This window comes from Phyllobates terribilis, unplaced genomic scaffold (genome assembly GCF_046119375.1).
Source record: "Phyllobates terribilis strain yellow unplaced genomic scaffold, ASM4611937v1 Scaffold_2__4_contigs__length_985480577, whole genome shotgun sequence".
Classification (NCBI taxonomy): Eukaryota; Metazoa; Chordata; class Amphibia; order Anura; family Dendrobatidae; genus Phyllobates; species Phyllobates terribilis.
Window position 1 is genome coordinate 824,863,931 of NW_027362762.1, and position 144,179 is coordinate 825,008,109.

At 45.2% G+C, this 144,179-nt stretch overlaps 1 protein-coding gene across 1 annotated transcript; it reads left to right on the forward strand.

The window, feature by feature from the left end:
* The first annotated feature begins 31,999 nt into the window (after window positions 1-31,999).
* On the forward strand, window positions 32,000-94,180 carry RILP (Rab interacting lysosomal protein). The gene is made up of 8 exons (XM_073667731.1): window positions 32,000-32,431; window positions 68,189-68,312; window positions 72,116-72,237; window positions 79,109-79,303; window positions 86,007-86,164; window positions 87,676-87,798; window positions 90,897-90,977; window positions 93,774-94,180. The coding sequence occupies exons 1-8, from the start codon at window positions 32,015-32,017 to the stop codon at window positions 93,883-93,885; spliced, it is 1,332 nt and encodes a 443-aa protein (XP_073523832.1). The 5' UTR covers window positions 32,000-32,014; the 3' UTR covers window positions 93,886-94,180.
* The last annotated feature ends 49,999 nt before the right edge of the window (window positions 94,181-144,179 follow it).

Genomic DNA, 144,179 nt, shown 5'->3' on the forward strand with positions numbered 1-144,179 from the left:
GCAATACTCCATCCTTACCTGAGAGAAGGAGATGCCACACCTCTGGGTGAGGTGCAGTACCTCTGTGGCGACTGAACCCTCAGGGGCGCCACAAAAGTCTATCAGTGCAATGTATAGGATGCAGTGAATCCGCATGGTTCAATGAACACATGCGGATTGACCTGCCTGCAGCGCTTTGGATGCAGCATAAAGTATCCTGCGTTCAAAGCGCTGCCAATACCGACCGTGTGCACATACCCTTATAGTATGTGGGCAGGTGGGGTTTGTGTGGCAGGGCTGCTTTTTTGACCCAGTCCGGCCCTTCTCCGGCCCCCTGGCGCGTTACCTCTCGCTGCTCTATGGTTGTGAGGGGTGGGGTGTTTCCTTCGGGGGGTGGTCCCCACCGTGCCCGTGTATTCCATTCCAGAGGATGGTGGTGTGGTTGGGAGGCGAGACACTGTCGCTCCCAGTGCTGACACTATTCAGGGGTCCCGGAACGCCGGTTTCCCCAGCGTCAGCTATAGCCAGGAAACATGGGATGCTATGTCTTGAGGACCACAAGCCAAATAGGGAAGGGGTCCCTGACTGCAGAGCCTATGTTTCTGAGAGCAAGGGGTTAATGTTCCTCCCTCCATGCTTGCTCTCTCACCTTCCCATCATGGCTGGTTTCAGTGGGGTTAAATTCTGGTGCAGCCCATTGCTGGCTTTAATAAGGGGTGTTCAACTTCCTAAGGGATCCTCCCACCAGGTGTTCTATATGGCCACTGGTAAAAAATGTATCTTTTTGTTGTATTCCCCTCCCCCCCTTCCGGTTTTGATGTTGGCACGGTCTCAAAATAAACACACCCTTATTGGGCCCGATCTGCCTCTTCACCGATTCCTGCTGACTGAGCTTCCCTCCCTCCTCTGATACATTTGTTTAAAATGTTTAAAAGAGTTTTTCTCTGTTTTAGTGAGATGAATAAAGTCACAGCTGGCGGTACCGTTTCGGATTCCGGATATTATACAAGTTTTATGGATTTAAGAGAATGGTTACATGTGAGAATAAAAGGAATAAAAGCTGTGGCCAACCCCGTCCACCAAAGAGTCATGTGTCCTGTGCCTTACTCGAGCGTTTTATTACCGTGAGGGAGGCAACCTGTATATTTAAAGGTTTGGTCTTATGGTCCCGGCAGTCTCCTGGTTTCTCGTCCCTTTCTCTGTCTCCCTGGGCAGAGGGTGGAGATTGGGCGTTACCTTAAGCTATGTCAGGTGATCGATGAGAGGAATATTTAAACTGCGGATTAATCAATTGTGCTTCAGTGGTACGGTTGGTATTCTTTGGTGAGTGTTTCTATGGTTTATCTCTGGCTCTGGTGTTGGTGCCTTCTGGTTCCTACGGCCCTGCAGTTGCTCCCTGACTTCCTAGTTTATTTGTTAGCATACCTCCCAACTTTTTAAGAACAGAAAGAGGGACAAATTTTGGCCATGCCCCTGGCCACACCCCAATCCACACCCATTTACCATTTCTTTCTTCCCTGGCAGGAGTTGTCAGATGGGCGCTGGTAATGAGGGGAATTCAGCAGACGTCCGAGACTGCAGGGCGTAGACCCAAATCCAAGACTGTCTGCTGTATCCGTGACAATTGGGGCTAGAGATGAGCGGATGGATTCCCGGGTCTCTGGTCCAGCGTCCAGGTCAGTGGTACCTGGTGGATGGATAGGAGACCATGAATCTCTAACCATCCGGTGTCTCCGGCGGCTTTTGATCGCCCAGGGCAGCGCGACGTTATCTGTGCGTCCGGCTCATCTCTAGTTGTGGATTTTTTTTTGTTCCCTCATTCACAGTCGGAGCCGCCAGAACTTTCTCATCTTTATGTAGCTTCACTATATGACATCCGGCTTTTTTGTGTCTGTAAGGCCGTGTTCACATGTTGCAGAAATACTGTGTTTTTTGTTTTCTGCAGGATCCGCACCAAACTCCACAATAAGAATCAAAAGCTTTTCTGTACTGTTGAAAAGCATTAAAAACTCTGCTTCATATCTGCCCCAAAATCGCATTAAATAAGCGGAAAAAAGCATAAAAGAAACGCAGCAAACACCAATAATCAGAGAAGATTGTTACTGTTTCGTCTGGTGCGGATACCTGCAGAAAAAAAGCAGCAGAAAGAATGCAGCATTTACGCTACGTGTGAACACAGCCTCCGCGTTACAGTTTTATTACATTTTTATGGGTTTAATAGAGAAAAAATATAAATTACGCCATTTTTTTTTACATCCTTTACCGATCCCCGTAAATAATCTGATCGCTCTGTTGTGCAAGTTGATACGATTACAGGAACACCAAATATGCCTTTGTTATTTGCTGATTTGTGATGTTTATTATTTAAAAATAAACGCATTAAAAATAACTTTTTTTTTCATTATCAAGTGTATTTCATTATTATTTTTTAGTAATTTTATAAGATAAAAAAATCTCTTAGGGTATGTGCACACGATCCGGAGCCACTGCGTGTTTGATGATGCGTGTTATGCAGCGTCAAACCCGCGGCGTCCAGATGTTACGGCATAGTGGATGAATTTTGAATGCGTCGGACGAGGAGTCTTAATACAGACCATTAACAGATCCAAAACTAAGACAAAACAGTTTGGGGAGTTTTACGGGATAGAGTTAGATCTACAGAAGAGAAATTTGTACTAACTGGTGTAAAAGAGGACCTGATGGAGTGGGGAGAGGCACAAGAAGCATACACCACATATATCAAGGAAAAAGCTAAAAATAAATGCATGTTTGCCCAGAAACTTCTTTGAGGAGGAGGAGAAGGCAGGACACTTACTGGCCGTGATGGCAAGAGCCCAGATGGGGAGTTCTTTTATTGGTGATTTGAAGGACAGGGAAGGAGTGGTAGTAAACCAGACTGACCAGATCTCAAACACCCTGCTAGAATTTTATAAAGATCTATATACATCCAAACTGCAATTTAATAGAGAACAAATCTTATCCTACTTGAGGGAAATCAAACTACCGACATTCAGCAGTAAAGATCAAGATTTTTTAAATAGACCACTACAGCTAGAGGAGTTACAAATTGCAGTAGCCTCTATGGCTAATAACAAACCACCAGGACTTGACAGGCTTCCCACAGAAATATATAAGAAATTTGGAAATATTCTACTTCCCCACTTACTGGCTACCTTCGAGGAGGCGGTGGAGGGGGGAACCCTACCCCATTCAATGCAAGAGGCGGTGATAGTAGTCATACCTAAGCCAGGTAAAGACCCTTTAATCCCTGACTCATACAGGCCCATATCTTTATTGTCAACTGATGTTAAAATTATTGTGAAGGTTCTGGTGTCTAGATTGAATACAGTAATTTCTACAGTTATCCATACTGACCAGTCAGGCTTCATGCCTGCTAGATCCACAGCTGTTAATATCCGGAGATTGTTTCTTAATCTTCAATTGCCGGTGGATGGTGATGGGGATAGAGCTGTATGTTCTCTGGACATTCGATTCTGTTGAGTGGGAATATTTATGGCCGGTGTTGGAAAAGTTTGGTATAGGACCTAGTTTTATTTCATGGGTCAAATTGCTGTATGGTAGGCCGATGGCTAGAATACGGGTAAATGGACACCTCTCCCCGGCTTTTGGACTAAGTAGAGGTACGTGGCAGGGGTGCCCGTTGTCCCCCCTGCTCTTTGCACTGGCCATTGAACCCCTGGCATCGGTTATCAGGGAGCATCCAGGAATAGTTGGGTTTCGTAGAGGGAATAGTGAAGAGAAGGTTGCGTTATACGCTGATGACGCTTTATTATTTCTGGCTAAAACTTCCTATAGCAATGGAAACTATAGAAACATTTTGAAAATACTTTGGTCTGTAGATAAATTGGAGCAAATCAGTCATGCTTCCATTGGATAATACAGATGAGAATGCTTCCCACTACATTAACTCGGGTTTACAAGTGGTATCGGAGTTTAAATATTTAGGCATCAATATATCGGCAAAAATAAATGATTATGAGAAGTTGAATCTTGATCCAGTCTTAATTTTCGAGGTAAACTAGGCACTTGGTCTAAGTTACCGTTGTTGGTTGTGGGCCGTGCTAACCTGGTCAAAATAATCTGGATGCCACAATTGCTGTATGTTCTACACAACTCCCCAATATGGATAAATAGGAGGTTTTTCTTTAAAGTCAGTCAGGAGTTTAGAAAATTAATATGGGGCAAACAGACTTGGAGAATTAAACTGGAGACATTGCAAAGAAACAAAACAATGGGAGGGCTTGCGGTTCCTAACCTATGGGTATATTATGCGGCATCTCAGCTTCAACATATCTGGGGATGGGACGACCCTGGGGGAGGGGGAGCTCAGCGTATGTTGCTAGAGCATTATTTCCAATCAGATAAACTCTATGAGGTATTGGAGGCACATAAGTTTGGGACACTTAGAAGCAAAATACCGACTATGCTGTTATGTCACAAACTTTGGGGGACGGTGAAAACATTACAAGGAATAGAAGATGTTTCACAATTTACTTCATTATGAAACACTCCATGGCTTCCTAATCTATACCAACTGGTGGGATTTAACTCCTGAAGCTCCAAGGGTTTAAACAGACTTATTCAAGTGCTGATAGGTGATGTGATTAAGGAATTCTCACAGCTGCAAAAGGAATATGGGTTACCTCACTCTGAATTCTATAAATACTTAAAATTTAGGCACGCATGTCGGGTGGAAGGCATTGTTCTGGAAGTAGGGGTACTTCGACACTCAATAATACAGAGAATAGCTAATCTGCACAGTTCTCGTAGACTGATCTCATTACTTTATAACATTCTCTTAGACATTATATTGACAAACAGGCCGATGCGATCAAAAGAGAAATGGGAGAGTGTAATGGGACCCATAGAGGAAAATCACTGGTCAGATATACTGGAAAGAGTTCCATAGCTGTCTTTAAGTGAATCGTATAGACTGTCCCATGTACCATGATGTATGTGATACACCTCAATTCTTATTTAACATAGGATTTCGTTCAAGCTCCCACTGTCCTAGATGCAAAACTAATATAGCAGATCTGCTTCATATGATGTGGAACTGTCCTAACTTGGTGTCCTTTTGGAAGAGTGTTGTAGCAATGATTAACAGGGTTTATTCAACTGACGTAGAGCTTTCACCATTAGTATGTATACTGGGATATGCTGAAGATCTGATTATTGATGAGTACGGCAAAATTGGGGCGGCACGTATGTTATATATGGCAAGAAAATTGATAGCCCAAAAATGGATAGCAGATCAGGAGCCTATGATATCAGAATTTATTGATAAAGTTAACTGGCTAGTAAATTTGGAAAAGGGCATAAACATAAAAAGAGATGCTATCTCTAAATTTGACAAGATATGGGGTCTATGGATTGATGGCTCTGGTTTGACATCTTGGGAACTGAGGAGATTTCGCCTTGGCTTGCTTTGAGTTACGTTTATATGATGCCTCAAATTAAACTTCATTGAAAATTAATTTAAATGTTCTTAGTACTTCCACAAGTTATATGTAATTGGATTGACTATTGTTACTTTGTACAAATATTTGTTCATCTAATTATGCTGGTTTTGCAGATCCAAGATGTGTAAATAACTCATGTTTAATGCTTCTTAAGGTTGGGGGGTGAAGAACTGTGTTTCTCCAATGTTTGTCTGGTTGTTGTTGTTTTTACTTTTTTTTTATTTTTTTTTTATTTTAGTTGTCTTTTTGTAAGATAAAAATGACTGAATGAATAGACTCCATTTTGAACTTTATTAATGTGCCTTTGCATTAGAACTGTGCTGTCCTGTACTACTGGGAAGACTGTGAACTGCTGTGCTGCTAAGGAAACTGTACTGTTTGTCACTGGAGCCTGTTGCTCATAAGACTTAACTTGCACTGGCTGTGCAGCTTCTTATTAAATGCTACTGTTCTACCGTTTATGAGGACTCTTGTCAAGTGTGACTGGTCAGCAAGTGAAACAACCTACGTGTCTGTGCCTGAGGGTCAATACCCCTGTGTGCCTGAGAGAAGCTGCAGCACATGGTCTATGGTCACCCTGAGTAACGGTTCCCCCAGGAATCCATGTAAAGAATTCATGTAACCTGTCTCGCCCCTATCTGAACCTAGCGACGTGCATGTAACACTATCCCAATATGTAGTAGGTGTAATAATAATATTATTAGCAAATACCTCCAATTAGAAATGTAGTATAGTTTTTTTCTGATTCACTTTCTCTTTTTCATCATGTGCAGGAATTGCAAGACCTTAGGTATCCATGGTTACAACCACTAGCAACTAGCTAACTAACTGTCACTGAATCAGTGGTCATAACCATGGATAACTAAGGTCCTGCAATGCCTGCACATCAGGAAAGAGACATAGAAAACAGAAAAATTATACTACATTTCTAGTTGAAGGTATTTGCTAATATTATTATTATAGCAACCACATATTGTGATAGGATCATGGAAAACCGGAATACCCCTTTAATGCAAGATTATTATTTATTATTATTATAGCGTTCCATGGCGCTTTACATGTGAAAAGGTATAATTATATAGTGTAGTGGAAAAGTATACATAATAAAAAAAAAACAAGTACAATAATCAAGAACAATACAAGTCACCGACTGGTACAGGACGAGAGATGACCCTGCCCTCAAGGGCTCACAGTCTACAAGGGATGGGTAAGGATACAGTAGGTGAGGGTTGAGCTGGTAGTGCAGTGGTATAGTGGAGAGGTTTACTGCAGGTTGTAGGCTTGTCTGAAGAGGTGGGTCTTCAGGTTCCTTTTGAAGGTTTCTACAGTAGTCGAGAGTCTGATATGTTAGAGTAAAGAGTTCCAGAGTAAGGGGGATGCACAGGAGAAATCTTGCATATGTAAGGGTATGTGGAAGCCTATGTATTACCTTCGCCCCTTCCTGCTAAAACTGAAGTGTTATGTGAGTATCGACTGGATTTTAATGATGTTTTAATACAGTACTCTGAAATAATAAAAATGAGTTTTCAATATAATAATAAAGGGAAAGAATAGGAATATTATAAAGTTAGTTGGAGATTAGGAAATGCAGTAGGGGACACTGTAGTTTAAGAAGTAAGATAACTGTAATGTATAGTTATTAGGTCCAGGGACTTTCCCAGTTGGGAGGGTGTAACATCCCTGGCGGCGTGCTTGCATAGTGCACCACCTCCCACTGTGCAAGACCGCAATCTTACCCATCAGTCTAGCCTACAAACCTTGCTCCAGTTCATGCTGTGTGCATGTCTCTTGTCTGATTGCTTAGGGCGGCGGCCCGGTTACTTCCTGATTCTTATAGCTGCTGTGGGCGCGCTCCTAATGCGTCCCCAGCCTATTGTTGTGAGTCACTGGATATTTAAACCCCCTCCACCCAGAAGGAGGTGCCTGAGCAACACCTTCACTCAGTTTGTCTTTGCAACTGAATTGCCAGGTCCTGTCCTGTATCTTGTCTGTTTCTGCCACCCTGGGGGCTGCATACCCAGGCCTGTTATCTCTGACTTCTAGTCTGTTTCTGCCACTCTGGAGGCTGTATACCCAGGCCTGTTACCTGTGACTTCTAGTCTGTTTCCGCCACTCTGGGGGCTGTATACCCAGGCTCGTTCTTGTATCTCATTGCAGTAGCAGTTCCTGTCTGAACTGTATCCTAGCCTGTTACCTGTTTGTCTCTATGTCCGTACCTTCCCTTTTCCTGCAGTATCTGAACCTGCACCTAACTCCAACTCGTTGTCTCTGTACTTCTGCTTGTGAGTTTTGTGTCCACTCGCTACTTTATAGTAAGTACCTTGTGTGTATCTGGTTCTGCTTGTCCCTTTTCCCTTCCTCCATATCTTCCTCCTGTGTTCTAGCCATCTTCCTGTATTTTCCAGTCTGTTCCATGTGAACAGAGCCTTGTCCTCTCTGCCTGCACCTTCAGCCCTGTTCGGCTCTGCTTGCTCACTGCGCCAGCGGTTTCTCTCTGCTCTGACTTGCCCACCGCTCCGGCTGCTTCCCTCTGTTATGCCTTACCCACCGCTCCGGCGGCTTCGCTCTGCTCTGCCTTGTCCACCGCACCTGCGGTTTTGCTCTGCTCTGCCTTGTCCACCGCACCTGTGGTTTCGCACTGCTCTGCCTTGTCCACCGCTCCGGCGGTTCCGCTCTGCCTTGCCCACTGCACCTGCGGTTTTCGCTCCGCTCTGCTTGCTCACCGCACCAGCAGTTCCTCTTTGCTCTGCCTTGTCCTCCGCTCCGGAAGTTTCTCTTTACTCTGCTTGTCTACCGCATCTGCGGCTCTGTGCCTGTCTCCCAGTCTGTACTGGACCCTATCCAGCCTGCACTCCAACCTGCTAGTACCTCCCTGTCTGCACTCCAGCCGTGCTTGCCAGTATCTCCCTGTCTGCACTCCAGCCGTGCTTGCCAGTGCCCACCTGTCTGCATACCAGCCGTGCTTGCCAGTACCCACCTGTCTGCATACCAGCCGTACTTGCCAATACCCAGCTGCCTGTATGCCAGTCTAACCTGCCTGTTCCTGCATTCCCCGGTGTGGGTCAACAACTGTGACCGGGGTCTGACCTGGAGTAGCACCTGGTCCCTCTGCTCGGTTCCTCCTTGGTTCACGGAGTCGACTAAGCCGCCGTGCGACCTTGGTCGGATCGGGTTGATACTTAGTTACGTCCCTCCAGGCACTCCTCGGTTCATGGTACAGTGGGATCACTAATCACGCTCACGCCAGTCAGTCCGGGCGCGAGCATAACAGAGGGGGACTGAGATGATAAATAGGAGTACTTCCTCGTACTGTCAGTTTGAGTTAGTGTTAAGTAGTGACAGTTGCACTGCTTAAGTGAGTGCTGGAGAGAAGAGATCTGAGGAGAAGCAGATTAGGCCGGGGGACTGAGAAAGTACGAGAAGTATACTGAAGGAGAAGAGATACTGCATGCGGATGCCCGCAATTTTGTTCAGTGGTAACCCCAAAGAAATCCGGGTTCTACGGCCCAAATAAGGCATGGAAGCCGATGCCTCTTTCACCTCCTTAAGGGAGCCGGATGGGATGCTGAACCAGCAGAGGAGTGGGTCAGGAAGCATGAAAGCTGTAATGAAAGGGGAAGTCACTGAGGGGCCTGAGACGACAGACAATGAAGGGAGAACTCAGTATGAACAACAGAACATGTGCTGTACTGTATCTGCTATTGAGACTGTGATGTTATTGAGTAAAGTGTGATTGTTGAAAGAGGAAACCGAGTCTGACGCTGTATGTGTGATGGAGTCCGGATCCGGAACCATGGAGCCAGCAGGAGCTACAAAAGTAAGTGTATTGCACTACACCCAGACCACACGTCAGACAGGACACTATTTACTCTTTGTGGGGAGCCAGTGTGTGGGAACACAACAGCCTCCTGCCCCAACTACCATCCTGCGTCCCTCACAAATGTGATTGTGGTAAGAGGAGATAAGAGGGGAGTAGAGAAGGAGATCTTGTGAGGATCGGAGATTGCGTGCATGCAAGTACCGGGATACTAGGTCAAAGATGTATGGAGGAGACAGGTTGCAGATAGCTTTGTATGTCATGGTTAAGGTTTTGAACTGGAGTCTCTGGGCAATGGGGAGCCAGTGAAGGGATTGACAGAGAGGAGAGGACGGGGAATAGCATAGGGACAGGTGTATTATTTGGGCAGAGTTTAGGATAGATTGGAAGGGAGCGAGAGTGTTAGAAAAGGGACCACAGAGCGGGAGATTGCAGTAGTCAATGCGGGAGATGATGAGGACATGCTCTAGTGTTTTTACGGATTATTGGTTAAGGAATCCGGGAGATATTTTTGAGTTGAAGTCGGCAGGAGGTAAAAAGGGCTTATATATGTCGTTTGAAGGCGAGAGCAGAGTCAAGGGTTACCCAGAGGCAGCGAGCTTGTGGGACTGGGGAGAGGGATCATCTATTGACCTTGATGCATAGGTCTGGTGGGGTGGTTGAGTGAGATGGGGGAAAGATGATGAATTCTGTTTTGCCCATGTTAAGTTTTAGAAATCGAGCAGAGAACAAAGACTTTGAGGTAGATCTGTGTGTCATCAGCATAGAGATGATACTGAAAGCTGTGGGACTCTATGAGGTGTCCCAGGCCAAAAGTGTAGATGGAGAAGAGCAGGGGTCCTAGGATTGAACTTTGGGGGACAGGGACAGATAGGGGGGAAAGATGAGGAGGTGGTGTATGAGTTGGAGACACCGAATGTCCGGTCTGTTAGGTATGAAGAAACCCAATATAGGGCCAAGTATGTAATGCCAAGAGATGAGAGAATTGGTAGTAAAAGGGAATGGTCCACTTTGTCGAAGACAGAGGGGACAGGTTCAAGAGGAGGAGAACAGAGTAGTGTCGCTTGGCTTTGGTGGTTAGTAGGTCATTGGTGACTTTAGTTAGGGCTTTTTCGGTTGCATGATGCAAATTGTAACTGGTTAAAGAGGGATGAGGAGGAGAGGTGGGAGGACAGTTCAAGATGGACATGCTGTTCTTGTAATATTGAGGCATAGGGGAGAAGTGATATGGGTGATAGCTAGACAGAGGATGGGTCAAGGGAGGGCTTTATGAGGATGGGTGTGATCGAGGCATGTTTAAAGCATGAGGGGAAAATACCAGTTGTTAGTGATACAATGAAGAAATGGGTTAGAGTTGGAATGAGTAAGACTATGGTGAGGTTTGGGATGAGGTAGGATGGGATCGTGTCAAGTGCACAGGTGTAGAACCGTGATATGAAAAGTAGAGAGGAAAGTTTATCTTCTGCAATGGCAGATAAGCTGGTTTTGGAAGAAGGGGGCTGAGTTGTTATGATTAGGGGCTGTGGGGACTGTAGGCCAAAGCGTTCTCTGATGTCAATCTTCTGCTTGAAGAATGAGTCAAAGTCTTCAGCTGAGATGAGAGGAAAGGGAGGAGGTGCTGGGGGACGGAGGAGAGAATTTAAAGTATTCTATAGCTATTTAGGGTTGTGAGACAGGGAGGATATGAAAGATGAGAAGTATGTTTATTTTGCAGCAGTGAGTGTGGCATTGAAATTGGTGAGGGACTGTTTGTATGCAATGAAGTGCTTGTTGGACTGGGTTCTTTTTTATCTCATCTCAGCAACCCTGGAAGCCTGCCTCAATTCTTTAGTTAGGCTGGTGTGCCAGTGTTGCCTGTTGATTGTGCAAGCTTTGGTATGTGTGAGGTGGTGACCGATTCGAGAGCTGCAGCTGCTGTAGTGTTATATAAAGCGGCAGCAATATCTGCATTGTGCAAGGAACCTACGTCTGCTAGCGGCTGAGGGGACTCATAAAGTGAGTGTAAAGCAAGGTGTTTGAGATTTCTGTGAGGGTGTGCAAGTTTGTGGAGTGAAGATTGCGTACATGGAGAGAAGAGGGAAGAGAATGTAAGTAGGTTGGGTCAGACAGGACGAGGGGCGAGTTAGGTTAGGGAAGATGAGGTGAAGATGAGGTCCAATGTGTGGCCATCTTTATGAGTGGCTGCGGAGGACCATTGAGCGAGACCAAAGGAGGAAGTGTGTTTTAGAAGCTTGGAGACAGCTGAATGAGAAGTGTCATTGGGGATGTTTAAGTCACCCATGATGATAGTGGGGATGTCAGCGGAAAGAAGATGAAGTAGACGGGTGATGAAGTGGTCGAAAAATGTGGTGGCTGACCCTGGGGGGTGATAAATGACAGCCAGTTGAAGGGGAAGTAGATGCGGACAGAGTGCACCTCAAAAGAAGAGAGAGTACCGGAGGGTGAAGGGGCATTTATTTGACAGGAGAAAACCAACTCTTCCACCATGCTTGTTGCTGGGACGGGGGGTGTGAGAAAGATGGAATCCACCAGAAGAAACTGCAACTGGAAAGGCTGTGTCAGAGGGGTGAGCCAAGTTTCGGTGATGCCGAGGAAGGCAAGTTTCTTAGTGATAAAAAGATCATGGATGTATGAGAGTTTGTTGCAGACAGAGCGAGCATTCCATAGAGCTCCTGTTAGAGGGACTGGGGAAGCGGGGGCTGGGTGAATGGGTATAAAATTAGAAAGGTTGCAGAAATTCGTGATAGATCGTGGATGGGAGGTAGAAGGGACAGTGGTGAGGAAGGCCGGTGTTTAGTGAGATATAACTGGCAATGAGGAGGAGCAGTGAGTGTGTTAGTAGGTGGGAGCAGGAGAGAGCATGAGGTGGCTGTATTTGGAGGCAAAGGAATTTATGATGAGAAACAGATCTGAGGAGGAGGTGAAATGGATGAGGAGGATGAAGGGAGAAATGACCAGTTCATTACTAGATGTAGGGATTAGGGAGAGTAGTAGGAAGTGGAGGACTATAGGGGTGATAGTGGAAACAAACAGAAACCTTGTTTACAGTGACTATTTATCCAGTTACCTTCAGTCCCCTTCTTGTTCAATTCTGGTCTAATTCATTGCAGTACACTTCTATGATGCACTCAGATGATGCATGAGCTGACTATAGTCAATGTAGACTTGTTACTCACAATATATGTGCTTAGAAATGCATTCAGGTGTGGATAGGGCCTGTACTCATCTTAATCTGTTAATCAAAGCTGAGCCAGATGTACGGTATAATAGGCGCACTCCGTCCTAAAGTGTCCCCAGCCAATATTTAAGGCACCTCCACCTGATGTATATTCATACCTGCGGTGCCCACCTGTGTTACATTATTGTCTTTCAGTCTACCTGTCTGCCTGTTCATCAACCGAGCCAGCCAGCACCTGCGCCTCTACACCTGCCTGTCTGTGCATCAGCCGTGCCTGCCAGCACCTGCCTGTCTGTGCACCAGCCATGCTCACCACCACCTGCCCATCTGCACCTGCCTATCTGTGTATCAGCTATGCCCGCCTACCTGTATATCAGCAATACTCTCCAGTACCTGCCCGTCTGTACTTCAGCTGCACCCGTCAGTACCTGCCTGCCTGTGTTTCAGTCATGCCAGTCACCATGCCAGCCAGTACTAGCAAAGTCTACCATTCCTAGCCGTTCCTGCCTCCTGTCCCTTGGGGGTTAGTGCCATTCTCCCGATGTCAGTGGTGGTGTAGCACCAGGTCCTGCCTCCCTCGTCTCAACTCTGTTTACGATATCATCAGCCGCCGTGCATCCGAGGTCGGACTTGGTGAGGCACTTAGTTACGCCCCTCCAGGTTCTCCTTGGATTATGGCACAGTGGTTCCACCACCCAGTCCGTAACACAGACATATCAAGGATAAGTAGCAGAGGCAAGAAATATCATACTTTGGAAAATCTGGATTGCAATATCAAACATACGTGCGGGAGGAGTAGACAAACAGACATGATGATTAAATTATGATTAGAGAGCGGTGGTGATAGATGACCAAGAGCATTCCGTATGCATCATAGTATATTCTAGTCTAATTCATTGCAGTACACTTATATGATGCACTTGAGTGATGCATGAGCAGATTTAAGAGATTCTTAAAAGAGAATTTAAGCATATAAACAGGAACTTTGCAAAGAAAATCTGCTGCAGATTTGATCAACTATCAAATGTTCAAGGATCTCCTCCCTAGAGACTCAGTTGTTAGCTTGCAGTGCTGGGGTCCTGGGTTCAAATCCCACCAAGGATAACATCTGCAAGGAGTTTGTATGTTCTCCCTGTGTTTGTTTGGGTTTCCTCCGGGTTCTCAGGTTTCCTCCCACACTCAAAAGATATACTGATAGGGAATCTAGATTGTGAGCTCCAGCAGCGACAGTGCCAATAATTTCTGAAAAGCGCTGTGGAATTAATGGAGCTATATAAGTAAATAAATGAAAAGAAAGTAACTTTTTATCAGTGAAGAATCAGCTTTCCTGTCCATAGGCTCCATTGATAGATGGCTTTTTTGGGTAGTCTTGCGACCTACTACATTAGGTTTTGCAAACTACTACTTTAGGAGACCAATCCCAATTCAACACATCTGTAAGATCCAACTTATAAAGGTCTTGAATATGGAACCAACATCAATTTTCTTGTCTGATTTAGTCCACTTGCTCAGCAAACAATCTTTAAGTAGCAGATTAACACGTTTACCTCCTTGCGATTTACCGTTTTCGCTTTTTGCTCCCCTTCTTCCCAGAGACATAACTTTTTTATTTTACCATCAATATAGTCGTATGAGGGCTTGTTTTTTTGCAGGATAAGTTGTACTTTTGAATGACACCATTGATTTTTAACATATAATGTACTAGAAAATGTGAAAGAAATTCCATTTGCGGTGAAATTGCAAAAAAAGTGCAATTCCACAATTGTTTTTTGTTTACCATGTTCACTAAATGCTAAAACTGACTTGTTACTCTGATTTTCCAGGTCAGTACGAGTATGCAGATACCAAACACGTATAGGTTCTTTTTCATTTAAGTGGTGAAAAAAAATCCCAAATTTGTAAGAAAAAAAAATGTTCCCATTTACCGAGACCTGTAGCATCTCCATTTTTCGTGAGTCAAGCTGACGTTTTTATTGATAATATATTGGAGTAGATACAATGTGTTAATCACATGTTATTGCAATGTTGTGCAATATTCATCTGTATGCTCTTATGACAGCTCACTGTGTCATCACTGACCTGCTTCCTATTTTACATAATGCATCTAGTAGTGTGGGGCTAGGTAAAATAGGAGGCAGGTCCGTCCCAAACGGGTTCACCTTGTCGATGGTGGAATGGCTTATATACTATTTTTGATCAAAAACAGTGTTACTAAAAACCCTATTGTATTTAAATGCACTTGCTTTTTATTTATTCATAGCAGGGTTTTTGTTCATTTTGCTTCTTGTAGGTTTTTCTGATTCATGGCCATTGTGAAACATGCATTTATGTGCTGCATGTATACCCACTTAAACCAAGCTCAAATTTTGTGTTTTTTTCAGATGAATATGTAAGCAGAGCACCAGATAGAGCGCCCCCCACAGGCCTCCCCGAAGCACGGGCATATTATTATCTCGAAACTGAAAGTAAAGATTACACAAGAACAACAGGACGGATTTCATCAACCAAGGTATCATATTAATCAGTGTAATGGCGCCCACCTGACAGTGTATGTAGTTTACTGAGCACAATCCTGCTGATAGGAGCGCTTTAAGGGCTTAGTATGGACAGATATTTTTATTTAGGCGCATTTTAATAACATTCTTATTTTTAAGGCCACTGTGTTTGAATGTGCTGCCGAAGACCGGAGAAAAGGGAAGTCTGCAGAGACGAGCCGTGGATTTGAAAAGTCACCATGGCATCTAGACAAGATGGAGACAAAAAGTAAACCACACAGAGATGTCACCTATATGATACCTGGATGTATAGTGGGTACGGAAAGTATTCATACCCCTTTAAATTTTTCACCCTTTGTTTCATTGCAGCCATTTGGTAAATTCTAAAAAGTTCATTTTTTTTTCTCATTAAAGTACACTCTGCACTCCATCTTGACTGAAACAAAACAGAAATGTAGAAATTTTTGCAAATTTATTAAAAACGAAAAACTGAAATATCACATGGACATAAGTATTAAGACCCTTTGCTCAGACACTCATATTTAAATCACATGCTGTCCATTTCCTTGTGATCCTCCTTGAGATGGTTCTACTCCTTCATTGGAGTCCAGCTGTGTTTAATTAAACTGATAGGACTTGATTTGGAAAGGCACACACCTGTCTATATAAGACCTCACAGCTCACAGTGCATGTCAGACCAAATGAGAATCATGAGCTCAAAGGAACTGCCCAAGGAGCTCAGAGACAGAATTGTGGCAAGGCACAGATCTGGCCAAGGTTACAAAAGAATTTCTGCATTACTCAAGGTTCCTAAGAGCACAGTGGCCTCCTTAAATGGAAGAAGTTTGGGACCACCAGAAGTCTTCCTAGATCTGGCCGTCCAGCCAAAAGAGCCTTGGTGAGAGAGGTAAAGAAGAACTCCAAGATCACTGTGGCTGAGCTCCAGAGATGCAGTAGGGAGATGGGAGAAAGCTCCACAAAGTCAACTATCACTGCAGCCCTCCACCAGTCGGGCCTTTATGGCGGAGTGGCCCGACGGAATCCTCTCCTCAGTGCAAGACATATGAAAGCCCGCACAGAGTTTGCTCAAAAACACATGAAGGACTCCCAGACTATGAGAAATAAGATTCTCTGGTCTGATGAGACGAAGATATAACTTTTTGGTAATAATTCAAAGCGGTATGTGTAGAGAAAACCAGGCACTGCTCATCACCTGCCCAATACAATCCCAACAGTGAAACATGGTGGTGGCAGCATCACGCTATGGGGATGTTTTTCAGCTGCAGGGACAGGATGACTGGTTGCAATTGAAGGAAGCATGAATGCGGCCATGTACAGAGATATCCTGGATGAAAACCACTTCCAGAGTGCTCTGAACCTCAGACTTGGCCGAAGATTCACCTTCCAACAAGACAATGACCCTAAGCACACAGCTAAAATAACAAAGGAGTGGCTTCAGAACAAGTCTGTGACCATTCTTGACTGGCCCAGCCAGAGCCCTGACCTAAACCCAATTGAAAACCCAAAGACAAAAGAAAAAACTTCGAAAAACAGTCCAATGTGAATGAGACAAATTTTATTTGTTCAAGACAATTATTGTGAACGACAATGTGGTGAGTAAGTGGGGGAGAAAAAAATTTCTTAAACTTGGGCGCAATACAATGACGCCACCCCCAGACGAAGGCTGGATGCCGAAATGTGCGTCAGGGCGGGTGCCATTGCAGAGCAGCAGATCCATCTCCAGGATGTTTTACTCAGTACATTTAGACCCATGACAGCACGTCATTATGCATAGGACACTTATTCCACTAAACAATTAGTACTTCACTCACAGCTGGATGTTAGGCAATTGAAGTGCCTAGGACTCTTTTTGCATTTCATCTGCTTACATTTCCATAGCAGAAAGAATGGTGTGAGTACACCTTTGTACACCAACACCACGCCACATACTGTATACTGCTTTGTATACATATTGACACATTTTTTGCATCTTATCTACGCAGGCACGCCAGATAAGTGGGACATTATACTTGACTGTCTATTTTCTTCCTATATTTCTGCTGTGGCGCTCTTTTTTTGTTTTTACTCCCCCGCTTACTCACCACATTGTCGTTCACAATAATTGTCTTGAACAAATAAAATTTGTTTCATTCACATTGGACCGTTTTTCAAAGTTTTTTCTTTTGTCTTTGGGTTTACTATTGCATTCTGTAACGGGTCTGGGAGGCGGAACCTCTGAGCAACTATACAAGGGGGCGGTCCTTGTAAGGAAGCGGGTGGCTCCCAGGGAAGACGGGCAGGTAGTCACGGCAAGTGACAGGGACAGTCTCTGGGTAGAGGGGCAGGTAGTCACAGCAAGTGACAGGGACAGTCTCTGGGTAGACTAGCAGACAGGTAGCAGGTGGACGCTCCCAGGTGAGCGGGCAAGAGTCTCTGGACGGGCAGGTGGTCACAGCAAGTGACGGCAGAGCCTCCAGGTAGGCTAGCAGGCAGGTAGCAGGTGAGCGCTCCCAGGTGAGCGGGCAAGAGTCTCTGGACAGGCAGGTGGTCACGGCACGTGACGGCAGAGCCTCCAGGTAGGCTAGCAGGCAGGAAGCAGGTGAGCGCTCCCAGGGGAGCGGGCAAGAGTCTCTGGACTGGCAGGTGGTCACGGCAAGTGACGGCTGAGCCTCCAGGTAGGCTAGCAGGCAGGTAGCAGGTGAGCGCTCCCAGGTGAGCGGGCAAGAGTCTCTGGACTGGCAGGTGGTCACGGCAAGTGACGGCAGAGCCTCCAGGTAGGCTAGCAGGCAGGTAGCAGGTGAGCGCTCCCAGGTGAGCGGGCAGGCTGGTCCATAGACAGACTGATAGGTGTCGGAAGGCAGACCGTCGGACCGCAGGCTTGCAAGCAGGTAAGCGGATATCAGGCAGGTATCAAGCAGGAATCTGGCAGGTGACTGGCAGGTAACTGGTAACGGGACCTGAGGGCTGAAGCAGAGTGAAGGCTTTGCAACAACATTGCTCGGGCACCTCCATTTTGGAGGAGGTGCCTTATATATGGTGAGGTCCTCCGGCCATTGGCCGGGGACTCCTTAGGACGGCGCGCGCCCTAAGCACAGTGGCCGGGAAGCAGCGCGCGCTGCCAGCAGAGCGGGAGGAGGACGCCGGGCACGGAGCGGAGATGTGAGGGGAACAGCGTCCCTGCCTAGCAGGAGGCAGGGACGCCGACACTACAGTACCCCCCCCTTTAGGCCCCCCCTTTTTTAGGCCAGACAGAAATTTATCAAGGATGAGAGGGGCATGGATGTTCTCCCGGGGCTCCCACGTTCTCTCCTCAGGACCAAACCCCTTCCAATCTACCAGAAAAAAGTTTTTTCCTCTTACCCTTTTGGTGGCCAGAATGTTCTCTACCTCAAACTCGTTTTCAGCGGAAACCGGAGCAGGAGGCATACCTGTAGACTTGGAAAAAGAGTTAAGTACCACGGGTTTGAGGAGAGATACATGTGTTATGCACACGCCCGGGCTAAGCGGCGTGTGCGTGTGATTGGTAGTGATTCCACTGGACCGTGCCGGAGAGAGTGAATGCCTGGAGGGGCGTGACTAAGTATTCACCCGATCCGACCAGGGTCGCACGACGGCATACGACGCCAGTGCACCAAGGAGGAACCGAGCAGAGGGACCAGGTGCTACTCCAGGACCGACCCCGGACACGGCTGTTGACCCACACAGGGAAATACAGGAACAGGCTGGTAGGCTGGCACACAGACTGGAGGGTATAGGCAGGCACGACTGGTATGCAGGCAGGCGGGTATGCAGGCAGGGGGGTAAAGGCAAGCACAGCTAGAGTGCAGACAGGGAGGCACTAGCAGGTAGGAACACAGGCGGGATAGGACCCAGTACACACCGGGACTCAGGAACAATACAGGCAGAGGGTTACAGGCAAGCACAGCTAGAGTGCAGACAAGGCTGAGCAGGGAGGACAGGGCTCTGTTCACACGGAACAGACAGGAAGGGAAAGACAGAGCCAGATACTCACACAGTACTTGCAGAGACAACAAGCAGGAGTTAGGTACGAGTTCAGACTCTGCAGAAAAAGGAAGGGAACGGACATAGAGGCAAAACAGGTAAAGGACAGGAGAGAGTTCAGACTGGAACTGAGTGTACGGAGGAGACCGACACTGCAGAGGGATACAGGAGCGGGTCTGGGAATACGGCCCCCAGAGAGGCGGAACGAACAGGCAAGGAGCGTGTTCAGACAGGACAGACCAGACACAGGAGCGGGTCTAGGAAATCGGCCACTAGAAGGCGAGAGGAACAGGCTAGGAGCGTGTTCAGACAGGACAGACAAGAGAACACAGAAAGGAGTCAGTTCAGACACGGGAGCTGATACCGCAAAGCAGGAGACATACAGGACTCAGTTCAGACACGGGAACTGATACAAAAAGCAGGAGACAAGAGACGGGACCTGGCACCTTCAGAGTGCAAGCACACACTGAAGGAAACACTATGCTCAGGCAGGGATAGAAGGGAGCTGCTGAGCTATATACCAAGTGACAGACAGCAATAGGCTGAGGACGCACAAGGGGTGTGACCCACAGCAGGTACAAAAGGCAGGAAGTGATCGGGCGCCGCCCTTAAGCAGCAGAAACAGACACAAACAGACAGCATGGAGGGAAGCCAGAGAGACATTCTGGACAGGAGATCAAGTGCGCCCTCTTGCACAGTGGGAGATGGACCACCATGCAAGGACGCCGCCAGGTATGTTACAGTACCTCCCCCCTTACGCCCCCTCTTCTTCAGGCCTGCCAGAATCTTCCGCAGGGAATTCGAGGGCCAGTCGTTCACTGGGTTGGAGGGGGACAGAGACTTAAGGGTAATCTCTGCTTCGAGGTACATCTTGTCAAGCTCACAGGAAGAAATAGACGGGTTATCACGTACATAATGAGGAAAAGTCACTGTCTCTTTGTTATCTGGTGGTATCCCGGAGGATTCAGGAAACAACTGGAGGTCCTCCGCCGGGTCAGAAGAGTGCAGAGGCTCAGAGAAAACAACTGCTTCAGAGTACACTAGGTCGGACTCACTGGAGGAAGCAGGCGAGGTATCGGGTACCGAGTATAGGAAAGTCTCTGTCCATTCACCACCAGGTGGCACCCCGAAGGGTTCTGGAGACAGCTGGCGGTCCTCCGCCTGGTCAGAGGGGTGTAGAGACTCACGGGTAACCTCTGCTTCAGAGTACACTAGGTCGGACTCACTGGAGGAAGCAGGCGAGGTATCGGGTACCGAGTATAGGAAAGTCTCTGTCCATTCACCACCAGGTGGCACCCCGAAGGGTTCTGGAGACAGCTGGCGGTCCTCCGCCTGGTCAGAGGGGTGTAGAGACTCACGGGTAACCTCTGCTTCAGAGTACACTAGGTCGGACTCACTGGACGAAGCAAGCGAGGTATCAGATCCAGGATATAGGAAAGTCTCTGTCCATTCACCACCAGGTGGCACCCCGAAGGATTCTGAACACAACTGGAGGTCCTCCGCCTGGTCGGAGGGGTGTAGAGACTCAGGAGTAACCTCTGCTTCGGAGTACACTAAGTTGGACTCACTGGACGAAGCGAGCGAGGTATCAGGTACAGAGTATAGGAGAGTCTCTGTCCTTTCGCTACCAGGTAGCACCCCGAAGGGTTCAGGAGACAACTGGAGATCCTCCGACTGGTCGGAGGGGTGTAGAGACTCGGAGGTAACTACCACTTTGGGGTACCCATTGTCAGGCTCACAGGACGAAGCGGACAAAGTATTGAGTACCGGGTGTAGAGAAGTCTCTCTCCATTTGTCATCGAGTGGTATCCCGGAGGGTTCAGGAGGCAACAGGGGATCCTCCGCCAGGTAGTAGAGGTGCACAGACTCTGAGGTAACCACAGCTTTGGAGCATCCTTGGACATGCACACCGGTTAAAGAGAAAGAAGCATCTGATGCCGGGTGCAGGAAGTTCTCCTGTGTGGAGTCTGGATGGGCAGAAGTCTCTTCGGCCAGGAGAACTGGTGCACTACCCACGCACATTACCCATTGGGGTTTCTCCGGGATACAGGGAGATGAAGCTTCAGTAGGGACTCCAAGGCTGGGGTCAGGAGGTCTCAGGGAGGACAGACCCTGGCGTGACGGCTTGCCTCTAAGTCTAGCACGTCTGGACTGCCTCTTGAGGTTGAGAGAAGTATTCCGGAAAGCGTAGTCACCCTGTGAGGATTCTGGGTGGGCAGTAGTCTCATTGGGCTGGAGGACTATTGCGCTACCCACACACATTACCCGTCGGGGCTGCTCCGGGATATTGGGAAGTGAAGCTTCAGCAGGGGCTTCAGAGTTAGGGTCCTCGAAGACCATACGAAAGGCCACCAGGAAGGCCTGCAGGTCAAGGATGACAGGATCCCATGCTTCCCATAGGGGGGTGACCCATTTCAAGGCATCACCCGCTAGGTAGTCAATCATAAAGGCCACTTTAGCCCAATCGGAAGGAAAATAGAGAGGGTAGGCCTTAAAGTGTAGCATGCATTGCTCCACAAATGCACGACACTGTCTTGGATCCCCATAGTAACGTGGCGGATCCGCAGGAACGAGGGCTGATAGATCCATCTGGACGGGTGCGTAATTCGCCTGGAACTCAGCTAAAGGGGGAAAAAAAAATTTATTTATTTTATTTTAATGCATGTATTCGCTGGAAAAACTTCTCAAAGAGCGAAGGCCGTGGGGCTCAACGGGAACCATGGCCTGAGCATGCTGTTATGCACACGCCCGGGCTAAGCGGCGTGTGCGTGTGATTGGTAGTGATTCCACTGGACCGTGCCGGAGAGTGAATGCCTGGAGGGGCGTGACTAAGTATTCACCCGATCCGACCAGGGTCGCACGACGGCATACGACGCCAGTGCACCAAGGAGGAACCGAGCAGAGGGACCAGGTGCTACTCCAGGACAGACCCCGGACACGGCTGTTGACCCACACAGGGAAATACAGGAACAGGCTGGTAGGCTGGCACACAGACTGGAGGGTATAGGCAGGCACGACTGGTATGCAGGCAGGCGGGTATGCAGGCAGGGGGGTAAAGGCAAGCACAGCTAGAGTGCAGACAGGGAGGCACTAGCAGGTAGGAACACAGGCGGGATAGGACCCAGTACACACCGGGACTCAGGAACAATACAGGCAGAGGGTTACAGGCAAGCACAGCTAGAGTGCAGACAAGGCTGAGCAGGGAGGACAGGGCTCTGTTCACACGGAACAGACAGGAAGGGAAAGACAGAGCCAGATACTCACACAGTACTTGCAGAGACAACAAGCAGGAGTTAGGTACGAGTTCAGACTCTGCAGAAAAAGGAAGGGAACGGACATAGAGGCAAAACAGGTAAAGGACAGGAGAGAGTTCAGACTGGAACTGAGTGTACGGAGGAGACCGACACTGCAGAGGGATACAGGAGCGGGTCTGGGAATACGGCCCCCAGAGAGGCGGAACGAACAGGCAAGGAGCGTGTTCAGACAGGACAGACCAGACACAGGAGCGGGTCTAGGAAATCGGCCACTAGAAGGCGAGAGGAACAGGCTAGGAGCGTGTTCAGACAGGACAGACAAGAGAACACAGAAAGGAGTCAGTTCAGACACGGGAGCTGATACCGCAAAGCAGGAGACATACAGGACTCAGTTCAGACACGGGAACTGATACAAAAAGCAGGAGACAAGAGACGGGACCTGGCACCTTCAGAGTGCAAGCACACACTGAAGGAAACACTATGCTCAGGCAGGGATAGAAGGGAGCTGCTGAGCTATATACCAAGTGACAGACAGCAATAGGCTGAGGACGCACAAGGGGTGTGACCCACAGCAGGTACAAAAGGCAGGAAGTGATCGGGCGCCGCCCTTAAGCAGCAGAAACAGACACAAACAGACAGCATGGAGGGAAGCCAGAGAGACATTCTGGACAGGAGATCAAGTGCGCCCTCTTGCACAGTGGGAGATGGACCACCATGCAAGGACGCCGCCAGGTATGTTACAACATGGAAGGAGTTAGGGATCCGCAAGTTGGCCGGGAGTTTCAATTTATAGGCCACTGGGTTGATTTGTTTGATAACTTCTAGTGGGCCGATGAACCGAGGCCCTAACTTGTAGGAAGGAATCTTGAGCCGGACATACTTGGACGAGAGCCAGACTTTATCTCCAGGACGGAATTGTGGAGGATCCAGGCGTTTTTTGTCAGCGTGTTTTTTCATCCGACGACTGAAGGAGTGTGGATCGGATACTCTCCCAAATGGAGGAAAATTTGCTAACGAGAGATTCCGCAGACGGATTGTCCACCGAGATGGAGACGGGAAATGGGATCCGAGGATGCTGACCGAAGACTACAAAAAACGGGGATTTGGAGGAAGATTCGCTCTCGTGATTATTGTAAGAGAATTCGGCCCATGGCAGGAGATCCACCCAGTCTGAATGGTGGGCATTAACGAAGTGCCGGAGGTAACTGGTCAGGATCTGATTGATCCGCTCCACTTGACCATTGGACTGTGGGTGGTATGCGGAGGAGAAGTCCAGGGTGACGTCTAGCAGCTTACATGTGGCTCTCCCGAAGCGTGAGGTGAACTGAACCCCACGATCCGACACGATGTGGAGGGGCAGGCCATGGAGACGGAAGATGTGGCGGATAAAGTCTTTAGCCAGCTCGGGTGCAGACGAGAGGCCTGGCAGGGGAATGAAATGAGCCATTTTGGAAAAGCGGTCAGCGACCACCCAAATGACCGTACAACCGGCAGAGACAGGGAGATCTGTTATGAAGTCCATAGCTATATGCTGCCAGGGGGCAGCAGGTACTGGAAGAGGAAGGAGGCGACCGGCTGGCAGGTGTCTCGGAACCTTGTTGCGGGCGCAGGACACACAGGCAGAAACAAAGTCTATTACGTCCTTGTGCAGGGTAGGCCACCAGTAGTGCCGGGTGATAAGCTGGAGGGTCTTTTTCTGACCGGCGTGGCCAGCAAGCTTAGACGAGTGACCCCAGTGTAGGATCTTCTCCCGATCAGGTACCGTTACGAACGTCTTACCGGGAGGGAGACGATTTAGACTCACGGGGGCCACCTGCATTACTCTGGCGGGATCGATGATGTGTTTAGGTTCCTCCTCAAGATCAGACACCAGGAAGGATCGGGACAAGGCGTCAGCTTTGATGTTTTTGTCAGCCGGGCGAAAATGAAGAACAAAATCAAAGCGAGCAAAAAACAAGGACCACCGGGCTTGACGCGGGTTAAGTCTCTGGGCACTCTGGAGGTAAGCCAAGTTCTTGTGGTCCGTGTAAATTATTACCGGGTGAAGAGCCCCCTCGAGCAGGTAACGCCACTCCTCCAATGCCAGCTTAATGGCCAATAACTCTCGGTCTCCTATAGAATAGTTGCGCTCGGAAGAGGAGAAGAGTTTGGAGAAGAAGCCGCAAGTTACCATTCTCCCGGAAGACGATTTTTGGGTAAGTACCGCTCCGGCTCCAGAGGAGGAGGCGTCAACTTCCAGGAAGAATTGCTTGTTGCCGTCCGGGCGATGCAGCACCGGGGGGGAAGAGAAAGCCTGTTTTAAGGAAAGAAAGGCTTCCTCAGCTTCGGGCGGCCATTCTCTGGGATTAGCGCCCTTACGGGTGAGCGCAGAGATTGGGGCAGTCCGGGAAGAGAAGTGCGGTATGAAGAGGCAGTAGTAGTTGGCGAAGCCCAGGAACCGCTGAATAGCCTTCAACCCCTCTGGTCGAGGCCACTTCTCGATGGCAGACAGTTTCTCAGGATCCATTCGTGGGCCGGTCTGAGAAATTATGTAGCCCAAAAACGGAAGCGAGGTCTGCTCAAAGAGGCACTTCTCATATTTAGCGTAGAGGTGGTTCTGCCTGAGCCTGAGCAGAACCTGACGAAAATCCCTCCGGTGTGTGGGGAGATCCGGAGAGAAGACCAAGATGTCGTCCAGGTACACCACTATGCAGGAGTAGATAAGGTCCCGGAAGATGTCATTGACCAACTCTTGAAAGACGGCGGGAGCGTTACAGAGACCGAAGGGCATTACCAGGTATTCATAGTGGCCGTCCCGGGTGTTGAATGCCATCTTCCATTCATCCCTCTGACGGATACGGACCAGGTTATACGCCCCACGGAGGTCCAGCTTGGTGAAGATTCTAGCCCCCCTCAGACGGTCAAATAATTCCGGAATGAGCGGAAGGGGGTATTTATTCTTCACCGTGATCTGGTTAAGGCCTCTATAGTCTATACAGGGACGGAGTGAGCCGTCCTTCTTTTTGACGAAGAAGAAGCCTGCTCCCACCGGGGAAGTAGATTTCCGGATGAATCCCTGGGCCAGATTCTCCTCAATATATTCTGACATGGATCGGGTCTCAGCAGCGGACAAAGGGTAAATGCGCCCACGGGGAGGAGTAGCGCCGGGCATCAGGTCGATTGGGCAGTCGTATGGTCTATGAGGGGGTAATGTCTCTGCCTCCTTTTTATTAAAGACGTCCGCATACGACCAATAAGGAGCCGGAAGACCAGGTAGATTGGCTGGAGTAGGAGAAGGACGGACAGGATGGACGGGAACTAAACAAGTCTTATGGCAGTCCTGTCCCCAGTGAAGGACTTCTCCGGTCTGCCAATCAAGCACGGGTGCATGTCTCTGAAGCCAAGGTAGGCCTAGTAAAAGGGCGTGAGAGAGTCCAGGCAAAACATGAAAGAAGATGCTCTCAGAGTGCAGCATTCCCACCTGCAGGGTTATGGATTCGGTGATGAGTTGGATGGGATGTGGTAAGAGGCCCCCATCCACGGCAGCGACAGATAAGGGTACAGCTAGAAGTTTGGTGGGAATGCGGTATTTCTCTACCAGAGACTGAGAAATGAGATTTCCGGCAGCTCCAGAGTCAAGTTGGGCTAGTTCAAAATAACGGTTCTCCCCGCAGATGATAGAGACCGACAGCAACAGAGATGGAGAGGGTTTACTCTTGTCTAGGACGACCTCTCTGAGCGATCCTAGACACAGGCGTTTCCCGACCTCTCCGGGCAGGAACGGATCCGGTGCTCCTTACTGCCACAGTAGAAGCAGCTCCCCTCGGCACGGCGTAACTCTTGACGGGTTTTGACCATCTTGGTCTGGTCGACCTGCATAGGCTCGGGTGAGTGCGCCTGGGGAGTAGCGGGAGAAGTGACAGGTTTCTGAAAGGTAGAGGCTAGATGTGGAAACCTCCTCTCACGGGTGACCTCTTTGGCGCGTTCCTGGAACCGGATGTCAATACGGGTGGCAAGAGTTATTAAGTCGTCGAGAGTGGTAGGTATGTCCCGACTGGCGAGTTCATCTTTAATATGGCCGGACAGACCCTCCCAAAAGACAGACACCAGGGCGTCGTTATCCCAGGCCAGCTCCGAAGCAAGGGTACGGAACCGTATGGCATATTGGCCCACGGTGAGATTTCCTTGATGGAGGCGTAGCAGAGATGATGCGGATGAGGTCTTCCATCCGGGTTCGTCGAAGACTTTCCGGAAAGCCGTGAGAAAGGCTGGCACGTTGGACACCAGGGGTCTCCTCTCTCCCATAGAGGATTTAGCCAAGCCAGTGCCTCCCCCGTGAGATGGGACATGATGAAGGCTACTTTGGCCCGGTCGGAGATAAACTGGTGGGACAGGAGTTCAAAGTGCAGGGTGCACTGGTTTATGAAGCCCCGAGCTTGAGCGGCGTCGCCTCCGAAGCGAGGAGGTGCAGAAAGCCGGAGTCCGGGGCAGGATACCATGGTATTGGTGGGCAGCGGCGCTGCCGGGCTGCGAGTCATGACACTAGCGGTGGTTGCTGGTGGAGCAGTCAGAGTGTCCAGGCGAGAGTTGACATTCCGCAGGTGACTCAGGATGGACTCCTGTTGGGACCTTTGACGGGACAGTTCATGACAAAGGTCCGAGAGCGAGGGAGCTTGGGTGCCACCGGGTTCCATGGCCCGAGCAAACTGTAATGGGTCTGGGAGGCGGAACCTCTGAGCAACTATACAAGGGGGCGGTCCTTGTAAGGAAGCGGGTGGCTCCCAGGGAAGACGGGCAGGTAGTCACGGCAAGTGACAGGGACAGTCTCTGGGTAGAAGGGCAGGTAGTCACGGCAAGTGACAGGGACAGTCTCTGGGTAGAGGGGCAGGTAGTCACAGCAAGTGACAGGGACAGTCTCTGGGTAGACTAGCAGACAGGTAGCAGGTGGACGCTCCCAGGTGAGCGGGCAAGAGTCTCTGGACGGGCAGGTGGTCACAGCAAGTGACGGCAGAGCCTCCAGGTAGGCTAGCAGGCAGGTAGCAGGTGAGCGCTCCCAGGTGAGCGGGCAAGAGTCTCTGGACAGGCAGGTGGTCACGGCACGTGACGGCTGAGCCTCCAGGTAGGCTAGCAGGCAGGTAGCAGGTGAGCGCTCCCAGGTGAGCGGGCAAGAGTCTCTGGACTGGCAGGTGGTCACGGCAAGTGACGGCAGAGCCTCCAGGTAGGCTAGCAGGCAGGTAGCAGGTGAGCGCTCCCAGGTGAGCGGGCAGGCTGGTCCATAGACAGACTGACAGGTGTCGGAAGGCAGACCGTCGGACCGCAGGCTTGCAAGCAGGTAAGCGGATATCAGGCAGGTATCAAGCAGGAATCTGGCAGGTGACTGGCAGGTAACTGGTAACGGGACCTGAGGGCTGAAGCAGAGTGAAGGCTTTGCAACAACATTGCTCGGGCACCTCCATTTTGGAGGAGGTGCCTTATATATGGTGAGGTCCTCCGGCCATTGGCCGGGGACTCCTTAGGACGGCGCGCGGCCCCTTTAAGAGAGGGGGAGCGCGCGCGCCCTAAGCACAGTGGCCGGGAAGCAGCGCGCGCTGCCAGCAGAGCGGGAGGAGGACGCCGGGCACGGCGCGGAGAGGTGAGGGGAACAGCGTCCCTGCCTAGCAGGAGGCAGGGACGCCGGTGCTACACATTCAATGGTCCATTTCTATACATGTCCACAATTGGGTTATCATCAGCAATCGGTACACATATAGGTACCTCTAATGCCATTTCAATGTACCCGCTTCTTTTATTTCTTGTTTATATGTATTTTCTAAACCCAATTGAGCATCTCTGGTGAGACCTGAAAATGGCTGTCCACCAACGTTTACCATCCAACCTGACGGAGCTGCAGAGGATCTGCAAGGAAGAATGGCAGAGGATCCCCAAATCCAGGTGTGAAAAACTTGTTGCATCATTCCCAAGAAGACTCATGGCTGTACTAGTCAAAACAGTGCTTCTACTCAATACTGAGCAAAGGGTCTGAATACTTATGACCATGTGATATTTCAACTTTTCTTTTTTAATACATTTGCAAAAATTTCTACATTTCTGTTTTTTTTTCAATCAAGATGGGGTGCAGAGTGTACTGTAATGAGAAAAAAATGAACTTTTTAGAATTAACCAAACGGCTGCAATGAAACAAAGACTGAAAAATGTAAAGGGGTCTGAATACTTTCCGCACCCACTATAAATGTTAATTTATGATACTGCCTGCATGTCATCAGTACTGTGGTTCCTGTATGGTCGGCAGCCTGATGATGGCTGTTACAAACAACTCCCAATATCTCCTTATAATTTTTAAGGACATACTAGAAGTTGTAGGTTCTTGCAATAGAAACATATATGGGGCTGACTTGACATTACAATTGATTGCTGTGCTAAGCTTTGTTCTTCAATTCAAGTACTTATGGTGGTTCTGGTGATGTATTCATGTACCAATGATAGTTCTGGTGCTGTATTCATGTACTGATGGTGATTCTGGTGATGTATGCTGGTGATGGAAAACCCACATCCTCCATGCACCCAATAGCACATGGTAAGTTAACTTAGACACTGGTTGATGACCATGTTCTACCTATTGTGTCCCCCTATTTCCATTTAGATTGTAAGCTTGCGAGCAGGGCTCACACTCCTCCTGTAACTGTTGAAATGTGTTACATCGGGATCAATAAAGTGTATCGTATCGTATTTATTGTCTGTACATGTCCCTACTTAATAGTACAGTACTGCAGAATATGTTGGCGCTATATTAATAAAAATTATTATGTATTCATGTACTGATTGTGGTTCTGGTGACATATTTATGTACTGATGGTGATTCTAATGACGTAATTTTGTACTGACTGTTGTTCTGGTGATGTATTCAGGTTCTGATGGTGGCTCTGATGTCGTATTCATGTACTATTGATGGCTTTGGTCTTCTGTTTATGTACTAATCATGATCTTGGTTTCGTATTCATGTACTGATGATCGTTCTGGTGAATTATACATTACCTGATCCATTATCATTACATGAATATATCACCAGAACCATCAGTATAACCATCACTAAATAAATACGTCTCCAGAACCGCTATCAGAACAGGGATTTGTCACCAGAACTACCATCAGTTTTGTTACAAGCTGTGATTTGTCGTGACGGACGCAAACACCATTAGAAGGATGCCTTTGTCTATAATGGGGTCTGTTTAGTTTCCATTTGGGTATCCGCCAAAAGCTGGACACCTTAACTTGAAACCAAACGGCCCCCATTATAGTTAAGCTATATTAGTTTCCATGACTATCCTCGGGTTTGACATTTGAAACTTAGGACGTCAGAGATGAATATCATTATTTGTCCCTGGTGATGTGTAAATGGTCTGCAGACATCAGTGATTTTATATCTATGAAATTGCACTCCCTGTTCAGTCTCACCCCTACAGTACACCACTTTTTTTTTTACTTTTGCTGGTATTTATTGTGAAAAAGGTAACAATTCATGTAGAAGTGGTCGTCAGAGCTTCTTATCTAACTCATTGGAGGGTATTGGGGGGACGGGCTGTGTTCATGGGTCCTGTTACCTTACCCTCTGCCCCATTCCTTTGCTTAGTAGGGGCCATTGCCTTCATCTGCCTAAAGCCCCCGTCTCACATGGCGAGATCGCTGCTGTGTCACGGTTTTGGTGACGCAACAGCGACCTCACCAGCGATGTCGCTATGTGTGACACTTTGCAACGATCAGTCCCCTGCTGTGATGTCGCTGATCGCTGCAAAGTGTCCTGGACCATTTTTTGGTCGTTGCTCTCCTGCTGGTCAGCACACATCGCTGTGTGTGACCAGCGGGAGCAGCGATCAGGCTGGTAACCATGATAAACATCGGGTTACTAGGGGCACACGCGCACCTAGTAACCCGTTGTTTATCATGGTTACGAGCCTGCTAAAGTGAACGGTAACCTCCCGCTCACTGTAGCAGAGTGGTAACCATGATAAACAACGGGTTACTAGGAGCGCGTGTGCCCCTAGTAACCCGATGTTTACTATAGTTACCAGCCTGCTCCTGCTTCAGCAGGCACGTAACCAGGAGCAGGACATCGTGGAAAGATTCTTTCCACAATGTCGCTGCTCCCCTGATCGTTGGTGAGCCTGCCTGTTTGACAGCTCATCAGCGACCACATAGCGACGCAGCAACGATCCCTGACAGGTCGTATCGTTGTCGGGATCGTTGCAGCGTCGCTAAGTGTGACGGGGCCTTAAGGCCACGGCCCCCTAACAGTATTTGATCAGTATTCTTTCTTTCTAGAGTGGGAGACAAAACCAGGTGAGGAACAATCAGAGAAAAGGTATACTAGAAACAAGTCACCAATTCTGCATTTATCACCCACTCCTGGTTTTGGCTCCTACTCCTGAGAAAAAATACTGACAGAATACTGACTGTGGGGCTGTGGACTATGGCACCAAAATCCCTTGTCCCGGCCCTGCCTGGTCTTACCCATAGATTGGCTTTCCTACTGGTCTGGTCCCCTCTAGTAGTAACTCTCACTACACTGACATCTGCCTATGCCATGAATGTATGGCACTCCAGGGGTCTGGTTACCACAGTAATAGAAATATTACGTCTGAGAGCAAGTGGGAGGTTTCTCTGGTCAGGAGCCCTAAGCATGCAACACTGCCCACCCAGACCTGGGAGGGGAGGAATCTGCCCTTATAAAATGGGTCTGGGGCGGGATTAGAGTCAGAGCCTGGAGACAGTTCCAGACACAGGGAAAGTGTCAGCAAGGAGCTCTGTAGGAGCAGGAGCGAGTGCCAGGGGCTGGAAGCTAGATAGCTCGTCCTGGCTGAAGACATTAAGACCGGACACGGAGTCCGAGGCTGTGGGGACATCCAGGTCCAGCAGCAGAATCCAACCGGCAGGGGATTCCATGTCCTCTGGCCAGAGAAGCCCGGTCACAAGCAAGGGACCAGCACCGCCATCGTGAAGCGGAGGCTAACGGAAGGCCCCAAGTCACCGGCCGTACGGGTGAGCACCACACGGTATACTCAGGGACGTGGGCTACTTCTACCCGCATAGAGCAAGGTAGCCAGGAAAGAGTACAGATAGACGGGGAGGCCTACAACTCCGCCTGGCCAGGGGAGATCCTGCTTGCTCACAGACTGACCAGGCCTCTACTGCTAACCAGTACTCCCGGGAGGGTCTGCGTTATACCATCAGTAAAGACCCTGAACTGCACTGCACGGACTCTGAGTTATTCCTGCTGCGCTCGTGCACCATCACTCCCATCATCCACACTAACTGCCCTGAGGCTATACTTCTCCCGTGGGGAGTCATCCTGTTCTTAGCTGCACACACACCAGCCTCAGCGGTCTGCCTTGCACCGGCAGTCCCCACTGACCGCAATCCACGGGTGGCGTAGTCGGACTATTATCATACTAATAAGACTGCCACTGAATTGACCACCCTGGGCACGGACCGGGTCAGCGCCACGGAGACTACAACCCCCAGCGATCCGGCTCCGGGTATTCCCTGCACAACACAGGCCCAGGGGGCGCGTCAACTGCATAGAACAGATTTGCCATTTCTTTATACATTCATGTATCTGAATCATTTCCAGCACTAATTCCGGGCCTATCAATGAGTGTAGCGGCTCGCAGTGCGGCCATACGCGGCAGCCTGCGCTCTAATCCCGGCACCACCACATGACTGTGTCCTGATGTGCAGCGCGCACCGAGGACACCGGCGGGACAAGGAGAAGGTCCGCGCACCGAGGACACCGGCGGGACAAGGAGAAGGTCATGCGGTGGGCGGGGCAATACATGGCTCAATCAGTGGGCGGCCTGCAGTTTGTGGGCGGGGCAATCCATCGCCAGTCAGTGGGCGGCCTGCTGTTTGTGGGCGGGGCTACCATGCGCCTTGTTTCTGGCTTGACAGCTGTGGCAGCAGAAGACAGCGGCGGGATGGAGGCACCGGATCGAGTGTGGCTGCGGGCCCCGGGCTATCTGTCCCTGGAGGATGTGTACAGCATGGCGAAGAGCCTGGGCTCCGAGCTGCAGAAACTGACCGAGCAGTACGGCCCGGAGTCGGTGTCCGGGGTGGTCCCGCAGGTGGTGCGCGTACTGGAGCTGCTGGAGGGCTTCGCTGCAACCGGGAGAGAGCGGGGACCCCCAGAGCATGAGCTGCTGATCCGGGCAGTGCAGAGCATGCATATGGGCAGAGACGAGCGCCCCGCAGCGGTAAGGCAGGTGCATTTATAGTGTTATGTAACGCGTGGAACTACAAGAAGCAGCAGGCAGCTGTGTGTTGTCCTGTGGGAGTTGTTGTCCTCGCTATCTTCTGACAGACTGATCAGTGACTGCAGCCTGTCTGACAGCTCCTGCGACAATACAGATCGGTGTGAGGCGACAATAGGGCTGTGTGTGCACCATGAGATTTTATGGCGTTTTTCACGCGGTGTTGTTTTTGCAGCGTCTTGCAAACCGGCATGGATTTATATAGTGTGACCACAAGAATGTTTAAAAATAAACCTATACTTACCTTCCGATGGCCCGTGTGGTTGCTGCGCTCGCTCCTGTCTGCCAGCTGATCGCGGGACACTGCATTGAAGGGCCTGCGGGCACATGACTGTGACGTCACCGCAGGTCTTTCAGTCCTGCCCGCAAGCACAGGGAAGGAGACCGGGGGCCGTCGGAAGGTGAATATAAACTTTATTTTTTATTTTATTCTTTTTTTTACAAGTACAATGGTACCCGGGTCCGTATGAGAGTCTCCTCTCCTCCAGAACTAGGTACCATCCGCACATAGAGACGCATATAATCCGTGAGTACAAATGTACTGACACGGATTATGTGCGTCTCAATGCAAGTCAATGGCGGCGATTACGCTGCGCTTCCGCAAAATTAATGGACATGCTGCGGATTTTTGAGCGCAGCATAAACGCTGCGGAAAAATCCGCAGCATGGGCATAGAACTTGCGGAATCCCCTTGGGGACCATGGGGGGCGGATTACCTAGCGTTTAACAAGCGTTTACGCTGCGTAAATTCCGCAGCATATATGCTTGAAAAACGCTACGTGGGCACTTAGCCTTTATAGTAATCTCCGGCGCTGTGCTTGTTATTTACGCTGCGTAAATTCTCCTGCGGTGCGACTTTCCAATTCGCATGATGGCAATCTCTCTTGTAACTAGAGAGTTTTCTGTGCGGAAATTCCCCATAGACTTCTATTAGATGCGGAAAATCCGCAGGTAAAAAGCACACGTGCGATTACACAGCGTAAATGCATAAAAACACATGAGTTCCGCACCTAAGGGTATGTGCGCACAGGAGCTGCTGCGGCCTCCGCGCTGCAGAATAGCCGCACGGCTTCCGCCCTCATTTTATGCAAATGAGCAATTTTCTTTTTCACATGCAGAATTTCCTCATTGATGTTAGTCTATGGGGAAAGTCCACCAGTGGACCCGCAAGAGAGATTGACATTCTGCAGATCTGAAAGATGTGCCGCATGTCAGTTTCCGCAGATGTACAGAGACTTTATTTTATTCTTTAGTGGACTGGGGATTTCTAGAAATCCATCCACTATGCTGTAACATCTGGACGCTGCGGGTTTGACGCTGCATAACACGCATCATCAAACACGCAGCGGCTCCTGACCGTGGGCACATACCCTAAGAATGTCAATAGTAGGAAGTTTTCAAAAACAAAGCAGCTTTATTTAAGCATGACACCAAACAGAGACGGAAAGTGCATCATCAAAAAGCGCAATGAAAAAAACGCAATTAAGCTAAGGTGCGGAAATTGTGCAGCGTCAAAAACACAACAAACACTGATTTTGCGAACGTAGCCTAAGGCCATTTACTTGTTTTTACTCACTTATATACCATTAGTTCCACAGCGCTTTACAGACATTATGGGCCCTGTCCCCATTGGGGCTCACAATCTACATTCCCTATCAGTATGTCTTTGGAGTGTGGAAGGAAACCCATGAAAAGACAAGTAGGACATACAAACTCCTTGCAGATGTTGTCCTTGGTGGGATTTGAACCCAGGACCCCAGTGCTGCAAGGCTGCAGTGCTAACCACTGAGCCATTGTGCTGCCCTACGGCCCCACTATCAGTATTTGGTCAGTATTTTTTCTCAGGAGTGGGAGCCTAAACCAGGTGAGGAACAATCAGAGAAAAGGTATAATAGAAACCAGTGCACCAATTCTGCATTTATCACCCACTCCTTGTTTTGGCTCCCACTCCTGAGAAGAAATACTGACCAAATACTGATAGTGGAGTTGTCCACTACAGGACCACCGCTGCTCTATCAAACCAGGATCCCTTAGAAAATGAAACAAGTCACACTTGCATGCGGTAGTGCCATTCCAGCGATAGCAGTGCCATATGGGTCACATGACATTGTTGTATCAAGTGACCGCTGCAACCAATCAGCGGCTGCTACTCATCGATGTTCCATTAGCGCCGACGTCCACTCTGAGGGAATAATAGCGGCCACAAAAATGTCACGTGAGCAATGGGAGAAAAGCCATCGATATAGATGGGGCGGCGATGCTGTGTGAGGTGAGTATAAGCTCTTCTTATTTTACTCAGGGGACTCGGGCAGTTAAGAACAGGGTGGCCAAGGAGTGGGAGACCCGTAAAATGCTCCCATCCCAGTATTACATCAATGGTACCAGAGGATCGGACTGCAGCAACTAAAGGCTCCATATTTATTTCCCAGACCATGTGTCAGAGATTAAAGGGTTTCTCTGTCCCCACAAACTGACATCTAATTACAAACTGCTGCCCCCAGGATGCAGTGACGCCCCCATCCACTTCCACAGTGACTGATTCAGAACGGGAGAACGAGCCATCAGTAGTAGGGGGCAGTAGGGGACCCGTGAGATCCTCAGTGCCGTGCACAGACTGTTCGCATCAGTCGTATTAGTACCGGACTCACCTACAAATTTCAGGTGAGAGATCCTCTGCATTTTACATTAACAGCGTAGTGGATCCTCGCTCTACAGAAAAAACCTGCAGAGTAATTTCACCAGATCTATGGATCGGAGCATCGGCCGATACTATGCAGACGGTGAAGTCGGCAATGTACGCACATAATAACCTGTTCGCTATCTGTATCATTTTGTGTGTTTTAACGTTGTAGAAATTCTATAACAAATTTGTTGTGTGTGAACTTACGTGAGCAAAAACCTGAGTGAAGAAGAGAGTGAAATCTGTGGCATTTCCACAGTAAAATCCGGACCAAGTGTTGTGGATTTTGTTCCTTGTGGATGAACTGTTTGTGCTGGGGAGAAGCTGCTGCCAGGGATGTCAGTCAGCGGTTCATACGCCGCGCTCCCTATTAAATGCACACAGATATAAAGTGGCCAATTGTGAATACAGGGCATTTAAATTTACTGCTGGAACAGGTCAGTTGGAAAGCATTGGATTGTCAGTGTAGGTGATATTATTACGGTCTGGTCACATCAGCGCTTATTTATTAAAGAAGCACTCCAGGCAAAAATTGTAACCCCTACTCCTTTCTAAGTATGTATGTGATGTAGTGTAGGTGCATTAATATATTCACCGATCGCCGTCTTCCCTGGTTTGCAGCGAGGCACTGGTCCTCTTCTCTGTTATGTGACTTCAAATCAGACTAGCTTGATCACACAGGAGTTTATATGGACCAGAAGCCGTTTTCATAATGTAAGTCCATGGAGGCTTGTTCTAAGGCTGCATAGGCTTACAATGAAGGAAGTAGCATGATGTTAACGATTCCTGTGTGAGCCGGAAAAGTCGTGATCCGGAAGAGGACCGGAGAGGTGCTGGAAACCAAGGAAGATGGCGATCGGTAAATATTTTATTGAGATTGTCCGCTACTTTTTCACTGATGGCCTGTCTTTACGATAGGTCATCAATGTCTGATCGTCCAGGGTCTGACACTCGTCACCCCCGCCGATTAGCTGTTATCGATGGCGACTGCTGCCGGCCTGAAGTATTGATTTGAATAGGAGGCGGATGTGTGGCGCCCTGCTACGCACAGGTGCCACAGATCCCAGAAGGGTGCATGGATGGACTTCTCCACAAGAGGCCCTTACACATTCACACACCTCCACCCTACCACCTCAGACCAGCAGAGGGAGCCCGTTAGGGACGTATATAAATGGAGGGTGGAGCTAGGCAGTTCAGTCAGTGAGAAGTGAGTCTCTCAGTCAGAGAGAGAGTGTGCTGGCACTTAGACCAGTGAAGAGGCTGCACGCTGGCTGCTGTGCTTAGGCGAGCCAAGGCCTACAGCACGAGTTGAAGCCTGGTGAGGGCCCTGAGTGTGGCCGAAGGCGAGAGGAGAGAAGAAGTAACAAGGGGGCAGAGGAGCGTACCAGGCTCACCCCGAACTATACACCGGACCCCGGGTCCGCGCCTACCGGGTCCCTTTATACCCAGTAGGGACCACCGGATACCTGGAGGACTACAAGTCCCAGGTTGACCAACGCTGACTACCGTACCAGGGCTAGGAGTCACGGAGGCCCCAGCGTCCAGGGAGAGTGATCTCCAAGAGAAGGCCCTACCACCAGGTCAGCAGGTGCAAGAGAGAGAGACAGTAATTAAGCCAGGCCTAGCTCCAGGCAGGTCAGAAGCTTAGCAAGTGGAAGCAACGGATCAGGAGGCCCTATACCTGCTCACTGGGGAGAGTCCAGAAGTGCACCCTTCTTATTGAGTACCCTGAACCCTACCTGCAACAACACCAGTAAAGGTACCGAAGCGCACCCCCGTGTGAGTGTCTGTCATTTCTCCCTGAACCGTCCTGGCCGTCTCTAACCTGTGCCACCATCCATTTCCCCACGCTGCCCTGAGGCCCGCTCCACCTGTGGGGAGCTGTTCCATCATAAGCTGTCCTAACATCCGCCTCAGAGGACTGTCGCAGCGCTGGTAATCCTTACCAGGCACCACAGGTGGCGTCACGAACACTTTACAAATCCCCTATAAATAATTCCCCTTTTTGTTGACTGCCCTGGGCCACGGACCTGGCCAGCCACCGTGATATCCCCCACCAGCATCTACCGGCCCAGCATCGGGCACCCCACGTCCCAGGGGGCGCGTCAGATGTGCAGTACCAAGCCTCAGCCATTACAAGTAGACAGCTAGCTCTGCAAGCGAGTTCTTCCGGCTGGCGGCCGTTGACACCGATAACAACTGATCGACGGGGGTGCCGGGTGTCGGAACCCATTCGATCAGACGTTGATGACCTATCCTAAGGACAGTCCATCAAAGTAAAAGTAGTGGACAACCTTTTTAAGTAGTCCCATACTCGGCCAAGCGATCCTGTGTTCTCTATTAGACACTTACTGCAAGTATCATCTGGTAGCGTCTTATTTCCCGCCAAACATAAGGTTTGTGTGACTGAATTCCAGTTGTCGATCCTAATATCTCGTGACATAATCTGTTTGGGGACAGTCAGAAGGCCCCCATGCAATGTAAATGCCCCCACAAAAAAAACATTTAAACCCTGATGGTCTTGGAAGAGTTGGATGAACAAGTTGTCTATGAGGCAGCAGATTTCTCTGTCTTTCCCAACGTCCTTGTACTCTTCATCTTTTTAACCTCTCCAAGGAGTCTGCAAATAGTACTTCATAAAGCACTCAGATACACTTAAGAAAGTGCATGTGAAACAGTTTCCCATTTCAGTACTGTGCAACACCATTAAAGGGGTTGTCCGACTGAGGTCAGTTATTGCCTGCAGTGGTCAGGTGACTGGAATTGGACGAAAATCAACCACATCCCGTCACAGACACCTGGTTTGCTGCAGCAAATTACTGGCCTCATGGGTCAGAAGACAATAAGACCTCATCATCTACAGTCCAGGGCAGATCACTGCAGTAGCCTGTACTGCAGGGGCAGTGATTGAAGTATTGAGCATATTTATGTTTATTTCATACTCTTCTACATTCTGTGCAAATGTTATACATGTTAAGTGACCCATGTAATGGATTTGTTGCCTGCGTGCAAACAAGTGATCTAAAAATACTGCAGTGCGTTGCTTTTTGCATTGACAGTGGAACCCCTTGTGCAGGCCATAAGGACTAACCCAAGGATAAAGGGTTTGATTTATGGGTCATTGGTGGAGAAAGTGGCTCTATATAAGGACCACCTATTGATTTTTGGGGAAGAGGGGTATTAGCTGCTTCCAACCCTTACTTTTGGCACACACGGATAGTATGGCTCTATTGCTATCCCTGGAGACAGAATTCCACTGCAAAACATCCTACCGTTTCCTTAAGGCCATGCTCACACATTCAGTGTTTGGTCAGTATTTTGCATCCGTATTTGTAAGCCAAAACCAGGAGTGGAACAATCAGAGGAAAAGTATAATAGAAACACGTCACCACTTCTGTATTTATCACCCACTCCTGGTTTTGGCTGGAAAATACTGATGTAAAATACTGACCAAATACTCAACGTGTGAACGTGGCCTAATGGTCAAAGTGTGGGGGTGAAAAAGCAAACAGCTTATGGGGGTTTCGAGCTTCACTCCATTCACTCCTCTTTAACTTAGTCTGAAGCTCTCACAGTTCTTCAGATTGGAGGGCTTCTAGCCATAGGATTCGGTAGGTATTCATCTTCTGTCTCACGTTCAGCTAGATGGAGTGTTTAAAGGGAACCTGTCAGGTCCAATAATGCTATAAACCTGCAGATGTAAGGTTAGTCTGCAGGTTAATAGTGTTATGAAGGTGCCCAGCTGCCGTATTGAAAGTGTGGCTCCTGGGAGCTGCCAGCTTTCAGTCATGCAAGCATACAAGGAGCAATTAGGCTACAGTGGTGGCCAAAAGTATTGGCACCCCTGCAATTCTGTCAGATAATACTCAGTTTCTTCCTGAAAATGATTGCAATCACAAATTCTTTGGTATTATTATCTTCATTTAATTTGCTTGCAAGGAAAAAACAAAAGAGAATGAAGCAAAAATCAAATCATTGATCAGTTCACACAAAACTCCAAAAATGGGCCAGACAAAAGTATTGGCACCCTCAGCCTAATACTTGGTTGCACAACCTTTAGCCAAAATAACTGCGAACAACCACTTCCGGTAACCATCAGTGAGTTTCTTACAATGCTCTGCTGGAATTGTAGACCATTCTTCTTTGGCAAACTGCTCCAGGTCCCTGATATTTGAAGGGTGCCTTCTCCAAACTGCCATTTTGAGATCTCTCCACAGGTGTTCTATGGGATTCAGGTCTGGACTCATTGCTGGCCACCTTAGAAGTCTCCAGTGCTTTCTCTCAAACCATTTTATAGTGCTTTTGGAAGTGTGTTTTGGGTCATTGTCCTGCTGGGAGACCCAGCTTTCTCACACTGGGCCCTACATTATGCTGCAAAATTTGTTGGTAGTCTTCAGACTTCATAATGCCATGCACACGGTCAAGCAGTCCAGTGCCAGAGGCGGCAAAGCAACCCCAAAACATCATAGAACCTCCGCCATGTTTGACTGTAGGGACCGTGTTCTTTTCTTTGAATGCCTCTTTTTTTTTTCCTGTACACTCTATGTTGATGCTTTTTCCCAAAAAGCTCTACTTTTGTCTCATCTGACCAGAAAACATTCTTCCAAAACGTTTTAGGCTTTCTCAGGTAAGTTTGGCAAACTCCAGCCTGGCTTTTTTATGTCTCGGGGTAAGAAGTGGGGTCTTCCTGGGTATCCTACCATACAGTCCCTTTTCATTCAGACGGCGACGGATAGTACGGGTTGACACTGTTGTACCCTCGGACTGCAGGGCAGCTTGAACTTGTTTGGATGTTAGTCGAGGTTCTTTATCCACCATCCGCAGAATCTTGCATTGAAATCTCTCGTCAATTTTTCTTTTCCGTCCACATCTAGGGAGGTTAGCCACAGTGCCATGGGCTTTAAACTTCTTGATGACACTGCGCACGGAAGACACAGGAACATTCAGGTCTTTGGAGATGGACTTGTAGCCTTGAGATTGCTCATGCTTCCTCACAATTTGGTTTCTCAAGTCCTCAGACAGTTCTTTGGTCTTCTTTCTTTTCTCCATGCTCAATGTGGTACACACAAGGACACAGGACAGAGGCTGAGTCAACTTTAATCCATGTTAACTGGCTGCAAGTGTGATTTAGTTATTGCCAACACCTGTTAGGTGCCACAGGTAAGTTACAAGTGCTGTTAATTACACGAATTAGAGAAGCATCACATGATTTTTCAAACAGTGCCAATACTTTTGTCCACCCCCTTTTTTAGGTTTGGTGTGGAATTATATCCAATTTGGCTTTAGGACAATTCTTTTTGTGTTTTTTCATTGAAGACAGATTTAATGAAGATAATAATACCAAAGAATTTGTGATTGCAATCATTTTCAGGAAGAAACTGAGTATTATCTGACAGAATTGCAGGGGTGCCAATACTTTTGGCCACCACTGTATGTGCCCATGATGCAGAAATGCTCCGGATTTTTTCCTGAGCGTTTCCGCGTCTCCCTGGCAGAAAAAAACGCATGCGGATTGTACATGCGGATCGTACATGCTTTTTTCCTGCCAGGGACAAGCGGATGTGAAATGTTCTTCATATTCATTTCCACATGCGGGTTGACAAGCGCTTTCCAAGCAATTTTAGCATCACTTGGAAAGTGCTTGTCAACTTGGTCACACTATATAAATCCATGCAAACGGCATGGATTTATATAGTGTAACCGAAAGAATGTTAAAAAATAAATATATACTTACCTTCTGATGGCCCCCGGTGTCTTTATCCGATGCGTCCTGGCTTGCCGGCAGCTCGCGGTAGACTAAAGGACCTTCCGACGCCAGCGGTCGCGTGACCAGTCACATGACTAAATGACGTCATGGCAGGTCCTTGAGTCCACCGTGAGCTGCTGGCAAGCCAGGACACATCGGATAAAGACACCGGGGGCCATCAGAAGGTAAGTATAATGTATATTTTTTTATTAAATTTTTTTTTTTAAAGGTTCTATGGTACCCAGGTCTGGAGGAGAGTCTCCTCTTCTCCAAACCCGGGTACCATCCGCACATTGAAAAGCATGGAATCCGCATGTACAGATGCAGTGATGCGGATTCCGTGTGTTCCAATGCAAGTCAATGGCGGCGAAAACGCTGCGCTTCCGCAAAATAACTGGTAATGCTGCGGATTTTTCCGCAATGATAATCCGCAGTGGAAATTTCCACTGCATTTGCACAGCACATGCGGATTATCATTGGGGAAAGTGGCAGACATTCTACCAAGCGTTTTTTAAGCGTTTCTGCAGTGGAATTGCCTCTGCGGAAATGACTTAAAAAATGCATAGTGGGCACAGTCACCGCTCACAGCACTGAGAGTGCCAGCTGTTGGCACACCCCGGCACTGGCAGTTTGTGGTGCAGTGCATTAGTGCCCCTGGGCTTTCTTACAGCCGATGCTCTTGATGCTGTGAGCCGTGACTGTAATTGCTTCAGGCTCGCCTGCCTGACTGAAAGCCGGCGGCTCCTGGGGGAAATGAAGTTTTGTTTTGTTTTTTCTCCCAGGTGCCGCACTTTCAGTGCTGTAGAGGAAACCGTAGAGTGTTGTTAAATTTATTGTTTTGTATTATTTGTATTTGTTTAATAAATAAATAAAAAAACCTATATGCTTTAAAAAAACAAACAAAAAACTTTGTAATGGATTCAGGAAAAGTTTCAAGGAGTTGTCAAGCGAAAATATAATATTTTGAAAATAAAAAATAAACTTCTACTCCTCTTATCCCATGTCCACTGCCTGTCTTTACTCCTTGCTCTAGTGATGACCTCTTTAAACGGACATGTAACTGCTAGTGCCAGTGATCGGTGGCAGCAGTAACATGTCCATGTAGAGAGGGAGCAGGAAGTGGAGTTTGGTGGGAAACCCAGGAAATATCGGACCAAGAAGATTAGTATATGTTCTTTTGTCATTTTTTAGCATTCTCGGTGGATTTGTAAACATTTATTCCTGTGTGGAGATCCCCTTTAATTATAATGCCATAGGCAGGCATTACTCTGCTGATGAACTGCATTGCTATATTTGAGTATATAATAAATCATAGAAGTGTCACACGAGGAGGGGAGGTCACAGACAAAAATAGACTTTGTGACCGAAAGTAAAAGGAAGTGAACATCGCACGCAAATCGTCTGTTTCAGCACCATTATCCCATCAGCCCGTATATTTTTTGGAACAATGTCCTATAACTAATACTAAGAAAAAAAAACGCCTTTCACTATTTCATGATTGTTTCCAACTGAAGGATGCTGCCAGAGGCATTGAATATGGTGATGTACAGTACATGGGATCTGCTCCCACTCGCTGGAGAACAGGTGGGAAATTAAACTGTAACCCACCTTTATTTTCTGCCAATCTGTATGCGAGATCTTCATTGTTAACTATTGAATTCACTTCATCAGTTGGAGTATTGTTTTCCACACTATAGTGTACTGATGTTCTGCTCCCGTGCTACTCTATCAGCTATATTAGGGAATTTCACAAATACTATAATGGTATTGTTGGAAGCTCTCTTTTTATGCGAGCAGGTGAATTGATAACATTTAGGGCTCATGCAGACAAGCATAAACATATAGGATGTGTACTGTCAGATTTTTAATCAGATATCCCATGAACAGCACACTGACCCATGTTATGCAGTAGGGCTGTTCAGATAAACAGGTCCGACTGTCCTTGAGAAAAAAGTTTGCAGTTTGCACTACTTTCTTCCAAGTCTCGGATGAGGCTCACCCAGTTAAGTTTATGGGTGCGTAAAAAAACAAACAAACAAAAAAAAAAACCCACATGGACGATGTGAGTGGCATCTGTTATGGAGACCCTCTTTGTTTTAAGGAGAACTTTGGAATAGACAGCAAAGGGTCTTCACACTGCCAGTGAGATTCAAGTTAAGATACTTCATCGATGAAGGAAGAGAGACAGAATACATGTTACATTCATTGTCAGCAGGTAGAGTCTTCCTCGTGTGGCAGCAAAGACTCGCCATATTTATTAGCTAGACAGAACAGAACTTCATTGTTACAGAAAACCGAAATAGACTTATTAGTAACAAATTTCCCTTGGCTCAGCGTAAACCTTCTTGTCAAGGACTTTTCAGGAAACAAGTATCTTAGTCAGACATTCCACAATGTAAAATTAGAAAACACTCAAGCAGACTTCATACATAGCAAAAATATAAATTGTTTTTATCTAAATTAATAATGATATCTAGATATTAAAAAATTAACCACAACAACTCCTCCCTTTTTATTATTTTACAAAACAATTTAGTCATCAGCTACTTCCCCATGCTATAAAAGCCTGGAGGGGATGAATCCCGTTCACCGACAAATATCTTGCTTGTAAATCTCATCATATATGTTTATAGGAGAAGTTCCATTATATTTTGCAGGCCTGTGATGCTTAATCTTGTGTGTTTTCTTGCATAGTCTCTTAATAGCAAAAGTGTAGTTACTTAACTTAAACATTTCATTCAAAGTCACTGGAATAGCTAAATAAGGCATAGTATTGGAGGATATTGGACTATGGGTGCATATCCAACAGTTCTTAGGACGGTCATTAGAGTTCATGTCTTGGAGTAAGACTTGGTGATGCTTTATCAGTTTGTTATCCCAGTTCTCTTTAAGTACTTCATGGAGAGTTAGGGCAAAGGGTACGGTTGCTATCACCATAGTCCAAACAAACAGGGTCATCATCTTTGCTGCTGCTGGGTTTCAAAATCTTTTTACAATGGCTGGTGTGGATCCAAGTGTCCTTGCCTTGAAGCTTGACCGTAGTGGCAGTGGTTAACAGCACTTGGAATGGTTCACTGTATCTGGGCTCCAGTGGTCTCCTCATATGTCTCTTTACCACGACCCAGTCTCCTGGTACCAAAGTGTGAGTGCCGCTGAGGCAATTGGGGTCTGGGATAGAGGAAAGAACACGATTATGAGTAACAGTCAAATGTTTATGCAACTCCAGAACATATTCAGTGAGAGAACCATAGGAGGCCTGCAGCTGCTGTGGGAAATATAACCCTGTCTTAGGGACACTACCAAACAGTATTTCATATGGGGACAGCTTCTCCCTCCCCCTTCGGGCGGTCCTCACTGAATACAATGCTGTAGGCAAACAATCTACCCAGGACAAGTGCGTTTCTTCCATGCATTTTTGAATTTTTAGTTTCAAGGTACCATTGAGACGTTCCACCTTCCCACTACTTTGTGGATGATAGAACAGGCTTTCCATGTTCCCTATCCCAAGAGTGACCATGATTTGTTTCATTAGTTCCCCAGTAAAGTGGGTTCCTCTGCCACTTTCTATAGTTTCGGGCACCCCATATCTACAAACCACTTCACTGATCAATTTTTTAGCAGTAGTTTTTGTGTTTGCTTTAGTCACCGCCCAAGCTTCTGGCCACCCAGAGAAAAGGTCAATGCATACCAGGGCTTATTCATAATTACCCACCTTAGGTAGCTGTATGTAGTCCACCTGCAGTCTCTGAAATGGGTAATCTGGTTTTGGTGTGCATTTTCGTGGGACTCGAATAGGCCTACCAGGGTTATGTTTTACACAAGATATACATTCTTGAACATACTTTGCAGCCGTATTCGGGAACCTTGGGGCACACCAGTTTTGTAGCACCACTGCACACATAGCACCCTTTGAGTTATGCATCGGAGAATGTGCAAGGGCAGCCATCATGGGGAACAGGCAGCGTCGAAGGCAAATACTTTTGTTTACCTGCCGTACCCCTGACACTGCAAGATGCTGTGGTAGCCATGCTGTTTCAGTATGCCTTAAATTTTGAATAAATTCCCAACAGTGTCACCAGCAAAGCACCCCCACACCATCACACCTCCTCCTCCATGCTTCACGGTGGGAACCAGGCATGTAGAGTCCATCCGTTCACCTTTTCTGCGTCGCACAAAGACACTGTGGTTGAAACCAAAGATCTTAAATTTGGACTCATCAGACCAATATCTCAGTGAATACATGAACAATTTTGACAAGTCTGAGTTTCATTGAATTTTTAAAAAATATAACATGAAAGTAAGATTAATAATATAAGATTAATTTGAAAATCGTCAGTTTTATTCAAATTACGACGCTCAAATTGTCTCTACAGAATTTCCCACCGTTGAATCACTTTCACCTTGTTCTTCAGAAACGCAACAGATTTGTGTTTTGGATCATTTTCATGTTGGAAATGTGCACGTCTAGCAAGGGCACAGAGTGATGGTGACATTTTCTCTTTCAATATAGAGCAGTACATCTGTGACTACATGATACCATCAATGAAATGTAGCTCCCAGTTACCAGCAGCACTTATGCAGCCGCAGATAAGGACACTGCCACCACCATGTTTCACTGTAGTCACTATGCATTTAGAGAAATGCATGGGTAGCTGCAATTCATTGATGGTATTATGAATTGACAATGTACTGCTCTATATTGAAAGGAAAGATGCTACAATCATGCTGTACCCTTGGTAGACGTACACTTTTCCAACATGACCATGATCCCCATCTAAGGCCACTGTTGCATTTCTGAAGAATATGGTGAAAGTGATTCAGTGGCCAAGTACAGTGGTGACCAAAAGTTTTGCATTTTTTTTTTAAAAGTGTGATTTCTTCTGTCTGGTTGTTGTGATGCCATTTCCCTGGTGATGAATTGAAAGTGCATGAAGTTGTGGTCGTCCACTTCTAGGTTTGTCAGCTGTTCCATAATCTTCTTTTTCTTTCTTTAATATATGTGACACTTGACGCTGAGAACAGCTGAATTCCATACTTATCTCTTTTTGACTTTTGCCTGACTTCACTCTTAAGAATAATAAGCTTTCTGACATCTGGTGATAAATTTGTTTTAACCTAAGAAACACACACACACACACACACACACACACACACACACACACACACACACACACACACACACACACACACACACACACACACACACACACACACACACACACACACACACACACTCACACACACACTCACACACACTTTAAAAAAGTTAGGCCAAATTCAAATACCTATGATAAAATATGCAAAACATTTGGCCCAACATATGTTGAAAACGAACACATAAAGGGATAAAACAATGTTAAACACAATTTTCATCCTTATAGCTGACAACCATTTGCTTCCAGTTTACTAAATCACCAGGAAAATGGCACCACAGCAACCAGACAGAAGAAATCACACTTTTAAAAAAAAAAAAAAAAAAAAAAGAAACTTTTGGGCACCTCTGTATGTCTCCTGATCTGAAACAAATTGAGCACCAATGGGGAATTCTGAGAGACAAGTTGAGCATCACTCTCCATTCAGCATCCAGGCTCTCAAAGAGATTGTTCATGAAGAAAGGAAAATTGTATATTTTGCAATATGTCGCCAACATGTTCATTCCATGCATAGAAGACTTGGTGCTGTGCTTAAAAATCATGTCCTTTTAAAATTCATATTTGCATCCACTAATTTAAGTAAAACTGAAGATTTTGCAATGAAAGCTGTATTCAGGGCTGTTGAGTTGGAGTCGGTGTCCATTTTGGTGGAGTCGGTATAAAATGGACCGGCTCAGACTCCTAAAATATATAGTAAATTGGGTACAGTAGTTCAATGCAGGATGTGCTGTAATTGTCTGTTTTATGCCTGATCTAAGCATTCAGGCTTTTAGTTGAGATGAATATGTGCTGCACTTTATGTACAGTCTCAGTAGTGAGGCAGTGCTGTGGTGTCGGAGTTTCTGGGTGCTTCTTATCTTTGGGGTCATGGCGGTCTGGTGATGTCATTGCACCCACTGAGCAGAGACTAAGTTGCACAGACTGCATGATTGAACAAGGAGCCGGTGGCTTCCTGTTTCATCATTTTCTCCTCCAGATATAAATACTGGGGAAAGTCAGACACCGAGCAGGGGGCGACTGCTTGGTGTGGGATGCCACTGTATCCAGCCCTCTGACTCTCTTGGTTTGCGAGCCGCACTTTGCCCAGGTCTGCCCTACGGTTTGTGAGGGTTGTCTCAAGCTGGCCAAAGATGAACAAATAATGTGAGAGACTTCATTGATCTCGTATAGTATGTAAAGGTACCGTCACACTTAGCAACGCTACAGCGATCCCGACAACGATACGACCTGGCAGGGATCGTTGCTGCGTCGCTATGTGGTCGCTGGTAATATGTCAAACAGTCAGATCTTCCCAACGACGCAGCAATGATACGGCGACCCGTAGCGACCTGTATAACGATGCAACGCAAATGCACGCCTATGTGTCTCAGTTCTGCGTCGCCAACGAGGTCGTTGGTAAGATGTCAAACACACCGATGCATGCTACCCAGCGGGACCTCAACGATCAAAAAAATGGTCCAGGCCATTTCGACACAACCAGCGATCTCACAGCAGGGGCCTGGTCGCTGCTACTTATCAAACGTAGCAAGATCGCTGCTGAGGTCGCTGTTGCGTCACAAAACTTGTGACTCAGCAGCGATCTCGCTAGTGATCTCGCTTAGTGTAACGGGGCTTAAGACACATTCCAAGTAGTCATTTTGTCAAGAATCATGTTGTCTAATTCCTTGGGAAATTTCTGTCTAAAATCCAACCCATTGGATCGCCACAATGGCTATCAGCTACTCATCCCAGGCCCGAATGCTGACACCCCCAGTTTCTTGCCACAGTTGGTGGCAAAATTTGGTAGTTTCTATTCCATGGCACCCTTTAAAATAAATAGACAACTTTTCAAGTCTATCAGAGTTAGAACCGCAGAAAGTCCCCTACTTTGGATCATTGTACACGGTTCAAAAAAATAAAGGGAACACTTAAACAACAGAATATAACTCCAAGTAAATCAAACTTCTGTGAAATCAAACTGTCCACTTAGGAAGCAACACTGATTGACAATCAATTTCACATGCTGTTGTGCTAATGGAATAGACAATAGATGGAAATTATTGGCAATTATCAAGACACCCTCAATAAACGAGTGGTTCTGCAGGTGGGGACCACATACCACATCTCAGTACCAATGCTTTCTGGCTGATGGTTTTTGTCACTTTTGAATGTTGGTTGTGCTTTCACACTCGTGGTAGCATTAGACAGACTTTTCAACCCACAGAAGTTGCTCAGTTAGTGCAGCTCATCCAGGATGGCACATCAATGCGAGCTGTGGCAAGAAGGTTTGCTGTGTCTGTCAGCGTAGTGTCCAGAGGCGCTACCAGGAGACAGGCCAGTACACCAGGAGACGTGGAGGGGGCCGTAGGAGGGCAACAACCCAGCAGCAGGACGGCTACTTCCACCTTTGTGCAAGGAGGAACAGGAGGAGCACTGCCAGAGTCCTGAAAATGACCTCCAGCAGGCCACAAATGTGCATGTGTCTGCACAAACTGTTAGAAACCGACTCCATGAGGGTGGTATGAGGGCCCAACGTCCACAGATGGGGGTTGTGCTCACAGCCCAACACCGTGCAGGACGCGTGGCATTTGCCAGAGAACAACAGTACTGGCAAAGTCGCCACTGGCTCCCTGTGCTCTTCACAGATGAAAGCAGGTTCACATTGAGCACATGTGACAGTCTGGAGACGCCATGGAGAGCGATCTGCTGCCTGCAACATCCTTCAGCATGACCGGTTTGGCAGTGGGTCAGTAATGGTGTGGGGTGGCATTTCTTTGGAGGGCCGCACAGTCATGTGCTCGTCAGAGGTAGCCTGACTGCCATTAGGTACCGAGATGAGATCCTCAGACCCCTTGTAAGACCATGTGCTGCTGCGGTTGGCCCTGGGTTCCTCCTAATGCAGGATAATGCCAGACCTCATGTGGCTGGAGTGTGTCAGCAGTTCCTGCAAGATGAAGGCATTGAAGCTATGGACTGGCCCGCCTGTTCCCCTGTCCTGAATTGATTGAGCACATCTGGGACATCATATCTCGTTCCATCTACCAACGTGACGTGGCACGACACTGTCCAGGAGTTGGCGGATGCTTTAGTCCAGGTCTGGGAGGAGATCCCACAGGAGACCATCCGCAACCTCATCAGGAGCATGTGCAGGCGTTGTAGGGATGTCATACAGGCACGTGGAGGCCACACACAATACGGAGCCTCATTTTGACTTGTTTTAAGGACTTGTTTTTCCACTTTAATTTTGGGGGTGACTCCAAATCCAGGCCGCTATTGGTTAATAAATTTGATTTCCATTGATGATTTTTGTGTGATTTTGTTGTCAGCTCATTCAACTTTGTAGAGAACAAAGTATTCAATGAGAATATTTCATTCATTCAGATCTAGGTGTTATTTGAGTGTTCCCTTTATTTTTTTGAGCAGTGTATATGTATGGCATCCAAATAGGTAGGGATGACTCTAGTTATCATGTCTGTGCTGCCTTCACATTTTTTGTAGTGTGAGCACACTGAAAAACTACTACCTGGAAACTGTCAGTAAGCTGCTATTAACAATGTGTATGTTTCTATTTAGCCTTATGAAAATAAAGCTTAATCATTGTATAATAGAAAGTTACTCAATGTTTACTGAATCCAGTCAGTGGAAACAATGTTGTTTACAAACAGAAGCTGAACAAACTACCAACACTTCTTATGTCTGAGAGATGTAATGATCTGGAGGTCCGACAGAAGAGTTGTCTGCAGTCTATACTGATACATTGTCACAAAAATGATTAGAATCCATTGGAAAGTCCACAGAATAATATCTCTGTGATCATACACTTGGTGTCCTGCTCTGATTAGAATTCTCACACTTTGGGGTAGTCTGAGGAAAACAAAACTATATACTTAGCATTGTGTGATCTTTTTTTATACTCCTCAAATCATGTACTGTCCTCAGACTGTCACCTGGCAGGGCAGGATTGTTGCCCAGTATACCCGTTTTTTTCTTCCATATGTTATCAAGATGGGAAGATCTACTGTAGAACCGATAGCTATGGAGATTAGGTGCACAGGGCATGACATAGCAAATGAGAGCACCCACATATTATTGAGCACTTAGCATTATTATTCCACTATCATTTCTATTCAATTCTATTTCATGGATGCCTCTGGTATAAAGAGCCTTTCAGCATTAAATATTGTTTATTAAGGGTGTTCACATGATAATATGCCTGGCAGCCCAGAGAAGTGGATGTACTTAGAAAGTACATAAAGTATTTATTTTCCAAAAATAAATAGCATAAGGCGGCAGCAGCCTGAGTGGCTGCACTTAGTAATACCTGCCGCCAGCACTTGCAGCTCACATGGGCAACATATAAAAATCGCCACAAGTGTGTGGAAATCAAGGTGTGACCCACTGGCCAATGATTGCCAGAATGCAAGATATGGAATGAATTAACTCTTAAAAATTTTATTTTCACTGGCGCTGACGTGTTCCCTCCTCTTTTAGCTATAGCAAACTTGGGCAAGGTGTGACCCGCTGGCCTCATCTGGCTCTTTGGACATTCCTGCCTGGAGCTGCAAATAGTGGCATACCACACCAATCAGCTGCCCCTCCACCTGCCAAGATGCAGATACTAGTGACTACAGTGGTGGAGGAGAGAGCCATCAGTTCTCGGCCCCACTGTTCAGCCTGTGTGCTGTGTGGCGGAGTGTCAGCGCAGCAGGCATAATAATGTCACAAGATTTCCCTTGCTGTGCAGAGCCTCAATTCACACATTGCACTCAACAGTGCATCGGGGAGACCGGTTAGGTGAGTAGATTTCTTTTTTTTTTTATTTATATTTTGAATTGACAGTCAGTTCTTTGGAGGAGAGAGGGAAACTGGTTCATCATACTGGGGGAGAAGCCGGCTAAGGGGGCCATCATATTGTATATGTGTGGGTGGGGCTGATGGGGCCTTCATGCTGTGTGGGGAAGGCATGAGGGGGCCATCTTACTGTGTATGTGTGTTCGTGTGGACACTTTATAAAGACCATCATACTGTGTGGGGAGGGGAGCTGCTGGGACCATCATATTGTGTGTGGAGAGAGGGGAGCTGTGTGGACCACTATACTGTGTGTGCGGGGAGGGTTACTAAGGGGGCCTTCATGGGGTGTGTGTGTGTGTGTGTGTGTGTGTGTAAGGGGCTGTGGGATCCATCATACAGTGTGTATGTGTGTGGGGGGAGGAGTTGTAAGGTCCATTATGCAGTCAGTTTGTGTGCGGAGGAGCTGTGGGGTCCATCATACAATGTGTGTATTTGGGGAGCTGTGATGCCCATCATACTGTGTGGGGGGAGCAGTTTTTCAAGGTGCAAAAGCTGAATAACAAGAGCAATATGATTTAAAAAGCAGTAAATTTTATGGGCTTGATTAGCTGCTACAGGTAAGAATTCATATTACAATAAGCCGTATCGTAACATGAGCAGTAATGTTCAATATAATAGCAGTGTGTTCAAAAACATGAGTTAAGCACAAAATCTTTATACTAGTTCTTATTTCCATGCATTGGGAACATTGCACACTGTTTTCTAATTCAAAATACGAAGAGAAATGTATATAGTTTTTAACTATTTTACAGAAAATTAAAAAAATGACCATTGGGCTGTTCTAAAAAATAGCAGTGTTTGCAGTTGTCTTTACAAACTCACAATATGTACTTTTTTTTTTCTAGGATTTAGCATTCCTGTGAATCACTAACCTAATATTTAGTTGTATACCCACAGTTTTTTAGAACTGCTTCCATATATGTTGCATAGAGTCAACCAACTTCTGGCACCTGTCAGCTGTTATTCCAGCCCAGGATGCTTTGGCTATATCCCTCAATTTTTTGGCATTTGTTGGCTTTGCCTTAGAAACTGCATTTTTGAAGTCGCCCCACAAGTGTTTTATCGGATTAAGGTCCGGGGATTGGGCTGGTCACTCCATAACCTAAATTTTTTGGACTGGAACCAATATTTTGCTCGTTTACTGGTGTGTTTAGGGTCATTATCTTGTTGAAACACCCATTTTATATATATACACCGCTTGCAGAATTATTAGGCAAATGCGTATTTTGATCACTTCGATACTTTTTATACATGTTGGCCTACTCCAAGCTGCATAGGCTTGAGAGCCAACTACCAATTAAGTAAATCTGGTGATGTGCATCTCTGTAATTAGGAGGGGTGTTGTCTAATGACATCAACACCCTATATAAGTTGTGCTTAATTATTAGGCAACTTCCTTTCCTTTGGCAAAATGGGTCAGAAGAGAGATTTGACGGGCTCTGAAAAGTCCAAAATTGTGAGATGTCTTGCAGAGAGGTGCAGCAGTCTTGAAATTTCCAAACTTTTGAAGCGTGATCACCGAACAATCAAGCGTTTCATGGCTAATAGCCAACAGGGTCGCAAGAAGCGTGTTGGCCAAAAAAGGCGCAAAATAACTGCCCATGAATTGAGGAAAATCAAGCGTGAAGCTGCCAAGATGCCATTTTCCACCAGTTTTGCCATATATCAGAGCTGCAACGTTACTGGAGTATCAAAAAGCACAAGGTGTGCGATACTCAGGGACATGGCCAAGGTAAGGAAGGCTGAAAAACGACCACCTTTGAAGAAGAAACATAAGATAAAACGTCAAGAATGGGCCAAGAAATATCTTAAGACTGATTTTTCAAAGGTTTTATGGACTGATGAAATGAGAGTGACTCTTGATGGGCCAGAGGCTGGATCAATAAAGGGCAGAGAGCTCCACTCCGACTCAGACGCCAGCAAGGTGGAGGTAGGCTACTGGTATGAGCTGGTATCATCAAAGATGAACTTATGGGACCTTTTCGGGTTGAGGATGGAGTGAAGCTCAACTCCCAGACCTACTGCAAGTTTCTGGAAGACAACTTCTCCAAGCAGTGGTACAGGAAGAAGTCGGTATCGTTCAAGAAAAACATGATTTTCATGCAGGACAATGCTCCATCACATGCATCCAACTACTCCACAGCGTGGCTGGCCAGTAAAGGTCTAAAAGAAGAAAAAATAATGACATGGTCCCCTTGTTCACCTGATCTGTACCTCCTAGAGAACCTGTGGTCCATCATAAAATGTAAGCTCTACAGGGAGGGAAAACAGTACACCTCTCGGAACAGTGTCTGGGAGGCTGTGGTGGCTGCTGCACGCAATGTTGATCGAAAACTGATCAAGCAACTGACAGAATCTATGATGGAAGGCTGTTGAGTATCATCATAAAGAAAGGTGGCTATGCTGATCACTAATTTTTTTTGTTTTTGCATGTCAGAAATGTTTATTTCTAAATTTTGTGCACTGATATTGGTTTACCTGGTGAAAATAACTGAGATGGGGTTATATTTGGTTTTTATTAAGTTGCCTAATAATTCTGCACAGTAATAGTTACCTGCACAAACAGATATCCTCCTAAGATAGCCAAATCTTAAAAAAAACAACTCCAACTTCCAAAAATATTAAGCTTGGATATCTGAGTCTTTTGGGTTGATTGAGAACATAGTTGTTGATCAATAATAAAAATAATCCTCTAAAATACAACTTGCCTAATAATTCTGCACGCAGTGTGTGTGTGTGTGTGTGTGTGTGTGTGTATGTATCTATATATATATATATATATATATATATATATATATATATATATATATATATATATATATATATATATATATATATATATATTATACAGTACAGACCAAAAGTTTGGACACACCTTCTCATTTTAAAGATTTTCTGTATTTTCATGACTTTTTGAAAATTGTACATTCACACTGAAGGCATCAAAACTATGAATTAACACATGTGGAATTATATACTTCACAAAGAAGTGTGAAACAACTGAAAATATGTCTTATATTCTAGGTTCTTCCAAGTAGCCACCTTTTTGCTTTGATTGCTTTGCACATTCTTGGCATTCTCTTGATGCGCTTCAAGAGGTAGTCATCGGAAATGGTTTTCACTTCACAGGTGTGCCCTGTCAGGTTTAATAAGTGGAATTTCTTGCCTTATAAATGGGGTTGGGACCATCAGTTGTGTTGTGCAGAAGTCTGGTGGATACACAGCTGATACTACTACTACTACTACTGAATAGACTGTTAGCTGCTTTTTTCTTGCCATAATACAAATTCTAAGTAAAGAAAAACGAGTGGCCATCATTACTTTAAGAAATGAAGGTCAGTCAGTCCGAAAAATTGGGAAAACTTTGAAAGTGTCCCCAAGTGCAGTTACAAAAACCATCAAGCGCTTCAAAGAAACTGGCTCACATGAGGACCGCCCCAGGAAGGGAAGACCAAGAGTCACCTCTGCTTCTGAGGATAAGTCTGAAAAATTGGGACTTAAAATTTATATTTTATATTTATGTATGTATGCGGTAAATAGGACCGGCATCATAGTAAGAGAAACATGCCCATATCATGATGCTTGCACCACCATGCTTCACTGTCTTCAGAGTGTACTGTGGCTTGAATGCGGAGTTTGGGGATCATCTGAACTGTCTGCGACCCTTGGACCCAAAAAGAACAATTTTACGTAGACTTCCGGATCCGGCCCTGGCTAAGGAGGATTGAAGACTGAGAGCTCTGCAAAGCCCCGGTGATTACCACCCCCTCAGGCACATAAAAACATACAGAGACGCTGGGCAGAGGGTCCTGAAGATAGTGTGAAAGTACCTGGCTGCACATGGACCGGTACATCCTCAGAAGTGGCTGTAAAATCCCTGTAGCAGGCAAGAAGTGTGGAGAGCAAAGAGGAGATAAGATGGCTGACGCTGATAAAGGCAAGCATACTGAATGCTCACAGCAAATGGAGAGGGGGAGCGAGGCAGTTTCAGGGGAGGAGGTGCAAGCTGATGCTGGTGTCAGAGAGGTAGATCATTGCCAAATGTACAGAAAAGCAGATCAGTGTGAGAAGCTTTCACTGGTGGCTGGTGCAATAAACTCTGACAGCATGAACTATAAGGATTTGCCACAAGAAGTAGCAAAACACCTTGTCCCAGAGATCACTGCCTCTCTAGCCAGCACAATACAGCAGTCACTGGCAGCCCTTAAAGAGGACATTACACAGCATGGGCAGAGACTGGATGAAGCGGAGGACAGAACAAGGAAAGTGGAGGATAAAACTGAGCACATAGAAAAGGATGTTAACCTACTGCAGAAACAAGTGTACATTATGGCTGACCGCATTGAGGACCTAGAGAACCGGTCACGCAGAAACAACGTACGTGTAGTGGGCCTGCCTGAAGCGATAAAGCCTGGACAACTTCAGAGGCTATTTGAGGAGGATCTGCCATCAGCTCTGGGTTTAGCGCCAAAAATGAGAGTGTAAAGAGCGCACAGAATGGGGCCGACTAGGCCAAGTACTGCCGCAGAAACAGAAACGAATCAGAGACCCAGACAAGCCATCGCCAAATACCTAGACTTTAATGATAAAGAGGCTATTTTACGTGCCTTCAGAAGGCGTAAAGAACCGCTAAACTTCCAAGGCCACAAAATTATTATCTTCAATGATTACTCCGCAGAGGTCACTAAAAGGAGGAGGATGTTCAGCAAATGCTGCTCAAAGCTATTCCATGGCCGAATCCAATTTCAGCTTGTGTACCCAGCCACCCTGAAAGTACGGCAGGCGGACGGACTGGTAAAGAGCTTTCAGAACCCGGCGGAGGCAGAGGAGTATGTTTGCACGATGGTTGAAAAAGATGGACCAAAAGAAAAGGAGAAGAGGGCTTCGCCACGACAGGAGAGAAGAACGGAACAGGACGCAGAGGCGGATGAAGAATCTGTGGGACGGAAGTCAGCAGCGCAAACCCAAAGACAGAGATCGCCCCAAAATCATAGGGGATCCCCGGCTGTGGACTCTGGTTAAGATAAGTGGACCATATGGGAGGGTATAACACTTTAAGAGAGAGAGATCTCAAAAAAATCTGGTAACCCATGGACTCTCTTGATTTTACTCACTTGAGGGGGTGATCATTTAAAGAACAGAAACATGATTTAGTAATAACAAAATGCCGGGAAGGAGCATATGGGGAGAAGCTGCCAGAAAAAAGGAGGTCACAAAGATGAAGACGTCATTGTTTGTTTATATGTTGTTATATGTTAATGTTAAGGGAAGGTTTATTAAAGGGAAAGACATGCAGAATGCTGCTCAAGTACAGGAAGGAACAAAAGTATTAAGGAGTGTCAGTTCAATCTATAATCCAGAAGTGATAAAACACATAGTATGCGGATAGTCTCGTGGAACGTAAAGGGGCTCAGAGCACCAACCAAGAGAATGATGGTTCTAAGACACTTAAAAAAGTTAAAAACAGACATAGCACTGTTGCAGGAAACCCATCTGAGGAAGGAAGACTTGTTTAGAATGAAAAAACTGTGGGTGGGGGAGGCTTATGGATCGGAAGGAGAAGGGAGGAAGGCGGGGGTGTTAATATTGCTGCACAAAAACCTTACATACAAAGTGACACAGGTAGAACACGACGCAGAGGGAAGGTATATAATGCTACAGCTTGAAGGGAATGAGGGGGAGCTGAGTATAATTAATGTTTATTCACCAAACGCAAACCAGAAACCATTCTTCGAACATCTGCGCACTAGTTTACTGCAAAATACGACCAAGAAAATAGTAATTGGAGGTGACTTTAACAATACTCACCGTGAGGAGGAGGACAGACAAAGTTTAGGGGGTGCAAAACTTAGACCGAATGGAAATCAACTCTGTTAGCTGACTTGATAGCCAACACAAATTTATCAGACGTGTGGCGCATGGAATTCCCCATTGAACGAGAATTCACACACTTTTCCCACCCGCATCAGACTTGGTCCAGGATTGACTATCTTCTTGTCAGTAGAGAATTGCTAGATAGGTGCAAGGAGACTAAAATAGAGGAACTGGTTATTTCGGACCATGCGCCAACCTCGATAAACCTCCTAGAAAAATACCCAAAAGGGACAGACTATATATGGAAATTCCCTACCTTTCTTCTTAGAGAGCAACATTTTATCATTACACTACAGCAATGGTGGGAGGAATACACTTTCCACAATTCATCAGACGAATTAAAGACACAAACATTCTGGGAAGCAGGGAAAGCTGCTTTGATAGGGAGACTGATGGCATATGTCCATACACTGAAGAAAAACACGAACACAAAAATACGAAGAGGTTAGCGGTGATCTGAGGAGAAAGTACATACTCTTCCAACAATTAAAAATAGAAAGGGCAAGGGAAGATTGGAAGGAGGCCAAAAAAAACTTTGATGAATGGGCGGAGAAGAAAGAAGGATTTAGGAAGTCACAAATGGAAATTGAACTAAGGAGGTTTGGGGATAAAGCGGGACGGCTACTGGCAAACTTAGCAAAAGGAAGACAGGGGAGGAAAGGCATACTGAAACTTAAGAACGAGAAGGGGATTGCTGTAGATAATCCCAAAGAGATAAGCCGTGTCTTAAGGGAATTCTATGCGGCTTTATACTCAGAAGATGGCTTCGAGGAGGGTATGGGAACGACCTTCCTCAGCAAAATTAAAATGCCTGCCATAACTGAGTCACAACTGAACATGTTAAATGCGCCGGTAACAGAGGAAGAAGTGAAAAGCACTTTTGGAGGTCTACCGGGCAGTAAAGCCCCTGGGCCTGATGGGTTCACAGGCGATTTTTTTTTTTTTAAGGTCATGACCCATCAAGTAGCTCCTATTTTGACTAAATGGTATAACGAGTTGTTACAGGGTGGTGAATTGTTGGGGGGAACCAACATGGCCTATATAAGTTTGATACCAAAAGAAGGGAAGGATGGGGAGGATCCAGCGGCCTACAGACCTAGATCCCTGATTAAATCAGGATATTAAAATTATATCCAAACTGATGGCGAACAGGCTAGCAGAAATACTCCCGACACTAGTGTCACCAGCACAAGTGGGCTTTGTAAAGGGCAGGAGCGCAGTCACAAACATCAGGCGTACATTACTAGCATTAGACACAGTAAGGAATGGAGACAATAAGAGTAAAGACCCGGCCTTAGTCACATTAGATGCAGAGAAGGCATTTGACAAGGTGAAATGGTCCTGGTTAAAACAAGTCCTGGACAAAATGGGGGTGATGGGCAAATTTAGAAACCTTATAAAAGCCCTATACAATAATCCCATGGTGAAAATTCAAACCCATGGGCACCTTTCCGCTAGCTTCCTCTTGGAAAAAGGAACACGCCAGGGCTGCCCTTTGTCGCCACTTATATTTAATTTAGCGCTTGAACCTTTGTCATGCTATCTGCAGCAGTATGAAGTATTTGAAGGGCTGAAAATAGGAGACGAGAAGATTAAGGCCTCTACTTTGCGGACGACATAATACTTTATATGGCAGAGGTAGAAAGAGATTTACCAGGAGTGTTGAATCTTCTGGAGGCTTTTGGGAAATGCTCAGGGTTTACGCTAAACAAAAATAAGTGTGAAATACTGGAATTAAAAGAAAAAGGAAGAGGGCACACAGTGAGAAAAGAGCTGCATGATATACCGATAGCAGGAGCATACATAACCTATTTGGGCATCAAACTGGGTAGGAGACCAGAGTCAGTGTATAACTTAAACTTTCCCCCAATTATATCTAAAATACAGCAAGAACTAGAAAGATGGCAAAACTTGCCCCTGAGCCTATTAGGCAGGATACACCTAATAAAAATGATGAGCACTGCTAAACTCATGTACCCGCTGCAAACTATACCAACTCTTTTAAAACATGTAGATGTTAAAAGGATAAATTCTTCTATTAGGAAATTCATATGGAAGGGTCGGAGACCTCAGATAAAACTGGAAACATTGATGGCAGCAAGGAATGAGGGAGGTGCCAATTTACCAGACATAAGAGGGTACAATCTGGCATGCATATCTAGACACATAATAGACTGGTTGAAAGGTACTAGTAAATATTCTGACACGAACCTGGAAAAACATAATGCAGGGCCCTGGAACTTAGTCGCCCTGCTACATACACCCTTAAATTTACTACCTAGCAAAATTAAGAATTCAATAATATACCGGGACATGATAGCAACATGGAAGGAAATTAGAAAGCGACTAAAATTATCATGGAGAATATCTAGGGACTTGCCTCTGTGGGATAATCCAGCACTAAGACAAATAGGGGAAAACAAGCTTTTCCAAGAGTGGAAAATAAAGGGAATACATAAGGTTGCTAACCTACTACATGAGAAGGAAAACAGGTGGCTATCTGAAGAGGAGACCATCTCAAAATTTAATCTTAAAAAGCATCAATACCTACAATTTGAACAGATAAGAAAGACAGTGATGGTTCACTTGATAAGTGTCAGGGAAGAAACAAAAAGGAATGCAATGGATACCCTGCTGCTAAACCGGGCAAGTTCGCATCACAGTGTTTCTGCAATATATAAAGGTATTAAAGAAATCCTTGTGAGGGCGGATGTGAAACAAATATTTGGATCTTGGGAAAGTCCAATAGAAGGGGTAGAAATTGGGGAAAAAATTCTATTAGGTTGGCAGGCGGTGCGTAAAAACATATTGAGTGAGACCTGGAGAGACACGCAATTCAGAATTATGCATAGAGCAATTATAGCCTTTAATATACCAGTTTCCAAAAATATGATAGACCGCCTGACACACTGCCCAAAGTGCAAGCTCAAAAGTTCTAACCTACTGCACGGTCTGTGGAGCTGCCCCAAAGTGCAAAAATTTTGGATGGATACAAAAAATATACTAGAGAACTTAGACGTCCACAATATAGATCTACTTCCGCTACCGTTTCTTTTTCATTTTTGGGGTACTGAAGAAAATGCACAACAGAAGGGTGGGAATGTTTTGGCCCCAATGTTCCATACAGTGTGTTTAATAGCTAAAAGAAGTTTATTAAAACATTGGTTGTCCGAACGAAATCATAGCCCAATTGAAAGCCCTGTTTCGCTCGGAAAAGCTGGAAGCCGAGCGTGATAGGGAAAAAAATGTAAAAGCACTCATGACAAAGTGGAGGGGTTTTCTATTGAAGTATTACACAAATGAGGAAATTCAAGGAGCTGTGAAGCCATTTCTGTGTACTAGCTGGTATATAGTAGAAGACTTGAGTGGAACATTGGGTAGGTTAAAAATTGCTGATCCAAATGTGGAAGGGAAGGAAGCTATAGAACGTGTCGCATAGGTGAGAGGAGCTATAAGACCCTGAAATAAATAAAGACAGAACTAACAAGGTCGCTGTACATAGGTATTCCTGTATGTCTGGGATGAGGGAGGGCAGTTGGGGATTATTCTGTTAAACTGTTTTCTGTTTTTGTTTTTTTTTCTTCTCACTGAACATGATATTCAAAAATCCGGAATAATACTATTGATCAACGATGTTACCTTTGCGAGAGATGTACCTTAATGTATCCAGAGTCCAATACTTGGAATACAGTTGTATAAAGTGAAAATTTCAATAAAAAGTATTGTTAAAAAAAAAAAAGAACAATTTTACTTTCATCAGTCCACAAAATGTTTCTCCATTTCTCTTTAAGCCAGTTGATGTGTTCTTTGGCAAATTGTTTTCCGCTTCAGTACATGTCTTTTTTTAACAGTGAGACTTTGCGGGACTTCTTGCTAAGAGATTAGCTTCATACAGGCGTTTTCTAACTGTCACAGTACTCGCAGGTAACTTGAGACTGTCTTTGATCATCCTGGAACTGATCATTGGCTGAGCCTTTGCCCTTCTGGCTATTCTTCGATCCATTCGAATGGTAGTCTTCCATTTTCTTCCACGTCTCTCTGGTTTCCATTTTAAAGCATTGGAGATCATTTTACCTTAACAGCCTATCATTGTCTGCACTTCTTTATAAGTTTTACCCTCTCCAATCAACTTTTTAATCAAAGTACGCTGTTCTTCTGAACAATGTCTCGAACGACCCATATTTCTCAGGCTTTCAAGGAGAAATGCATATGCAACATGTGCTGGCTTCACCCTTAAATAAGGGCCACCTGATTCACACCTGTTTCTTCACAGAATGATTGACCTCGCTAATTGAACTCCACACTGCTATTATTTTGTTTTTCTTAGAATCTACTGCACCAACTGGTAAATCGTTTGACATGTGGTAGTATAATTTACTAACTATTGAACCCGGTCTACGCCCGAGTGGCGAGCATTTTTGTTGGTACATTTCTGGCGCCATTTTTTATTTTTTTTTAAGACACTGTGTCTGTGAATTTGTATATACTGTGTCTTCAATAAAATGGCGCCGGGTAGCGTGGTATGCACAAGTGGGGACTCTGGCGGGAGGAGAAGTATTGCGCCGGAGTTCGCATCTGAGCATAGCGCGATCTCCTGCGCCACACTCTTCCAGCCCAGCCTTGCCAGAGATTGAGATGTGTGTCCTAATGAGATGGCGGTATGCGGTCAGCGCTTACGCATATCGCGATCTACGGCACCACAGTCCTTCATACTCGTCCTCCTCCCTCTCACCTGTAGCGTCTGATGTGGTGTTCTGTCTCTGGCCAGACTGCGCAGGCAGCCTATAGAGGCTTTGGACAGACGGACACATCCCTGGTTATATTATAGATGCCAAAAACAGTGATTAATCTGGTTAGTCATATTGGACTGCTATTATTTAGAACACTACTGTATTAGCAGTAGCAACTAGTCACTGTACTTAATTCTGCTCAATATTAGGTGATACAAATGAATATAGTAATGATAATGGAGTAGAATTAAGTACGGCTTGTTGCTTAGGCCATCCACAACAGTCACTGTGTCTCATGTGGAAAATGAATTGCTCCCCCTTGATCTATAGTGAAGAGAGGGGAAAAAAGGCAGAATGAAAAGTGTATTTCTGAAACCTGCATCTGAATAAGAGAAATGTCGGGGAAACCCCACCCTCCTCCCCTCCCTTATTTACTTGAAGATTTCCACTAGGGATTTTCCTGAAAAGAATCGTGATATGATTGTAAGAAGTTCCTCAAAATGAGATAGCATGAAAGCAAATTCACCTGTTATGCTGCATTATTACAAGTGATTGTCCTGCTGGCAGATCGTGGTCCTAAGATCAGAAGGGCGTCTGCTGCCACCATGATGGCATATGCCATAGACGTCATGGAGATTGCTTGTTTGTGTACTTTCATGGTTTCTTACGCCAATCAAAAATAACATACTTGTGGGGGGAAGGGGACCTGAACAGATAAGAGCTTAGCATAATCTAGCCTCTTATTTGCACACGAGCCCTTTCTGATGAAGGTGCACTTAAAGGAACCCGTCATGTTATCCATGTAGTCAGACCTGTGGACAGCATGGTATAGAGAAGTAAAGATAAATATAATGATATAGGTTTTTTGGAAAAGATTCATATCTTGCATTTTATTCATTGAAATATGTATAGTACAGACCAAAAGTTTGGACACACCTTCTCATTTAAAAATTTTTCTGTATTTTCTTGACTATGAAAATTGTACATTCACACTGAAGGCATCAAAACTATGAATTAACACATGTGGAATTATACACTTAACAAAAAAGTGTGAAACAACTGAAAATATGGCTTATATTCTACATTCTTCAAAGTAGGCATCTTTTGCTTTGATGACTGCTTTGCACACTCGTGGCATTCTCTTGATGAGCTTCAAGAGGTAGTCACCGGAAATGGTCTTCCAGCAATCTTGAAGGAGTTTTCAGAGATGCTTAGCACTTGTTGGCCCTTTTGCCTTCACTCTGCGGTCCAGCTCACCCCAAACCATCTCGATTGGGTTCAGGTCTGGTGACTGTGGAGGCCAGGTCATCTGGCGTAGCACCCCATCACTCTCCTTCTTGGTCAAATAGCCCTTACACAGCCTGGAGGAGTGTTTGGTGTCATTGTCCTGTTGAAAAATAAATGATGGTCCAACTAAACACAAACCGGATGGAATAGCATGCCGCTGCAAGATGCTGTGGTAGCCATGCTGGTTCAGTATGCCTTCAATTTTGAATAAATCCCCAACAGTGTCACCAGCAACGCACCCCCTCACCATCACACCTCCTCCTCCATGCTTCACGGTGGGAACCAGGCATGTAGAGTCCATCCGTTCACCTTTTCTTCGTTGCACAAAGACACGGTGGTTGGAACCAAAGATCTCAAATTTGGACTCATCAGACCAAAGCACAGATTTCCACTGGTCTAATGTCCATTCCTTGTGTTCTTTAGCCCAAACAAGTTTCTTCTGCTTATTGCCTGTCCTTAGCAGTGGTTTCCTAGCAGCTATTTTACCATGAAGGCCTGCTGCACAAAGTCTCCTCTTAACAGTTGTTGAAGAGATGTGTCTGCTGCTAGAACTCTGTGTGGCATTGACCTGGTCTCTAATCTGAGCTGCTGTTAACCTGCATTTCGGAGGCTGGTGACTCGGATAAACTTATCCTCAGAAGCAGAGGTGACTCTTGGTCTTCCTTTCCTGGGGCGGTCCTCATGTGAGCCAGTTTCTTTGTAGCGCTTGATGGTTTTTGCAACTGCACTTGGGGACACTTTCAAAGTTTTCCCAATTTTTCGGGCTGACTGACCTTAATTTCTTAAAGTAATGATGGCCACTCGTTTTTCTTTACTTAGCTGCTTTTTTCTTGCCATAATACAAATTCTAACAGTCTATTCTGTAGGACTATCAGCTGTGTATCCACCAGACTTCTGCACAACACAACTGATGGTCCCAACCCCATTTATAAGACAAGAAATCCCACTTATTAAACCTGTCCGGGCACACCTGTGAAGTGAAAACCATTTCCGGTGACTACCTCTTGAAGCTCATCAAGAGAATGCCAAGAGTGTGCAAAGCAGTCATCAAAGCAAAAGGTGGCTACTTTGAAGAACCTAGAATATAAGACATATTTTCAGTTGTTTCACACTTTTTTGTTAAGTATATAATTCCACATGTGTTAATTCATAGTTTTGATGCCTTCAGTGTGAATGTACAATTTTCATAGTCATGAAAATACAGAAAAATCTTTAAATGAGAAGGTGTGTCCAAACTTTTGGTCTGTACTGTATGTATATGAGGATGGTCCTACTCAGTGATTGACATCTATCTCTGCATGCAGTCATGAAACTTTTCCTGAATTAAAAATGTATATCGATCTGATCGTCTTCATAAGATTCGGCCTGGAGATCTGATACCACTTTTACCATGACAGGTTCCCATAAAGATTGAAACATTACAGTAACTGAATCCTGTATTGTAGATAAAATAATACATCACTAAGTATCAATCAAGAGTGACTTTTTTATTTCTTCGTTATCGGGATCTGAACAGTGACTGGTAGCAATGGCGTGTTAGTTATCTGAGCGCTGTCCTGTTACAAGCCCGTGTGTCCATCACATGACTTTTCTCTATTTATCTGCTGGATGTAAACAATAAAGGTTTCTACAAGATGAAAGGAAGCCGAATCATTGATTACAGAGAATAGATTACAAATTTGTATACATTGGATAAGATTTATCTGATGATGACACTTGCGTTCAATTCACACGTTAAGTATGTGATGCATTTTTGTTGTGTTTTTTTTTTGTGCAGTTTTGTCGCTTTTCTAGTGCCGGCAAAGTGAATGAGATTCCTGAAGTCTCATGCACACATTGCCTATTTTTTCCTTGCAGATTTGAAGCCGTTTCAGATCTGCAGCAATTCAATTCTTTTAGAGTTTTGACAGCATTAGTCACATATTTAATTGCGTGCGGTGGAAAAGCAAGTAAGAAAATGAGCCCAAATAGTGTGTATTTTCTCAGCAGTTCTCCTTCCAACACAAATATTTTTCTGTTGCAAATACTGAATGGGCACATACTCTAATAGCTTAGAATTTTCATTTTAAGATTATCTCTTTATAAGGCCCCATTCACACATCCGTTTTTCTCGTACATGTGCCATCAGTACTTTTAACGAATTGTACACAGACACAACATAGCCTGTGACTATTTTCGCACTTTTATTTATTTATTTTTTTCAGAAAAAAGTGTACCTATGTCAGAGTTTGGTCCACTTTGAATTTATTGTGTGAGATGTGTGTCGGTTCACGAGAGTGATATGATTGTATAAATCTGTATCCACACCAGTATAATTGTACTTGTTGAAAGACTGGATATGTATTTTGATGTAAGGTTTTAACTCTGTGAATGATTTAATATGCATTGTATTACATGATTATATAAGGAGAATTAGCAGTTAATGTATTGATCATAAGAAGTTCAGTGCACATTGTTAAGGGGGTAGTGACTGCAGTAGAGAGGTGAAGTTTACCCAGCAAATAACGGAGACAGTTGGTGATTGGTCTAGCTCCAGTGTGGGAGGGGCTTAGTTACTGTGCTCAGGGGAATTCCCAGTGGACAGTTGAAAAGTACGTGACAAGAATAAGTGGAGCGGCCATCTTGGGGGTAGTCTGGAATATATGGAATATATCCTGAACAGAAGAGGACACGCTGGAAGGGAATTCAGCAGCATCTGCTTTTGAGAACACCCCATTGACACCAGAGAAACAGCATATTGGAGCTAAGCTTGCTCACAACTGGAACCTGTCCAAGTTTGAGGAGATTCCTGTCCGAAACGCGGTCCAGAGATGATAGAGGACGTGACCTACAGTGATGAGGTGTTGGACACAATGGTACCGCTCATCTGTTGAAGGGGCCCCGCAGTGAGTAACTGTTCACACATAATATAACATTTTGGTGCCAAAATATTCAAGACTAAGATATAGCCTGTAGTTAGTTAGGTATATTAACTGCTTCACACAACGTTTGTTGCTAATATCAGCGTCCAGAACTTTCGGATTCGCTGCCACGCTTTATTCTGGTTTAATAACTAAGAAAATCCCAATCCACTTTGAGGTGCCGACACGGCACACAACGAACTCCGGGCCATACTTGATCTCCATTTTATTATAGGAGAAAGTTTCTGCACAGCATTTTAGTACTGGTCAGTTATTCAACTGCGTACCACTATATTTACGGCTAAGCGTCTGTCTCCGTAGTTTGTTTTGGGTATTTACGATACAGTTGAGGACGGACCGTTCCTCTGTAAACACTACGGGAAGGGAAAGGGAAATTTGGTTGGGGAAATACAGGAAATATTAGTAAAACCTCAGTGTTGTACCGCAGGCTAACCTGTACATTACATGCATATAATTAATCCAATTTTTAAGGTGTAAAACGGTAATAGGCGGCCAATTTAGACAGGTACGCCAGCAGTCAAATGTATAAAAAAAAATAGTAAATACAGATTGCTTAGGTGCCACGCTGTACAGCACAGAGGTTCCAGCTGTTGACTAATGTTTGCATAATATTTAAATGTTTTTGTATTGTCTGGGTGAAAATGATACTCTTAAATAAGTAAAATAGTTCTTTTGAGATCAAACTTTGTAAGAGTTGGTTTTCTCGCCCTTGGCTCCGCCGTGTCCTGAAGAACACTACCGGTTCACGACTTACAATTGATCGCTATGAATGTCCACGTGACGTGAATGCACAGCACATGGATGCAGTCTGTGTGCTGTCTTGTTACAAATGTGGACATGTGAATTCTACCTTAGAACTTTTACGTTTTCCTTTTTTGTGGTTTCCACTTGTCAATGTCTCTAGATCTTCTAATAAAATTATATAAAAATATTTTGGTTTGGCTTTCCACTGTAAAGCAAATCTCACAAGTAGCTTCTTGCAGTATTCATCAGAATTGTAGTTCTATCTTTGGCTCTACTAATGGGCGTTTGGTTGGAAATATTTAGTGTCCCCCTCCCCCTCATATCCCACAGTGTACAGCAATCGTCACATTTTACTGTTCTTAATTTTTCTTCTTCCTTTATCACAGTTTCACTTTCCTTTTTCTTCATATGCAGTCAAGTGAACAAATATATATAACGTGGCAGCATGAAAGTTCAATGTTTTAAGGGCCTTTTACACAAGCAAAGATTGTTCAGACAATCATTCTTCCCCATCATTAGATAAATAGAAACATATACATAATATACACTGTGTTCCAAATTATTATGCAAATAATATTTTCTCAGATTTTCCTATTACCTATATGAATTGCAGTCATTGTAATTTTCCAGTCAAATAACTATTAGAGTACAATTGAAAGGTTTTTGTACAAACTGCCTATGATAACAGTATATTTTTTAAAAAATAAAACACTCAAACTGCACTCAAAATGCATGTTCCAAATTATTATGCACAGTTGAGTTTTCAACCTTTTCATTTTAATAAAGAACAAAAAAAATGGTCATTTTTGAAATTCTAAGCATTAGCAGGTTATTACAAACTGAAATCAAACAGTTTTCAACTCAAAACTTTATTCTAGGTGATGTTACATTTGCACATAGGACCCCTTGTTCAAAAGGAGCTTCTGAACTCTCTCGTCCATTGAATTTGTCAGGTTTTGGATGGTTTCTGCTTCAATTGTTTTGCATGAGGACAGAATACCCTCCCAGAGCTGTTGCTTAGATGTGAACTGTCTTCCGCCATCATAGACACTCCTTTTGATGATGCTCCAGAGGTTCTCAATGGGGTTGAGGTCAGGGGAGCATGGGGGTCACACCATAAGTTTGTCCCCTTTTATGCCCATATCAGCCAGAGATGCAGATGTGTTATGTGCAGCATGTGGAGCCCGGTTTATTCACAGAGCAGCATGTACCCAGCATTGAATTGTGCATTCTGTTATAGAGATACTGTTCTATAACTTCTCTATAGCTTTTACCTGAGATTCACCTTGTGTCATTCATTCGAAAAAAAATCTTAAATTTTATAGCTTATTAGAATTAAAGGATCAGTTACTACAGGTAAAAATAGTTAAAAACTTTATTTTGCTACATAGAGTATTACTCAGCTGCTGTGGTAATATATTTATGAAAAAATATATAGAATTTAATATATAAATATTACTGTATATTTTTCCACTTGGCTATACAGGATATTCGTCCGCCTAATATCACTTGCTGCATAATATGTTCTCTCCTTTAATAGATGTAATAATTAATTCAGAGAATGTTATATGCTTCACTAGGCAGTGGTTTTAATAATAGTTTCAGAATTTTCTTACACATTGCTATCTTTGCTGTAGAATTTGCTGCATATGTGGATACACTGCCAAATCCTGACAATAAATGATAAGACGTCTTCTATAAACTTTTGATTTTGTTCCTCTGTATTTTTACACAGGATCTAGAGCAGAAGCTGCTTGATGCTCAAAGAAAAGAACATGACCTCCAGAACCAGCTTTCCCAGCTTACCGAAGAGAACCAGAAACTATTGGGACAACTGACCGAGACAAAGTCCCAGGGAGGTGAGAGCAGATTAGGCAATATCGGAGTTAATATTCTACAATAAAACCCCATTTACAATATATTCGGTATTTAAAATGTTTATTGCAAGACAATGATAAAGGTTGATGCCAATAGGAGGTATGTCACAATGTGTAATCCAATTTATGAAAATAGAAGGAGATACATAAGCGCACAGTGTTAATTGTGGATCAGAATAAGGTGAAAGATGGGTAGACCAAAAAAACAGAAAATTGAAATGTAGCTCTGAGTATTAGGTATTCCGGTGGGGAGAAAAGGAGGATTGATGCATTTATATATCCCCATGTATATGAGTTTGGATGTAGGGCATAGTGTAACATCCACGAATCATTGCCATTCCAGGTTAGGGCATGTTCAAATATGGCATAATTGCAGCTGTTTTTTGGTGCGTAAAATATGCAGCATTTTATTTTCATTTTTTTCAGTTCTGCAGCATATCAATTCTTGCAGCGTTTTTGCAGCGTTTTTCACCCATTCAAATGAATGGGGGGGAAAAACACTAGTAAAACGTGTGTATTGTACGCAGCATTTTTTTCCTGCCAACAACCTTGTGTTTTGGTGTAGAAAAATTTGCTGCAATTATGCCACGTGTGAACATACCCTTACACCTATTAAAGAAACCCAGTTCTGTTGACAGTGACACATTGACAGTCTCCTGCCAGGAGCAGGGCTTCGGAGTCGTGGAGTCGGTATAAAATGGACCGACTCCAATTCCTAAAATATATAATAGATTGGGTACAGTATTTGAATGCAGTTTATGGGGAATATTTTCTTTTCATAAGAATTTGGGAAAGTTATGAAATGTCCTGCAGTAAATTTATCACTTAAACATGAGCCATGTATGAGGGAGTCAGAGTCGTGGAGTCTGTGTCGTGGAAATTGAGGAGTCTGAGGTTTGGCTTACCAACTCCCCAGCCCTGGCCAGGAGGTTCTTTTCTTTGTTGTGTAGGATATTTTTATCTGTTCTCACAATTCTACTGAATGCATTGACATTGCATTTTTATAATTGACTATAAAGGCTAATCATAGTTCTGGAGCAATCAGACAATATTCTCTAGAAATTTGACTTATTAAAATGGTTTTCCGAACTGAAAAGAAAAATCTGCAGTCACTCTGTCACAGCAGACTGCAGAATCATGACAGTGTGCCATTCGCGCACAGTGACAATTTCACCGTATTCACAGCACGAGTGCGTGGTCATGTGAGCACATGTATGCCATTAGCATGTTTGTGGTCACATGCCAACTAGATTCTCATCCACTTCTCTCAATAGAGTAGAGAGAGGCGTGAATGAGAATCCATTTGGCATTTGTTCATATCATGCAAATAACATATGTGGTCACATGGCCACATACTTGTGCTATGAATACTGGGAAATCGTGACTGTGCACACATTGCACACTGTTATGATTCTGCAGTCTGCTGTGACAGAATAACTACAGACTTTTCTTTTGAGCACAGAAAACTCCATTAAAGTTTTGCTGTAAGCTAGGAGTGGTCAAACTTTATCAGTATGATCAGTATCAGATCTACTTTATAGTAAACCTGAATATGGTGATCTACTAGGGGACCAAGGGTCAGCACATATGGGCACTGCAGCATGTTTGCCAGCCCCTCTTTCAGAATCACCAGTGCATCTATAATAGTGATAGAAGCATATGTAGCTAGCGCACCTGTGACCACATTTATACCTTCACCATACATACAGTTAGATCCATATATATTTGGACAGAGACAACATTTTTCTAATTTTGGTTCTAGATCATCCACCACTGTTGTCTTCCGTGGGCGCCCAGGTCTTTTTTGCATTGATGAGTTCACCAGTGCTTTCTTTCTTTCTCAGGATGTACCAAACTGTAGATTTTGCCACTCATAATATTGCAGCAATTTCTCGGATGGGTTTTTTCTGTTTTTGCAGCTTAAGGATGGCTTGTTTCACCTGCATGGAGAGCTCCTTTGACCGCATGTTTACTTCACAGCAAAACCTTCCAAATGCAAGCACCACACCTTGGAGTCAATTGTCCAATTACTTTTGGTCCCTTTAAAAACAGGGTGGCACATGTTAAGGAGCTGAAACTCCTAAACCCTTAATCCAATTTTAATGTGGATACCCTCAAATGAAAGCTGAAAGTCTGAACTTCAACTGCATCGGAATTGATTTGTTTAAAATTCATTGTGGTAATGTCTACAACCAAAATTAGAAAAATGTTGTCTCTGTCCAAATATATATGGACCTAACTGTACAGTCATGGCCAAAAGTATTGAGAATGAGATAAATAGTAATTTTTCCAAAGTTTACTGCTTCATTTTTTGTAATGGCAATTTGCATATACTCCTGAATGTCAAAGAGTGATCCGCTTAACAGCAATTACTGTACTTGCAAAGTCAATATTTGCCCAGAAAATGAACTTTAACCCCAAAAACACATTTCAACATCTTTGCAGTCTTGCCTTAAAAGGAGCAGCTAACATTGTTTTAGTGATTGATCCATTAACACAGGTGTGGGTGTTGATGAGGACAGGGCTGGCGATCAATCAGTCATGATTAAGTAAGAATGACATCACTGGACACTTTAAAAGGAGGCTGGTTCTTGGTATCATTGTTTCTCTTCAGTTAACCATGGTTATCTCTAAAGAAACACGTGCAGCCATCATTGCACTGCACAAAAATGGCCTAACAGGGAAGAGTATCGCAGCTACAAAGATTGCACCTCAGTCAACAATCTATCGCATCATCAAGAACTTCAAGGAGAGAGCTTCCATTGTTGTCAAAAAGGCTCCAGGGCGCCCAAGAAAGACCAGCAAGCGCCAGGACCGTATCTTAAAACTGTTTCAGCTGCGGGATCGGACTACCAGCAGTGCCGAGCTTGCTCAGGAATGGCAGCAGGCTGGTGTGAGTGCTTCTGCACGCACTGTGAGGTGGAGACTCTTTGAGCAAGGGCTGGTTTCAAGGAGGGCAGCAAAGAAGCCACTTCTCTCCAGAAAAAACATCAGGGACCGACTGATATTCTGCAAAAGGTACAGGGAGTGGACTGCTGAGGACTGGGGCAAAGTCATTTTCTCTGATGAATCCCCTTTTCGATTGTTTGGGACATCTGGAAAACAGCTTATTCGGAGAAGAAGAGGTGAGCGCTACCACCAGTCTTGTCTCATGCCAACTGTAAAGTATCCTGAAACCATTCATGTGTGGGGTTGCTTCTCAGCCAAGGGAATCGGCTCACTCACAGTCTTGCCTAAAAACACAGCCATGAATAAAGAATGGTACCAGAATGTCCTCCAAGAGCAACTTCTCCCAACCGTCCAAGAGCAGTTTGGCGCCCAAAAATGCCTTTTCCAGCATGATGGAGCACCTTGCCATAAAGCAAAGATGATAACAAAATGGCTCATGGAACAAAACATAGAGATTTTGGGTCCATGGCCTGGAAACTCCCCAGATCTTAATCCCATTGAGAAATTGTGGTCAATCATCAAGAGACGGGTGGACAAACAAAAACCAACAAATTCTGGCAAAATGCAAGCATTGATTATGTAAGAATGGACTCATAATCATAATATGATTGCAATTATATTTCTGTATGTGATATAAACATCAGACAAACACTAATAAAAACCAGAGGCCAGCAGATCATGTGAAAATATAATTTTGGTGTCATTCTCAAAACTTTTGGCCATGACTGTATATATGACCAGCATTCATGTCTAGGATCTATATGCATCTGCACATTTTATTGTCTATAAATATTAGGCATTTTGTCTAGATTGACTTACAGTGTTTCCTTACTAAGAATGTGCAGCAAAGGAAGAGCGAGATCTGATGCTGAAGTTAAAGGTAGTTGTCGACAGACAGAGGGACGAAATCCGATCATTGACCCATGAGATCCAGCAGAAGAACAGGGACAGCGAAGCGGTAAGAGCCAAGAAGCAGTTCTTTCATCTTCCCATGATTGACCATTTTGTGGGTGTGCTCCATTATGGGAGAGCGAACACTATGGCTAATTATTTTCAATTAGCTTTGTAGTGACCTTCCCACACGGTGAATCAGTGACAGCCGTCATCCTGCACATTTCTTGCTAATAAGCACACACACGTTTGTCATAGTGTATACTGTGCTTGCTTATACAGATCATAACGTGCTGTGACATTTAGAGTCAGGTTAATTGCAGTGACAAACTTATAGGTTGACTAAGATCAGAGGGGTTCTGATGGAAGGACATAGCGAATCTGTAGTCTGTACATAATATGGATCATAGGATTAGTAGAACAGATCAATAAATAATAAAAATATTATTTATATAGCGCTAACATATTCTGCAGCATTTTACAATTAGTTTCTGTCTTTAGAGATGACAGCAGCTATATAGTGTAAGACCCCCCATGATAAAGGCGGGAGCAGCACAGGTGCAAAATGCCTATTCATGGAGGGAGGCTGTCTACTATTAAACATGCACACAGATGGGGCTTGCATAGGACGACAGTCACACAGATACGAGTGATGCATAGTGTCTGGCTTACAGCCTATTGATACCACCCATACTATTAGATTAGGCGAGCTGTCCAGCACCATAGAAGTGCACCCCACAAGACTGACGCCTCAATTTGCATTGGTAATCTGACCTGGTGTTGTTAATTCTATGATGTTTTTTGAATTTTTTTTCAATGTTAGCCATTTTTAATTTCAGCTATATAGTGTAATACAGGCCATGGAATATCCCATTAGAGATCACAGGACCGCTCAGCTAAGCATTCCTGTGTATGGCGTTGTTGGCAGAGAGCTGTCAGCCAAATGATCGTTCTGCTGATGGTTATCTAATGTGTATGGCCGGCTTTAGACATGCTGTACATGTTGCGGATAGGGTAAAGCTGAGAAAATCATTAATGGAGAAGAATCTGAGTGTTATTGTAGATCATAGACTAAGCTAGAGCATACAGTGCCAGTGAGCTGCTTCTAAGGCCAGTAGGATAATGTTAGAGGGACAAGGAATTAGCAGACCTAATCTTGCCCCTGTATAGCGTATCAGCGCTGATATGCAGGATTGATCTGTAAAGATTACCTCAGGATTAGGATAACTAAATCATTAAAGGATCATTGAAATGACTTGGTGTTGAATGATCTTTACCAAAAATGACATCAACTCCAAGATGTTACTGCCCCCTAGGTTGAGAGACCAAGGCAAAGAATCCAGTTTGGATTGAAGAGGTTGTCCTCTAATTGAAGTTGGATTCTTTGCGATGGTCTCAACATACACTGCTCAAAAAAATAAAGGGAACACTCAAATAACACATCCTAGATCTGAACGAATGAAATATTCTCATTGAATACTTTCTTCTGTACAAAGTTGAATGTGCTGACAACAAAATCACACAAAAATCATCAATGGAAATCAAATTTATTAACCAATGGAGGCCTGGATTTTGAGTCACCCCCAAAATTAAAGTGGAAAAAAAACACACTACAGGCTGATCCAACTTTGATGTAATGTCCTTAAAACAAGTCAAAATGAGGCTCATTATTGTGTGTGGCCTGCATGTGCCTGTATGACCTCCCTACAATGCCTGGGCATGCTCCTGATGAGGTTGTGGATAGTCTCCTGTGGGATCTCCTCCCAGACCTGCACTAAAGCATCCGCCAACTCCTGGACAGTCTGTGGCTGTGGTGCAACGTGACGTTGGTGGATGGAGGGAGCAATGATGTCCCAGATATGCTCAATCGGATTCTGGTCTGGGGAAGGGGCGGGCCAGTTCATAGCTTCAATGCCTTCATCTTGCAGGAACTGCTGACACACTCCAGCCACATGAGGTCTGGCATTCTCCTGCATTAGGAGGAACCAACCGCACCAGCATATGGTCTCACAAGGGGCCTGATTATCTCATCTCGGTACCTAATGGCAGTCAGGCTACCTCTGGCGAGCACATGGAGGGCTGTGCGGCCCTCCAAAGAAATGCCACCTCACACCATTACTGACCCACTGCCAAACTGGTCATGCTGAAGGATGTTGCAGGCAGCAGATCGCTCTCCACAACGTCTCCAGACTCTGTCACGTCTATCACATGTGCTCAGTGTGAAACTGCTTTCATCTGTGAAGAGCACAGGGCGCCAGTGGCGACTTTGCCAGTCCTGTTGTTCTGTGGCAAATGGCACGCGTCCTGCACGGTGTTGGGCTGTGAGCACAACCCCCATCTGTGGACGTCGGGCCCTCATACCACCCTCATGGAGTCGGTTTCTAACAATTTGTACAGACACATGCACATTTGTGGCCTGCTGGAGGTCATTTTCAGGACTCTGGCAGTGCTCCTCCTGTTCCTCCTTGCACAAAGGTGGAGGTAGCGGTCCTGCTGCTGGGTTGTTGCCCTCCTACGGCCCCCTCCACGTCTCCTGGTGTACTGGCCTGTCTCCTGGTAGCGCCTCCAGCCTCTGGACACTACGCTTACAGACACAGCAAACCTTCTTTCCACAGCTCGCATTGATGTGCCATCCTGGATGAGCTGCACTAACTGAGCAACTTCTGTGGGTTGTAGAGTCCGTCTCATGCTACCACGAGTGTGAAAGCACAACCAACATTCAAAAGTGACCAAAACATCAGCCCGAAAGCATTGGTACTGAGATGTGGTCTGTGGTCCCCACCTGCAGAACCACTCCTTTATTGAGGGTGTCTTGATTATTGCCAATAATTTCCATCTATTGTCTATTCCAATTGCACAACAGCATGTGAAATTGATTGTCAATCAGTGTTGCTTCCTAAGTGGACAGTTTGATTTCACAGAAGTTTGATTTACTTGGAGTTATATTCTGTTGTTTAAGTGTTCCCTTTATTTTTTTGAGCAGTGTATTTTTTTGTAAAGGGAATAACCAAGGTTGCATTAGGTTTGAAGTAATCCCACAATCTTATTGCGACATGTGTACGACCAAGTGTCCTCCAGCCTATGGTTGTTGCTTGTAAAATAATAACACCTATACTCAACTCCGGAGCCGCTTCTGTTCCAGCGATGTCAGCACTGGATGTCCCAGAGATTGTGTGAATTGTCACACAATCTCTGCAGCTAATCTGCACTGGCTTCACTCTCCTCTCCTACAGATGAATTGCATACATGATATTGATGAGAAGATGTATGTGATCCATCCGGAGGAGGGGAGGGCGAAGCCAGCGCTGTTTGGCCACAGGGATCATGTAACATAATAATGTCACGTGATTCCCAGGAGAGCCAGCTCTGGAAGTGCCCCGGCACCAGAGTTGAGTATAAGTGTTATTATTTTACTTGGGGAAACATACAGATTTAGAAGGGGTTGTTCGAGCAGTTGACAATCCCTTTAAATGTGTGTGTCGCCATGTGGCCTTAGCATCAGTGGCTACAGGGAAAAAGAAGACTACAATCTTCAACTGTGAAGATACTGATCATATCAGCCAAAGTGAGAGTTTGCCACTTTTTATATTATTTCTGTAGAGCGGCAGATATAAGATATCGTCTGCTGATAGTGAAGCCACAATGAAAAATTCCCTTTGATAAAAAGGGAATTTACGTAAATCTTTGTGTTGATCTGCTTTCATAGGCAGAAATACAAATCACGCTACCAAACAGCAAAAAGCAGCAAAAGTCAATATTGCTGGAGACAGTAAGGTAGACTGGATCACGTCCAAGTCATGTTCATTGCTGGAAGGAGATAAACAGTGCAAACAGGAAATCTCTCCTCACCTGTGCAGATTCCAGTCTCCTATACGTCACACGCTGCAGACATTTCCCAGAATGCAATTCACTATTTCAGAAATGCACAAAAAAATTTGTCACGCAAACAAAATCTTCCTTTCCCAAGGTTCGGGAGGTTATGACCTGATTACCTTAATGCCCCAATCCCTTCCATATCTGTCTGCCTGTGGCCAAGATACTGACATGAGGTCTATTCATTGACCATTGTTCTTTCATTTTTTTTTTGGAGGAGCGAATACCATGTCTGATCAGTACAATGAAAGTTCTGTATATTTCATAAAAAAAAAATCCAGTGCTGAGTAGACTAGACAGACTACTTCTACTTATTCTTCTTATGATAGGATCCCTTTAAGCAGTTATTCCCAGACCATGGCTCGTGGGAATCAGAGACCGGCATCTGCAGTCACCATATACATAGCATTTCAGAGAAAAAACATAGTTAAAAGTGCGGCTGGGGACAAGGCGACTAGTCCAAGAGGTGTGTCCCCCACTGGCTTCTTCCGCCCGCTTAGCCAGACTCATTATACACACAGGGAGATACCTGTCAGTCTGGCTGAGCAGGAGGGAAGAAGCCAACGGGGGACACACCTCCGGGACTAGTCGCCTTGTGCCCCAGCTGAGCTTTGTTTTTTTTCTGAAATGCCGAAGCATTTCAGAGTAAAATGTAGAGGTTTGTACTGCAGCAGCCAGTGTCCTATTTATAGTGCCTGAGGTGCGGGCAGCATGCAGGTTCCTTATAAAGTGGATTTCTGAATTGTAAAACAGATTTTTAAATACTGTATTATAGGATTCTTAATTGCTACAAAAGGTTTCTATAATGCTGTAAGATCCAGCATGTCTGTGTATTACTCCCTGGAGCTAAAATGAAGACTGATGCCTTTAGGCATTACAGAGTGGTTTTCCACACAGAGGCGGCTCCTTCTCTAAGCCTATCAGTGTCACCAGCGATCAGTGTCAATGGGTCACAACGGTTCGGCGGTATTAAATTAGAAAACATTTTTGCCAGGGGTGGACATACCATTGGTGCAACCTGTGCAGCCATATATTGGCCCAAGAGGTAAGGGGGCCACTAATACCTCCAAATTATGAAGAATAGCATAACTATTCACACTAAACATTGCTCTATAAGACCAAGTAATAATCATTTAAGTGTTGAGTTTTATTCTATACTGTCAACGTTTAAAGAGGACTGACATGGGTGTGATCTAAGTCCCAGTAATCTGGAAACCTGCTAGCGCCAAGTGCTATGGTATGCCGTCTATATGCTGAATAAAAATGCTCAGTACAATTAGACACAATCTAGAGCTTACAAAAGTTAAAAATCCCTGATAAGACTGCAGCAATTCTTTTACAAGTGAAGGTTAGACAGTGCTTGTTTATGGACTGCACGGATCTCCTCCCTCCGGTTAGGTGGCTGTAAATGAATCCTGTATCCATTTAAGTAGTGTATGTGCGTGTCAGGCAGGGTGACCCGGCCACGTGCTCCTCCATTAGAAAGCTCCGCGGCCCATGTATAGTCGTCGTAGGTGCTATTTCTGACCCTGGGATTGTGTTTCTGTCTGGAGCTTCTCGTGGAACATTCAGGTCGTTTAGAGAAGAACCTCTCGCCTTCTGCTATTATGTAGAATGTATAAGCTCTGCAGCACAATATGTGCTGGGGCTATCACATACGTGATCGCCGGGCGGGCTCTGCTAAGAGCGGTGTAGTCATAGACGTCTGTGTAAATATTGCATCCTTACCGTGTAGTGTCTGAGCACGCAGTGCCTAATACCTATAGTGCAGTGTTCCCAGCATGGGGCGCTTACTAAAAGTGGGCCTGATTATGTGGATATCTGTTATCAGGTCTTTTTAATGACCATTATATTACCTTGTTTTATGGGACATAAAGGTGATAAGCCGGATGGCTGCTGTCAACCTTACCGTGACTCAGAAACAAATGACACATACGTGACTATGGGAAAACCCCAGTTCACTGTTGTACATGTTACGACATGAACTTTGGTTTCCCTTGTTATTTCTGTTTGTTTTTGGATAGAACTTTCTTAAAGGGGTTGTCCCGCCTGCTTGGTTCAGGAGCACCCCGCTGCCCAGCCTCCTCTCTTCCTGATTGCTGGGGTGGATGCTCTTGCTTGATTGACAGTGCAACTATGGCTCTGGTACGAACTGACTGTGCGCTGCTCCTTCAGGGGATGTACTTACAACCTCAATAGAAAAGAGCTTGTAAGCATGGCGCTTGTCGCCCAGTGATGCTAGGTTGCAGCAGTAGCCGGCCTCCTTGGCAACGAGCTTTAAAATAAATAAATTGGCAATATCAGGGGAACGAAAGGGAATTTAGTAAAATTCTAAAGTGTGTGTTTACAAGCACTATCCCACAATACCCATCAATGAAGATGGGAATGACGCTTTAATTAAATCTGATATCTCTTTATCATGCAGGTCTTACCAATTGAAAAAAAAAAAGTTTAGAAACCTGTAAATAAGTAATTTTTGTACTTTTCTAAGGTACTTTGTTCAGTTAATCAGATTTACCCATAAGAAATAAATCCCTGACTTTTATATGTTTGCAGTAGTATCACATTGCCTGTCTAATACTGTCAAAAAACGGAAACAGCGACTTCTGTATTCAGTATTCATGTATTTTACGTGCAGAGAGCTAATTATTTCAGTTTCTTGTTACAGTAGTGTCCGGCTTTCATGGAGCTATGTCAGTATGATATTTACTAGCTAAGTTGAGTTGGAAGCGGGTAATTTTCCTGGGCTTCTGATTTCTATTGCTTTTTTATGTTTGTACTGTCAAAGTTGTTTTTTTTAACAAGTTTTGCTCACAAAAAACGTTGCTTTTTTATACAACACATGGATGGGGGTGAGGCTGATATTCTACAAACATGCAAGACATGCACTGACACCCAGGTCAGGTCAATATAGCTGCTAAAATATATTGATGAGCCGGATATACAAGGAAACTGACCTTTTACAGTATTTTGTTGAGGAGTTAAAAATATTGTGCTTCCTATAGCTGGTGCATGTTAATCATCAGTACTGTGTATAGCTGATGAGTTTTCCCCGTACATTACAGCTACAGGAACAGTTGAACCGTTTCATGAATATGAATGAAGACTTGCGCCGAAAAGTCGCCGTGGTCCACGCTCAACTTAAAAGCTCCCTGCAGAGGAAAGCGGATCTGGAGAACCTGCTCCAAGAAAAGCAGAAGGAGATGGATGCCGTGTTAGAGAGGTTCTCTGTAGCCCGAGCCGTTCCTGATACAAATATGGTACGTCATGTTAATAAGCAAAACCTGTAGTTTAATACTTGGGTTAACTGCAAATTATATTAGTACCATATATACTCGAGTATAAGCTGACCTGAGTGTAAGCCGAGGCACATAATTTTACCACAAAAAAATGGGAAAACGTATTGATTCGAGTATAAGCCTAGGGTGGGAAATGCAGCAGCTACTGGTAAATTTCCCCATCCTGGTATGCATTGCTCCCTCATACCCAATCGTGGTATGTATGGCCCCCTCATACCCAATCCTGGTATGTATAGCCACCTCATACCCAATCCTGGTATGTATAGCCCCCTCATACCCAATCCTGGTATGTATAGCCCCCTCATACCAAATCCTGGTATGTATAGCCCCCTCATACCAAATCCTGGTATGTATAGCCCCCTCATACCCAATCCTGGTATGTATAGCCCCCTCATACCCAATCCTGGTATGTATAGCCCCCTCATACCCAATACTGGTATGTATAGCCCCCTCATCTCCAATCCTGGTATGCATCACACTCTCATCTCCAATCCTGGTATTTATGGCCCCCTCATCTCCAATCCTAGTATGCATGGACCCCCTCATCCCACAATCCTGGTATGCATGGTCCCCCTCATCCCCCAATCCAGGTATATATGGCCCCAATCGTGGTAATGCATGGCACCCGCATCTCCAATCCTGGTAATGCATGGCCTCCTCATCCCTAATCCTGGTATGTATGGCACCCCTCATCCCTAATCCTGGTATGTATGTCCCCATCACTGGACACATAAAAAAATAAACACTTATACTCCCCTTCCTTCCTCACCTCTGCTGCAGCGCTGCGTCCTGTTATGATGCAACAGCTCATGTCAGCATCTGAGCAGCGCATGGCGTCACTGCCATGCGCTCTCAGACCTGATATGAGCTGCCGGCATATTCACTCCTCTCCACGCCGGGACTTTGTGCGTGGAGAAGAGTGAATATGCATTCTCTTTAGTAGCGGGTACTGTCAGCAGGAGCTGCGGCTCAGCGCTCCTCTGTGCCCGCTACTAAACAGGATGAATATTCATTCTTCTCCATGCCCATGGGGGTGGAGAAGAGTGAATATTTTCCTTTAGCAGTGGGCACACGTGGTAGCTGCAGCAGCCGGCTACTGCGTGTGTCCCTCTCCTCCACCGTCGCAACCCCCCCACCATTATCCACCACCGGAATTTCTATATACTCGGCTTATACTCGGGTATATACACAAGGGGGGCTTTTTCAGCACAAAAAAATGTGCTGAAAAACTCGGCTTATACTCGAGTATATACGGTAGATAATTTTAATATTCAACTAAAATTTCCAAATGCGTTTGCAAATGTACGGATTGTAGATGGCATTGAAAGATGTGTTGAGGAGTATTCCCATCTCCAAGATCCTATCCCAATATGTAGTAGGTGAAATAATAATAATATTAGAAAATAACTACAAATTGGAAATGTAGTATAGTACTTTTGATTCACTATGTCTTTCTTCAAGTGCAGGGCATTGCATTGGTATGACCAATCATCTAGTGTCAGCTAGCTGCTAGTGGTCGTAACCATGGATACCTAAGGTCCTGCAATGCCGGCACATGAGGGAAGAGACATAACAAATCAGAAGAACTATACTACATTTCTAATTGGAGGTATTTGCTAATATTATTATTATTACATCTACTACATATTGGGATAGGATCTTGGAGATGGGAATACCCCTTTAAAAAGACTACTCGTCTTTATCTTTGTTTGGGCCATACATTATTGAGAACCTGTCAGGTCCCCTGACAGTCCTCAACCACTACAGTAGCGGTATGGGAGCAGATTTCCTTGTTAGAATAAGGAGTAATCTTTGAAGAATGTAGTTTTTTCCTGAAGCGTTGCATATGCTAATAAAGCAGGACAAGTCTGGTTAGCTGTCTTGTCCCCTGGACTAGTCCTGACCCGGGTTTTCTAATTACTCCTCCCTCGGCATGATTGACACCTGCATAATGATCCTACCAATGGGGATTGTATGCAGACCGTCATTCATGTCTACCTGATTAGTTCTGCCTTAGTAGCATACGACGCTGTAAAATAAAGCTTCACACATTGCAGTATTAGCATGTTACATCCTACACTTTCTTACAGTAAAGAAATCTGCTTGCACACCTCTATAGTAGCGGTTGGGGACAGTCAGTGGACTGGACAGGTTCTCAGGATAGCTACCTCTAATAGTTGGTCCTGAAGAGACTGGTTTCTTCCTTCTGGATCAGATCTGACTTGCTTACTTTTTCCTATACAACATTGCCTCTAAAACCATTTGGGTCTCTTCAATGTGGAACAGTACCCAAATCTGCCCCACTTACCGCGTTATCTTTCTACTTACCTCTAAAACATGTTAGGGTCTCCAAAGTTTAGTAATCTGAGGCCACCCTTGTATATTGGACAGCGCTTTTATTGAACACAGTGGTACAGAGTAAGGCTAGGGCTATACAGCGACTTTGGCCACGAAAGCCGTTGCGCACAGTTTGCTCGGTGCCATTGCTACAACTCTTTGCTATAGAAGTGAGTGGGATCTCGTTGTGACACCTACTCTACTGCGGCAGTCACTCTATATGACTGCAGACGTGCGAATCCTCTCGTGAATTCAAATAAATTGAGCGAGGCCACGTACATCTGGTCGAAAATGTGCCCAAGCCTTAAAATAAAAATGGTGATAAAGCATTGCACCTTTACCCCTGACTGATAGGGGCATCAGCACATGTGCCTCAGCTGATGCCAACATCTGATATATGACATATACATACAGTACAGGCTAAAAGTTTGGACACACCTTCTCATTTAAAGATTTTTCTGTATTTTCATGACTAGGAAAATTGTACATTCACACTGAAGGCATCAAAACCATGAATTAACACATGTGGAATTATATACTTAACAAAAAAAGTGTGAAAAAACTGAAAATATGTCTTATATTCTAGGTTCTTCAAAGTAGCCACCTTTTGCTTTGATGACTGCTTTGCACACTGTTGGCATTTTCTTGATGAGCTTCAAGTGGTAGTCACCGGAAATGGTCTTCCAACAATCTTGAAGGAGTTCCCAGAGATGCTTAGCACTTGTTGGCCCTTTTGCCTTCACTCTGCGGTCCAGCTCACCCCAAACCATCTCGATTGGGTTCAGGTCTGGTGACACTGGAGGCCAGGTCATCTGGCGTAGCACCCCATCACTCTCCTTCTTGGTCAAATAGCCCTTACACAGCCTGGAGGTGTGTTTGGGGTCATTGTCCTGTTAAAAATAAATGATGGTCCAACTAAACGCAAACCGGATGGAATAGCATGCCGCTGCAAGATGCTGTGGTAGCCATGCTGGTTCAGTATGCCTTCAGTTTTTAATAAATCCGCAACAGTGTCACCAGCAAAGCACCCCCACACCATCACACCTCCTCCTCAATGCTTCACTGTGGGAACCAGGCATGTAGAGTCCATCCGTTCACCTTTTCTGCGTCGCCAAAAGACACAGTGGTTGGAACCAAAGATCTCAAATTTGGACTCAACTGACCAAAGCACAGATTTCCACTAGTCTAATGTCCATTCCTTGTGTTCTTTAGCCCAAACAAGTCTCTTTTGCTTATTGCCTGTCCTTAGCAGTGGATTCCTAGCAGCTATTTTACCATGAAGGCCTGCTGCACAAAGTCTCCTCTTAACAGTTGTTGAAGAGATGTGTCTGTTGCTAGACCTCTGTGTGGCATTGACCTGGTCTCTAATCTGAGCTGCTGTTAACCTGCGATTTCTGAGGCTGGTGACTCGGATAAACTTATCCTCAGAAGCAGAGGTGACTCTTGGTCTTCCCTTCCTGGGACGGTCCTCATGTGAGCCAGTTTCTTTGAAGCGCTTGATGGTTTTTGTAACTGCACTTGGGGACACTTTCAAAGTTTTCCCAATTTTTCGGACTGACTGACCTTCATTTCTTAAAGTAATGATGGCCACTCGTTTTTCTTTACTTAGCTGCTTTTTTCTTGCCATAATACAAATTCTAACAGTCTATTCTGTAGGACTATCAACTGTGTATCCACCAGACTTCTGCACAACACAACTGATGGTCCCAACCCCATTTATAAGGCAAGAAATCCCACTTATTAAACCTGACAGGGCACACCTGTGAAGTGAAAACCATTTCTGGTGACTACCTCTTGAAGCTCATCAAGAGAATGCCAAGAGTGTGCAAAGCAGTCATCAAAGCAAAAGGTGGCTACTTTGAAGAACCTAGAATATAAGACATATTTTCAGTTGTTTCACAGTTTTTTGTTAAGTATATAATTCCACATGTGTTAATTCATAGTTTTGATGCCTTCAGTGTGAATGTACAATTTTCATAGTCATGAAAATACAGAAAAATCTTTAAATGAGAAGGTGTGTCCAAACTTTTGGTCTGTACTGTAGATGAATATCCCCAGATCTGGGCAGCACTGCTGATTACGTGCCCGTATCCCTCACACCTCAGGAGTCGGGCAGTAATGAAGTTAAGGTGAGCACTTGATACTTACAGCTCATGTCTTGTTTATCTTCCCTACCAATAAATCTACGTTACGCTGACTCCGTGCATAATAAACTGATCCAGATACCAAGCTACAACATCATTCCAGCATTGTGACAGCAATTAAGTCCTGCGCGGTTTTATTTATTTTTTAAATAGTTTTTATTATGATACATATAGTACATGTAATGAGGCTGTGAGTTCTGGATACTGTGGTGTAGTAATGAGGCTGTGAGTACTGGATACTGTGGTCTAGTGGTGAGGCTGAGAGTCCCGGTTACCGTGGTGAGGCTGAGAGTCCCAGATACCTTGGTGAGGCTGTGAGTACTGGATACCGTGGTCTAGTGGTGAGGCTGAGAGTCCCGGTTACCGTGGTAAGGCTGAGAGTCCCAAATACCGTGGTGAGGCTGAGAGTCCCGGATACCGCGGTGAGGATGCGAGTCGCGGACACCATAGTCTAGCGGTGAGGATGCGAGTCGCGGACACCATAGTCTAGCGGTGAGGATGCGAGTCGCGGACACCATAGTCTAGCGGTGAGGATGCGAGTCGCGGACACCATAGTCTAGCGGTGAGGATGCGAGTCGCGGACACCATAGTCTAGCGGTGAGGATGCGAGTCGCGGACACCATAGTCTAGCGGTGAGGATGCGAGTCGCGGACACCATAGTCTAGCGGTGAGGATGCGAGTCGCGGACACCATAGTCTAGCGGTGAGGATGCGAGTCGCGGACACCATAGTCTAGCGGTGAGGATGCGAGTCGCGGACACCATAGTCTAGCGGTGAGGATGCGAGTCGCGGACACCGTGGCCTCATGTACTGCTGGCGTTGAGGTGAGGACTCATTATATATGAATGAATCTCCATTGCCATCTACTGGTCAGAAAAAAAACATACAAAAGTTGAGAAAAAACATATTCCTGATTCTGTTATCATATTTATATTGTGATTTTTTTCATAACACACCTGGTCTAGTTGTGAGGCTGTCAGTCCTCGATACCATGGTCTAGCGGTGAGGATGCCATTCCTGGATACCGTGGTCTAGTGGTGAGGATGCCATTCCTGCATATCGTGGTCTAGCGGTGAGGATGCCATTCCTGCATACCGTGGTCTAGCGGTGAGGATGCCATTCCTGCATACCGTGGTCTAGCGGTGAGGATGCCATTCCTGCATACCGTGGTCTAGCGGTGAGGCTAAGTGCGCTGGATATCGTGGCCTAGTGGTGAGGCTGAGAGCCCTGGAAGCCGTGGCCTAGCGGTGAGGCTGAGAGCCCTGGAGGCCGTGGCCTAGTGGTGAGGCTGAGAGCCCTGGATACCGTGGCCTAGCGATGAGGCTGAGAGTCCTGGATACCTCAGGTCTATTGGTGAGGATGCCATTCCTGGCTACCGTGGTCTAGCGGTGAGGATGCCATTCCTGGCTACCGTGGTCTAGCGGTGAGGATGCCATTCCTGGCTACCGTGGTCTAGCGGTGAGGATGCCATTCCTGGCTACCGTGGTCTAGCGGTGAGGATGCCATTCCTGGCTACCGTGGTCTAGCGGTGAGGATGCCATTCCTGGCTACCGTGGTCTAGCGGTGAGGATGCCATTCCTGGCTACCGTGGTCTAGCGGTGAGGATGCCATTCCTGGCTACCGTGGTCTAGCGGTGAGGATGCCATTCCTGGCTACCGTGGTCTAGCGGTGAGGATGCCATTCCTGGCTACCGTGGTCTAGCGGTGAGGATGCCATTCCTGGCTACCGTGGTCTAGCGGTGAGGATGTCAGTCCTGGGTACCGTGGTCTAGCGGTGAGGATGCCATTCCTGGGTACCGTGGTCTAGCGGTGAGGATGTCAGTCCTGGATACCGTGGTCTAGCGGTGAGGATGTCAGTCCTGGATACCGTGGTCTAGCGGTGAGGATGTCAGTCCTGGGTACTGTGGTCTAGCGGTGAGGATGTCAGTCCTGGATACCGTGGTCTAGCGGTGAGGATGTCAGTCCTGGATACCGTGGTCTAGCGGTGAGGATGTCAGTCCTGGATACCGTGGCCTCATGTACTGTTAGCGTTGAGGTGAGGACTCATTATATATGAATGAATCTCCATTGCCATCTACTGGTCAGAAAAAAAACATACAAAAGTTGAGAAAAAGCATATTCCTGCCTCTGTTCTCTGCTCATAGGTCGTTTATCACAGTTCATATTTACATTGTGACTTTTTCAGAACACACCTGAATGTAAGTCTCTAGAAGAAGATGGAAAGGACAAAGCATCAAACCAACTGTGTTTCACCAAGGAAGATGTGAAGCATATTGTACAGGAGAGGAATGAGCTGAAGACAAACCTGTTCTTGGTAAATGAGGAGTTGCAGTATTACCACAGGTAACTTATTCCTGCACCTGTATAATAAATCTGCTCTCCATTCATTCTCTATGGGAATGCCAGAGATGGCCCAGCGTTGTACTTGATTATCTCTGGAGAATGGAGAATGAACGGAGCCATGTTCTCGGGATCCATGGCTAATATCATAGCCGTAGAGAATTCACCGTATTGTATCGCTATATTAGAGGGACGCTGAGTGCCAGCCTATTTATGTGTTACGTGGTTGGCCATTTATCTGAACGTCCGGCATATACAGTAATACATTTTCCTGCAATAGTCACTATAAAAGAAACGTATTAAGCTGAATGAACTACTGGGAATAGCAACATTCTCATTACAGGACACCAGAATATGTTTATGTTTAAAAAAAGAATATTGCAGAAAAGTGACCAGACTTCTTGCTATGGCTGTATGTGAACATACTGTGTCTGCTGCTGCCCATTTATTGCTGCAGTTGTAGCAAGTGCCAAATGGACATTATTGCTATTGCCCACTGATTGTATTTGCATTTTTTGGTAATTTCTTTTATTCAAAGATTTCACAATTTACATTTCAGGAAAGGGGGGGGGCGTTTAGACTTTTTTCATGTTTTTTACACTTTTAATTAGTCCCCTTAGGGAACCTGATTCTCTGACTCGATTGTATGTGTGTGTGTATATTTAATATATTTACAGAGCGGGTGATGGACTTTGGAAGTAACTCCTTCCATTCCTGACATCTTAATTGCTGCTATTGACAGCGGAAGCTAAGAGGTTAAAGGGAATCTGTCACCAGGTTTTGCTACCCCATCAGAGAGCAGGATGATGTAGATACAGAGACCCTGATTCCTGCGATGTGTCACTTACTGGGCTGTTTTTTGTAGTTTTTAAAAAAATCACTGTTTTATCTGCTGCTGATCTGCAAGTTCTCTGAATACGGACCTCTGTATAACCACTGATTGACAGCTCTTTATGTTCACTGTGCATAGGCAGAAAGCTGCCAATCAGTGGTCGGGGGCAGGGTTATACAGATTTCATGAATATGGAGGACTACATGACAGCAGGTTTACTAATCATCTGATAATCTCCTGCTAATATAACTACAGCAAGCAGCCCTGTAAGTGACATGTCGCTAGAATCAGGGTCTCTGTCTCTACATTATGCTACATTAGCTGGCAAAATCCTAGTGACAGATTCCTTTTAAACTTGTGTTTAGAGCGAACTCCAATCGCAGCAGTTTCTCTTGGGATTCTGGCTGTGTGACATAAGTGGCTCTTGCACTGTGAGGATCAAGTTCAGATCCCGAGTCGGCTCCATTCAGTAAGTGCGCACATGTGTTTGTAAATATTTTGCAGATGTTGCTGAGGGGTTAATAGGTGGCCATGTTATGCAGATAATGAGAGTGCGGTACAAATGTGTGCCATCATGAAACGATCCTTGGTTTGGCACTTGCTTCATCCATATGAAGAGATATTTTAGAAGGTTGCACTTTGGTCTCCTGATAACAGATTTCCTTTGCTTTTTGCTACATAGGGAGCTGCTGAATGATGAGAGGATCCCCAGTCTTTTGTTGTGTGGTATGAAATCTGCCATCAGGAAGCAGAAGAAGAAAATCAAAGCCAAAATGTTGGGCATTATGGAGTCTCCCAGCAGCAGGTCGGCCTTTAGTTCTGTTATGATTGCAATATGTATAGCAATATTTGTGACGAGGCTTTAAAGGGAAGCTGTCATCACTAGCGATTCTATTTACCTGTAGATATAGGGTTAATCTGCTGGTAAATTGCCTTTAAACCCTGTGTATCCGGTTGACCTGAAGTGCAGCTACAGGCAAAAATGAATTTTTAATCGCAGTGTAAATTTCGTGTAATGGCTCCCCCCCCCCCCCCCCAAGTCATTAGTGCAGGGGAGTGATTACGTCACCACTCTGTATAATGGGTGCTCTGCTGTAAGCCCACCATGGCACTTTGAGTGACAGCTCGATTGGCACATACACGTTGCAGGCAGACTGTCACTCTAAGTGCTGAGGTTGTTATTACAGCCGTGCTCCTAGTGTACTGAATATACTGTTTTTATCGGTGTCAGGTTAACCTTAAAGGGAATCTGTCAGCAGGTTTTGGCTGCCTCATCTGAAAGCAGCCTGATATAGGCAAAGAGAAGCTGAATCCAACGATGTATCACTTAGATTACTGGGTGCAGTGGTTCTCGCAGAATCAGCCCTTTTACATTTAGAATGAAGCAGAGCTGAGGAATCTAACCCCGCCCACACCACATCTAACCCCGCCCACACCAGGCTCTCCATGTGTAAAGTCTATAGACAGTGAGGTGCTTATCACAGGAGGGGGAATTGCTGGACTAGTCCCGCAATGTTAATCTCTTATAGATAAATCCTTCACAGTTAGTAAACAGCACACACTTTGACAAGTGACACATCACTGAATTCTGTGTTTCAGCCTCTCTCTCCTGCTGTCTTCAGATTACATAGCAAAAATCTGCTGACAGATTCCCTTTAGAGGATGACATAACAAATCAATTATAGAGAATGCGGACATTGTAGGAGTATTCCTCAGAATGCACATTGTGTTGGTCACTTCAGTATAAGTGGTTGTTGCCATATTGTCGACTAAAACAAAATGGTAAAATTCTGATAATGTGGCATCTTCATTACTGTCAGGGTTGCCAGATTATTGGACTTTCTGTACTGTTGTGAAGAGCTACGTGTGCACTACTACACACTCCAGAACCCGCCAGTCTTCCACATGACTAACTAAGTGGTCCTCTTAAATGATCATGAGGTCAAGAGTATAGGGCTAAGCTAACCCCAGTGGGCTGCGAGACCCAATACAGCATCCATTTATTCGTATATACAGGGGTTTACTGTACTACAATGGGTCTTTCAAATGTTCTTTGTGAATTGATGGGACTTTATGAATAGAAATATAATGAGTTCAGCAGTGTCTATATGGAAAGCAGAGATTCTGGGTAATCATGTATTGTAGACTTAATTTTTAAAATGCTTCTTTTTGCTATTAGTTCTGTATTTGTACAGTCAGTGTAGGAGACTCGCTACTACCCCCAATGAGCAAAAAACAGCATTTATATACAGTACCTGAATGGCGTCAGTTGTGCTCAACGCCATAAGTTCACGCTGTGCAATGATGGAGAAGTCGAGCATGGCATCAGGTTCCATTCCGTTTATTACATCACAAAGCCTTCCCCATTATGTTGTATGTACAGTTGAAACCAGAAATTTACATACACTATATAAGGACACATATGCATGTTTTTCTCAATATCTGACATGAAATCAGAATAAACCATTCCTGTTTTAGGTCAATTAGGATTACCATAATGTTTAATATTTCCCAAGTGGCAGAATAATGAGAGAGAGAGAATGTTTTAAGGCATTTTTATTACTTACTGCAAAGTCAAAAGTTTACATACACTAAGATTACTATGCCTTTAAACAATTCTGGACTGCCCATATGATGATGTCATGTGTTTGGAAGCTTCTGATAGGTTTTTTGACGACATCTGAGTTAATTAGAGACACACCTATGGATGTATTTTAATGCATACCTGAAACACACTGCTTCTTTGTGTAGCATCATGGGAAAGTTTAAAGAAATCAGCCAAGATATCAGGAAAAGAATTGTGGACTTCCACAAGTCTGGCTCATCCTTGGGTACAATTTCAAGATACCTGAAGGTGCCTCGTTCATCTGTACAAACAATTATATGCAAGTACAAACAAGATGGGAATGTCCAGCCATCATACTGCTCAGGAAGGAGTCGGGTTCTGTGTCCCAGAGATGAACGTGCTTTGTTCCGACATGTGCATATCAACCCAAGGACAAAAGCAAAAACCTTGTGAAGATGATGGAGGAAGCTGGTAAGATTGTGTCGATATCCACAGTGAAATGAGTACTGTATCAACATGGGCTGAAAGGCCACTCTGCCAGGAAGAAGCCATTACTCCAAACGAAAGTTAAAAAATCCAGATTAATGTTTGCAAATGCACACAGGAACAAAGACCTTAATTTTTGGAGACATGTTCTGTGGTCTGATGAAACTAAAATTGAACTTTTTGGGCATAATGACCATCATTACGTTTTGAGGGAAAAATGGAGAAGCTTAGAAGCCTAAGAACACCATCCCAACTGTGAAACACAGAGGTGGCAGAATCATGTTGGGTTGTTTTGCTGCAGGAGGGACTGGTGCACTTCACAAAATAGATGGCATCATGAGAAAAGAAGATTATGTGGCAATACTGAAGCAATATCTCAAGACATCAGCCAGGAAGTTAAAGCTTGGTCGGAAATGGGTCTTCCAAATGGACAATGACCCGAAGCATACTGCCAAAATGGTAACAAAGTTCAGTTTAAGGGCAATGGTACCAAATACTAATGGAATGTATGTAAACTTTTGACTTTGCAGTAAGTAATAAAAATGCCTTAAAACATTCTCTCTCTCATTATTCTCGCATTTTGTAAACATTAAAAATTATGGTAATCCTAATTTACCTAAAACGGGAAAGGTTTATTCTGATTTCATGTCAGATACAGAGAAAAACATCATATGTGTCTTTTTATATAGTGTATGTAAATTTCTGGTTTCAACTGTGTATATGCCACTTGTGAAGGAAAAAAAGAAATGGAATCTGGTGATTTTCTCGTCTTCTTTCTCTGGTAAATTTGTCCTGCTGGTTTTTCCCTATATAATAGTAATACTGTCTTTGTATGTTTCTAATTGTTGCAGTGGTGATGAGAGCACATGGACACAGACAACAGCGACAGACTGTGTGGACGCCAAGACTCCAGACTCTAAAATCAAGAGTTTGTAAGTTTCCTTCTTTTAGTAATTTCTTCTATTTGTTCTTCCACCCATGGAATAGTCAAGTACTGAGAAGAGGGTGGTCCGAGTCCAGGCTGGATTCACACTTGCATAAAGAGATAATAGCAGGATTGCTGCTATCCTCTCCATTCAGTACAGCTGGGAGCAGGTCTACTGCATTTCACTTTTCAGTATTTTATCACTTATACATGTCTACTCATTGCTGTTTGTGGCGGCTGAGCTGTGTTTTGCAGCTTTGTCCCATTTAAATGAAAGCGAGTTGAATCTCCTACTAATCAAATCTTGAATCAATTAAAAAGAACTAGATAATTCCTTATGACGTGTATTTCCAATCTGAGAAGAAAATTGTCCACGGGGAAAAATTGTATAAAATAGGGTGATTAATGTTTAATCCTTTTTCATCCACCTTCAAGCTTCAGCATCACTGCTCCAGTGCTCCCCACCAATCACTGGCCTCAGTGGTGATTGTAGGATGGTTGCCATATAACCACTGAGACCAGTGTTTGACTGCAGCGGTCACGTGCAGGAAGTAAGCAGATCAACAGGAGCCAGAGGAGTGGTGGCACTGAAGCTAGCAGGGGACTAATGAAACAATACAGGGTACTTCTTTAGTTTTATGCCATTTTTTCCTCGATGGCAATATTCCTAAAATTCTGAAAATCCCTTCAAGCTGAAGCTTCATCCATGCAAAGTCTGGAAGTACCCAAGTACAATGCATCACTGGTTCTAAAATGTGACCATTAAAAATACAATATGGTTGATCGTTTGTTGTATCTATAATAAAAGATAAATCTTGAAGGAAGATATAGAGTCACATAATGGGACAAATGCTTACACAGATCATTTGGACTTTGCTGCACAAGGCTCCTAGAATAGCCAACAGTGCCGCTCCTGATTTATTCTTTATTCTGTTCTTTCCCAGGCTGAATGTGGATGATATGGGGGAGCACTCGCAGGGATATACAGGTTCCTGCTCTGTGCTTCCCAATGCTCTCAGCTGATTACAAGTTTATGGTGTCTATATACAGTCAGATGACCGAATATAGGCTACTATTGACAGAGAGGCGTTTGAGTAGTCAGTTGTAGTGTGATTGATCGTGGGATATCGTAGGATGGATTAGTTTTCACACTGAGATCAGATTTAAAAGATAAGGGCCAAGAAATATTATACTTTTATCTGTTCCCAAGCTTATAAGGAGGTGCCATGTGCGACAACTGCTATCTAAGAATTTGGCCTTAAAGGGGTTATCTGGGACTTATAATATTTTTGCGTATGGGGCTAAGAACTAATAGGCAGGTAAAAATATTTAAAGTCCTGGATAGCCCCTTTACAGAGAACCTTTCATTGGATCCTTTAATTTAAACTGAATGCCTTAGGCTGTGTGCACACGTAGCGTTTTTCAAGCGTTTATGCTGCGGAATTTCCGCAGCGTAAACGCTTGTTAAACGCTAGGTAATCCGCCCCCCATGGTCCCCAAGGGGATTCCGCATGTTCTATGCACATGCTGCGGATTTTTCCGCAGCGTTTATGCTGCGTACAAAAATCCGCAGCATGTCATTTAATTTTGCGGTAGCGCAGCGGAACTCCCGCCATTGACTTGCATTGAAACGCATAAAAACCGCGACTGTACATTTCTACAAGCGGCTTCTATGCGTTTCTATGTGCGGATGGTACCCAGTTCTGGAGGAGAGGAGACTCTCATCCAGACCTGGGTACCATTCTACCTGTAAAAAAAGAATAAAATAACAAATAAAGTTATATTCACCTGTCCGGCGGCTTCTCTCTGAATGCCGGCATCGCTTGAGGACCTGCGGTGACGTCACAGTCATATGACCGCAGGCCCTTCACCGCTCTGTCTCGCGATATGCCGGCAGCCGGGAACCAGACAGGAACGAGCGCTGCAGCCACGCCGGGGCCTCGGGGGTGAGTATAGCTTTATTTGTTTTAATTTTTCCGGTTCACACTGTATAAATCCATGCTGTTTGCATGGATTTATACAGTGTCACCTAGTTGTCAAGCACTTTCCAAGTGATGCTATCGCCTGGAAAGCGCTTGTCAATCTGCATGCAGAAACGCAAGTGAATCCGCATGTGGATCCGCATGTATTCTGCAGGAAAAACGCATGCACAATCTGCATGCGTTTTTTCTGCCAGGGAGATGCAGAAATGCTGCAGAAATTTTCTGCTTCATTTCTGCATCGTGGGCACATAGCCTTATGATGTTGCTGCTGCTCCATGTAATTCTGGAACAGTTTTTCTTTATTTTTTTCTGTCCCCTTGTGTGCCAAAGTAATGCCCACCAGTAATAAAGTTGCATATTTTCCCTGCAGCCAGCTGGGCATATACCACACAACGCCTCTGTGGGCTTTTGCTTTTTGTCCTATGACTCTAGGTAGGATTATGAAAATGAGATTGGTGGAGTTGTGACTTCAGGCAACCCAACTGTTAAGAAGATATCTGCTCTAAGCTATATATGTGGGGTGGAGCACGGCAGTCCTGCACATTGCTTAGGGCCCGGTGATGGGTGCTACTGTTTATATCCATGTCAAGTGAATGGTAGATAAAGTGCAGTTCTTGGCAGCAGTCATTAAGCAATGTACACGGACTCCATGCTTCACCCCGTACATCGCTTATATCAGCTGCTGCCAGAGCAGATCTAAGCTGATCGGTGTCGGGGCTGGGAGTCCGAATCCCACCAGTCTCATTTTAATGGTCATTCGTTGTTAAGTACCAGATGACTAGACACAAACTGACTAATGTCACAGAGTTTTTCTTCCACAGGTTTGGGATGTGGTATGGGAAACAGGAGGCTGAACCAGGCCCCTGGGAAATCATCAATGTGAAAGAAATCAACACCAGCGAGAAAGAAGATGGCAGTGCAGACAATGTCTGAAATAATGTACAAATGTCTTGTGAAAAAATCTGGTTCACTACCACATTGTACCGCCTGATGCCAATGGCTGATGTCAGGGGATGGTGCAGGCGTATCCGAGCAGCATAGCAGGCTACAACCTGGGCAAAATGTATATTAATTGTCCCATGAAAGGGAACACAATCTATTTTTCTAACGCTATTTTATTGGAAATCCTTTTTATAATATATTGCAATTTTAAATATATGTCTGTATACAGAGTGTTTGTTTTCTTTCAGCTGTAAATTCTTTGTAATGTATATCTGGATATTTTTTGTGTTTATTAATCTTAAAGCAATGGAAAATAAATTTTTCATGGTAATTTTTTACTATATGTCTCAGATTTCAAAGCAGTGAAATATTTTCCTTTTTTTTTCTATTAATTCATGTACACATTGTGCTAAGGTAGCTGAAACATGAGTTTAAGGGCTCGTTCAGACGGATGTTGATCTGAACTCGATAATAACCGGTGTGCCTGTGCACACAAAAGAAAAAAAAATCACAGCATGCACTAATCTGGTCCAATTTACGGACCAGGCCAGGCTAGTGCAGGTCAATAGCAGGCAGCTCCTTCATGCTATGCAGACGAGGACATGGGACTGCGGAAGTGACTGGCCTAAGTTTAAGTACGGCTATGTGATCCCGGCCTAAGACATGCTTGGGGCTCATTCACACAACTGTATTTTCAGTCCGAGTGCTGTCTGTGAAAAGTAATGGATAGCATTCGGACCACTATTATTTCATGGGGCAGTGCAGATGAGAGCTTTTTTTCACTGATTGAATCTGCATGCAGTACCATTCCATTAATAGCAGCAGACTACGCAGCGTCTATGGGGCCTGTACTTCTGGAGCACTCCTGGATGCCAATTCAGTTGAAAGCAATGATTGAACAGGGAGCCATCCGCTGCCTCCTCCATCATTCTCCCTTGTGCGTCTGAGCTCTGACGTGTCAGTGTAGTGGGCGCAATGACGTCAGTACATCACGCCCGCTTTGTCAAGCGGTACAGAGCTTCAGAAAACACTCTTCAAAGACTGGAAAACTGAGGGAACAAGGAGAGATGAATATATTTTTTTAAATCAATCAGTATATTGTGTGGGCTGTTTGGATGGCTATGTTGGTGGGAAGTGACAAGCCCAGGGGATGGGGGATGACTCGGTTACCCGGGCCTTCAACCTTAAGGAGGTCGCGGTGGTCGGCTCCCGGGCCCGTACTCTGGGGTCTCTCTTTAAAAAGGCGTTGATAGATGTTAAGTTTTATTAAAAAGTTTGTGACGCCACCTATGGTTTCTGATGATATTCACCAGCGCTGCGCAGTCCACTGAGGTCGGTGATAAGGCAGCTAGATGGTATGGCTCTCCACAGGTGGAGCTAGGCCTCAGGGCAGGGTACGGACGGGGTATGCAGGACGGAGAGACTCTGCCGAGTAAGAACAGGGACGGACACAATAGTCACTTCAGTACCTTTACTGATGGAAATTCAGGCACTCCCCGGAGCACTGTACGGTGAAGGGTGTATGTCCGGATCCTCCCCAATGAGCGGGTTTTGGGCCTCCTGCTTCTTGACTCTGCGTAGTAAGTTTCTGACCTGCCTGGAGCTAGGCCTAACTTTGTCTCTGTCCTGCGCTGGCTGACCTTGTGGTAGGGCCTTCTCTTGGAGTGCACGCTCCTGACCTACGGAGCCTATGTGTCTTCTGGCTCTGGTACGTATCAGCACTTTAGCGATCCTGGGACTTGTAGTTCTCCAGGGATTCCGGTTTATCTTACTGGGTCGTGGAGATCCCGGCAAGCTTCGGGCCCGGTAACTGCTTCTTCGGGGTGAGCTAGTTAAGCTCCTCTGCCCCCTATGAACTAACTCTCTCTACTCTTTCGCCTTCGGCCTACTCGGACCCTCAATAGGCTACTCACACTAACGGCAGCGTGCCGCTCTTCACCGATCTTATGGCGCCGGCACACCTAAAGCTCACCTCTCTGAGCTACACGGAGTCTTGATCTGGAAGCTCCACTGCAGGATAGCAATTGTAGGAGCTGGAACAGGCTTTTGTCCTCTGAGGTAACTCCTATCAGGCTGTACTGGACTCCCTGTTAAACCAGACTCTCACTTAGACTCTGAACCGACTGACTAACTGCTGCCTGGCTCCACCTTCCCTTTTATATCCCTAACAGGGCTCCCTCTGGTGGTCTGAGGTGGAAGGTGGAGATGTGTGAATGGTTATGGGGGCCTCTTGTGGAGGAATCCATCAATACACCCTTCCAGGATCTGTGATACCAAGCACAGCTGGGCTTCACAGAAGGAGCTCACTATTCTATATGGAGGGCCATAATACTGTTTGCAGGGCTATGTGGGGGCCATTATACTGTTTGAATCTCCATGTGTCTGACAGTGGCGTAAGTAGAGTTCGGTGGGGCCCGGTGCAAGATTTGGACCTGGGCCCCCCACCACACACACACACACCCCGCCCATTATGGGCCCTTGTAGCATTCTAAATCCTATAAGGACCTACAAATCCCCCCCCCTCATTATGTAGTAATGGCACCCATTGGATATATGTTTCCTATCCTGGTATATATGTCCCTTATCCTGTGGGTCCGAAGATGCTCATCTGGTTGAAGTTTGCGCTAGTGTCAGGGGGCCCCTCACCCCCACAGGCCCAGTCGCTGTCGTGACCTCTGCGACCGTGATCATTACTCCCCTGGTGGTGAACTATTATACTGTTTCGAAGGCTATGTGGCAGGCCATTATACTGTTTGGAGGGCTATGTGGCAGGCAACTATACTGTTTGAAAGCCTATGTGATGGGCTAGTATACTGTTTGGGGGGCATGGTGGGAGTGATTTACTGTTTAGAGGGTTATGTGTGGGTCCACTATACTATTTGGGGCAGGGCTGTGGAGTCGGAGTCGTTGAGTCGGTATAAAATGGATCAACTCTGACTCCTAAAATATATAATAAATTGAGTACAGTAGTTCAATGCAGTTTGTGGGGAATATTTTTTTCATAAGAATTTGGGAAAGTTATGAAATGTCCTATAAATGTCTGTCCTATTCCTGATCTAAGGGTCTAGACTTTTAGCTGAGATGAATCAGGGCTACAGTAAATTTATCACTTAAACATGAGCCGTGTATGAGGGAGTCGGAGTCGTGGAGTTGGTGTCATGGAAATTGAGGAGTCTAAGTCGGAGGTTTGGTTTACCGACTCCACAGCCTTACTGTATCTGATTTTTATGGATACATGGCATATCCATAATACTGTGACATAGGAAACTGTAATGCTCATGTAAATGACTAGCTGCTGCTGTAAAAAACAGATGGTGATAAAAATGACAAGTGAGATAAAGATCGTCCCACTTTTCTGAATGAAACTCTGAACGATTTTTTATAAGCTCATATGAGCCTTCCAATTGATGTTTCCTTACAGACAATGGACCTATAATCAACATTCAATCTGCCAGGAATATTTAGAGGTCCTTGGTTTTAGTGGATTAGTATAACAAACCAGCAATTTTATTCTTATACACAGCAGTCATTGCTTGATTATGTGGAAACCAAAAGAAACCTTATATCCAGGTTAACCCTGATAGAAGGTAGGAAGAAAAGAGATGGATCATTTGCTAACTGATCCCCTCTCCATGGCATGAGCATGCTCAGAATACTAAGAGGGCTGATTATTATGGCCCTCCTCACAAGCACTGAAGTAATTTGTTTAAAGGGAATCTGTCACCAGTTTTTCTCTATCCCATCTGAAAGCATCATGATATAGGGGCAGAGACCCTGATTTAATTGATGTCACTAAAAGGAGTGGTGATTTATTTGATGCAGATCCATCAGTTTTCTGAATGCTGAGCTCTGTATAACCCCGCCCACACCACTGATTGGCAGCTTTCTGTGTACACTGTGCATAGGCTGCAGAAAGCTACCATTCAGTTGTGGTGGCGGGGCTATACAGAGCTCATGAATATGGAGGACTACATGGCAGCAGGTTTACTAGTCCTCTAGTGGTAATCTCATGCAGTGATTTTATTAAAACTACAGCCAGCAGTCCAGTAAGTGATACGTCATTGGAATCAAGGTCCATGATTCTCTTTTAAAGGGGTTCTTTCATTCTAGCATACCTCTACTGTTAAAATTTGTTTATTAACAAGTGCAGCAGGATTGTTGGAATTGGTAAAGGGTTTTTTTTTCTCCCAAAACTATGGTCACTTCTAGTGTTGAGCTCGGGTCTCCGCCCTGCATGTTTGGCGCTCTTTACAGAGCCAATGAACATGCAGGGATTGCCAGCCAGTCACTGTAATGCCGCAGCCATGTTGGTTGTGGGCATTACAGTGATTGGCTGGCCGCACAGCATCACCTCGAGTATTTAAAACCGGGCGCCGCCATCTTGGACACAGATGGCCGGGATCAGCTAGTGTAGGGAAAGTGCTGCTGAGCTAGGGAGAGATTTATAGTGCGAAATAGGTAGTGTAGGGTCTCTAAAGCCTGCAAAATCAAACAAACAGTCCTTCTCAGGACTAATATCCATCCCAGATATCAGGCAGGCTGTATAGGAGACGCAGTGGTTATACCAGCAAACGCTGCATTACAGTCCTGTGTGCTGCTCCTGTTGCTGAAATTGCTGGACTTAGCTGCAGTTCTCGGGGGCCAGGAAAAATCCTTTTTTTTTCAACTAAATCCTCTTTTTTTTTTTTTTCTTCCTTCAGACTGTGCAAATACCTATCTTATTAACCTTTTGGTGTCCCCCCCCCCAAAAAAAAAAAAAAAAAAAGTGTGCCTGTGACAGTTCAGACGCAAATATATCTATTTAAAAAAGTCTGGTATACCCCAGTAAATTATAACTGTGGTTTTGCCATTCCACGGTAAAATATTTCTATTATCCTGCTTTTGGCATTTCTTGCTGTAAAGAAAAACAGTAATAGTGTCTTCCTGATTGTTCAGACACAAATATATCTGTTTAAAAGAGACTGGTGTAGGCCAGAGAAATAGAAGTGTGGTTTTGCAGTTCCACGGTTCAAACCTCTGTATTATCCACTTTTGGGCCATTTTTACCTAAAAAAAACAGTTTGAGTGTGTCGCTCACTGTTCAGCCACAAATATATCTATTTAAAATTGTCTGGTATACCCCAGTAAACAATAACTGTGGTTTTGCCATTCCACGGTAAAAAATCTCTATTATTCAGCTTTTGGTATTTTTTCCGTAAAAAAAACAGTAAGTTTCTCCGTGATTGTTTAAAAGAGTTGGGTGTAGGCCAGAGAAATAGAACTGTGGTTTTCCTCTTCCACGGTTCTAATCTCCTTTTTATTACCCTTTTTCCATTGATAGTGCGAGTGTAAGCTATTTTACTTCATTTACAATGGGCAAGGCGTGTGGCAAGGGACGAGGAACTGGACGTTCTGGTGATGGTGCGTGCAGAGGGGCAGTGGCCAAGGTGAAAATGTGCCACAACCAACAGCCACATCTTCTCACTCCCAGTTCTTGAACAAATTACTAGGGAAGCACAGAACAACACCAGTATTGCGAACTGATCAGTGTGAACAGGTTATTAATTGGATAGCAGATAATACTTCCAGTTACCTGGGAACCACCACCTCCGGTCTGTCTTCCACACGGTCAAATCTTAGTAGCCGTGAGTCTCGACCGCATACTCCTCCTCACCCTGATGCTCCTTCCTCCCACCATGCCGAGTGTCGTCAGACAGCAACTGATCCCACACTTGGACACTCTGAAGAGCTGTTCACTGGTCCATTTCCAGATTTTTACCCCTCGCCTGCTCCTCTTGAAGTGGTGGAAGAGGAGATCCCATGTAGCGATACCCAAATATTTGAACAGCCACTGCCACAGGAAGTCGACGCTGGCAATTTGTCACAAGAGGTGGATGATGACGAGACACAATTGCCAGGAAGTGAGGAGGATCGTGGTGCGCAAGTGGAAGAGTAGGAGGTGGTGGATGATCTAGTAACTGACCCAACGTGGCAGCAGGACATGCAGAGCGAGGCCAGCAGCACACAGGGTGAGGGAGGCAGAGTACCCCAACAGGCCAGAAGAAGCAGTGTGGTGGCCGCACACAGAAGGCAGGCAACAGTTCCCCGTAACACCAACACGAGGGACGTTGCCAGTACAACCTGTAGGTCTTCTAGAGTCTGGAATTTTTTAAAAGACTCTGCTGATAACCCCAAAAAGGCCATTTGTACCACCTGCCATGCCAGCATCAGCAGGGGTGACAAAACTACCAGCCTGACCACCACAAGCATGATCAGGCACATGGCAGCAAAGCACCCGACTTTATGGGGTGAACCCCAGGGTCCACGACCAGTGTCAGCGGGTGTCACCACTGCTTCTTCCGCTGTTGTGCGTGCAATAGAACCCCCTGTTGTGTGTGCAAGGAAATCCACTGTCCATACTGCATGTAAAGATGCCCCCTCCTCTCAGTCTTCACTTGTTATGGCAGTTTCTCAAGAAACAGCATCCACGTCCACGTCCCACGGCAGCGTTCAATTGTCCTTATCACAGACCTTTGAACGAAAGCGCAAATTCGCAGCCAACGCCCCACAAGCCACAGTCCTAAATTCGCACATTTCACGACTGCTTGCGTTGGAAATTCTACCTTTTAGGCTGGTGAAGACGGAATCCTTCCGCAATCTTATGGCGGTGGCCGTCCCTCGGTACTCGGTCCCCAGTCGACACTATTTTGCCTGGTGTGCCATCTCCGCACTACACAAGCACGTGTCCCAAAACATCGGCCGTGCCCTCAACAACGCAGTTACTGGGAGAGTCCACCTGACAACGGACACGTGGACAAGTGCTTGTGGCCAGGGACGGTACATCTCCCTGACGGCACACTGGGTAAACATAGTGGAAGCCGGGACCCAGTCGGACCTTGGGACGGAACACATCCTCCCCACACCGAGGATTGCGGGCCCTATGTCAGTCAGAGTTGCCCCCACAGTGTACAGCTCCTGCGCATCATCCTCCTCCTATGTTCAGCCTCCATCTTAGATATCACCACATCAGTTACAAGTTGGAAGCACTGCAGTACTGCCTCCGCCAAGCGGCAACAGGCTGTGCTGAAACTCATAAGCTTAGGTGAGAAACCTCACACTGCTTGTGAGTTGTGGACAGCTGTGAAAGAGCAGGCATATCTGTGACTGAGACCGCTGAACCTACATCCAGGCATGGTCGTGTGTGACAATGGCTCGTAACCTGGTGGCAGCTCTGAGGCGAGATCACACACGTACCATGCCTGGCTCATGTGCTTAACCTCGTGGTTCAGTGGTTTCTTAAATCGTACCCCGAGTTGCCAGATCTGCTCGTCAAAGTACGCCGCCTGTCAGCTCATTTTCGTAAGTCGGCTACAGCTTCCGCCGCCCTTGTTGTGTTGCAGCAGCGTTTGCAGCTTCCGTCACACCGACTGGTGTGTGATGTCCCCACACGTTGGAACTCTACCCTCCACATGTTGCAAAGGATTTGTGAGCAGAAGAGAGCAGTTGTGGAGTACCAGCTGCAACAAGACCGTCGATATTCAGGTCAGACTCCACACATAATACCTCAGGAGTGGACTTGGATGTCTGACATATGTACAATCTTGACAAACTTTGAGGAGTTCACCAAGATGGTGAGTGGCGATGACTCCATCATTAGCGTCCGCATTCCACTTGTCTGTCTTTTGCAACGCTCTCTGCAGAGAAGTAAAGAGGAGGCATTGCAGCCAGAGTATGATGAGATGGATCAAGAAGCCGTAGCGGGCGATTACACACAGCCCAGCCTCATCTCATCCCTGCATGCATTGGGGGACAATGAGGGAGAGGAGGAGGAAGAACAGGAGCTGGTATCATGCGCTGTAGACGGTAGTACATGTACAACTGTCATACCGTCGGTTCAGCGTGGGTGGCCTGAGGACATGGGGGAGGAGGAGGAGGAGGAGGAGAGCATGGTCAGTCGTCATCTTGGTGAGGACACTGAAGTCTTGCCCGTTACCAGTCTGGCACGCATGGCTGACTTTGTTACGCTGCCTTAATCGTGACCCTCGCGTTGTCAAAATGTTGGGTGACAGTCATTACTGGTTGGTGACACTTTTAGACCCCCGCTACAAGGAGAACTTTCACTCTCTTATTCCTGAGGTCAAGAGGTCTACAAAAATGGGGCAGTACCAGAAGGCCCTTGCTGCAGAACTGTTAAAAAAATTCCCATCTGAACACGCTAGCGGCAGAGGTCACAGTTCATTGCCCAACCAAGGCGTACAGGTGAAAGAGACGCAACTCCAATCCAGCAGAGGCAGGGGAACATTGTCAATGTTCTGGGACAGTTTTCTGAAACCCGCCCAGCTTACAGGCCCTAAGGCGTGGGGTACTCTCACAAGGAGTGGAAAGTTTCAAAAGATGGTGAGGGAGTACCTTGCCAACCGTACCAGCGTCCTCCGTGATTCCTCTGTGCCTTTTAATTATTGGGTATCCAAGCTGGACACTTGGAATGAACTCGCTCTGTACACCTTGGAGGTCCTGGCCTGCCCTGCCGCTAGCGTGTTATCGGAGCATGTTTTTAGTGCCGCTGGGGGAATTATAACTGATAAGCGCACTCGCCTGTCAACTGACAATGCTGACAAGCTGACCCTTATCAAAATGAACAAGGGCTGGATTGGGGCAGACTTCTCATAACCACCAAATGACAGCAGAGTAACATAAAGTCAAATCCACTGTGTTATTTCGGGAGGTGTATTCACATGCACCGCTTCACACCCACACATGGGTATACGCTTCCTCATTTCGGCTGTTTTATGCTCTTCTCCTTATCCTCAGCCTCCACCACCACTATACCACCAGGGTGACCGTGGTCCGTGTTGCCAGCATTGCAAGTTACTCCGTCCTAATTTTTGGCAGCTTTTGCTTGGAAGGCATAAGCAAAGACTATGGGAGACCCACTCCCCAATAATGAGAATATGTTTTTAAGATGCTGTACTGTATGGCTCTTGTAAGGGGCATTAAAACCATCTTGTTAAACCTCTCTGAACTCCACAGCTCTTTCAAGGGGCATTAAAACCGTCTGGTTAAGCTACTGCAACCTCCACGTCTCTTCCAAGGGGCATTAAAGCCGTCTTGTTAAGCTACTGCGACCTCCACCACTTTTCCAATGGGCATCAAAAAACCGTCTTGTTAAGCTACTGCAACCTCCACCACTTTTCCAAGGGGCATTAAAACCGTCTTGTTAAGCTACTGTGACCTCCACATCTCTTCCAAGGGGCATTAAAACCATCTTGTTAAGCTACTGCGACCTCCACCACTTTTCCAAGGGGCATTAAAACCATCTTGTTAAGCTACTGTGACCTCCACCTCTCTTCCAAGGGGCATTAAAACCGTCTTGTTAAGCTACTGCGACCTCCACGTCTCTTCCAAGGGGCATTAAAACCGTCTTGTTAAGCTACTGTGACCTCCACCACTTTTCCAAGGGGCATTAAAACCATCTTGTTAAGCTACTGTGACCTCCACGTCTCTTCCAAAGGGCATTAAAACCGTCTTAAGCTACTGCGACCTCCACCACTTTTTCAAGGGGCATTAAAACCATCTTGTTAAGCTACTGCAACCTCCATGTTTCTTTCAAGGGGCATTAAAACCGTCTTGTTAAGCTACTGCGGCCTCCACGTCTCTTCCAAGGGGTATTAAAACAGTCTTGTTAAGCTACTGCGACCTCCACGTGTCTTCCAAGGGGCATTAAAACTGTCTTGTTAAGCTACTGCGACCTCCACCAGTTTTCCATGGGGCATTAAAATCATCTTGTTAATCTACTGTGACCTCCATGTCTCTTCCAAGGGGCATTAAAACCGTCTTGTTAAGCTACTGCGACCTCCACCACTTTTCCAAGGGGCTTTAAAACCATCTTGTTAAGCTACTGTGATCTCCACAGCTCTTCCAAGGGGCATTAAAACTGTCTTGTTAAACCACTGGGGCATTGAAATGTTGTTTTTAATTACCTCTAAACTCCACGACTCTTCCAACGGGCATTGCATTTCCTCCTAATTTTAGTCCGCTTTTGCTTTTCAATGCAAAGGCGAAAACTAAGGGAGACCCACTCCCCAATAATGGGTAGAAGGTTTTTAGTACGCTGTAATCCACATCTGTTTCAAGGGGCATTGCAGTTCCTCATAATTTTTGGAAAGCCTTCCATTCATTGCTTAGGCCAACAGTGTACAGGAGACCCAGTTGCTATAAATGGAAAAAATGGTTTCGTTAAGGTCCTCTGACCTCCATGTCACTTCCAAGGGGCATTGGAGTGCCTCTAAATTTTTGGTAGGCATTGCTCTCACTGTATGCACTATAATTGTGTAGCCGAACCGCTCCTTTTGGTACAGAAACATATCCTACAAGACATGTGTGGTTGAGTGGCCTGATATTGATGTGAATGGTCCCTGTTCCTCCTGCTCTTTCTCCTTTGCCACCACCTCATCCATCATTTTTCACCTGAAGCTTTGTTTTAACGGGAGTCATAGAACTAGGATAGTAGCAGGAAAACATCCAGCAATCCTCGGAGGAGATAGGATATGCGCTAAAACGCTGACCACCTCAGGCCTAGCCGCTACTACATACATGCGCTTGCATTCCAAGAAAACAAAGCAGATGCTAACTTCTAACATCGTCATCATACTACTCACCTTGGCACTCTCAACTCCCCTGATGGAGAAGCCAGGGCCCACCGGAGGAGTCTGGTTCTCTGGTGGGCTCGTCCAATGCTGCCCTAAAGCAGGCCAGGCTAAGAAAAGTGCGGGGGAAGGTCACAGGAGAAATAGGGGCGGCTGGGGACCATTTATGGATACCTGGCCGCCGATGCAGCCATGACGTGGTGGCCAGATTCCGCCTCCACATGCCTAAAAGGCCCAATTTCAAGTGCAAGCAAGCAGTATGGTGTGGCAGGCTGCATACTTGCGCTTGCATTGCAAGGAATGGGAGAGGTACAATTGAACACTGCCCTGTGACAAGGACTTGAACGGGGATAGTTGCCAGTCTGCAACGACAGGTGCAGGGCGAGAGGCATCTTCACATGTGCCATGAACAGGGGGTTGGCATGCACACACTACAGCGGAAAATTCTGTCCTTCCCACTAAATGCACTGGGGAGGGCACAGATAATGTTTTGGTATGCGCGCTTAATCTTATGTATAAGGCGCACCGGGACAAATAGGGGCGGCTGGGGACCGAGCATGGACACCTGGCCGCCGACGCAGCCATGACATGGTGGCCGGCGTCTGCCTCCACAAGCCTAAAATGCCTCATTTCAAGTGCAAGCAAGCTAGCAGTATGGTATTGCAGCCTGCTGGTGGGTGGGTGGCAGGTTGCACACTTACGCTTGCATTCCAAGAAAACAAAGCAGATGCTAACTTCTATCATCGTCATCATACTACTCACCTTGGCACTCTCAACTTCCCTGATGGAGAAGCCAGGGCCCACCGGAGGAGTCTGGTTCTCTGGTGGGCTCGTCCAATGCTGCCCTAAAGCAGGCCAGGCTAAGAAAAGTGTGGGGGAACTTTCAAGGAGAAATAGGGGCGGCTGGGGACCGTTTATGGACACCCGGCCGCCCCCGGCAGCTGGGGACCGTGCGTGGACACCCGGCCGCCGGGCGGCTATGGACTGAGTATGGATACCTCGCTGCCGATGCAGCCATGAGGTAGTGGCCAGCTTCGGCCTCCTCCAAACTAAAAGGCCCCATTTCAAGTGCAAGCTAGCAGTATGATATTGCAGCCTGCGGGTGGGTGGTTGGATGCATATTTGCACTTGCATTGCAAGGAATGGGGGAGGTACAATTGAACACTGCCCTGGGACAAGGACTTGCACGGGGATAGTTGCAAGTCTGCATCTTCTGATGCGGCAAGGATCACTTCTGATGGGCACACTTTTAGGCAGTGACCTGGGTGTCAGAGATGCTTCCAGGGGTCTTCCCCATGCTGTCCCCATGTCTTTTCAGCACTGTATGCATGTGTCACACAGCACATGGCCAGATAAGGTTGTAAAATGTTAAAATGACATTTCCCGGTGAATGCATTTGTCACGGTTGAAAGCAATACAAAAGTGCAAAAACACCTAAAAAATGCTACTTGTGAACATAGCCCACGATGTGGAGGAGCATTTTTGTTTTTGGTTATTTATTTTACCTTATACACAAGTCTTTACCCTGGAAAGGAAATTCCTTAACATATTTCACAGGAAAACCATTTCAGTTTAGTTTTTGAACGTTTTATTGTGAGCCCGTAAAAGTGGCTTAATACCTCTGACCACGTTGTTGACAGCAATGACCTGGGGATCAGAAATGCTTCCTGGGGCGATCCCTATGCTGTCCCCATGTCTTTTGAGCACTGTCACGATCGTTTTGGGCATTTTTTAGGCTTTCTACAGACTGCCGGGGGTGCCGCCGCAAAAATGCTCGGGTCTCCCATAGACTAACATTGGGCTCGTTGCTCGGGTCGAGCATCCGGGTATAACGGTGAGCTCGGCCCGAGCTTCGAGCACCCGAGCATTTTAGTGCTCGCTCAACACTAGTAGTGAGTAGTGTTGAGCGAGTATGTTCTGTCCGAGTATGCTCGGGCCGAGCTCCGAGTATTTACAGCTGCTCGGTGTTATGTTTGAATCACTCCCATGTGCATGATTTGCAACAATTTGACAGCTTTATTACATGTGAGGAATGTGTAAGAAATCGACATTCCTCCCATGTAATAAAACTGTCAAACAGTCGCAAACCATGCACATGGGAGCGATTCAAGCATATCACCGAGCAGCTGTAAATACTCGGAGCTCGGCCCGAGCATACTCGGACAGAACATACTCGCTCCACACTAGTAGTGAGTCTTTACACCTCAATGGAACATTTAAAAGGACTTGAGGCAGTGAACTGGATACTAAACCAGAACAGTTTCCCACAATCGCAAACTTCATCTGGTTATGAATCTTCTCACATTGGTTTTAGGCTTCTTTCACACGTCCATGTCTCCGGTGCAAGTGGTGACAGTTTCCACACATACCGGAGACAGGGACACACACAGACCCATTCAAATGAATGGGACTGTGCATATCTCAGTGTGCTCCACACGGAGACAAGTCAATTTTTTTTGCGGATACACGATCCGCAAAACGTACCACACGGATGACATCCGTGTGTCATCCATGTGGCATGCACTGGCGCCTGGGAATGGCCCATGAATGGCCCTGAACCATGATGAGTGCAGTGTTCAGCACCGGCGCTTAGGAACAGCGCTACCTGTAGCGCTGATTCCCAGGCACCGTCCTCATGATCCTGATGCAGATGCAACACGTAAAACACACACGGGACACGGATATCTCTGGTAACGTTTTTTTCAGTACCGGAGATATACACAGAAGTGTGAAACCAGACTTAAATGAAAACTATTTTCTCTTCCAGGACAGATACTATAGCCAGAAGAGGGGTTCGGCAATGGAAGCGAATGTGGCCCCCCATACGCAAATGCATACGTGGCTTTCTTTGAAAATGAATTTTTATTTGACCATATGTTATTTCACAACCATGTTAGAACATGGTACAGATTTATTGAGGATATCATTTGCGTATGGGATGGGCCACTCGAGTCGCTCCTAACCTTTTTTGATGTCAAGAACAGTATTTGGCCTGAACTTAAATTTACAATGTCACACAGTTTCTGGGAAATTAATTTTCTGGATACTATATTAATTAAAAACACAAGAGGAGGCTTTGACATTGGTCTTTTTAGGAAGGATGCAGACAAAAATAGTATCTTACATTTTGAAAGTGCACATGCCTATACGCTAAAAAGAGCGATTCCTAAATCATCGTTCAAGAGAATTAGGAGAATTGTATCAGAACCATCTGTGTGTGAGAATAGATTGAGAGAAATGAAGACCAATTTTTTGAAGAGGGGTTATCCCTTACATTTGTTAAATAAAACTGGGAGAGACTCATTAGAGATAATTAAACCTTTGGGAGAAAACCAAATGAGAATCCCCTTTGGCAGAGAATATCACCCACCAACCTGAAAGTTGATCAATTAATCAAACATTGGCATACCTTACATCAAGCCTACACGGATATACTTGAGTTTAAAGACTTTCTATTGATTTCTAATAAGAGGTTACCCAACATTAAAAACAAATTAGTCCGTGGAGATATGGGTAATGAAATCAAGATATCAAAACAGAATTGTATGTCGGCTAAAAGGAATGGAACATATCCCTGTCTGAACTGCGCACAATGTTACAATATGACTAGAGGAGAAACCTTTAGCTACCCACGGACGGGACAGTCCTATAAAATTAATGGATATTTTACATGTATGTCCAGTAATGTAATCTATTTAATTAACTGTCCTTGCGGATACATTTAAGTTGGGGAGACAATGCAGCAAGTGGACACTCATATCAATAGACATAAATCGACAGTTTGATGTGGGGATATGTTACTGCCTCTTCCAAAACACTTCAAGGATAATAATCACACAACTGCACAGCTAAAATATCAGGTGATTGAAGAAGTAACTTCCTCTAGGAGAGGGGGTTATAGTAAAAAAGCTCTCCTTAAGAGAGAAGCATTTTGGATCCACAAATTAAATTATCCTATCCCCCAACGGATTGACTAAAGGAGTATGACATAAGTCGGATTACACAAGATTAGTTAACATGTTTTTCTTCATCCTTTTTTCAGTTAATTAAATGTATTTCTTTTCTTTTTTTTCCAACATCGGTCACACGTTGATCTGCAAACGTTTTCTACAAAAGTTTATGGGAATACTATTTCTGAATACAGAGCTGAAATATCTGTATGTCTATAGATAACTTGAAACCACATCTTCTATACCGTTAATAATATGGAATGTAAAGAATATGCAAATTATACATTTGAAATACAGAATAGCAATAAAAAAAAAAAAAATTAAGATTTTTTTTTTCCAAAGTTTTTTTTTTAAAAAAAAATAACAAAAAACAACTAAGATTTAAAACGAAATACTACAAATATCTTTACAATATAACTGAGCATTTTAAAAACCTCCCAGTGCAGTCACTCCACAATCAAATCAAATCATATCTGCAGCAGAATAAATTACCTGCAGTCCCAGAGGAAGCACTATTAGATTTAGAAAAATACTTTTTGCCTGAAGAAGTCACTACAACCATGAAAGAATTAAAGCAAGGGAAAAGCCCTGGCCCAAATGGATATTCCACTGGTTTCTATAAACAGTTTTCTGAGCTAATAAGTAGTGATGAGCGAGCATGCTCGCCACTGCTCGGTACTCGCCTGAGCATCTCAGTACTTGAGATGCTCGGAGCTTACTGAGTACTTTCGAGATGCTCGGGCGGGAGCTCGGGTCCTCGTCCTGCATGTTTGGCGCTATTTAGAGCACTAAACATGCAGGGATTGCCTGCCACTCACTGTAATGCCGCAGCCATGGTGGTTGTGGCATTACAGTGATTGCCCAAATCGATGGGAACAGTGCTCACAGTGAAACATGAAAAGCCAGCAATTCAGCAGCGCCATACATCGGTACCCGACAATTTAGAACAGAAAGAATAGAGCATCACACATAGATTAGATAGATAGAAACATGTCAGTCACATATACAGTACAGACCAAAAGTTTGGACACACCACATTTAAAGATTTTTCTGCATTTTCATGACTATGAAAATTGTACATTCACACTGAAGGCATCAGAACTATGAATTAACACATGTGGAATTATATACTTAACAAAAAAGTGTGAAACAACTGAAAATATGTCTTATATTCTAGGTTCTTCAAAGTAGCCACCTTTTGCTTTGATGACTGCTTTGCACACTCTTGGCATTCTCTTGATGAGCTTCAAGAGGTAGTCACCGGAAATGGTTTTCACTTCACAGGTGTGCCCTGTCAGGTTTAATAAGTGGGATTTCTTGCCTTATAAATGGGGTTGGAACCATCAGTTGTGTTGTGCAGAAGTCTGGTGGATACACAGCTGATAGTCCTACTGAATAGACTGTTAGAATTTCTGTTATGGCAAGAAAAAAGCAGCTAAGTAAAGAAAAACGAGTGGCCATCATTACTTTAAGAAATGAAGGTCAGTCAGTGCGAAAATTTCATAGTTTTGATGCCTTCGGTGTGAGTGTACAATTTTCATAGTCAAGAAAATACAGAAAAATCTTTAAATGACTTTTGGTCTGTACTGTATAATAAGTACAGTGACAGTGTTGGTTACTGTACTTGGCATTTAGTGTTAAAATAAAGGATTTATTTAAAAAAAAAAATTGGCATGGGGTTCCCTGTAATTTTAGTCTCTAGCGGAGGTTAAGCAGACGGCTGGGGCAGATGTTTGCAGCCTGGGAAGGGCGTAATACCCACGGAGCTTCCCAGGCTACTAATATCAACCCCCAGCTGCATACCTAGCCTTTACTAGCTATTAAAATGGGGGACCCAAAAAATAATGACGTGGGGTCCCCCCCTATTTTAATAGCTAGCAAAGGCTAGGCAGACAGCTGGGAGCTGATATTAATAGCCCAGGAAGGGTGCTATGAATATTGGCCCCCTCCCAGGCTAGAAACACCAGCCGTCAGCCGCCCCAGAGATGGCGCATCCAAAGGATGTGCCAATTCTGGCACTTAGCCTCGCTCTTCCCACTGCCCTGTAGCGGTGGCAGTGGGGTAATAGGGCTGGGGTTGATGTTAGCTTATAATGCCAGCTGACATCAAGCCCAGGTTAGTAATGGAGAGGCGTCTATAAGACACACCCATTACTAACCCCATAGTGAAAGTTAAAAAAAACACAAACACCCAGAATAAAGTCCTTTAATTGAAATAAAGACACAATACTTTAATGTTCTAAATTAAACTCTACTTACCGTATCGCCCATTCCAGCTGAAGCCAACGATTTCCTGCAATAAAAGTAAAATAATGAACCAACCTCATCCTTACCTTTCCATGGTTCCCAGGACGGCTTCAGCTCTGCTACATTGACATGACAGGCTCGATCGCAGCAGAACGCTGCCATCCAGCTTTCCATGCCGTAGACACTAAGAAGCTCCTCAGTGAAGCTCCTCAGTGTCTGGCTGTGACGGCATCCAGATGAGCCAAGTTCATGTCCAGTGCACCTCATGCACGTCGCTGACAGCGTGGGAGAATTCTCCTGCGCATGCGGTGCCGGTAAATGACGTCACCGCGTGAGCAGGAGAATTCTCCCACGCTGGGATGGCATTGAGATGGCAGGCTGGATGGTAGCAGAACGCTGCCATCCAGCTTGTCATCCTTCAGAGACACTGTGGAGCGCAGGCATTGAGATGACAGGCTGGATGGTAGCAGAACGCTGCCATCCAGCTTGTCATCCTTCAGAGACACTGCGGAGCGCAGGCATTGAGATGACAGGCTGGATGGTAGCAGAACGCTGCCATCCAGCTTGTCATCCTTCAGAGACACTGAGGAGAGCAGGCATTGCGCTCTGCAGTGTCTCTGAAGGATGGCATGCTGGATGGCAGCGTTCTGCTGCCATCTCAATGCCATCCCAACATGGGAGAATTCTCCTGCTCACGCGGTGACGTTATTTGCCGGCACCGCATGCGCAGGAGAATTCTCTCACGCTGTCAGTGACGTGCATGAGGTGAGCTGAGTTCATTGGACATGAACTCGGCTCATCTGGATGCCATCACAGCCAGACACTGAGGAGCTTCTCAGTGTCTGCGACATGGCAAGCTGGATGGCAGCGTTCTGCTACGATCCAGCCTGTCATCTCAATGTAGCAGAGCTGAAGCCGTCCTGGGAACCATGGAAAGGTAAGGATGAGGTTGGTTCATTATTTTACTTTTATTGCAATAGATCGTTGGCTTCAGCTGGAATGGGCGATATGGTAAGTAGAGTTTAATTTAAAACATTAAAGTATTGTGTCTTTATTTCAATTAAAGGACTTTATTCTGGGTGTTTGTGTTTCTTTAACTTTCACTATGGGGTTAGTAATGGGGGTGTCTTATAGACGCCTCTCCATTACTAACCTGGGCTTGATGTCAGCTGGCATTATAAGCTGACATCAACCCCAACCCTACTACGCCACTGCCACCGCTACAGGGCAGTGGGAAGAGCGAGGCTAAGAGACAGAATTGGCACATCCTATGGATGCGCCATTTCTGGGGTGACTGACGGCTGGTGTTTCTAGCCTGGGAGGGGGCCAATATTCATAGCACCCTTCCTGGGCTATTAATATCAGCCCCCAGCGGTCTGCCTAGCCTTTGCTAGCTATTAAAATAGGGGGGACCCCACGTCATTTTTTTTTGGGTCCCCCATTTTAATAGCCAGTAAAGGCTAGGTATTCAGTTGGGGGCTGATATTAGTAGCCTAGGAAGCTCCGTGGGTATTACTCCCTTCCCAGGCTTCAAACATTTGCCCCAGCCGTCTGCTTAACCTTCGCTAGAGACTAAAATTACGGGGGATCCCACGCCAATTTTTTTTAAATAAATCCTTTATTTTAACACTAATTGACAAGTACAGTAACCAACACTGTCACTGTACTTATTATATATGTGACTGACATGTTTCTATCTATCTAATCTATGTGTGATGCTCTTTTCTTTCTGTTCTAAATTGTCGGGTACCGATGTATGCCGCTGATGAATTGCCGGCCGGCTTTTTTAAAGAGACAGGTGCATGAAAATCGGAGGGCACTAGTGTGTTCCAAGTGCCCTGCTATCTTTTTCATGCACCCTCCTATATACCCTGCCTGCCTGTTTGCCTATATATTCTGCCTGCCTGACGTTTAATTGAGCACTGTTCCCATCGATTTGGGCAATTTTTGACCTTCTGCAGACCGCCGGGGGGGGACCGCCAGAAAAATGCTCGAGTTTCCCATAGACTTACATTGGGCTCGTTGCTTGGGTCGAGCACCCGAGTATTCCAGGGTGGTCGACCCGAGCAACGAGTACCCAAGCATTTTAGTGCTCGCTCATCACTACTAATAAGCCTTAAATTCCTATCAGTATGTAACTTCATATTACTGGGAGGCTCTTTTCCATCTCAGGCCTTATCTGCCCACATCACCGCTCCCCAAACCTGGAAAAGATTTATCATCGTGCAGTAGTTATCGCCCTATTTCCCTGGTAAACCTAGACATCAAAATGTATGCAAAAATGATTGCAAAAACATTGTGTCCTCTTCTCCCAAGACTGATAAATCAGGACCATGTGAGATTCATCCCGGGACGTGTGGTGAGAGACAACACCATAAGGACTATTTCGTTGATAGATGGAACGGAAAAGGGGGGAGATCCCATGTTGTATCCTGTCAATTAACGCAGAAAATGCGTTCGACAGGGTACACTGGGAACTCATATTTCAAGCTTTCGAGGGAATTGGACTGTGGGAGAATATGCGCCGTAGAATAACCGCACTATACACCTCTCCTATTGCACAAGTTAAAGTTAATGGTTCCATTTCAACCCCGTTCCCAATATGGAATGGCACGAGGCAAGGTTGCCCCCTTTCACCCCTCCTATACATACTAACCATGGAATACCTTGCAACTGCAATACGTTGTAACTCCTCGATCAAGGGAGTGAAGCTCCAATCGGAGGAAGATAAATTAGCATTATTCACGGATGATATCCTTTTATATATTACATCCCCGATCATAGGTATACCAAATATCATTTTGGAATTACACAAATTTGGCTCCCTAAGTAATTTTAAAATGAACTCCCACAAATCTGAGATAATGAACATATCATTACAACCATCATTAGTGACCCAATTAGGTGCCGCCTTTCCCTTCAAATGGCGCTCTAATTCGATTACCTATTTAGGAATTAAAATAACCGCCAAAATATCCCAATTGTATGATGCTAACTTCAAGAATGCTTTATATAAAGCGGAGCTTGATCCAGAGAAATGGCACAAACTACAGCTATCTTGGTTTGGCAGGGTGAATACAATAAAAATGGACCTTCTACCGTGCCTTCTATACTTCTTCCAAACAATCCCGCTGTATTTACCTGCTTCCTTTTTCTCCCAACTTAAGAAAGCGATCACCAGATTCATATGGTCCCACAACCGACCACGCCACTCTCTTACTTACCTATAAAGTAAATCCAAATTAGCCGGTGGAATTGGACTACCCAATTTCACTCTTTATAGCTATGCCTCACTCGGAACATGTGTACTAGATCTATCCATAATAAAAATAACAAAAAATGGGTTAACTTTGAAAAGGACCTCTCCTGCCATGACCCGCAGGCGGTCCTGTGGTCTACAAGAGCTGTGGAGGGAAGAGGCGAGCCCCTCCCCTTCCTTACCAAAAATCTCACACTATTCTTTAGACAAAGGAATAGGTCTCTTCATATATCGCCCACACCCGATCCATTAACTCCAGTTTATGATAACCCATCATTCCCAGCAGGCATCAACAAAATAATCTTCTTAAACAAGCATAAAAACTCACAACCTATTATTTATGATTACATAAATCAAACCGGAATGAGATCATTACAAGAAATTTTTCTTGGTGAAGAACCTCCTGCAGGTACTTGGTTTCATGAACAACTAAAAAGCTTCATTAACGCAATGGCCAAACAAACCAATATCTTTAGACCACTTACTCCTTTCGAAACACTTTGCGTAATAAAGAGCCCTCCAGATCTCACCGTCTATTTAATATATAAATTATACCAAGAAAATCAAACAACCACACACGATTTTCCTTTGTTCTTCTCAAAATGGGAGAATGAACTGGAAAGACCCCTATCATCCAAGGATCGATTGAAAATCCTCCTATTCATATTCAGGTCTTCGCTATGCTCGGTGTCACAAGAGTGGAGCTATAAGGTCCTATCACAGTGTTATAGGTGTCCCTCTGCCATCCACTCTATGTTCCCCACAACTTCAGACTCCTGGTGGAGATGTTTGGAAGACAAAGGCTCGTACATACATATATGGTGGGCATGCCCACCTATTAAGAAATTGTGTGTGGCAATATTTGAACTCTACAACAAACTCTCTATACACAATATCCAACCCTCAATAGAGTTAGCCTTATTATCTTTAAGTGACATTTCGATATCTAGATTTAAGAAGGGACTGCTCAGACACTTTCTCATGGCTACCAGGAATCTGATCCCCCAGTACTGGAATCAAGAAAAATCGCCACCACGTTCTGAATTCATATCTGAACACAATAACATCTATAGAATGGAGCAATTAATAGGCCAAGTTGCCGGAAATTCCGACAAGATTTATAATACTTGGGCCCCGTGGATTGCGTTCAGGGAAACATCAGACTTGGATGCCTGGTTAACAGAACACTAATTCATACCTCAAAGGAGAATGCTCAACACCATTTTCCTGATATATTGAGCATCATAAATTGGTTACATCCTGGTCCAATCAACCTTGTCTTCTCACTGGGCTGAGGGCCCGGACTTGTCCGGAGGAGAGATCCAAGACCTAACTCCCTTCCCTTCTTCCCCCTCGCTTTCTTCCTCTCTCCCTTAACCCATTCCTTTTTATTCACTCCGTTTCTTCTACATATCACTATACTTACATTATCATATTCTATTATGGAATATACTTGTTATCAATGATTACAATGTTCTACAATCTTTAAGTGTTATCTAATTACAAATGGCATTCTCTAAACAAGCTATAAAATTGCGATATTGCGATATGTCATATTCTGCTTAATTCTCAAAGTTTGTATTTCTTGTAAAGCATTATATTAATAAACCTGATTTACAAAAGATTTAAAACAAAAAATAAGAAAGTCCATATAAACATATAAAATATTACATATAAAGGGCGATGGTTTCACCATTTAGTCTAATAGAAGCAAAAGTCACAATATTTTTATTTTAAAGATTACACTACTGATGTAACAGTTGATAAGGTGATTTTGATATATCAACATTTAGGAAAATGAAATAAGCTTTGTATCATGTATTTATAGAATTGTTATATAATAGGTTGATTTCTGGAGGTTTTATATTTTATTAACACGTGCAGGGATTGTAGAGGTAATAACTATAATGTGCATATACATGGTCCAGTGAAATTATAGTCTATTGTAATTATGCTATTTTACTGTGCTGATTATATTATCTTGTAACTAGCCTCATTATGCTGTAATTTCCCTAATGTTACCTATATAAGCCCTTGAATGGATTCAACCCACATTATTGAAAAAAGCCCAGGAGGGGCTGAAATGTCTGACTTGTGTGTTGAGACCAGGGCCGGCTCCAGGTTTTTGTGGCCCTGGGCGAAAGAGTCTCAGTGGCCTCTTTAACACACACCATGATTCATGATGCACAGATAATGCAGAGAAATATACACTGCACAAAAAAATAAAGGGAACGCTTAAACAACAGAATATAACTCCAAGTAAATCAAACTTCTGTGAAATCAAACTGTCCACTTAGGAAGCAACACTGATTGACAATCAATTTCACATGCTGTTGTGCAAATGGAATAGACAATAGATGTAAATTATTGGCAATTATCAAGATACCCTTAATAAAGGAGTGGTTCTCCAGGTGGGGACCACATACCACATCTCAGTACCAAAGCTTTCTGGCTGATGTTTTGGTCACTTTTGAATGTTGGTTGTGGTTTCACACTCGTAGTAGCATGAGACGGACTCTACAACCCACAGAAGTTGCTCAGGTTGTGCAGCTCATCCATGATGGCACACCAATGTGAGCTGTGACAAGAAGGTTTGCTGTGTCTGTCAGCGAAGTGTCAAGAAGCTGGAGGCTCTACCAGGAGACAGACTAGCACACCAGGAGACGTGGAGGGGGCCGTAGGAGGGCAACAACCCAGCAGCAGGACCACTACCTCCACCTTTGTGCAAGGAGGAACAGGAGGAGCACTGACAGAGCTCTGCAAAATGACCTCCAGCAGGCCACAAATGTGCATGTGTCTGCACAAACGGTTAGAAACTGACTCCATGAGGGTGGTATGAGGGCCCGACGTCCACAAATGGGGGTTGTGCTCACAGCCCAACACTGTGCAGGTCGCTTGGCATTTTCCACAGAACACCAGGATTGGCAAAGTCGCCACTGGCGCCCTGTGCTCTTCACAGATTAAAGAAGGCTCACACTGAGCACATGTGACAGATGTGACAGAGTCTTGAGACGCCATGGAGAGCGATCTGCTGCCTGCAACATCCTTCAGCATGACCAGTTTGGCAGTGGGTCAGTAATGGTGTGGGGTGGCATTTCTTTTGACGGCCGCACAGCCCTCAATGTGCTCGTCAGAGGTAGCCTGACTGCCATTAGGTACCGAGATGAGATCCTCAGACCCCTTGTGAGACCATATGCTGGTGCGGTTGGCCCTGGGTTCCTCCTAATGTAGGACAATGCCAGACCTCATGTGGCTGGAGTGTGTGTGTCAGCAGTTCCTGCAAGATTAAGGCATTGAAGCTATGGACTGGCCCGCCCGTTCCCCAGACCTGAATCCGATTGAGCACATCTGGGACATCATGTCTCGCTCCATCCACCAACATCACGTTGCACCACAGACTAACCAGGAGTTGGCGGATGCTTTAGTCCATGTCTGGGAGGAGATCCCACAGGAGACCATCCGCAACCTCATCAGGAGCATGCCCAGGCATTGTAGGGAGGTCATACAGGCTCGTGGAGGCCACATACAATGCTGAGCATCATTTTGGCTTGTTTTAAAGACATTACATCAAAGTTGGATCAGCCTGTAGTGTGTTTTTCCACTTTAATTTTGGGGGTGACTCCAAATCCAGGCCTCCATTGTGTTACGCTCGCGCCCGGACTGACTGGCGTGAGCGTGATTAGTGATCCCACTGTACCATGAACCGAGGAGTGCCTGGAGGGGCGTAACTAAGTATCTACCCGATCCGACCAAGGTCGCACGGCGGCTAACGACTCCGTGAACCAAGGAGGAACTGAGCAGAGGGACCAGGTGCGACTCCAGGTCAGACCCCGGTCACAGTTGTTGACCCACACAGGGGAATGCACGAACAGGCAGGTAGACTGGCATGCAGGCAGGTGGGTATTGGCAGGCATGGCTGGAGTGCAGACAGGAGGATACTGGCAAGCAAGGCTGGTATGCAGACAGGGGGGTACTAGCAGGTTGGAGCGCAGGCAGGATAGGGTCCAGTACAGACTGGGATTCAGGAACAGAACCGCAGATGTGGTAGACAAGCAGAGCAGAGAGGAACTGCTGGAGCGGTGGGCAAGGCTGGGCAGAGAGATACCGCCGGAGCGGTGAGCAAGGCAGAGCAGGGCAAAACCGCCGGAGTGGTGAGCAAGGCAGAGCAGAGAGGAACCACCGGAGCGGTGAGCAAGGCAGAGCAGAGCGGAACCGCCAGAGCGGTGAGCAAGGCAGAGTAGGAAGGAACCGCCGGAGCGGTGAGCAAGGCAGAGCAGGAAGGAACCGCCGGAGCGGTGAGCAAGGCAGAGCAGGGAGGAACCGCCGGAGCGGTGAGCAAGGCAGAGCAGGGAAGAACCGCCGGAGCGGTGAGCAAGGCAGAGCAGAGCGGAACCGCCGGAGCGGTGTACAAGGCAGAGCAGGGAGGAACCGCCGGAGCGGTGAGCAAGGCAGAGCAGGGAGGAACCACCGGAGCGGTGAGCAAGGCAGAACAGAGAGGAACCGCCGGAGCGGTGAGCAAGGCAGAGCAGGAAGGAACCGCCGGAGCGGTGAGCAAGGCAGAGCAGAGCGGAACCGCCGGAGCGGTGAACAAGGCAGAGCAGGGAGGAACCGCCGGAGCGGTGAGCAAGGCAGAGCAGGAAGGAACCGCCGGAGCGGTGAGCAAGGCAGAGCAGAGAGGACAGGGCTCTGTTCACACTGAACAGACTGGAAGGGACAAGCAGAACCAGATACACACAAGGTACTTGCAATGAAGTAGCGAGTGGACTCTAAACTCACAAACAGAAGTACAGAGACAATGAGTTGGAGTTAGGTGCAGGTTCAGACATTGCAGGAAAAGGGAAGGTACGGACATAGAGACAAACAGATAACAGGCTAGGATGCAGTTCAGACAGGAACTGCTACTGCAAGGAGATACAAGAACAGGCCTGGGTATACAGCCCCCAGAGGCGGAAACAGACTAGAAGTCACAGGTAACAGGTCTGGGAATGCGGCCCCCAGAGTGGCGGGAACAGACTAGAAGTCACAGGTAACAGGTCTGGGAATGCGGCCCCCAGAGAGGCGGAAACAGACTAGAAGTCAGAGATAACAGGACAGGACCTGGCAATTCAGTAGCAAGGACTGAGTGAAGGTGTTGCTCAGGCACCTCCTACTGGGTGGAGGGGGTTTAAATATCCAGTGACTCACAGCAATAGGCTGGAGACGCATAAGGGGTGCGCCCACAGCAGCTATAAGAATCAGGAAATAACCGGGCCGCCGCCCTAAGCAGTCAGTCAAGGGACATGCACACAGCATGAACTAGAGCAGGAATAGCAGACTGGACAGACAGGTAAGATTGTGGTCTTGTATAGTGGGAGGTGGTGCACTATGCAAGCACACCGCCAGGGATGTTACACATTGGTTAATAAATTTGATTTCCATTGATGATTTTTGTGTGATTTTATTGTCAGCACATTCAACTTTGTACAGAACAAAGTATTCAATGAGAATATTTCATTCATTCAGATCTAGGATGTGTTATTTGAGTGTTCCCTTTATTTTTTTGAGCAGTGTATATATAGTACAATGCCAAAAATTTTACTTCTTACATTACATGAGCGATATCTATTGTAAATTCGACAATAGCTCAGAAATCAGTGAATCCTCGCAGCGCACAGTGCGGACCGGACAGTATAATCCTCCATACAGTAGTATGGGCACCACATAGTCCTCCATACAGTATTATGGGCTCTACATAGTCCTCCATACAGAATAATGGACCCCAGAAAATGCTCCATGCAGAATAATGGACCCCATGAAACGCTCCATGCAGAATACTGGTCCCCATACAACGCTCCATACAGGATACTGGCCCCCATATAACGCTCCATACAGGATACTGGCCCCCATATAATGCTCCATACAGGATGCTGGCCTCCATATAATGCTCCATACAGGATACTGGCCCCCATATAACGCTCCATACAGGATACTGGCCCCCTTATAACTCTCCATACAGGATATTGGCCCCCATATAATGCTCCATACAGGACACTGGCCTCCATATAATGCTCCATGCAGGCTGTTCCCCCCACATAATGCCCCATGCATGCTGTTCCCCGCACATAATGCCCCATGCAGGCTGTCCCCCCCCCATAATGCCACATGCAGGCTGTTCCCCCAACATAATGCCCCATACAGGATGTCCCTCCCCACATAATGCCCCGTGCAGACTGTTTCCCCCCCACATAATGCCCCATGCAGACTGTCCATCCCCATACATAATGCCGCAAGCAGGCTGTCCCCCCCCCCCCACTTGATGCCCCATGCAGGATGTCACCCCCATATAATGCTCCATGCCTCCATGCATAAAAAAAAAAGAAAATCAAAAACTCATCTCACTTCTCCTCACCTGCTGCCACTGCTCTCATCGCTGCCGCTGCTCCCGACTCCTCATCCGTGTCGCAGTCTTCCCTCTCTGTGCTGTGACTGCTCAGGTGAGGGCACGGTGGAGAGACACTATGGTGGTAATGGTAATAGCAGTCTTAGTAGAGTAGTTTTGGTTAATGATCAGTATGATGGTGTTGTCACACTGTATTTGCTGGAAATAATTGGTTATGGTCTGGCAGTATTATTTGGCTCTTACAATGCAATATTGATGGTAACATTAGTCTTGTTACTGTCATGTTTGTTACTTAGCAGTATGGTGGCATTGTTCTGTATATGGTGGTAATAATAGGCCATGGTGTGGCTGTGTCATTTTACCTTATATAGTGGTATTATTGTTAATATTGGTCTTGCAATAAATATTGATTTCCTCCAATGTCAACCAGGTTAATATTTGTAATAGAGACCCCCACATGGGGAAGAGGGGGAGGAGGGCAGCATGGGCCTGTTTAATTTCAACTCTAGTGCCACCTATAGGAAGTAGCAATCCTAAAAGTCAAGACTGAATCTCTAACAAGCCTTGTCACATGACTTAGGAGAAAAGCCAGAACCAGAATCTCAGTTTGCAGACACTGTGTTTCGGCGTACTGCCCCTCGTCAGTGCAAAGTGTGAGTTCTGTGTTGGCTGGGTGAGAGGTGTCTGACCGGGATCCAAGGGGTAACGTTTCTCCTTGAGGAGAGTTCTCTTAATCTCTGAAGAGACAATTTGCATATTTCCCAGAGGAGCATTGCAGCTTAAAGGTCTCTTCACCATGACACCCTTTTTTTTTAAATCAAATGTTTCTATAGATTTTTATAAAGATTTACACAAAGGAAAAAAAAAGTGAAAAAACAACAACCAGACAAACATTGGAGAAACACAGTTCTTTACCCCCCAACCTTCAGGACCATTAAACATGAGTTATTTACACATTTTGGCTCTACAAAACCAGCATAATTAGATGAACAAATATTTGTACATAGTAACAATAGTCAATCCAATTACATATAACTTATGGAAGTACTGATAATGCTTCATTTTCAAAGAAGTTTGAATTTACTAGCCAGTTAACTTTATCAATAAATTCTGATATCATAGGCTCCTGATCTGCTATTCATTTTTGGGCTATCAATTTTCTTGCCATATATAACATACGTGCCGACGCAATTTTGCCATACTCATCAATAGTCAGATCTTCAACATATCCCAGTATACATACTAATGGTGAAAGCTCTACGTCAGTTGAATAAACCCTGTTAATCATTGCTACAACACTCTTTCAAATGGACACCAAGTTAGGACAGTTCCACATCATATGAACCATATCTGCTATGTTAGTTTTGCATTTAGGACAGTGGGGCACCTTGACACCCTTAACATGTCACTCTCCGCAAGGAGAAACGTTACCCCATGGATACCAACTGCCAGGGACAAACATTAGCCCCAGCCCGGCTTTGGCTGTAGGTAATGCAAATCTGAGGGAGGGACACTGTCTGTTAACTTTTACTTTGACCCAGTTTATACAATACTGTGATATCACAACTCCTAACATGATATTTGTCAATAGCTTGTGCAATGTTACATTATCTTAGTCCTCTTAAGTAGGATAACCTTCTGTTACAAGTTATCAAGATAGTTTGCTGTGGGTAATGATAACCTTTGCTACATCTGTACATCTTATCTATGGAAGTGGGATATCATAGGAATCCATATATACTGGCAACATAGTTGTTTTATTAAAAAATTATAAGGGTTTTCTCAACATCAATCTTCAGCAGAACATTGCTCCCATGCCTCCAGGCTTCCTGCTTGCTGAGGGCCGTATGCTCCTGATGATTGACAGTATGGACCAGTGGCATGGTTGCATTACTGGTCTGAACTGTGCGCTCTCCAATGCTTCAAGCAGAGGCAGCTTTGTCTTTGCAGCATCGGAGTAGCGCAGGGGCACTGAAGCTGACCGGATTAAGCAATGATGCCAGCTTTAGAGCAACGCTTGCTTGATCTATAGCCAAGAGCTTGCAAGGGCTGCGCTCCTTTCCTAGGAGATCAGCCATCTAGGCAACAAACAGTGAAGTATACAATTAAAAATCCCTCTTTTCTTACCAACTAATAATTTTTTTAAATGTTGCCTTTCACAGTCATTTTTACTATTGTAAAATTACAAAAAAATCAACAAACATATAGGTATATGTATTTAAAACGGCCGAATAATATGCACCTGACCTAATGTTTTCCTCCTAAACCTAGATTTACATATTATGTAAGATAGTAAGAAGCCATGCCATGATAGCAGATACAGTCATTATTCTTTAGCACCTTCATTTCTACATTGTAATTTTTTGCAGTTGTCAAAGCCTTGAAATGTTTCCCAGCATTTTCCTGGAATTACAGTCTGATAATCAGAAAGTGCCTGGAGATTACAATATTATACAGATAACCATGTACTGAGTTTAAGCAATATATACAGTTGCTGATAAGAGCACTTACCTATCCGATTTACAGACATTTCTTCCAGCAGGATCCAGCTCCTGAGATTTCGCTCTTTGTATCCAGGTCCAGAGCATTAGCATCAGGATCAGCTTTCTGCTATGATAGGACATTTTTAATATATTGCTACATGGAATGAGTTTGAAACCAGGAGAATGAAATCCTAGAATGGCTGAAAGATAAGCCAGGATCTGCCATAGAATAATTCCATCATGGTCACAGGGTGAGTGGTCTTTTCCCGGCAGTATCCATCCCAGTGTGAGCGTCCTTTCACTGGGATCAAGATCCTTCTTGATTTTTTTCCTGAGGAAGTAAAAGAGGGGATGCAGAATTCCTGCTATTGAATCTTTCTAGTGGGAGGGGGAACAGTGACACAGGATCTGAAGTGCAAATGTAAATGCCAAAATATTGAATCATATATAAATATATGGGCTAAGTGTAACCGAGCTATTTTATATATGACGCACCCCCTGGGCCGTGGGGTACTCGGCAGCCGGGCCTCTGTGGATGCCGGGGGGGGTATCACGGTGGCTGGCCCGGTCCGTGACCCAGGGCGGTCAGTGAAAAGGGAAACTTCTATTATATGGGGATTTTGGGATTATTCGTGACGCCACCTGTGGAATGCGGCTAAGGGGTGCCGCCGCTGCGGAGCAGTCCTCTGAGGCAGATGGTAGGGCAGCTTGTGATGGAATGGCTCCCCACAGGTGGAGCGGGCCTCAGGGCAGCGTGGGGTGTACTGGATGGTGGTGCAGGGGAGAGACGGCAGTTCTCCAGGGGTTCCGATTGTTACTACTGGGTATAAAGGTCCCTGTAGGCGCGGACCCGGTGTCCGGTATATATATATCTCGGGGTGAGCTTACTATGCTCCTCTGCCCCCTTAGCTCCATTCTCCTTTTCCTCTCGTCGTCGACCACACTCAGGGCCCTCACTACTTGGCAGCTGGCGGGCTGCATCTTCACCGCTCTCTGAGCGTCAGCACGCTCTCTGCTCACTCAGAGCTGTGTTCCTCTCTGAACACTGAAACTATTCTGAGCTGCCTGGCTCCAACTTCCCTTTATATATCCCTAACGGGCTCCCTCTGCTGGTCTGAGGTGGAAGGTGGAGGTGTATGAATGTAGTGAGGGCCTCTTGTGGAGAAGTCCATCCATGCACCCTTCTGGGTTCTGTGGCACCAATGCGCAGCAGGGGCGCCACATTCCCCCCTAGTAAAACTCAGTACTCCTGGACTGAAGCATTTTTCAAAACAGGTTAACAATAACAATCACATTTCTTCCCTTTATGGGAGGCACTTTGCTTGAACGCTACAGATGTAAAGACATAATAAATATATATAAATATAAAGCGTCCTCAGAGTCTTACAAGTTAATGGTGTCCATCTCACTGGTGAAAGAACATGAGGCACATGAGGGACCCGCCTGAAAACCCTCAACGTAGCCCCTGGGCGTGGCTACAAGGCATAGGTGATCCAGGTGCTGGACCACGTCTTCGGCCACGCCAAACGGGACTTTTGTTCCGTGGTCAACTAAGGGGCACTCCGGGGAGTGCAACTACATACATAAGAGTTTTTCGGCTGCTCACAGTCCTCAGCCACTGAGTCCTTTATATATATACCCTTATGGGTAACTAATGTTCATATAAATTGTCCACCATAAGCAGAAACCAATAAACAAATACATAAATAACACAGGGACATATCCTACCGGGTAACTATTTACACTGCAGGTATTTCTACTTATTCACTGAACCTGACAGGGGCCTGGACTTTGGTGCTACGTGTTGATCTGCGTAGCACGGGAGCATGGATGGTATCTGTGTCTGCACTGTTTGCTACCCTGTCAGTTCTACGTGTGGGTAGATTGTAAAACTGCCTTAACCTCTCTATGGCACTGGCAAGGGTACCAATGGCTGGGCCTTCTTGCTCTGCTCCAACCGGGGATCCTTCTTCCGGTGATTCTTCCTGAGCAGGCTCTTCTGGGGCACTTACAGGTTCTTCTTGCTGTGGAGGGTCTTCTGGCTGTTGGTAAAAGTGGATCACAGGTATTATCACTGCTCCTCCTATTTGGGGCCAATCTGCCGGGAAATCTCCTAATTCAGTATGTATTACTGCTTCTTTAGGCTCCTCCGGTACGATGAGAGGCACTTCTTCCTGGGGCTTTAGCAGACTTGGACACAACTTCAGATGGTCTCTACATACCGTTGCAGTCGTTCTTCCTCCGTCCTTGGTAATTAAACAGGTCTTCCTGTTATCAAATCTTGAATTTAACACAGTGTAGGGTTCCCTCTCCCATTGGTCATCAAGTTTGTGGTTTCTTCTTTTTCTCTTTAGCATGACTTCTCCAGGTGAAAAGGGTTCTGCTGGTGCACTCTTGTTGTACTGTGCTTCCTGCTTGTCTCTTACCCTATTCAGAGTGTCTTCGACACAGGCCTGTACTCTCCTGTACTGCTCCTGTCGAGTCGTATCCCAGTCCTCAGTGGACATATCTGCTTCGGGTTCTACTACACCAAGCTCCAGGTCCATGGGCAACTTTCCGGGTCTTGCTCGCATGAGATATGCTGGAGTACAATTGGTGGAACTCACAGGTATGTGGTTGTACAAATCTACCAGGTCAGGTAGCTTGTCGGGCCACTGGTTTCTTTCTTCTAGCGGTAAGGTCTTCAACAGGTCGATGACGATGTTATTCATCTTTTAACATAACCCATTGGTTTGGGGGTGGTACGGTGTAGTCCGGATCTTCTTACACCCGTACAGATAGCAGAACTCCTTGAACAATTCGGCTTCGGAGGCAGTGCCTTGATCTGTCAGCACCTGCTCCGGGTATCCATGGGGCCTGCAGAAGCATGCCTGAAACGTCTTCGCCGCAGTTTCTGCCATCAGATCCTTGACGGGGGCGACCACCAGGAACCGGGAGTAGTGATCCACCATGGTCAGGGCATAGGAATATCCTAACCTGCTGGGTGACAGCTTGACATGATCCAAGGCCACGATCTTCAAGGGTAGAGTTGTCTTGATGGGTTGCAGGGGTGCCTTCTGGCTGCTGTAGTCTTTTCTTCTGAGGCTACAGGGTCCACAATCCCGGCACCATCTCTCTATGGAACTGCGCTTTCCAACCCAATAAAACCGACCCTTCAGCAGGGTTTCTAGCTTCTTCCAGCCAAAGTGCCCCGCTTGATCGTGGTAGGCCTCCAACACCATCTGGATGTCCGTCCTGGGCACTACGATCTGCCATACCATCTCATGGGTCCTTGGGTTGACGTACCTTCGGCACAGCTTCTCCCTATAGATGAACAGCCGGCTTCTCTCATTCCACAGTTGCTTGGCTTGTGGAGACGCGTCCTTCTCCAGGGAGGAACCTTCCTGGGTTATCAGTTCTTTGATACGGCTGACAACCGGGTCGCTGTCCTGGGTCTCCTTCCAACTGTGGTGAGGTAAAGGGTTTAATGTCTTACCGTGATGCCTCCTGGAGGTGCTCTGCTCGTGGACCATCCCATTACGGTGGGTAGCTCAATCTCCTCCAGGTCATCCACTTCTTCAGTGTCCGACTGGTGAGGCATCCTGGACAGGGCATCGGCATTGGCATTCTTGCGGCCTGCCCGGTACTTAATGGTGAACTGGTAGTTTGACACCCGAGCCATCCATCGTTGTTCCATGGCTCCTAACTCTGGGTTTCCAGATGAGTCAAGGGGTTATTATCAGTGTAGGCAGTGAACTTATTGGAGGCTAGGTAGTGCTTGAACCACTCGGTGATGGCCCAGACCAGGGCCAGGAACTCCAACTTGAAGCTGCTATAGTTCTCTGGGTTCCTCTCGGTCGGGCGGAGCTTCCTGCTTGCATAGGCGATCACCTTCTCTCGGCCATTCTGCTTCTGACTTAATACAGCTCCTAATCCCTCGTTGCTGGCATCAGTGTACAGCAGGAATGGTTGGCTGTAGTCAGGGTAGGCTAGGATCTCTTCGCCGGTCAGGATCCCCTTCATCACCTCAAAGGATTCAGCTTGCTCCTTACCCCACTGGAACGGGGGGTTTCTGCCTCTCCCGGACTGTCCTACCAGGAGATCTTGCAAAGGCTCCGCCTTCTTGGTGTAGTCCTTCACAAACCTCCGGTAATACCCGACTAGTCCCAGGAACTGACATACCTCCTTAAGACTCTTCGGCTCCGGCCATTTCTGGATGGCAGTGACCTTCTCCGGGTCCGGTGCTACTCCTTCTGGACTGACGATGTGCCCCAGGTACTGTACCTTTCACTTGAGCAGGTGGCACTTGGAGGGCTTCAGCTTCATCCCATACTGGGACAGCGACTCAAATACCTCTGCCAGGTGTTTCAAATGGTTCTCGTACGTTTTGGAGTACACTATGACGTCATCCAGGTATAGCAGTACAGTCTAGAAGTTGCGGTGTCCCAGGCAGCACTCCATCAATCTCTGGAACGTTCCGGGGGCATTGCAGAGTCCGAACGGCATACTGTTGAACTTGCAGAGTCCCATCGGGGTAGTAAAGGCCGTCTTCTCCCGATCCTCCTCAGCAACAGCTACTTGCCAGAACCCACTAGTGAGGTCAAGGGTGGAGAAGTAATTTGCAGACTTTAATGCAGCCAGGGATTCCTCTATACGGGGCAAAGGGTATGCATCTTTGTGTGTTATGCGATTTACCTGTCTATAATCTACACACATTCTCATGCTTCCATCCTTTTTCCTGACTAGGACTAGGGGAGCTGCCCAGGGACTACAGCTATCCCTTACTACCCCTGCCTTCTTCATGTCGTGCAACATCTCTTTCTCCTTCTGGTAGTGTGCTGGTGGTATAGGCCTGTAACATTTTTTGATGGGTGGATGGTCACCTGTGGGTATATGGTGTTGTACCCCTTTAATCCTCCCAAAGTCAAGTGGGTGTTTACTGAATACCTGCTCTTATTCCTGAACCACCCGGTGTACACCCTGTTTCTGATGGGCAGGAGTGGTGTCTGTCCCAACATGGAGCTGTTGACACCAATCCTCCACCTGGGTTCCCGGGTCATTATCCTCCACTTCATTTGGTGAGGTTAAGGACTCCGCCGTGTGTATGGAGTTATCTACTGCGTACAGTTTGGGAACAGTGGCGTAGCGTGGTAATCTAATCTCATCCTCCCCACTCATCCTCCCCATAGTTTAGGAGGCGTACGGGCACCCTCCCATTGCGTACATCCACTACCCTCTGGCTGTCAAGAGTGTAGTTCTATGCTCCGAGCTAAGGGGCTCTACTACCGCCTGGTAGCTCCGTCCTTTGAGACCTATTGCTGCTCTACACCAAATCAGCATCTCACTCATCGAGGGGATCACAATGGGTATCGGGTCTGTCGCCCGTACATTACCAATTTCACCACCTGATAGCTTTACTCGTTGCTGGTACATAAGGGCTCGGATCTCTTTCTGGAGTGCCCTCCTCTGCCCTGGTCTGGCGGTGTCAGCCATCTGTTGGACCAAGAACAACACTTCTACCCAAACAGTTACTAACAATATTTGTGCCAAGTACCATATACAAGTCTGTATCACCAGGATTAGTCTCTACTACAATTAGTCCCTGGTCCTTCAGTTCCACTCTTCTCACCTTTACTGCCACATCCTTAACCCCAACTAGGTTAAGGGGGAGGCCATTAGAGGCATACACAGAAAGATTTGGATCTGGCGGGTGAAGTTCGTCTATGGACCAGAACCTTTTGCAGAGGACATCAGGCATGATGGTTACCTGAGATCCTGTGTCCAGCAGGGCTGGTGTCTCGATGCCGTCCAGCACAATGGACAGGAAAGGTCTTCCTCCCACGAACCGGCGGTACCAGTTTGATGGGCCTGGTTGGTCTACTCCTGGGTGTCGGCCCTCGGCCCCAGGGTTTGCTCGCTTAAAGGGCAGGTCCACGTGGTGTGGCCTGCTTTATGGCAGCGGTAGCAGATGAAGTCTTCTGGAGGGCGCCGTTGGTCGTTGGTCCTCCCGCGGGGTGGCGTTGTTCTCCTCCGGGGTGGCGTTGTCCTCCTATGGGGTGGCGTTGTCCTCCTTCTTCTTCTCATCCAGGGGACATCCTCAGGGCTGTCGGCTAGCAGGATCCTTCCTTCCGGCTCAGGCTCCGCCTGTAGCTGCAGGGTGCTCATGACAGTGGCCAGGGTTTTACTTAACTGGTGCACTTCAGAGCGTAGGCTGTCCAGCTCGCTAGGGGGCACTGTTTGCATCCTTTTTTCGGCCGTTAGTGAAGGAGCGGTGGGTGCTGCAGGCACTGGGGTGGCCCCACCCTGGTAAAGCTGGATAGCAGTGTCTGTGGTTTCCAGGGGCTGCAGGCCCTTTATAGCCATGTCCTTAAGGGTGGCATCTGGATGGTCTAAGGCCCACCACCGTACAGTTCTGCTCTCCTCCTGGGACTTCAACCCCCGGATGAACTGTTCCGTCAGCATTTTGTTTTCCTCATGGATGCTGGCTGGACTAACCTGTTTCAGGGCCCGCAGGGCCTCCTGTAAGCGCCAGGCATAGTCCCAGATACTGTCCTCAGGTTTCTGGACACACTGGTAGAACCTCATCTGGAGATCTGTCTCAGTGCGGTTTTCAAACGCTGTTTGCAATCTTTTAAAGATGATGGACACTGATTCTTGGTCTGCGGCTGGCCAGGTTTCAACTTCTCGCTCAGCGGCACCAGTCAATTGTCCTAACACTACAGCGGCTCTCTGCTTGCCAGTCATAGAATACATGTCCAGTATGCCGCATATTTTCCGCTTGAATCCGGACAGTGTGTCCGGTTTACCATTATACTGGGGGAACCACTTCGCTCCAGGGATATACGGCAGGGCCATAGGTATCAACGGAGTTACGACCCATGCTGGTGGAGCGGCCGCTCCGGCCTGTGCAGCGCCGGGCGCAGGTTGGACCTCACGAGCGCTAACCGGCGCTCCGGCGGCTTACTGGTCGTCGGCCATGGTTGCGCCCCCTTAGTGAACCAGAGCCTACCTTCTTCACTTTCTTTTCGGGTAGGCCGCAGCTCCGCGGGCGACGGTCTTCTTTCAGGACCTTGCGTCGCTCGCGTCTGATGTCAGAGCGTCCTCTGGCTCCTTCCAGGACCTGACGCTTCCTGGTCCGACATCAGGGGCGGGGCGTGTCCTAGTCTTCGCGCGCTTCCAGCGGTTACGCCCCTCTTCTTCCCGTGCGGCAACAGGAAAAATGGCGGATATGGCGGGAAAACTTCAGGAATGGTGGGAAAACGTCACCACAGTAAGGGTTACAGTCTCTTAAGGCGCACAGTACTCGGTGGCAACGGGCACTCAATCCTGTTCGGGGACGCCAAGAATCTGACGCGCCCCCTGGGCCGTGGGGTACTCGGCAGCCGGCCCTCTGTGGATGCCGGTGGGGGATATCACGGTGGCTGGCCCGGTCCATGACCCAGGGAGGTCAGTGAAAAGGGAAACGTCTATTATATGGGGATTTTGGGATTATTCGTGACGCCACCTGTGGAATGCAGCTAAGGGGTGCCGCCGCTGCGGAGCAGTCCTCTGAGGCAGATGGTAGGGCAGCTTGTGATGGAATGGCTCCCCACAGGTGGAGCGGGCCTCAGGGCAGTGTGGGGTGTACTGGATGGTGGTGCAGGGGAGAGACGGCAGGATGGTCCCGGAGGAAAGACGGACACTCACTTGGGGGTAAGCTTCAGTACCTTTACTGGTGATGCTGCAGGCACGGTCCAGGGTACTCCAGGTGAAGGGCGCACTTCTGGACTCTCCCCAGTGAGCGGGTATAGGGCCTCCTGATCCGTTGCTTTACTCTCTAAGCTTCTGGCCTGCCTGGAGCTAGGCCTAGCTGGATCACTGTCTCTCTCTGCACCTGCTGACCTGGTGGTAGGGCCTTCTCTTTGGAGATCACTCTCCCTGGACGCTGGGACCTCTGTGACTCCTAGCCCTGGTACTGCAATCAGCATTAGGTGGACCTGGGACCTGTAGTTCTCCAGGGGTTCCGGTTGTTCCTACTGGGTATAAAGGTCCCTGTAGGCGCGGACCCGGTTTCCGGTATATATATATCTCGGGGTGAGCTTACTATGCTCCTCTGCCCCCTTAGGTCCACTCTCCTTTTCCTCTCGCCGTCGACCACACTTGGGGCCCTCACTACTTGGCAGCTGGCGGGCTTCGTCTTCACCGCTCTCTGAGCGTCGGCACGCTCTCTGCTCACTCAGAGCTGTGTTCCTCTCTGAACACTGAAACTATTCTGAGCTGCCTGGCTCCACCTTCCCTTTATATATCCCTAACGGGCTCCCTCTGCTTGTCTGAGGTGGAAGGTGGAGGTGTATGAATGTAGTGAGGGCCTCTTGTGGAGAAGTCCATTCATGCACCCTTCTGGGTTCTGTGGCACCAATGCGCAGCAGGGGCGCCACATATACAATAGGAGTCAGGTTTGAAGACCACTCTCAGGTCTTATTTATCAATATCAGACCTAAAATAACTTTATAAAAGTATCTAGATTTGAGAATAATGAATGGTACAAATCCAATGTCATACACCGATTTATAGGCAATACTACTACGATCTATTTACACATAAGTCCATAGGGTTTTTTTAGAGAAAATGTTGTCAAATAAATTAATCTATCAATTCTCTGTCCCTCCACTCCCACTAAGTCTTGCCTACTTCTTTTACACAATAAAAGTTTTTTTCTGACAGAATTCTTGTGCCAGTTGCTTAATTGTTGCTCGCCTGTCCCAGTTCTAGCACCAGGCTTTCTTCCTCCTTCCCATATGGCCGGCCCCCTCTGTGATGACGCGCATCAGGCTTTAAAATAACTTGTTGTGCATCTTTGATGTCATCATCCATGCTTTTTGAAGTCCGGTTCGGAATTGGTTGTTGCTGTGAATCATTGGGAGGTTGTCCAGGATGTTCGTGACCTCTCCGCCCCGTATTGATGCATTTCCATAAACATCTGCTTTTTCTCCTCAGACTTCTCAACATTTGCCTCAACCTCCTTCCCATAAGGGACATTTTTCTGGGAGATTATCTCAACAATTGTCTACTCTTGGTCACTTCGATGTGGGAGATTTTAAAATAAGGCACCTGGCTGTAGCAGAACCAAGTGGGAAGTTTGGCTAGATTCTTGCACTACTAACTGAATACTCAGGCCACATGTAGCCACCTGAGTCTGAGCATGAGAAGAGCCAAGGTTCACATTTCAGTAGAGTTGACCACTTGCTCAGTAGACTTCAGAACATTTTGAAAAAGCTGAAACAGTGCTCCAAAATTAGCAGGGTTGCCTCAAACCATCTTTATTTTGTATTTTACTAATCCAAAAAGACCACAGCATTTATAAATATACTTTTGATAGCAACATTTCTTGTCACAGGCCTTACATCAGGCTAGGTATAAAACATAGTGCAATATAAGAGAATATAACCAGTATACAAAGTAACAAAATAATGTGCTTAAATACAGAATAGATGATTAATTAGGGTAGATGAAAAAAAAGTTACCTGGATACCTGGGGTACAGCTCTAAAACTTGTAACAATTCAGTCAGAAACAACAAAAAATATTTTGCAATAGTCAAGGGGGATATAGTAATACAATGGATGAGGTATATACAGTGGGGAAAAAAATGTTTAGTCAGCCACCAATTGTGCAAGTTCTCCCACTTAAAAAGATGAGAGAGGCCTGTAAATGACATCATGGGTAGACCTCAACTATGAGAGTCAAAATGAGAAAACAAATCCTGAAAATCACATTGTCTGATTGGGAAAGAAATTTTTTTCAAATTTTGGTGGAAAATAAGTATTTGGTCACCTACAAACAAGCAAGATTTCTGGCTCTCACAGACCTGTAACTTCTTCTTTAAGAGGCTCCTCTGTCCTCCACTCATTACCTGTAGTACTGGCACCTGTTTGAACTTGTTATCAGTATAAAAGACACCTGTCCGCAACCTCAAACAGTCACACTCCAAACTCCACTATGGTGAAGACCAAAGAGCTGTCAAAGGACACCAGAAACAAAATTGTAGCCCTGCACCAGGCTGGGAAGACTGAAGGCAAGCAGCTTGGTGTGAAGAAATCAACTGTGGGAGCAATAATTAGAAAATGGAAGACCACTGATAATCTCCCTCGATCTGGGGCTACACAAGATCTCACCCCGTGGGGTCAAAATGATCTCCAGAACGGTGAACCCCCTGACGAAGGACTCTCCCTCCGAAACGCACGTCGGGGCTGTGCCGCAATCTCCCCTTTTTGGACTCAGCAATCAGGTATGGTCAATTTCCAATCGGCTTCCTCCCCCTCCACATTGCATGAGCATTATATAGCTACATTTTCACCTCTGTTCAATCGTAGATTTATGTGAGAGGGCAGATACTGACCACCATTCATTGTCGATGGTCATGCATGGTGCCCGGTGACATGATATTTTATTTACCTGAAGTACTCACTATATACAGTACAGACCAAAAGTTTGGACACACCTTCTCATTTAAAGATTTTTCTGCATTTTCATGACTAGGAAAATTGTACATTCACACTGAAGGCATCAAAACTATGAATTAACACGTGGAATTATATACTTAACAAAAAAGTGTGAAACAATTGAAAATATGTCTTATATTCTAGGTTCTTCAAATTAGCCACCTTTTGCTTTGATGACTGCTTTGCACACTCTTGGCATTCTCTTGATGAGCTTCAAGAGGTAGTCACCGGAAATGGTTTTCACTTCACAGGTGTGCCCTGTCAGGTTTAATAAGTGGGATTTCTTGCCTTATAAATGGGGTTGGGACCATCAGTTGTGTTGTGCAGACGTCTTGTGGATACACAGCTGATAGTCCTACTTAATAGACTGTTAGAATTTGTATTATGGCAAGAAAAAAGCAGCTAAGTAAAGAAAAACGAGTAGCCATCATTACTTTAAGAAATGAAGGTCAGTCAGTCCGAAAAATTGGGCAAACTTTGAAAGTGTCCCCAAGTGCAGTTGCAAAAACCATCAAGCGCTACAAAGAAACTGGCTCACATGAGGACCGCCCCAGGAAAGCAAGACCATGAGTCACCTCTGCTTCTGAGGATAAGTTTATCCGAGTCACCAGCCTCAGAAATCGCAGGTTAACAGCAGCTCAGATTAGAGACCAGGTCAATGCCACACAGAGTTCTAGCAGCAGACACATCTCTTCAACAACTGTTAAGAGGAAACTTTGTGCAGCAGGCCTTCATGGTAAAATAGCTGCTAGGAAACCACTGCTAAGGACAGGCAACAAGCAGAAGAGACTTGTTTGGGCTAAAGAACACAAGGAATGGACATTAGACCAGTGGAAATCTGTGCTTTGGCCTGATGAGTCCAAATTTGAGATCTTTTGTTCCAACCACCGTGTCTTTGTGCGACGCAGAAAAGGTGAACAGATGGACTCTACATGCCTGGTTCCCACCATGAAGCATGGAGGAGGACGTGTGATGGTGTGGGGGTGCTTTGCTGGTGACACTGTTGGGGATTTATTCAAAATTGAAGGCATACTGAACTAGCATGGCTACTACAGCATCTTGCAGCGGCATGCTATTCCATCCGGTTTGCGTTTAGTTGGACCATCATTTATTTTTCAACAGGACAATGACCCCAAACACACCTCCAGGCTGTGTAAGGGCTATTTGACCAAGAGGGAGAGTGATGGGGTGCTACGCCAGATGACCTGGCCTCCACAGACACCAGACCTGAACCCAATCGAGATGGTTTGGGGTGAGCTGGACCGCAGAGTGAAGGCAAAAGGGCCAACAAGTGCTAAGCATCTCTGGGAACTCCTTCAAGATTGTTGGAAGACCATTTCCGGTGACTACCTCTTGAAGCTCATTAAGAGAATGCCAAGAGTGTGCAAAGCAGTCATCAAAGTAAAAGGTGGCTACTTTGAAGAACCTAGAATATAAGACATATTTTCAGTTGTTTCACACTTTTTTGTTAAGTATATAATTCCACATGTGTTAATTCATAGTTTTGATGTCTTCAGTGTGAATGTACAATTTTCCTAGTCATGAAAATACAGAAAAATCTTTAAGCGAGAAGGTGTGTCCAAACTTTCGGTCTGTACTGTATATATATTTTTTGTCATATGCACCATTCGGGCACCATGTACTGCCATCACTGTCATATTTGCTAGATTGGCTTTGACATACCTGCTGCACTTGTTGTATACCTAGGTTTCTGTGGTCCAATTCTATTATATTCATTGATTACATTGATGTTGTATTTGTACTGTTTTGATTGCGGACACATCTTGTGTCTGTATTACCACTATAACCATCCCGTCAATAAAGGTTTTTTATATAGCTAATGTTTAATTGATTTTTGGACCTGACATTTGGTGGTTCTCCTTTCTTTGTGTTCTCATCCGAATGGTCTGCCATTCACTGTGTCCACATAGTACACAATTCTCAATTATATGGGCTTTCATATTGACCAATGAGTCTTCTTTGAAATCTCCCATAGATGTGGATTTCCTTAGTGTATCTTGTGCTTAACAATGAGGAATAATTAAAAAGACGTATTTGATGTATAATTGATGCGAACAGAAGCAGAGGGACCCCGGTGATTATTATAGGGCCTTTCTGGGTTGCATTATGTGTCAGTTTTTTGAACAGAAGAAAAAGTTCTGCATTTTCCTTTTTTTCTTTCATTGTAGATGAATTGAAAATAGTTTGCTTATTGTTAATATCTGACAATTTCTAATTATACTGTGAAAAGCCACTGCAACTTTAAGAAGCATATTCTTAGCATCTGCACCTCTCTACAAGTGGGACCACAGCTTTATGCTTCACAATTTTTTGGTAAAATTGGCTTATCTGTGTGTGAGATTTGCTAGATAGATATATGTGAGATGTTCTTTTATGAGCTATTGTAGATCAAGAGGCCCAAATACTTGCATAAAGAACTCCCATAGCCTGATCCCATCAGTTCCCAACACTAAAACAAAGGTTGAATTTATGAGCCTAAGTGTTATGTGTAGTGCTCGTATTGGAGATAAGAATACAATGTAACTTTTCAGTCTTCCAAGAGCACTGGTTTTTACAAGGTCTTGGAGTTTGAGGCCATAGTGATACTCATTAATCTTGTTACGGACTAGCTACCATACCATTGTTTATTACCTGTATTATGGATTTTGGAATGTGGGATAATAGACACCTATAAAGTTAGCAGCTTAGAAAATAATTTTATTTCTAGAAGGTACTCTCAGGCTGTCTGTCATATCTACAGTATATCCTGTTCTACATACTAATCCTGAATATGCCCCCATTAGAGGGCCATTTACTCTCTCCAATTATCCTTATTATTAACTTTTTTTTCTGAACATTGATGATTTGTAGCGATGGTGTTAACGAAGGAAAAGATCAACATATAAAACTGTTGTTTATCATTAATCATCAATTGATAATTATCAGTCATATAAATATTGTTATATGACTGAATAACACCACCACACTGTTACAGTATAACACCACTATAACATGACAGGATAACACTACAGTACCATTACAGGATAACACCATTATACAATGACTGAATAACACCATTATACAATGACTGAATAACACCATTATACAATGACTGAATAACACCGCCATACTGGAATTGAATATTGAGTAACATAGTAACATAATGACATAGTTTTTAAGGTTGAAGGAAGACTAAGTCCATCTAGTTCAACCCATAGCCTAACATGTTGATCCAGAGGAAGGCAAAAAAAATCCATGTGGCAAACACTAAGCTCCACATTGGGGAAAAAAATTCCTTCCCGACTCCATACGACAATCAGACTAGTTCCCTGGATCAACGCCCTATCAAGGAATCTAGTATATATAACCTGTAATATTATACTTATCAAGAAAGGCATCCATGCCCTTCTTAAATTTTAATAGTGAATCACTCATTACAACATCATGCGGCAGAGAGTTCCATAATCTCACTGCTCTTACAGTAAAGAATCCGCATCTGTGATTATGATTAACCTTCTTTCCTCCAGACGTAGATGATGCCCCCTTGTCCCCGTCTCAGGCCTCAGAGTAAAAAGATCAGTAGAAAGGTCTTTGTACTGTCCCCTCATATACTTGTACATAGTAATAAGATCACCCCTAAGCCTTCTTTTTTCCACAGTAAATAACCCCAAGTGTAATAACCTGTCTTGGTATTGCAGACCCCCCAGTCCTCTAATAACCTTGGTCGCTCTTATCTGCACCAGCTCTAGTTCAGCTATGTCTTTCTTATACACCGGAGACCAGAACTGTACACAGTATTCTAAGTGTGGTCGCACTAATGACTTGTATAGAGGTAAAATTATGTTCTCCTCATGAGCATCTATGCCTCTTTTATTGCATCCCATTATTTTATTTGCCTTTGCAGCAGCTGCCTGACACTGGCCACTAAACCTGAGCTAAACCCAGGTGTTTTTCAGTGACAGTTTTGCCCAGTGTTTTACAATTAAACATATAATTATACATTTTATTTCCTCTGCCCAAGTGCATTACCTTACATTTATCCCCATTAAAGCTCATTTGCCATTTATCAGCCCAAGCTTCTAGTTTACATAGATCCTCCTGTAATATAAAATTGTCCTCCTCGGTATTGATTACCCTGCAGAGTTTAGTGTCATCTGCAAATATTGAAATATTACTCTGTATGCCCCCTACAAGGTCATTAATAAATGTTAAAAAGAGTAGCACAAACATGCTGTGGATGAATAATACCACTATACTGTGACTGGATAACACCCCAATATGGTGACTAAATAAAATCACCTAACCATGACTAAATAATACCACCGTAACATGACAAGATATCACCACCATACAAAGACTAGATAAAACTGTACTGTACCTGAATAATGCCACCATAGCTTGACTGGATAACACCACTATACTGTGACTGGATATTTCCACCATATTGTTACAGCTTCTCTATACTACTCTACAGCATGCTATGGGTAAAAGCACATTAGATGGGCCAGTAATAGACAAACAAGCGTTTGTGAGAATGCTTGTTCCAGATTATCAGCCGGTGTAAACCTGTCCCCAATCACCCATCGTAAGAGCGAAACACTTGTTCGTTGGGTGATCAGATCATTTATACTGGCATAAAAATCATGGATTTTGGCTGTATTATATATCTATTTGCATACTGTATGGGGAAAAATAATTGTATTAAATCTTTCCCTCTTCCTAATGTATGTATTTTTTAAAAGGAATCTCTCACCAGTTTTTTGCTACCTTATCTGAGAGCATAGTTAATCTATGTCCAAAAAGAAAAAAAAATCAATTGCTAGACACTTTAAATCAACATCATATTAAACCTTAGATCCCAATTGGCCACATGATAGGCCCAGGGATAAAAAGTGACTCCAGTTCACAAAATTATACAAAATATATTATTTATTGAATACAATCAAAAAACAAGAAAAACAGAAATGATAAAAAAACAATATTTAAAATATGGGGAAGTAAAGGGAGAGGGGGACCTCCAATAGACAGGAAACACTAATAAATTAGTGCCCTGGCCCTAATGCTTGAATATACAGTTAGGTCCATATATATTTGGACAGAGACAACATTTTTCTCATTTTGGTTCTAGACATTACCACAATGAATTTTAAACAAAACAATTCAGATGCAGTTGAAGTTCAGACTTTCAGCTTTCATTTGAGGGTATTCACATTAAAATTGGATGAAGGGTTTAGGAGTTTCAGCTCCTTAACATGTGCCACCCTGTTTTTAAAGGGACCAAAAGTAATTGGACAGATTAAATAATTGTAAATAAAATGTTAATTTCTAGTACTTGGTTGAAAACCCTTTGTTGGCAATGACTGCCTGAAGTCTTGAACTCATGGACATCACCAGACGCTGTGTTTCCTCCTTTTTGATGCTCTGCCAGGCCTTCACTGTGGTGGTTTTCAGTTGCTGTTTGTTTGTGGGCCTTTCTGTCTGAAGTTTAGTCTTTAACAAGTGAAATGCATGCTCAATTGGATTGAAATCAGGTGACTGACTTGGCCATTCAAGAATATTCCACTTCTTTGCTTTAATAAACTCCTGGGTTGTTTTGGCTTTATGTTTTGGGTCATTGTCCATCTATAGTATGGCTGTATTTGGCTGGATCTGAGCACACAGTATGGCTCTGAATACATCAGAATTCATTCAGCTGCTTCTGTCCTGTGTCACATCATCAATAAACACTAGTGACCCAGTGCCACTGGCAGCCATACATGCCGAAGCCATCACACTGCCTCCGCCGTGTTTTACAGATGATGTGGTATGCTTTGGATCATGAGCTGTACCACGCCTTCGCCATACTTTTCTCTTTCCATCATTCTGGTAGAGGTTGATCTTGGTTTCATCTGTCCAAAGAATGTTCTTCCAGAACTGTGCTGGCTTTTTTAGATGTTTTTTAGCAAAGTCCAGTCTAGCCTTTTTCTTCTTGATGCTTATGAGTGACTTGCACCGTGCAGTGAACCCTCTGTATTTACTTTCATGCAGTCTTCTCTTTATGGTAGATTTGGATATTGATACGCCTACCTCCTGGAGAGTGTTGTTCACTTGGTTGGCTCTTGTGAACGGGTTTCTCTTCACCATGGAGATTATTCTGCGATCATCCACCACTGTTGTCTTCCGTGGGCGCCCAGGTCTTTTTGCATTGATGAGTTCACCAGTGCTTTCTTTCTTTCTCAGGATGTACCAAACTGTAGATTTTGCCACTCCCTAATATTGTAGCAATTTCTCAGATGTTTTTTTTCTGTTTTTGCAGCTTAAGGATGACTTGTTTCACCTGCATGGAGAGCTCCTTTGACCGCATGTTTACTTCACAGCAAAATCTTCCAAATGCAAGCACCACACCTCAAATCAACTCCAGGCCTTTTATCTGCTTATTTGAGAATGACATAACGAAGGGATTGCCCACACCTGTCCATGAAATAGCCTTAGAGTCAATTGTCCAATTACTTTTGGTCCCTTTAAAAACAGGGTGTCACATGTTAAGGAGCTGAAACTCCTAAACCCTTCATTCAATTTTAATGTGGATACCCTCAAATGAAAGCTGAAAGACTGAACTTTAACTACATCTGAATTGTTTTGTTTAAAATTCATTGTGGTAATGTCTAGAACCAAAATTAGAAAAATGTTGTCTCTGTCCAAATATATATGGACCTAACTGTAAACTAGTCAACAACATATGAATACATTATTAACATTTGGTTGGGAAATGTATAAAACGGTATTGACCATATTCAACCCAATATGCCAACAAACAATATGCGGGCGAGGGAGACACGGTGCCACATACCCTCTGCTTGCTGCTAACTTCACATTCAGGTAATAGTACTGTAGCCAGTGCTGACATTAACTTTCATTAGTCACCTGTTGTGATTTTCACATTCATTGCACCTTGATATCAAGTCTAACAATAACCCACTGTTGTTGCTTTGTTGCCCTGACACCAATGCATTTGTATCGTGCAATCATAGCAGGACTCTATGACATTTCACCTTTATATTCATGATCATGTGTATTTGGCACTATGCACTTTAACTCTTTACTACCATTTTGTTCATTCAAATTTGCACAATGCACGTTATAAATGAATGGTATATAGGGGTTGCATCAAATATTTAAATTACTGGTCTAGTACATACTCTACAACAACAACTGTATAGGCATTATTTGCGCATCAAACCGGTATATCTGCTTATATCTTTTGTACTTCACCTGTATTTGCACATCTGACCATTGTATATGTATAACCATTGTGTATATAGTGTTTTGTCCAGTGTGCCCTTAAGACTATTAAATATATAATTCAACCTTGGGCTGCTCTCTTATCTCTCTCCATGAATCCACATGTCTATGTTCTCAGTTTTAACTTTCCATGCTACTGGTCCTGGTTTCTAGCCAGATATATTCCCATTAATGGACTGGACTTATATCTAACGAGGAACTAGTGTCAGTCCTACCAGGCTGACAAAACTCTTTTTCACTGGGCCACATCCTCTCATTCCCCGTGCCTCCCTGGGCCCGTGTGGACAGGGGGTGTCTGTGTAAAACTGTGCCAAGCTGACCTTATGTGTCCCCAGGGGGTGCAGAACGTCACATTGGTGCAAGTGAGGAGACCGTGCCGCACCCCCTGGGGACACACCAATAAAACCACGTGGGGATTGCTTGCCATACAAAGGCAATCACCGCATTTTTTTTGGGTGTGTTAACAGCCGCAAAACATGCAGGTGGTTACTCGAGCATGTCACTTGAGCACCCGCAATACTTGGTGCATACCCGAGCTCCCGATGTAAACTCAAGTAGCGAGCACTTGCGCTCAACACTAATGATGACGTATTCAATATGACGACCTAATTTTATCAAATTCTGTGTCGTACCTGTAGGTTCAAAATGCTCACTATTCCCCTGGATAAAATCCTTGAGTGGTGTAGTTTCCAAGATGAGGTCACTTGTGGGGAGTTTCCAATGTTTAGGCACATCAGGGGCTCTCCAAACGCGACATGGTGTCCATTCTCGATTCCAGCCAATTTTGCAATCAAAAAGTCACACGGTGCTCCTTCACTTCCGAGCCCTGCCGTGTGCCCAAACAATGTTTTTTACCCACATATGGGGTATCGGTGTACTCAGGAGAAATTGAACAACAATTTTTTGGGTCCATTTTTCCTGTTACCCCTGTGAAAATAAAAAATTGGGTGCTAAAAATATTTTTTGGGGAAAAAATTTGATCTATTATTTTCACAGCCCTATGTTATAAACTTCTGTGAAGCATCTGGAAGTTCAAGGTGCTCAACACACATCTGGATAAGTTCCTTGAGGGGTCTAGTTTCCAAAATGGGGTCACTTGTGGGGGGTTTCAACTGTTTAGGCACATCCGGAGTTCTCCAAATGCGACATGACATCCGCTCTAGATTCCAGCCAATTTTGCGTTCAAAAAGTCAAACAGTGCTCTTTCCCTTCTAAGCCCTGCTGTGAACCCAAACAGTAGTTTTCCCCCCACATATGGGGTATCGGCATGCTCATGAGATATTGCACAACACATTCTGTGGTCCATTTTCTCGTGTTACCCTTGTGAAAATAAAAACATTTGGGTCTAAAGTAACATTTTTGTGAAAATGTTTTCCACATTGCTTCAGTTCCTGTGAAGCACCTGAAGGGTTAATAAACTTCTTGAATGTGGTTTTGAGCACCTTGAGGGGTGTTTTTCGAATGGTGTCACTTTTGGATATTTTCTGTCATATAGACCCCACAAAGTCACTTCAAATGTGATGCGGTCCCTAAAAAAATGGTTTTGTAAATTTTGCTGGAAAAATGAGAAATTGCTGATAAACTGATTAAAAATGATGCTGATGTAAAGTAGACAACTTTTAACCCTTCTAACTTTCTAACAAAAAAAAATTATGTTTCAAAAATTGGGCTGGGGTAAATGTTATTTATTAATTATTTTGTGTGACATAACTCTTTGGTTTAAGGGCATAAAAATTCAAAGTTATAAAATAAATGCAAGTCATATCGAAGAAGTTTTACTACTATCATGAAGTACAATATGTCACGAAAAAACATTCTCAGAATCAGGGGGATCTGTTGAAGCGTTCCAGAGTAATTACCTCATAAAGTGACACTAGTCGGAATTGTAAAATTTGGCTTGGTCATTAAGGTCAAAATTGGCTCCCTCACTAAGGGGTTAAAACTAAATCCTAGGCTGTATATACAACACACTGAATTAACCTTCAAATGAGGCATGCACACATTGCACAAAATATACACATGGATCATATGCTGAAGTGGACAACAGTAGAGAAATGTATATAAATGTACTTATATTGTTTATTTTCTTTGATTTGTGAACTTTTTAGCTCACAACAACAATACAAGAGCAAATAAAAGAAAACACCAAACCTTGTTTCCAATGTTCATGGGTTGGACTATGATGTTGTGTTAAATTATGCACTTATCTTCTGGATCACGCTTCACTGCAGAAAACCTAACTCCACTCAGCAAACCTCACCTGAAGTCTCTGGAAACCTGTAGTGCAGACATCAGCACACATCTGTGTGGCAGGAGCTTTGTGATACAGATTTCCATGGTCAAGCAGTTTGCACTGAGGCCTAAGATTACCTTGCACAGTGCCAAGCTTCCGACGGAGCCGCATAATGTATATCGCCACCACTAGTCTCTGAAGCAAAATGTGTTATTTGGAATAGTGCAAGACAGATCTTGGTTTTGCATATGTCCAGAGAAAACTATTTACCTGCTATAAAAATTAGTGTAAAGAATGGGAGGTGATGTTATGGAGCTGGTTTTGTGTTTGGGCTAGATTGAGATTTCTAGTCAGGGGTAATGTTAATACAACAGCATACAAAGACATTTTAGACTTCCAAATGTGTTATATATTTTACTCACTTAAATAGCACCATTCATTTCACAGCACTTTACAGACTTCATCACTTCCTGATCACTATGTCTTTGGAGTGTGGGAGGAAACTGGAGAACCCAGAGGAAACCCACGCAAACACAGGGAGAACATACAAACTCCTTGCAGATGTTGTCCTTGGTGGGATTTGAACACAGGACCCCAGCGCTGCAAAGCAACAGTGCTAACCACTGATCCACTGTGCTTCCCATTTTTATTGAAACAGAAAAAAACTCAGAGGCACTCTATGTGTGAATCAGCTTGGAGGTACAGAAACCCCAGAGGGATGGAATTGTTCACCTGGAATAGTTGTGATAATCATGCACAAGACTGGATCAAATTTGGACTGGAAGCACCCAAGCCTGCTGCACCGACTCCCTGTCCCAATTGCAAGGCAAGGAACCAAAAGATAATCCAAGAAGGAGAAAAAATGCGGTTTCTCCGGACGCATACCTTATGAAGGGGACGGATCGTCTCAGAAACGTGTATTCTTGTTACCATTAGAAAATATTAAAAAAATCTTACTTACCATCTGGCTCGTCATCCTTTGTGGCAGCACCTGGAGAAACCTCATTATTTCCTCCTTGTTGAATTGCCCATTTTTATTGGTAAGAGTTGAAGAAGTTCTAGCCCCCTACGTGGAAAGTGAGGTCCATAAAGACATGTAGAGGAATGTGAATGGTATGAATAACCTTGATTTCCTGACTAAATGGACATAGATTCCTACAGACAAACTCCAAGATCTTATGGAAAGCCTTCCCCAAAGATTGGAGGTTGATAATGCCAACAGAGGTCCAACTCCATGCTCATGGTTTTAATATGGAAAGCTACCAAGCTCTTGTGGGTGTGACAATCAGTGTCCACATACTTTTGGCCATATAGTGGACAGATTTGTTAAGGTGCATTTACACTTAAAGATTATGGTGACCGAGCGTTTC

What these genes read in the sequence shown, in the direction of transcription:
- RILP (XM_073667731.1), top strand. Translation starts at nt 32,015, where the DNA reads ATGGCTCAATCAGTGGGCGGCCTGCAGTTTGTGGGCGGGGCAATCCAT. An exon ending in CGAGACAAAGTCCCAGGGAG is followed by an intron (nt 68,313 to 72,115) that starts GTGAGAGCAGAT and finishes TTCCTTACTAAG; the next exon opens with AATGTGCAGCAAAGGAAGAG. An exon ending in CCGTTCCTGATACAAATATG is followed by an intron (nt 79,304 to 86,006) that starts GTACGTCATGTT and finishes TGACTTTTTCAG; the next exon opens with AACACACCTGAATGTAAGTC.